This window comes from Amia ocellicauda, chromosome 12 (assembly GCF_036373705.1).
Source record: "Amia ocellicauda isolate fAmiCal2 chromosome 12, fAmiCal2.hap1, whole genome shotgun sequence".
In the NCBI taxonomy this organism is placed as follows: Eukaryota; Metazoa; Chordata; class Actinopteri; order Amiiformes; family Amiidae; genus Amia; species Amia ocellicauda.
Genome location: NC_089861.1, coordinates 20369396 through 20512789, shown reverse-complemented (window position 1 = coordinate 20512789; position 143394 = coordinate 20369396). Strand labels below are relative to the sequence as shown.

At 39.6% G+C, this 143394-nt stretch overlaps 9 protein-coding genes, 1 long non-coding RNA gene and 6 other non-coding genes across 17 annotated transcripts; 8 read left to right on the top strand and 8 right to left on the bottom strand.

Moving 5' to 3' along the window:
• Positions 1-14234: 14234 nt before the first annotated feature.
• tmem17 (transmembrane protein 17) lies at positions 14235-18326 on the bottom strand. Its single transcript, XM_066718715.1, has 5 exons — positions 18096-18326; positions 17399-17502; positions 15547-15660; positions 15082-15225; positions 14235-14899 (listed from the first exon to the last, which is right to left on the bottom strand). Exons 1-5 carry the CDS (start codon positions 18205-18207, stop codon positions 14801-14803), a joined length of 573 nt encoding a protein of 190 aa, XP_066574812.1. The 5' UTR covers positions 18208-18326; the 3' UTR covers positions 14235-14800.
• An 8524-nt stretch (positions 18327-26850) lies between these two features.
• On the bottom strand, positions 26851-30410 carry LOC136764554 (ubiquitin-like). Its single transcript, XM_066718719.1, has 5 exons — positions 30021-30410; positions 29282-29337; positions 28954-29017; positions 28681-28858; positions 26851-27137 (listed from the first exon to the last, which is right to left on the bottom strand). Exons 1-5 carry the CDS (start codon positions 30051-30053, stop codon positions 27055-27057), a joined length of 414 nt encoding a protein of 137 aa, XP_066574816.1. The 5' UTR covers positions 30054-30410; the 3' UTR covers positions 26851-27054.
• A 2056-nt stretch (positions 30411-32466) lies between these two features.
• Positions 32467-32540, top strand: trnai-aau (transfer RNA isoleucine (anticodon AAU)). Its single transcript has one exon. It is a non-coding gene; the product is annotated as a tRNA-Ile (tRNA).
• A 234-nt stretch (positions 32541-32774) lies between these two features.
• trnaa-ugc (transfer RNA alanine (anticodon UGC)) lies at positions 32775-32846 on the top strand. Its single transcript has one exon. It is a non-coding gene; the product is annotated as a tRNA-Ala (tRNA).
• Positions 32847-35822: 2976 nt separating this feature from the next.
• On the bottom strand, positions 35823-39380 carry LOC136764552 (ubiquitin-like). The gene is made up of 5 exons (XM_066718717.1): positions 38991-39380; positions 38252-38307; positions 37924-37987; positions 37651-37828; positions 35823-36107 (listed from the first exon to the last, which is right to left on the bottom strand). Exons 1-5 carry the CDS (start codon positions 39021-39023, stop codon positions 36025-36027), a joined length of 414 nt encoding a protein of 137 aa, XP_066574814.1. The 5' UTR covers positions 39024-39380; the 3' UTR covers positions 35823-36024.
• A 2047-nt stretch (positions 39381-41427) lies between these two features.
• On the top strand, positions 41428-41501 carry trnai-aau (transfer RNA isoleucine (anticodon AAU)). Its single transcript has one exon. It is a non-coding gene; the product is annotated as a tRNA-Ile (tRNA).
• A 234-nt stretch (positions 41502-41735) lies between these two features.
• trnaa-ugc (transfer RNA alanine (anticodon UGC)) lies at positions 41736-41807 on the top strand. The gene has a single exon. It is a non-coding gene; the product is annotated as a tRNA-Ala (tRNA).
• Positions 41808-44775: 2968 nt separating this feature from the next.
• On the bottom strand, positions 44776-48231 carry LOC136764553 (ubiquitin-like). Its single transcript, XM_066718718.1, has 5 exons — positions 47842-48231; positions 47103-47158; positions 46773-46836; positions 46500-46677; positions 44776-45067 (listed from the first exon to the last, which is right to left on the bottom strand). Exons 1-5 carry the CDS (start codon positions 47872-47874, stop codon positions 44985-44987), a joined length of 414 nt encoding a protein of 137 aa, XP_066574815.1. The 5' UTR covers positions 47875-48231; the 3' UTR covers positions 44776-44984.
• A 3524-nt stretch (positions 48232-51755) lies between these two features.
• LOC136764542 (zinc finger protein 391) lies at positions 51756-66653 on the bottom strand. 2 transcript variants are annotated; one of them, XM_066718701.1, is made up of 7 exons: positions 66533-66645; positions 64524-64843; positions 63674-63819; positions 60944-61040; positions 57158-57209; positions 55464-55925; positions 52897-53003 (listed from the first exon to the last, which is right to left on the bottom strand). In XM_066718701.1, the coding sequence occupies exons 2-7, from the start codon at positions 64819-64821 to the stop codon at positions 52979-52981; spliced, it is 1080 nt and encodes a 359-aa protein (XP_066574798.1). In that variant the 5' UTR covers positions 64822-64843; positions 66533-66645; the 3' UTR covers positions 52897-52978. The 2 variants fall into 2 exon arrangements, with proteins under 2 accessions (XP_066574797.1, XP_066574798.1); XM_066718700.1 differs by lacking the exons at positions 55464-55925; positions 57158-57209 and having other exon boundaries at positions 51756-53003; positions 66533-66653.
• Positions 66654-70851: 4198 nt separating this feature from the next.
• Positions 70852-81849, top strand: LOC136764559 (uncharacterized). The gene is made up of 8 exons (XR_010821210.1): positions 70852-71387; positions 73993-74025; positions 74120-74152; positions 74559-74591; positions 75366-75398; positions 76374-76406; positions 79469-79627; positions 81479-81849. It is a non-coding gene; the product is annotated as an uncharacterized LOC136764559 (long non-coding RNA).
• Positions 81850-82934: 1085 nt separating this feature from the next.
• Positions 82935-89355, bottom strand: LOC136764531 (uncharacterized). The gene is made up of 5 exons (XM_066718683.1): positions 89075-89355; positions 87654-88041; positions 87142-87320; positions 86734-86842; positions 82935-84813 (listed from the first exon to the last, which is right to left on the bottom strand). Exons 2-5 carry the CDS (start codon positions 87964-87966, stop codon positions 83534-83536), a joined length of 1881 nt encoding a protein of 626 aa, XP_066574780.1. The 5' UTR covers positions 87967-88041; positions 89075-89355; the 3' UTR covers positions 82935-83533.
• A 4171-nt stretch (positions 89356-93526) lies between these two features.
• Positions 93527-96774, top strand: LOC136764545 (stonustoxin subunit beta). The gene is made up of 4 exons (XM_066718708.1): positions 93527-93617; positions 94212-94510; positions 95040-95114; positions 95694-96774. The coding sequence occupies exons 2-4, from the start codon at positions 94231-94233 to the stop codon at positions 96254-96256; spliced, it is 918 nt and encodes a 305-aa protein (XP_066574805.1). The 5' UTR covers positions 93527-93617; positions 94212-94230; the 3' UTR covers positions 96257-96774.
• An 11300-nt stretch (positions 96775-108074) lies between these two features.
• Positions 108075-120623, bottom strand: LOC136764527 (uncharacterized). The gene is made up of 5 exons (XM_066718678.1): positions 120550-120623; positions 115166-116098; positions 113965-114149; positions 113539-113650; positions 108075-111203 (listed from the first exon to the last, which is right to left on the bottom strand). Exons 2-5 carry the CDS (start codon positions 115509-115511, stop codon positions 109330-109332), a joined length of 2517 nt encoding a protein of 838 aa, XP_066574775.1. The 5' UTR covers positions 115512-116098; positions 120550-120623; the 3' UTR covers positions 108075-109329.
• A 525-nt stretch (positions 120624-121148) lies between these two features.
• On the top strand, positions 121149-131864 carry LOC136764533 (zinc finger protein 436). Its single transcript, XM_066718686.1, has 5 exons — positions 121149-121282; positions 123312-123822; positions 124741-124901; positions 125312-125411; positions 129915-131864. Exons 2-5 carry the CDS (start codon positions 123462-123464, stop codon positions 131147-131149), a joined length of 1857 nt encoding a protein of 618 aa, XP_066574783.1. The 5' UTR covers positions 121149-121282; positions 123312-123461; the 3' UTR covers positions 131150-131864.
• Positions 131865-138314: 6450 nt separating this feature from the next.
• On the bottom strand, positions 138315-138386 carry trnaa-ugc (transfer RNA alanine (anticodon UGC)). Its single transcript has one exon. It is a non-coding gene; the product is annotated as a tRNA-Ala (tRNA).
• Positions 138387-138521: 135 nt separating this feature from the next.
• trnam-cau (transfer RNA methionine (anticodon CAU)) lies at positions 138522-138594 on the top strand. The gene has a single exon. It is a non-coding gene; the product is annotated as a tRNA-Met (tRNA).
• The last annotated feature ends 4800 nt before the right edge of the window (positions 138595-143394 follow it).

Genomic DNA, 143394 nt, shown 5'->3' with positions numbered 1-143394 from the left:
GAAGCACTGATCTAAAGAACTTTGGGGGGGAGAGGTCTTATCAGATTTCCTTAGCTCATCAGCTTGGAACTGGTTTGCATCAAAGTGACAGTTTTGGGGAGGATGGCACCGAGAAGAGGCCAAATAGTTTGGAATTCTGCTATGAGATGTCTGGAGAAAGGGACCTGTAGGTGATAAAAACTCTTTGAAGTGGATGAGAGCCGAAATCCCGACATAGAGCTACGAACCCAGGCCAACCGGCATTTCCAAAAGATGGCATGGATTGACATCAGTCATAAATCAAGCCCCCCTCCAATAGGACACTGGGGGCTGAAACCGAAATCCAATCTCAAGAACTCAGGAACCAATCACCTATTGATCTGACAGACTATAAGGAACAGCGGACGGCCTTTCTCTCTCTCTCTCTCACCTGAACCAGTAACTCGCTGTCACAGCTCAACCTGTAGCTCTGTTGCCCGAACCGGAACCAGAAACCAACCAAGTCTTTGCCGGCAACAGAGAGTTAAACTGGGAGAAGGAGATTGAGCCATACGAAGAATTCTTTTAAAGGACTTTATTAAATAAAGAACTTTACAGACTGCGCTGCCCGCCTGTGCCCACCTGATCAGTGGAGTTTTACAGCTGGACAATTGACTAAGTCGACTGTATACGCAAGTGTTCAGTCATTTAAATAGCTATTTGAGTCTTAAGAAACTTGACCCTTGGAACAAACAGGGCCCTGCTTTCCTCAAAGACTTTGTCTTCAAGTAACTACAGTGGAACCCCTGCTTACAAAGAAGATTTTGTGCACAACCTTGGAGCCTTCAAACCAGTGGAAAATCTGTTTGGAAACGACTCTACTTTCGCGAAACCCCAACTTCCAGGTGCATCGACTGAGTGGAAGTTCTTGGACAAAGCCGAACCGGACTGCCTTTGTTCCAACCACACGGACCTCGTGCCGTGTGCTGTTATCTGAGCCCGAAGACAGAGAGGCCTCTCTGCGACGAAGTTCAGATACGTTTAACAGTTTGGAGTTCATGATTCATGACATTTGAGAAATCAATTAGAAATGTTAATCTGTGATTCATAACTCTAGAATGTGTAATGTGTAATAAATGTGTGTTGCATTAAACTGTTTTGTTGATAATTTTAGAAATAAAATCTGTCAACGCCGAGAAATATCTTCTCATTCCTGTTTAACTGTTTAGTCTGAAATTGACACAAGTTAATAGACATTAGATTATTGGTGGCCCTGCCTATCCTTAATCATTGAATAATAGTCAGTTAAGGGAAATTGTGGTAACAAGTAATGATAGGATCTTTCTCGGCACCTAAACGTAAATGAGACTGATATATATAACGAGAAGTTACCTGACATAAATACTAACCTGTGTAGTTATTTAATGTCTGACTAATAATACTAACGAGAGACTCACCTTCGTCTTACTAACCAGTATTGTAGTCAATGTGTTTATAACCTTTTTTGTTTAACGATTTGTGTTATCATATGCGATCCCATGGTCTTTGATTTGGTCACGGAAGTGATTTGTCTTTGATTTGTTGATCTAGAGTTGAATTTTAATTAGTTTTTCCCTTTTGTATAATTAGTGTAGTGCTACATTTAGTCTTTGTTTTGAATAAATTTGACAATTTATATCTTTGGAATTGGTGTCTGCGTCCAATTATTACAGAAATTGAGTTCTACAAGATTCCAGGATTCGTGATAAGGTGATACTATAAATTCACTTCTTTAATTGAAATTTATAAGTGTACACAAGCATCAATATGAAAACACAGCAGTAATTAAATTATCAGCTTTACTCACAATTAAGAGTTGAGGGTGATGAGTGTCAGAATGGATAAACTGCCTTACCACAATATATTCTCAGCTATTGGAGACTTAAAGTGCATTATTACTTTAATTTCAAGAAATGTCTTGCTCTCAGGGTCAAGAGCAGCAAGTGTGTGAGGAAAGCTGTGAAGCTATGATCCACCTCTCCAAGGACAGCATCGACTGCACTGAAGAAAATCCTCTGTTGTTCCGATTGCTGTCCTTATGTCTGATTGACTATTCAATGACATACTGGTCCATGTTCTTAGTAATAGTACATCTGTTTTGAGGATGCAAGCGTAGGGTTGGCATTAGTGACAGCATCCCATACCTCATTAAATTCGGCCTTGCAGCGGAGTTTATGCACACATTCCATGGTACTCGCCACTAGTCCCAACCCTGTCAACAGGTATATTTCCTCTCCCTATAGGAGTTTAACCAGAGGGCCCAAAACCATTAGCACATTTTGCACAAGATGAGCTATGAACATAAAGTTCGGCTCTGAAACTAGTTACTTAGTGATGTTAATTAATTGATTGCATAACTGAAATGCCCACACACAGCTTGTGTGCTACATGCTTATGTTCTAGCCGGAAAGTAAAGGCGATAGTTTGACATTTTTTGATTAGGTAAGACTGTGTTACAATTAAAAAGCTGCCTATGGAATTAATTGGATCAACACACAAATATGTCTTAATTTCCAAATAAAAGTTTACTGTACTAAAGACCCACTAGGGGGGTCACAGTAGATCACTTAGTTGGGCATTATCCCCCAATGCCTCCCCCCCTTGGTGACAACCCTGCTGACAATGTATGTATTTTGTAGTACAGGCCATGTGTTAGATGTGAAAATGAAGAAGACGATTATTCTGCAAGATGAGATCTCACATCAATTTTAGCAGCTAAGAAGGTCTCTGCCACATGGTTTGGGTTTTTTCATTTAACCTAATCTAGTTAATCTAACTTTTCTCAACACCATTTCTGCTACAACAGCAGACTTTGACTTTCTCCAGATCCAAAGAGAGTAAAATACACCCTTGTTGAGCAACAACATTTCCAATGTAATGGTTTAGATTTTTGTGTACATGTTCTACAGTTGACGAATTGTTGTTCACTAACTGTCATTCAGCTTTTAGGACATCCCCTATTTAGGACTCGCTGGGAGAGGATTGGTTAAGCAGTGGGCCTTTTTTCTGTTTTGTGTATTGTGTTTTATACATAGTAGTCTATTATAAAATGCTTAGGTAAACATAAACATAAAAGTACAATATTATAGAATGTGCATGTGCATTCAAGCGTATGCAGTTATAATTATGCAGGATACTTTTCAGTTTAATGTTATGTAGATTTAATAAGATTTTTTGTGTGAACTGTAACTTGCCTTCCAACCTTATTTCTAATTAATTTTAATTATTTGTTTAGTGACCGATGATGTCCTGAAAATGTGGTTAGAGGAATAAAGAACGTTTGCAAAAGTGTGGCTTGAACCAGGTATGTACAGTTTTAAAGTGTATAAGTACTGCAGTTCTGTTACACACCAGAGGAATGTGTGACTACAAATGGCAGATTTTATTTTATATACTATACAGTTTTAACATGTTTAGTGTGTAAATAGATATAGTCTCTGATGTTTGCAGATATCTGTATGTGACAATATTTGTTGCAGATGCCCCCTAAAACACTTTATTTCTCTCAGGTCTCACATCTCTGGAGAAATATGCGGTTCCACTCAAGGAATACAGTGCATTACAGTAATTATATATATATATATATATATATATATATATATATAATTGTCCAATTACTTTTGAGCCCCTAAAATTGGGGGGACCACATATAAAAATGAGTGCAATCCAAGTTTGGCATAAAGCATCGTGACTTGACAACCACCTTTCATAGTATGGGGCGCCAAATGTAAAACACTAATCTCGTTATCATGGCACCTGTCAGTGGGTGGGATATATTAGGCAGCAAGTGAACATTATGTCCTCAAAGTTGATGTGTTAGAAGCAGGAAAAATGGGCAAGCGTAAGGATCTGAGCGACTTTGACAAGGGCCAGATTGTGATGGTGTTTCCAGTCAAAAGTGGTCCAATGAAGGAAAAGGCTTATTGATGCATGTGGGGAGCGAAGGCTGGCCCGTGTGGTCCGATCCAACAGACGAGCTACTGTAGCTCAAATTGCTGAAAAAGTTAATGCTGGTGATGATAGAAAGGTGTCAGAACACACAGTGCATCGCAGTTTGTTGCGTATGGGGCTGCGTAGCCACAGACCAGTCAGGGTGCCCATGCTGACCCCTGTCCACTGCCGAAAGCGCCTACAATGGGCACGTGAGCATCAGAACTGGACCACGGAGCAGTGGAAGAAGGTGGCCTGGTCTGATGAATCACGAGTTCAAGGTGATTTCAAGGTTGACTTGGCCTCCAATTTCCCCAGGTCTCAATCCAATCGAGCATCTGTGGGATGTGCTGGACAAACAAGTCCGATCCATGGAGGCCCCACCTCGCAACTTACAGGACTTATAGCGCTTTTCCACCGACACGGAGCCGGTGCTAGTTCGGAGCCGGTGCCTAATTTGGAACCATTTTTTGCTTTTCCACTGCAAAAGAACTGTCTCATTGCCGCACGGAGCCACTTTTTCTGGCACCAAAAACTTGCAGGTCTGGAACCTAAGAACCAGTGACGTCATAGCGGGGGCGGGGTAAAGTCATCTCCACAAAAAGTGATTTGCCGGAGCTCAGCCGCCATGTTTAAAATGCCAGCAGAGACGCGAGCAGTGAGGAGAGTTTTGATTAAAAATGAGCAAAATCAGCAGCGAACAGCGGTCTGTCAGAGAGACACTACAGTAACAATATGTCTCAACAGGTCAATAACTAGTTAGCAGTTGGCAAATGGCAGCAATGAGAGACGACTGAGCGCTGCTTCCGTGATAGGAAAGACGTGTTACAGCGATATTATGATGGAGAGTTAATGCGACGATATAGATTGAACAGAAATGTTGTTTGTTAATGAACTGGTCATTATCTGGTCCGGTGTGACGCCGAATCCAGCGCCTCTACGAGTCATGTGTCCCTGGTTGGTTTGTGCATGATTAATAATGTATGAATAAATTAATTTTCTTAGCACATAAGGCAAATTACACAAAACATACGTATTGTACAGTAAGAGAAGATCAAATACACGTTAAGATCTGTTACAGTGATGGGTTTTGTGCTCACAGGCCAGTAGTGCTGACAATGGATTATTATTATTATTATTATTATTATTATTATTATTATTATTATTATTATTATTATTATGTATTTGTTAGCAGACGCTCTTATCCAGGGCGACTTTAAAAACATATGTGCTGTGTGTAGACGCTGAATGAGTTTGATTGTGATGTTAAATAGGGTTTAAAGTCGCAGTCGCCTCGGTGCTGATTATTATTGCTGTGTTTCTCTTCTACTCCGCGCTTGGGAACGCCCACACCAGTGACGTCAGCGTTCGGTTCCAAAACCGGCGGAAAAGCGCGCCGGTGCGCAAAAATCAGATGTTAATACGGGCTCTTAGGAGTGTAAAATACCCTGCAAACTCACAATTTTAAGTTTTCTCAGTATTTTTTTATTTTAAATGTTTACAGATGTGTTATGTGTTCTTTTAAAAATATATATCCTGTCCTTTCCTGTCTTTTGAAGTGATTTATAATGAACACTTTGGGTTTAATGAACTCTAGAAAAGTACTGCATAGGTCTTATTTAAAGCATGTAGATATTTTTATTATTTTTGTTATTATCAGTAGTAATGTTATTAACACTAATATTGCTGTTGTTAAAGGAAATATTTATTTATTTATTTATGTATTACTTAATTTAAATATATTACAGATGATGACTTCTTTTGCACACTGGACACCAAATGAAGTTTGTCAGTGGCTGGAGAATAAGGGACTTGGAGAGATCAGAGATATATTTCTTTGTGAGGCACTATGAATTGCATCACATTTTTATCAATGTCCATATTGTCCAGTGAAACTATTTTCCTATGACAAATATCTCACTCATTTACAACTGTACCATGAAAATGAACCCAATTTCAATGCAGCTTGTGCACTCTCTCGCATATGGATATCCTTTAAATCAGGAGATGAAGCAGACTATCACTCACTGGACTGCTACCATGATGCAGACTAGAATCTAGAAAAGGTAAGTACACCCCTTTAGTGCTTTAATACAATTTTGAGTATGAATTTTGTTTGTATATTTTCATTATCACTAACCATCAGTCTGTAAAATTACTATTGCCTTGAATACAATTACCTGCACCGGTGACACTTGCCTTTAGCACAGTCAAAATAATCAATACATCCAAATTAATGTCTGTATGCAACCACTAGAAACAATGTATTGCAGTTTAAAACAGCACCAGCACAATGGAATGAGCATGTGGAAGCTAAACATTGAAATTATACATGTTTATTCATTTTAATCATCATCATTTATCTTAATCTGTACTTGCTGTTGGCAAACTGCAGGACTGAACAATTTAAAAAGTGTGTGAAGTTGTGAATTAAATTGTTTATTACAGTCTAGAGGAGAGGTCAGGGAGAGGATGAGAGGAGTGTTGCAGGCCATATCAGAGCAATGGCAACTGAGACTTAATCTAGAATTACTCCAGGAGATGAGGTGCAGCCAGGGACATCGCAGGGACTTCATAGCCAGGCATAGCACCAGTGAAGTCTGAGATATTCCCTCACCTAAGAATTCCAAAATTGATAATTTTGGCATTTTATTGCATGTATGGAATGCTTTACCACATGTACACTATTGTGTGCATTGTAAGAACACTGTATATCCTTATTAATATTGAGGTGGTAAAGATATATGGTGAATTCCAGATCGTTGTGTGTATTTTGTTCAATTTAAACACTAGCTATTGTGGGAGATGAAAACGGTCTTCCCAGTGGACACTGACAGGATGGTAGTAACACAGCAGGACAAGATGGCACCTCAAATTATGAACAGAGTGCTTAGATCTAAGTTGAAGGATCAGTGTCTTTACCTTCTTCAAGACTGTCTGCACGAACATGAGTAGAAAGGTTAATGTTTCTGATTAGTGAGTCTTCTGCCTCAAATACATTCTGAATGTGTAATAGAATATGCAACTAAAATGTCCAAGTGTTTTAAGAGCGGCGGAGGAGGTGGGGATTGTCCGAAGACAGAGCGCCTGTGTGTATTGCATGAGCGCCTGATGTTACTTCACTAGTATTCATTCATTCAGTTGTGACGGCATTTCAAAAACGTAGTTCTACGGTGTGTGTGTGTGTGTGTGTGTGTATATATAATATATATAATCTGATAAATATTTAAAATATTTAAATTTGAAAAAAAGTAATAGCACATGTAAGAGTTTTATATAGAACTTTTAAAAACTAACGTTTCTGTATAGAACGCGTTGTTTAAGAGTTCTTCATGCAACCCCTCTGAAGGGGTTCTATACAGAACCTTTTTAAAAAAAATAACAGTTCTTTAAGGGGTTCTACATAGAACCACAAAGGGTTCCACCACAGCGATAACTAAAAACCCTTTATGGTTTTGCGTAGAACCATGTGTAACTTACACCCCCAGACTAGGTGGCAGTAGTAGGTGAACTGAGGACAGTATCCGGCAGCCTACACCCCTTTTTGTCAACCAGCGCTGCTCTATTGTCGTGATCAAGGGTCTGCTCCAGTACCACTTGAGGACCTGGGCGAACTTGGACAGGTTTACCGCAAAGTCTGTGCAGAATGTGCGCACACTCGTTAAAGTGTGCATGTCGTCTGCAATTTAGAAATAATAAAAGTGTCGTGAACGAAGTCACAATGTTGGTATTTATGTCTTTACATGAGACTTCGTGTTTCTGTCAAAGATACGGGGAAAATGAAAATAAGTCGCATGTTGAGAAAATCTAAATAAATGACTTGGCTATTGTGGATTGTGATACACGCCCAATAACAACGCAGGTGTTAAGCTTAGAGAAAGCAGACGGCGTGCTTTTCTGAAAGGAAAATAGACTTTATTACCATACCGCTTCTCTTTCCAGAGGTAAGATTCTTTCCTGGTAGTAATAATTTAGTGTCGATACAATCAAAGTAGATGCTCGTCTAATTATTAACAAATTATTGTTATAGAATTGGCTCAACTCTTAACATGACTGGATTGGCTATTGTTTGTAATGATACATACACACCTATACAAACAGTGGCTATAGGAAGTGCTCACACCTTTGGACTTTATCACATTATGTTGTGTTACAACTTGAAATGTTGATGCATTTGAATTGGAGTTGTATCCCCTTGATTTGCACAACCTACTCAACAAGGGCAAGATTATTTTTATTGTGTAGCAACAGTTAATGAAACATTAGTTTGAGAAGTAACTGTAACTGTAAGTCTTTTGCAGTAAGTCTCAACCAGGTTTGAACATCTGGATTGTTCAAGCTCTGTCAAGATGGATGGGGACTGAAGGTGGACAGCAATCTGAGTCTGGGCTTTGAATGGGCCAATGTACAACATTCACTTTCTTGTTTTTAAGCCACTCCAGTGCCGTTATGACTGTGTGCTTCGGGTCATTGTCCTGCTGAATGGTGAATCTCCATCCCAGTCCTCAGTCTTATGCCTTTTACTCTGACAAGCTTCCCAGTCCATGCCGACAAAGAATCCCCTTAGCATGAAGCTGCTACCACTATGCTTCACAGTAGGGATGGTCTTACCTGGGTGACATACTACATTGAATGTGTGGTGTAGGTTTTGTAAAGCAAAGGGGAAAACAATGCATTTAAGTGCATCACAAGTTTAGGTTCTAACACAACAAAATTCTCAGACAGGAATTAATGGGTGTGTGGTCCTGACCTCAGGCAGAAGGTCGTTCCACCACTTGGAGGCAAGGGTTAAAAAGGAGCAGGGATTTGAGAGGTGGTAAAATTAGTCTCCTGGTATAGGAAGACTGGAGAGGTCTGGAGGGAGTGTAAGGATTGGTGAGAGTCTGTAGGTACCTAGCTGCAGTTTGGCTGAGACAATAGAATGTAAGTGTCAAAATCGTGAACTGTACGCCAGCCTCTGAAGGGAGTGGAGAGAACACCAGACGAGCAGCCACGTTCTGGATGAGCTGGAGTGCGTGGGTAGCAGATGCAGGCAGGTCATCCAGGAGGGCATTGCAGTGATCCAGGCAGGTCTGTTTGAGCAGCTGAGTTGGGTAGTAGGTAGGAGAATGGACAGAGTCTATGTATGTTGCTCAGGAAGAATCATCAGGTGTGTGTCACTGTGGAGATGTGCTGGTAGTAGGAGAAAGCAGGATCAAGGGTGACTCCAAGACTCTTAGCTGAAGAAGAGGGAGAGAGTGGTAGATCCCAGTGGAATTGAAATAGAGAGATCAGTAGAAGGTAATGAGGAGATGGGGAAAAAAAGAGGAGATTTGGAAAGGTTGAGCTTGAGATGATGTGAGTGCATCCAGGAGGAGATAGCAGAGAGACAGGAAGAGGAAGGGGATGAAGGGATTAGAAGAGGGAAAAGAAAAGATCTGGACATCATCTGCATTGCGTTGAGGAGAACCAAACAAGACTGAACAAGCATATACATATATACATATATATATATATATATATACACTCACCTAAATGATTATTAGGAACACCATACTAATACTGTGTTTGACCCCCTTTCGCCTTCAGAACTGTCTTAATTCTACGTGGCATTGATTCAACAAGGTGCTGAAAGCATTCTTTAGAAATGTTGGCCCATATTGATAGGATAGCATCTTGCAGTTGATGGAGATTTGTGGGATGCACATCCAGGGCACGAAGCTCCCATTCCACCACATCCCAAAGATGCTCTATTGTGTTGAGATCTGGTGACTGTGGGGGCCAGTTTAGTACAGTGAACTCATTGTCATGTTCAAGAAACCAATGTGAAATGATTCGACCTTTGTGACATGGTGCATTATCCTGCTGGAAGTAGCCATCAGAGGATGGGTACATGGTGGTCATAAAGGGATGGACATGGTCAGAAACAATGCTCAGGTAGGCCGTGGCATTTAAACGATGCCCAATTGGTACTAAGGGGCCTAAAGTGTGCCAAGAAAACATCCCCCACACCATTACACCACCACCACCAGCCTGCACAGTGGTAACAAGGCATGATGGATCCATGTTCTCATTCTGTTTACGCCAAATTCTGACTCTACCATCTGAATGTCTCAACAGAAATCGAGACTCATCAGACCAGGCAACATTTTTCCAGTCTTCAACTGTCCAATTTTGGTGAGCTTGTGCAAATTGTAGCCTCTTTTTCCTATTTGTAGTGGAGATGAGTGGTACCCGGTGGGGTCTTCTGCTGTTGTAGCCCATCCGCCTCAAGGTTGTACGTGTTGTGGCTTCACAAATGCTTTGCTGCATACCTCGGTTGTAACGAGTGGTTATTTCAGTCAAAGTTGCTCTTCTATCAGCTTGAATCAGTCGGCCCATTCTCCTCTGACCTCTAGCATCAACAAGGCATTTTCGCCCACAGGACTGCCGCATACTGGATGTTTTTCCCTTTTCACACCATTCTTTGTAAACCCTAGAAATGGTTGTGCGTGAAAATCCCAGTAACTGAGCAGATTGTGAAATACTCAGACCGGCCCGTCTGGCACCAACAAACATGCCACGCTCAAAATTGCTTAAATCACCTTTCTTTCCCATTCAGACATTCAGTTTGGAGTTCAGGAGATTGTGTTGACCAGGACCACACCCCTAAATGCATTGAAGCAACTGCCATGTGATTGGTTGGTTAGATAATTGCATTAATGAGAAATTGTGTGTACAATACTGACTTAATGCAATGTATAATTCAAACTCTACCAGATTTAGTAAAGACAAAATATTGTGAGCCTAAAAATGCCAAATTAATTGTATTTTATTTTTTAGGAGAATATTTAGAGTGTGGTGCACTCTGACCAAAGCTGAAAGGATGGTTTTTTAATGGAACCTGTTCCTTTGAAACAGGAAGTACTTGAACTGGTGTCTGAACACACTAAACTGGATATACCTAAATTACAACCTGTCTCCTTTAAACAGGAAGGGGAGTTACATCAACCACATTCTGTCCATGTTAAACAGGACATGGAATTTCCTGAACCAGAGTATGGTCACATGAAACAGGAAATGGAGCACGTTCCCATTGATAAGGAGTTGTGTGAACCACAGTCTACTCTGTTTTCCTTAGTAAAGCAGGACGAATATGAAGAAGTATGTGTTAAGGTTGAGAAGGGAGCAGATCTAGGATATATTAAGATAGAGGAATCTGCATTGCAGGTTGCAACAAAGACCAGAAGACTGTGTCAAAAAAGTGAGGATCGAAAGAGTTTTAAATGCAAACTGAAGACACCTTTAGTGCTCAGCAATGTCTGCAGCAAGTCTTCCTGCTTGTTAAGAAATATTCACTGATCTGCTTCCCAAAGAATAGCTAAAGTTTTGTTAAGATTTTCTTTGGTTTTATCCATTATCAGATTATTATTTCTGCACATACTACTACCTCAGAGTTTGTTTTTTCAGTTGTAAAAAATACAATTACACATTGCCTCTCTATTAATATTTCAATCTTAGAATATAGAAAACGTAAAAAAAATTAAAAATAAATGTAAGTCATATTTTTTTCTCCAGTTGATAACAGAAACTGACAATATTAAATTTAATACTAAACCACAGTCAGATGTCCCTCATAGCCTATCTACATTAAAACATTTGATGTGTATAATGCCCGTTACATAAATAAAAGTTGGATATAACAAAGTTCAAAACTGATATAAAAAGCCCGACAATTGTCCCTATTGTTTCAGCAGGCATTAGGACAGACCATTATGTTAAACCATAGGGGTAAATTTAAATGATGCAGTAAATGCTTGCTGTACAAGTGTGCAAGATGTTGTCAGAAACATGCTGTGGTATTATTAGCATGACAAAATATACACTGACACTGATCATTTAATTTCTTCTGAAGAGACCCAACCCCCACCTCCCAGCATACATTTGTACCACTCATACATGTTATTTTTCTTTATCCACCATCTTTTGTGCAATATAAATGGAAACATAAACAGATTCACAGAAAACTAAGATGTAATGCTGTGCAAGAGCTTATTATACACTTTATTATGAATATGCTTTGTATGAGTGGATAATTTTGTATTCATTTTGCAGCTTATTTGTATTTTTATTCAGTTTAGAAAAAGTGTGAAATCGCTAATTGGTGTAAAACTATTGATGAATAGAACACCATCTCTTTTATTTTAGTTGAATGTCCTATTTATTTTCTAATCTAAATGTTATGTTACTATGTTCTTGCTGTGTAAGCTTTTTTAATTTTCTACTACTTAATAATAAAAAAAGATTTAGCTTAAGTCTGCTGCAGTTGCTTTAGTGGACATGAGTAAGGTGCTCTTTTACTAGAAGGTTAATGTGTCATCTAAGTAAAATCTAATTTGTTCTAGAACTTATTTTAAACTACTAGGGGATGTTTTATATTTTTAATAACCATATACTAAATTTAAAAAATTGTAAAAAACTGATGATGAATATGGTTCTGTAGATATACAACAGCACTAGTGATACAAGAGGTATAAAGGGATCAACAGACAGATGAGGGGTAATTTGTGTAAAACCTTTACTACTTGTTAAGACTTTTTTCCCTCTTAAATGTAAGTTGACAAAAACAAATATGTGTATATATACAGTGAGGGAAAAAAGTATTTAATCCCCTGCTGATTTTATACGTTAGCCCACTGGCAAATAAATGATCAGTCTATAATTTTAATGGTAGATGTATTTTAACAGTGAGAGACAGAATAACAACAAAAAAATCCAGAAAAACGCATTTCAAAAAAGTTATAAATTGATTTGCATGTTAATGAGGGAAATAATTATTTGACCCCTTCGACTTAGTACTTGGTGGCAAAACCCTTGTTGGCAATCACAGAGGTCAGACGTTTCTTGTAGTTGGCCACCAGGTTTGCACACATCTCAGGAGGGATTTTGTCCCACTCCGCTTTGCAGATCCTCTCCAAGTCATTAAGGTTTCGAGGTCGACGTTTGGCAACTCGAACCTTCAGCTCCCTCCACAGATTTTCTATGGGATTAAGGTCTGGAGACTGGCTAGGCCACTCCAGGACCTTAATGTGCTTCTTCTTGAGCCACTCCTTTGTTGCCTTGGCTGTGTGTTTTGGGTCATTGTCATGCTGGAATACCCATCCACGACCCATTTTCAATGCCCCGGTTCTCACCCAAGATTTGACGGTACATGGCCCCGTCCATTGTCCCTTTGATGTAGTGCAGTTGTCCCGTCCCCTTAGCAGAAAAACACCGCCAAAGCATAATGTTTCCACCTCCATGTTTGACGATGGGGATGGTGTTCTTGGGGTCATTCCTCCTCCTCCAAACACGGCGAGTTGTGTTGATGCCAAAGAGCTTGATTTTGGTCTCATCTGACCACAACACTTTCACCCAGTTCTCCTCTGAATCATTCAGATGTTCATTGGCAAACTTCAGACAGGCCTGTACATGTGCTTTCTTGAGCAGGGGGACCTTGCGGGCGCTGCAGGATTTCAGTCCTTCACAGCGTAGTGTGTTACCAATTGTTTTCTTGGTGACTATGGTCCCAGCTGCCTTGAGATCATTAACAAGATCCTCCCGTGTAGTTCTGGGCTGATTCCTCACCGTTCATGATCATTGAAACTCCACGAGGTGAGATCTTGCATGGAGCCCCAGACCGAGGGAGACTGACAGTTATTTTGTGTTTCTTCCATTTGCGAATAATCACACCAACTGTTGTCACCTTCTCACCAAGCTGCTTGGCGATGGTCTTGTAGCCCATTCCAGCCTTGTGTAGGTCTACAATCTTGTCCCTGACATCCTTGGACAGCTCTTTGGTCTTGGCCATGGTGGAGAGTTTGGAATCTGATTGATTGATTGCTTCTGGCTCCCAGGTGTCTTTTATACAGGTAACGAGCTGAGATTAGGAGCACTCCCTTTAAGAGAGTGCTCCTAATCTCAGCTCGTTACCTGTATAAAAGACACCTGGGAGCCAGAAATCTTGCTGATTGATAGGGGATCAAATACTTATTTCCCTCATTAACATGCAAATCAATTTATAACTTTTTTGAAATGCGTTTTTCTGGATTTTTGTGTTGTTATTCTGTGTCTCACTGTTAAAATACATCTACCATTAAAATTATAGACTGATCATTTCTTTGTCAGTGGGCAAACGTACAAAATCAGCAGGGGATCAAATACTTTTTTCCCCTCACTGTAATTTGTCACATTGGGTGTTTTTCATCTTTCTAAAGATGTTATTATCCTGTGTTATCATTACTACTATGTCCTAAAATGTCAGAGAAACAGAGCAGCTTCAGAAGGAAGAGGACAATGGACTCGTTGGATGGTTTTAAAATATATACAGATTTAATTTATATACAAGGTGGTTACAAATGATTTTATAAACCTTCAGCAGAAAAAGTACAAAACATAAGAATCCTATATGGACAATATAGTACAAAAGTGCAGAGCCAAAATAGGGCACCTGCAAGTTTGGGTGCTTCCGTTTCATGCTGTGAATCTCAGTCTTGCCTCCCATCCACTGACTGATTCCTTCTGCCCTTTTACTCTGCATGTCAGTCTGTGTCATACGGGTCAATATGTAATTTTTAGTCTGCCAGTCAGGAAGTGTACCTCACTCATTTTGTGATCAGGTTTCTCTGTTTTCTCACTCAGTTTCTGTAAGTTTGTCAGTCTGATGGTTTTATAGGACAGAGTCTGTTAGTTTAGGTCTATCAGTCAGCTTGTGATTGTCAGTCATTCAGTGCGTCAGTGAGTTTGTCTATCAATATGTCAGCAATTCAGTCATTTTGTGTTTGTCAGATCCAGTCCATCTGTCAGTTTGTGATTCAGCTTATCTGTCAGCCACTGAGTCACTTCATGTTAGTGTACCAGTCAGTTGGTGTGTCAGTCAGGCTCGAAGCTCTTGTATGCCGTTGAACTGACGAAGGTGGAAGCGGTTCTCGCTGTGTCTGACCATCGAGCGTAGAGCGATGAACCCCGAGAGAACCTGAGGGAGGAAGAGTCACACACCATAGTTTGCCGGTACATTGACCGAGACAGAGCAGTCAACATAGTACAGCATGGACACCATGACCCATTACCTAAAATAAGATTGGTTTCCAGAGAAAGAGATGGGGTCCCCTGTGTCAATTCTATCTGATTCATTGGCCGTATGAGAGAGAGACTCACCTGCGTCAGTATAAAGAGTGACAGCACTATATGGGCTCCTCTTTCCAGCGGCTGAATCAGAATGGCCTCATTGAAGAGCTGGAACAAGATCAGAGGGAACTGCAGCAGCAGACTGAGCAGCCAGAACCCGGCCAGCTCCGGGACCTACCGGCAGGGGAGGAGACAGACACCCAACTGGAGCAATAAAATAAAACGCATGCATTCTTCATATTATAAATATTACGATTATGTGGTTTTGTGAGATTTGTATCCCGTTCTGGAGCCCTACTTTTTCTTATTTTAAATAAACACACAATTATAAACACTGATACCCTCCACATTAAGACAAAAGGAGCAGGCAGAATACAGAACACATTACCCTGCCCCCCTGAAACTCTTGAGTCACGACATGGAAAGTCAGAAAGTCAAAGAGAGAGACAGATGGTGGTAGACAGTCAGAGATAGACATATACACAAAGCTGGTACCTTTTCCTGCAGATTGCCAGTGTAGCCCAAATAGAGTCTAATTGCTTCAATCAGAGTCATTATTATGAGAATGGTGATGAGAATGAACTTGTAGTAATCAGGCAGCACTGGATACTGTGGGAGAGGGAGAGAGGAGGGTAATTAAGCACAGTGCACTGACAAGGATATGTGGACAAGAGTGGACATATACACATAGGGTATAATAGTTTAGAATATAATAATAGTTGTGTACTGTAAAAATTGCTTTTTGCTATAAAGAACCACATGACAATTTATTCTACCTATTAGAAGTTTAATTTCTCTTGAAATTCATAATGTGTACACCGATCAGCCATAACATTATGACCACCTGCCTAATATTGTGTAGGTCCCCCTTTTGCCGCCAAAACAGCCCTGACCCGTCGAGGCATGGACTCCACTAGACCTCTGAAGGTGTGCTGTGGTATTTGGCACCAAGACGTTAGCAGCAGATCCTTTAAGTTCTGTAAGTTGCGAGGTGGGGCCTCCATGGAACGGACTTGTTTGTCCAGCACATCCCACAGATGCTCGATTGGACTGAGATCTGGGGAATTTGGAGGCCAAGTCAACACCTTGAACTCGTGATTCATCAGACCAGGCCACCTTCTTCCACTGCTCCGTGGTCCAGTTCTGATGCTCACGTGCCCATTGTAGGCGCTTTCGGCAGTGGACAGGGGTCAGCATGGGCACCCTGACTGGTCTGCGGCTACGCAGCCCCATACGCAACAAACTGCGATGCACTGTGTGTTCTGACACCTTTCTATCAGAACCAGCATTAACTTTTTCAGCAATTTGAGCTACAGTAGCTCGTCTGTTGGCTCGGACCACATGGGCCAGCCTTCGCTCCCCACGTGCATCAATGAGCCTTGGCCGCCCATGACCCTGTTGCCGGTTCACCGCTTTTCCTTCCTTGGACCACTTTTGATAGGTACTGACCACTGCAGACCGGGAACACCCCACAAGAGCTGCAGTTTTGGAGATGCTCTGACCCAGTCGTCTACCCATCACAATTTGGCCCTTGTCAAAGTCGCTCAGATCCTTACGCTTGCCCATTTTTCCTGCTTCTAACACATCAACTTTGAGGAAAAAAATTTCCCTTGCTGCCTAATATATGCCACACACTGACAGGTGCCATGATAACGAGATTATCAGTCTTATTCACTTCACCTGTCAGTGGTCATAATGTTATGGCTGATCGGTGTATGTGAGATGTGTGATCATTGTGAAAGGTATGTTATATTACCTGGTGCTTCCCCAGGACCCCCTAAAAAAAAGATGTTACCAAGATTTTTGTATTACATTTTTCTCTTTAAGAATACTAAATACTAAGCTTTAGCATTGTCATTCAGGTTGTGTGTGTGTGTGTGTGTGTGTGTGTGTCACCAAATGTGGGCGTGCATCTGTGTTTATCAATAGTCCCTTTCCCCTCCACCTGGGTCAGCCCTACCTAGGTTACTATGCAGTGTACAGCGGGTCAGGTACTTTTACACTAGTTTCAATATGCAGGTCAGACCTACGATCACTGAAGGAAGTATATGGTGCACAATGGTTTTGTCTTGCTGCCCCTGGGACAGTGCTGGCTGTCTGACCTACCTCTTGGGGGTTGATCTTGACCTGGACCATCCAACTTTATACCTGTGTAAATCATAACCCAGATGGTGGAAAAACTGGGTCATAGTGGTGAGCTAGACTGTGCTGTCAATGTCTTCCCAAGTCAGCACAAGGCATCGTTAGCATATAGGTTGAGTAACAACTGCTGATTTCAGTTTGGGAGGTTATTAAACGACAAAAAAAAAATAGTGGAATTCCAAATAGAACAATCAGGAGATTTTACCTTGAGATGCAGCATGACAACCTCGCAGACCCACCAAAGAGGGAAGAACCACATATTGAAGAACAGAGACATCTGCAGAGGAAGGCTGGACACGACCTCAGTGTCTGAGAGAGAGAGAGAGAGAGAGAGAGAGAGAGAGAGAGAGATTACAGACACAATGACAACATGGACACTGTGGTATATATGCACTGCTGAACCTGGAGGAGACACATACAATAACATTAAATACATATATTAACACTGCAGTAAGTTTGAGAGAGAGATCAAGAGGATCCATGCAGTAACAGAGAGACACTGACTAACTGGACACAACTAACAATACTGCAACTCATACACAAATCAAAGCGGTGATACAAAAGTATAAATCTGCACTCTGTGAGGGTTTACTTCATTATGAGATGCCACTTTCTATAAATCAAATCGCAACTTCGTCATTTGTGATTCGCGGGCGGATCCAAGATTTGCAATAGTCATACAATGTGGCACATCTACTCAAAATGATAACAGACTGCAGTACTGGCACTAGGTCACCTTAAAGAGTGTAACTCCGTTTTAAAGCAACCCAGAATGATTGCTCATGGTTGATGCTGCCCGCACGTTCACCCAGACACGTATTTATGAAATCACAGCCACTGCTACACAACAGCCACTCAGCGTTTACACACAGCGTTAGTCCGCCGGATTACTACGAGCTCACCGTGTGGGGCAGCGGGCTGCTCGTCGCACAGCGGGCGGGTCCGGTTCTGCTCGGTGAAGACAGTCCGAGAGAAATCATCCAGGCGCCTCCGCACGGGCTCCGGCAGCGACATGCTGCAGCCAGGCCGCCCAACAGTCACACAGTAGAGGCCAGTGTGGCTCTCCAGTCGGGGCGGAGTGCTACTGTCTCGCTAAGGGGAATCGAGATCCAAAATGGCCGACTGAGGTAAACGCAGTTTCCATTCACGCGCACTACAGTGTTGTCAGGGCAACCGTCGCTTCCCCGGCCAACCAGAACTGTGCACGCACGCATGCGCAGTGACAGGCACAAGCTTCGCCACGCAGGGAGGTGAACATGTGTGCGTCTGCATGTCATATACAAAAACAAAAACATACCAAAAAGATCAGGAAGGTTAAACACATGGCTGTCGGGGATTCATACAGGGATCTATCAGAGGATGTTTTGTATAGTAATTTTTAGTGTTATGCCCCTTTTCCACTGGACATGGCCGTAAGTGTCCGTCACCGGGGTTGCCAGATTGGGGGGAAACCAAAGCCGGTATGTACACTCACCTAAAGGATTATTAGGAACACCATACTAATACTGTGTTTGACCCCCTTTCGCCTTCAGAACTGCCTTAATTCTACATGGCATTGATTCAACAAGGTGCTGAAAGCATTCTTTAGAAATGTTGGCCCATATTGATAGGATAGCATCTTGCAGTTGATGGAGATTTGTGGGATGCACATCCAGGGCACGAAGCTCCCATTCCACCACATCCCAAAGATGCTCTATTGTGTTGAGATCTGGTGACTGTGGGGGCCAGTTTAGTACAGTGAACTCATTGTCATGTTCAAGAAACCAATTTGAAATGATTCGACCTTTGTGACATGGTGCATTATCCTGCTGGAAGTAGCCATCAGAGGATGGGTACATGGTGGTCATAAAGGGATGGACATGGTCAGAAACAATGCTCAGGTAGGCCGTGGCATTTAAACGATGCTCAATTGGCACTAAGGGGCCTAAAGTGTGCCAAGAAAACATCCCCCACACCATTACACCACCACCACCAGCCTGCACAGTGGTAACAAGGCATGATGGATCCATGTTCTCATTCTGTTTACGCCAAATTCTGACTCTACCATCTGAATGTCTCAACAGAAATCGAGACTCATCAGACCAGGCAACATTTTTCCAGTCTTCAACTGTCCAATTTTGGTGAGCTTGTGCAAATTGTAGCCTCTTTTTCCTATTTGTAGTGGAGATGAGTGGTACCCGGTGGGGTCTCCTGCTGTTGTAGCCCATCCGCCTCAAGGTTGTACGTGTTGTGGCTTCACAAATGCTTTGCTGCATACCTCGGTTGTAACGAGTGGTTATTTCAGTCAAAGTTGCTCTTCTATCAGCTTGAATCAGTCGGCCCATTCTCCTCTGACCTCTAGCATCAACAAGGCATTTTCGCCCACAGGACTGCCGCATACTGGATGTTTTTCCCTTTTCACACCATTCTTTGTAAACCCTAGAAATGGTTGTGCGTGAAAATCCCAGTAACTGAGCAGATTGTGAAATACTCAGACCGGCCGGTCTGGCACCAACAACCATGCCACGCTCAAAATTGCTTAAATCACCTTTCTTTCCCATTCAGACATTCAGTTTGGAGTTCAGGAGATTGTCTTGACCAGGACCACACCCCTAAATGCATTGAAGCAACTGCCATGTGATTGGTTGGTTAGATAATTGCATTAATGAGAAATTGAACAGGTGTTCCTAATAATCCTTTAGGTGAGTGTATATTTAATAGTTAACACCATACATTTAAATACATTGAATTCATAAAACAGTATAATTACTAAAACATATTTGCATTCACTCTACTGGCAAAGGATCCATACGGAAAGGAAATATATTGCAATATATTATGAAAATATGTGGACATATCATGCAATATAATGTAAAATATATTTAGTTCAAAATACATTTTCCTAAATTATATCTAAAATGCATTTAAGAATATATTTACATTAATATATTTGACCAATTGTATTTGTAATTTTTACAAAATATATTTCAGAAAATATATTATTTCCAATTTCAATAAAACATATTTAACATTGCAGTGTAGTGAAATGCCCGAGTCTCAAACTCAGTTATTGGAGATCTGTATTGTCTACTAGCTCTCAGCGACCGCTATACTTTTCCATACAGCATATTTTGAATATAGCATATGATCCTATAGACCCAAATGTTTTTACAATGTATATTTACTTACAGGACTGTATAATTAGAATGCTTGTGTCTGTGCTAGAAGTCACAAGGTCACTTTTAATCCTTCAGCGCTGTCAGGAATATAAAGTTTCCATTGCCTCTGAAATCATGCATGTGTGCATGTTTTGTGTTTGTAAATCATTAAGAAAATGTCCTCCAAAGTGCACATTTTGGTGGGGGAGGGTGAGGGAATCGTATTATCATTTGGCTGAAAAGTAAACAGATCCTATCAAGTAAACACACATATTTAACATTGTATCAATAGGTTTACATAAACCCCTGTAAAATATTTAGGGGTAATAGTGAGACACCTGTGCTGGCCTTAAAGAAAAGGCTTCTCCAACCAACAGTCAAATCCATATCCCATTCACTGTAACTGAAACACACTAAAATTTTAAAATTGTGTTTTTTAGTTTCTTAAATTATGATGCTAAAAACTCATCCTATTGTCAATTTAGCAATTTTTTTTTTTTTTAATTTGGGGGCTAAAATAAAGTGATGATTGGGCAGGACCACCAGCATCAGAGGAACTGTACTGTGGACTATAGATAAGATAGGAATAACATGGAGCCCAGTCCACAGCCAGCAGAACAGCTGGAAAGTATTTTACAGTTGCATAATCTAGTCGATGTCTGGAGGAATGCCAATTTACAGGTCAAACATTTTGTTGACCAAGATGAACAGATTTTATACCTCCATGTCAATCAGAAAGGCCGGTGGGAGTGATATGGCAGCCGCCGGTCTGACCACTGCCTCGTCATTGTGAGAATGACCCTGCTGTCGTGCCGTGCAGTGTCTGTTGGCACTTCAATAAGAGTTTGCTACAGGACCAGAAATGTTGTGAATCTTTTATTTTCTTCTGGTAGAGGAGGAGGCAAGAGAGGTTTGTCTCCCTGAGGCAGTGGTGGGGCATTGACAATATTCAGACCATGGCTCTTCTGCCAGCAGTAAACTGAGCACAAATTATTGGTTCTAGAAAATGTAAGAAATCATGTGGAATTAAAACCAGAACAGTTTTCAATCCCTTTCTTGTACTGGGATATTTCCAACAGGGATAATGGCTGTTGATTTCCAAACACTGTCTAGTGCATCTCTGCTATGTGCTGTGTTATGTTAAAGTCTGAGGAACATGGCAAGTGAAAAGAGAAAGAAAGTGCTTCTTTCAGTTGAACACACAGTTGGAGCCTAAGAGACAAGACGAAGGCGAGTCCATGCAAATAATACAAATGCATGGATTCGCTGTGGACTAAACATATACATATAAACTGACATAGACATTGATGTATTTGTGTAGCCTATCGTTTTACACAACAACTGAAGTGTGAAAATCTATCAGCCAACAGAGGCAGCCAGATCATGCTGAATATAGTGACCGGGAGTAATGCTGTGAATATGTGTAAGGGTTGTTCTTTTCCTCTGTTCTGGGCTGATTCCTCAACGTTCTCATGATCATTGAAACTCCACGAGGTGAGATCTTGCATGGAGCCCCAGACCGAGGGAGCCTGACAGTTATTATGCGTTTCTTCCATTTGCGAATAATCGCACCAACTGTTGTCACCTTCTCACCAAGCTGCTTTGTGATGGTCTTGTAGCCCATTCCAGCCTTGTGTAGGTCTACAATCTTGTCCCTGACATCCTTGGACAGCTCTTTGGTCTTGGCCATGGTGGAGAGTTTGGAATCTGATTGATTGCTTCTGTGGACAGGTGTCTTTTATACAGGTAACGAGCTGAGATTAGGAGCACTCCCTTTAAGAGAGTGCTCCTAATCTCAGCTCGTTACCTGTATAAAAGACACCTGGGAGCCAGAAATCTTGCTGATTGATAGGGGATCAAATACTTATTTCCCTCATTAACATGCAAATCAAATTATAACTTTTTTGAAATGCGTTTTCCAGGATTTTTTTGCTGTTATCCTGTCTCTCACTGTTAAAATACACCTACCATTAAAATGATAGACTGATCATTTCTTTGTCAGTGGGCAAACGTACAACATCAGCAGGGGATCAAATACTTTTTTCCCTCACTGTACATCCATTCATTATAAATGACCACTTCATCCAGTAAACAGTCAGTTTAAGCACTGCTCCAGGAAATAATAGCATTTGAATAAGAGCGGGGATCAGTTCGAGAATGTTCCGGGTTCTTTGCCTTTGTGGGTGCCAGATACGTATATATCAATATATACAAACATATTGTCAACTGAAAGAAAAAAAGAATACACAGAGGGCCCAGCCATCTAAAGAGGAGATATCAAACCAATAGGCCAAGTTGTAATAGTTATAATTTGCCAGGATGCAGAGAACAAAGCCATCAATCAAATTACAAGAAATTGTTGGTGCAAACTTGGCCAGCATTGCTTTTGCAATTTGAATGTTGTTCAATGCTGGCCACACATCATAACATGTGTGTGTGTGTTGTGATTTTGTGCAGTTTGATCAAAAGCTTGATAATATTTCAATCTTTTGAGTATGGAGCTTTTAACTCTATAAAAAAAATATAATACTAAATACTATTAACTACTTAAGAGGTGTGTTACAGCAGATATTTCAAATGTTTTGGAATGAAGGTTTCAGAGACTGCCCAGCTCTGGTGCAGAAGATGTAAATGCAAAGATCTTAATTCAAATCCATTACATTTTAAATTAATGTTAACTTAAAAACAAATCCTAGGTCAGCCTGCACATGTAGCCAGAGAACACCTTCTCAGATTTCCAGTTTGAAATGTTAAGTCACATCAACAAGAGTTTACAAGGCTAGATTTTGAATCTCTGTCACTGTAAACTGAGAGACTATGAAATATATGGTTGTATTATAAGGATCATTGACATTTCTCCTATTGTATTTCTTGTCAAAATGTGTCTTCATGTATGGAATATTATATTTAAAAGTTCAGGGCCCCTGCAAATGCACGTCATTCTTTCAAGGATTCAATTACCTGTAACGTAACCACTGTTACTGTTTTCGGTTTGATTTGGTCTTGCATTTTGATGCATATGTATATATTCAACCATTTTCAAAAGTAGCTTTAGCTAGCTACTTTTAATCCAAAGCAGTAACAATATTAACTAAAATATTACTCATCATGCTATCCTTACCTGACAAGCCTAAAAATAATGACACAATATAATAACTAATATAAACTTCAGTACCCATCATTCTCTGCCAATAACAATAAAACAATATACAAAAGGAAACCCAACATGCTCTGCTCACACAACAAAAACAGGGAAAGAATTCTTCTGTCATCCACCTCAGTTGTTCTCCATGGTCTTCTGGGCCTTTTGGTGTTCCTGAGTTCAGCAGTGCGTTCTTTCTTTTTAAGAATGTTCCAAATAGTTGATTTGGCCACACCTAATGTTTTTGCTCTCTCTCTGATTGGTTTGTTTTGATTTCTAAGGCAAAACTTAAGGCAAAACACCCCAAGAACAAGCAGGAACTAAAGACATATGTAGTGCAGGCCTGGCAGAGCATCACTAGGGAAGAAACCCAGCATCTGCTGTTGTTTATGGGTCCCAGACTTCAGGCAGTCATTGACTGCAAAGGATTTGCCACCAAGTATTGAATCTCACAATTGAATTCATGATTATGTTAGCTTGTCCAATTACTTTTGATGCCTTAAAATTGGGGGGACCACATATAAAAATGTGTGTAATTCCTACACCGTTCACCCAAATTGGATGTAACTACCCTCAAATTAAAGAACATCTTGATTGTTTCCTTTCAAATCAATTGTGGTGGTGTACAGAGCCAAAATTATGAAAATGTTGTCCATGTCCAAATATCTATAGATATATAACATATAAAGAAATCAATGAACATACAGCTATCGATAAGATTAGTATTAATACTGAAAGTAATAATACTAGCATTTCCTTCTCATGTCTCTCTCTTTACAGAAGTGTTCACCTACCCATAGTTTGTATAAAGTTATCCAATAGTACTATCTCAACAAACTGTGCTGTCTACCAGGAAGCACAGTGTATGGAGGATATTCCCTGCAAAAATTTTAAATAAATGATTGTGGAAACAAACGAACAAATGTGGAAATTAAAAAACAAATAAATACACAATGACATGTTATGTCTTTTAACATAATATATACAGGACAGCAATACAGATAGATATTGATGAAAATACATACTGCTTACAAGGCAAGAAAAAGAAGCATGAGAAGAAAGAAAATTAATAAAAAAAAATTGAGAAGGAGTGGTAAATACAATACATGCATAAACAAAAGCTTTAGCAGTGGACAATGCTCAGCCCTCTCTCTCTCTCTAAGCACGGCGAATGAGATTCAGAGTATTCCCTCTCCGGAGTTTGCTCTCCCTCACTTTCTTATTTTCATCCAGCACTTCTCCTGAAAGAAGGGAGGGTACAGAAGGAGAAGAGGAACAGAGGAAAAGACTTAGTCAGACAATCATTCCTTCTATTTTTATGCATTTCTTTATCTATACATCCATTCATTATAAATGACCACTTCATCCAGTAAACAGTCAGTTTAAGCACTGCTCCAGGAAATAATAGCATTTGAATAAGAGCGGGGATCAGTTCGAGAATGTTCCGGGTTCTTTGCCTTTGTGGGTGCCAGATACGTATATATCAATATATACAAACATATTGTCAACTGAAAGAAAAAAAGAATACACAGAGGGCCCAGCCATCTAAAGAGGAGATATCAAACCAATAGGCCAAGTTGTAATAGTTATAATTTGCCAGGATGCAGAGAACAAAGCCATCAATCAAATTACAAGAAATTGTTGGTGCAAACTTGGCCAGCATTGCTTTTGCAATTTGAATGTTGTTCAATGCTGGCCACACATCATAACATGTGTGTGTGTGTTGTGATTTTGTGCAGTTTGATCAAAAGCTTGATAATATTTCAATCTTTTGAGTATGGAGCTTTTAACTCTATAAAAAAAATATAATACTAAATACTATTAACTACTTAAGAGGTGTGTTACAGCAGATATTTCAAATGTTTTGGAATGAAGGTTTCAGAGACTGCCCAGCTCTGGTGCAGAAGATGTAAATGCAAAGATCTTAATTCAAATCCATTACATTTTAAATTAATGTTAACTTAAAAACAAATCCTAGGTCAGCCTGCACATGTAGCCAGAGAACACCTTCTCAGATTTCCAGTTTGAAATGTTAAGTCACATCAACAAGAGTTTACAAGGCTAGATTTTGAATCTCTGTCACTGTAAACTGAGAGACTATGAAATATATGGTTGTATTATAAGGATCATTGACATTTCTCCTATTGTATTTCTTGTCAAAATGTGTCTTCATGTATGGAATATTATATTTAAAAGGTCAGGGCCCCTGCAAATGCACGTCATTCTTTCAAGGATTCAATTACCTGTAACGTAACCACTGTTACTGTTTTCGGTTTGATTTGGTCTTGCATTTTGATGCATATGTATATATTCAACCATTTTCAAAAGTAGCTTTAGCTAGCTACTTTTAATCCAAAGCAGTAACAATATTAACTAAAATATTACTCATCATGCTATCCTTACCTGACAAGCCTAAAAATAATGACACAATATAATAACTAATATAAACTTCAGTACCCATCATTCTCTGCCAATAACAATAAAACAATATACAAAAGGAAACCCAACATGCTCTGCTCACACAACAAAAACAGGGAAAGAATTCTTCTGTCATCCACCTCAGTTGTTCTCCATGGTCTTCTGGGCCTTTTGGTGTTCCTGAGTTCAGCAGTGCGTTCTTTCTTTTTAAGAATGTTCCAAATAGTTGATTTGGCCACACCTAATGTTTTTGCTCTCTCTCTGATTGGTTTGTTTTGATTTCTAAGGCAAAACTTAAGGCAAAACACCCCAAGAACAAGCAGGAACTAAAGACATATGTAGTGCAGGCCTGGCAGAGCATCACTAGGGAAGAAACCCAGCATCTGCTGTTGTTTATGGGTCCCAGACTTCAGGCAGTCATTGACTGCAAAGGATTTGCCACCAAGTATTGAATCTCACAATTGAATTCATGATTATGTTAGCTTGTCCAATTACTTTTGATGCCTTAAAATTGGGGGGACCACATATAAAAATGTGTGTAATTCCTACACCGTTCACCCAAATTGGATGTAACTACCCTCAAATTAAAGAACATCTTGATTGTTTCCTTTCAAATCAATTGTGGTGGTGTACAGAGCCAAAATTATGAAAATGTTGTCCATGTCCAAATATCTATAGATATATAACATATAAAGAAATCAATGAACATACAGCTATCGATAAGATTAGTATTAATACTGAAAGTAATAATACTAGCATTTCCTTCTCATGTCTCTCTCTTTACAGAAGTGTTCACCTACCCATAGTTTGTATAAAGTTATCCAATAGTACTATCTCAACAAACTGTGCTGTCTACCAGGAAGCACAGTGTATGGAGGATATTCCCTGCAAAAATTTTAAATAAATGATTGTGGAAACAAACGAACAAATGTGGAAATTAAAAAACAAATAAATACACAATGACATGTTATGTCTTTTAACATAATATATACAGGACAGTAATACAGATAGATATTGATGAAAATACATACTGCTTACAAGGCAAGAAAAAGAAGCATGAGAAGAAAGAAAATTAATAAAAAAAAATTGAGAAGGAGTGGTAAATACAATACATGCATAAACAAAAGCTTTAGCAGTGGACAATGCTCAGCCCTCTCTCTCTCTCTAAGCACGGCGAATGAGATTCAGAGTATTCCCTCTCCGGAGTTTGCTCTCCCTCACTTTCTTATTTTCATCCAGCACTTCTCCTGAAAGAAGGGAGGGTACAGAAGGAGAAGAGGAACAGAGGAAAAGACTTAGTCAGACAATCATTCCTTCTATTTTTATGCATTTCTTTATCTATACATCCATTCATTATAAATGACCACTTCATCCAGTAAACAGTCAGTTTAAGCACTGCTCCAGGAAATAATAGCATTTGAATAAGAGCGGGGATCAGTTCAAGAATGTTCCGGGTTCTGTGCCTTTGTGGGTGCCAGATACGTATATATATCAATATATACAAACATATTGTCAACTGAAAGAAAAAAAGAATACACAGAGGGCCCAGCCATCTAAAGAGGAGATATCAAACCAATAGGCCAAGTTGTAATAGTTATAATTTGCCAGGATGCAGAGAACAAATCCATCAATCAAATTACAAGAAATTGTTGGTGCAAACTTGGCCAGCATTGCTTTTGCAATTTGAATGTTGTTCAATGCTGGCCACACATCATAAAATGTGTGTGTGTGTTGTGATTTTGTGCCGTTTGATCAAAAGCTTGATAATATTTCAATCTTTTGAGTATGGAGCTTTTAACTCTATAAAAAAATATAATACTAAATACTATTAACTACTTAAGAGGTGTGTTACAGCAGATATTTCAAATGTTTTGGAATGAAGGTTTCAGAGGCTGCCCAGCTCTGGTGCAGAAGATGTAAATGCAAAGATCTTAATTCAAATCCATTACATTTTAAATTAATGTTAACTTAAAAACAAATCCTAGGTCAGCCTGCACATGTAGCCAGTGAACACCTTCTCAGATTTCCAGTTTGAAATGTTAAGTCGCATCAACAAGAGTTTACAAGGCTAGATTTTGAATCTCTGTCACTGTAAACTGAGAGACTATGAAATATATGGTTGTATTATAAGGATCATTGACATTTCTCCTATTGTATTTCTTGTCAAACAGTGTCTTCATGTATGGAATATTATATTTAAAAGGTCAGGGCCCCTGCAAATGCACGTCATTCTTTCAAGGATTCAATTACCTGTAATGTAACCACTGTTACTGTTTTCGGTTTGATTTGGTCTTGCATTTTGATGCATATGTATATATTCAACCATTTTCAAAAGTAGCTTTAGCTAGCTACTTTTAATCCAAAGCAGTTTATAGTGCCATTATCAACTTTTTTATTAAAAGTAGCTTCCCCAATTCTGGGACTCCACCTCTGTTATTGAGGCTCCCTGTTGCTTTTATTACTTTTCTGTAGCCTGCTAAATCTATCTTGCCACTGCAAATGCTACAATACCAAACAAAAAATAGAGTCTACATACTACTTCTGTTACAGATATAAATATTAGTATTATTTGTACTACCACTATTAATACCATTTATAATAATAATAAACACAACTAATAACAATCATAATAACAATATTAACTAAAATATTACTCATCATGCTATCCTTACCTGACAAGCCTAAAAATAATGACACAATATAATAACTAATATAAACTTCAGTACCCATCATTCTCTGCCAATAACAATAAAACAATATACAAAAGGAAACCCAACATGCTCTGCTCACCATCAAAAACCAGTTGCATGTGGTCTGGCTCCAGGTTCGCCTGTCGACATGCTTCTTCTTTCACACTGGCCAGCATCTCCCCTGGAAACACATCCAGTTCGATGGTCTTGCCCCCTTGGAGCCTCACATGCAAGTTCAGCCTGTCTTCACTTTCTGCATCACTGCACACTGAGAGCACCTGAGAGAGTGGGGCAGAGGGCAGAGATGCAGTAAAACTCTCACACGCACTATAATAATACCACTACAGAACAGTGATATTAGTTGGTCAGTTACCCTGAAGTGGTTGGGGACAGGGGAGCTGCGCTCTTCTAATTTCTCTCTGTCTGGGTCCTGCACTCTGGGGAGAGAAATAGAAAGAAAATCCATTGCAATTAGATTATCATAGATAAATGTAAAAATGTCTCAGACTGACATGCAGGTTAAACATTAATGTTTAATTAATATGGGTGTGGTAGTGCACGCGTGTGTGTGCAAGAGAGGAGAGATGGGGAAAGAAAAAGAGAGGGGGAAGATAGAGAATCAGAGAGGGAAAGAAGAGAGACAAGCAGAAAGGGGACAGAGAATGAAAGAAAGCAATACATGAATACAGTGCAGATATTACCTTGGCTGTACTGGACTGGACTCCTCCTCTCTCTTCTCCTCCTCCTCCTGCTCTGGCTGTATACATGAAATTGGAGAAGTCTTTCACCATCACTTTCTCTTTCTGTTCCTCTGACAATTTCATCCTCATACCTGTGAATGTGTCTCATGCAGAGTCATATTTCTGTTGATTTTTCTACATATTTTTCTTTCTATTTGTCTTCATGGTTTAATGCATACTGACAGCTACCCAATGTATCTGTTCTGTAGTGTTGTAATGCAACAATTTGTATTCAACACTAACAACTAACTAGTTTTGGTGTTACTGTCTCCTGCAAAACAAAAGTCAAACCACACAAAGCTGACAGCTAGCACAGCTCACATGCATATTAGTACTTTAACTCCTGTAACACATTACTGTAACTGTGGTCTCATATCACACAGACACACAAATGTATACAATGACAAGACACACACACAAAATTATTAACAAAACTGTAGACTAAAACTAAAACGGTTTTAAAATTTCGAACACAAGTAACATGCACACCAAATGTCTAAATACAATTGATTCAGATTTTTAGTTTAATTTACGGATACTTTTATAGATAGGGTATTATTCACATTGATGTTAATGCGTTTATTCTGATACTGTTTTGTCCAGTATGTATCTATTGCATATGTTCAGTAAAACAATAAACTAGTGTATTATATATCCATAGTTATTATAATATTCAATTTTCCAGTCAGTTTCTACTCACCGCTTCAGTGAACCAGCTCCATAATTGCCCCATCTCTCCTTCTGATCTCACAGAATTGAAACAGAGAACAGCAGAGTCCAAACACTGTACTCAACTGAACTACACTGTAGTGTCTGTACTGCTCAGCACTATGGCACACTGTAACTGCCTCTAAGTCTGTCTCTGTAACAGCACGAATCCGTCCCACTTAACGTGTATAATAAACAGTCCAGAAAGACTTTCACTTGAAATTGTTTTACTGCACTAGACTTTATATAGGCTGAAGAGGAGCAAGGATTTTGTGTAGTTTTCTTGTACACGTTTTGTTTTGAGCTCCTGCATCCTGTAAATATAATAGAAGCACGTCTGTTGCTCCGGCCCCCTGCCAACTGTTTCCTGAGCCCCGTCCAACCCCACACAGTGTCACTTTATGTAGGTATGTCAGTGTGTGATTTCCCTCCTCCCCTTCTGGATTTCCCCACAATGTATCGAGCTCACTGATCACTTTCATTTTCGCTGTCTAGAAAAGGGTTATTTGTGGGAAAGCAGCAGGTGTATGTATTCAGTGAGAGAGAGCTTGGGGGAGAGGGTCAGAGATACAGTACAGTGTACGAAAAAACTGCAACAGAAAGGAAAAGGGGGTGGGGGGAGACAGAGAGGGTCAAATGCCATCCTGTGTAGTACAGAAAAAAGAGAGGTAGAGGAGGGAGAAACTGTAAAGTACAATTAAAGTTGGAGGAAGAGGGGGGACAGAATCAAAGAAATGTACAATACAGTGCAAGAGAGGTAACGTGGGGAGAGGGTATTATTCCCCCAAGATTTTTTATATATTGGTCAGTGGCGCCGACAGGGGGTGGCCGGTGGGGGGCATGGCCACCCTGATACAATCACTGGCCCCTGGCCCGGCCCCACCTCACGACAACACACGGGCGAGAGAGAGCTTGTGGGAGAGGTCAGCGATACAATACAGAATAGGACAGTGCAGGAAAGAACAATGCAATAGAAATGAAAGGGGGGGAGAAAGATAGAGAGGGTCAAATGCAATACAGTGTAGGAGTACAGAGAAAAGAGAGGTAGAGGAGGGAGAAACAGTCAAGTACAGTAAAAGTCCTTGAGGAAGAGGGGGGACAGAATCAAAGAACAGTACAATAAAGCACAAGAGTGGGGAGAGTATTATTTTCCCCCCAGATAATGTAAAGAAGACCCAGTCCATTCCAACACAATAACTTGCTCTGCAGTGCATCAACAACACCTGCATGCCAAATAGTAGTTTGGTTACTATAAACATTTTTTTATTTATCTTCCACTCTTCTTATCTTATCTTCCATGGTGCTTCATAAATCACATTCAATTGGAGAGGAACTCCCTTGCTAACACACAATAAATAGGTAAGAACTACAGTGAAAACATTATTTTACAGTATAATACAAATCATTACAAAACTCCCCAACTCAATCATAATACAAAAAGGAAAAACTAATCCTAGATGAATCCCCTTCCCCATGAATGTATATTAAATCAGCACCAAGGCTTAATAGTTTCTCTCCTGGGATCTTTCAAACATAACTGACAAAGATTATAACAAAAGAGGGCTGTAAGGACTTTTCAGGACAGAGATAGTTATTTGGCAGGTGGAGAAAACGGTATCAAGCACACCAGGTTTTAGAAGGGAGACTACTCGGTCTGTTCCTCTTGGCTACCACATCTCTCCTGCCTCAGCAGGTTTATATGTCGCTCTGCTCCCCTCCCCCTTTCTCACCTGCAGCCCTTCAAAGAATAATCAGATTAACCGGTCATTTTTTCAGCAGTCACATCATCAATAAATACAAGAGAAACAGTTCCCTTGGCAGCCATACATGCCCATGCCATAACATGCTTCACAGATGAGGTGGAATGCTTCGGATCATGAGCAGGTCCTTCCCTTCTCCATACTCTTCTCTTCCCATCATTCTGGTACAAGTTGATCTTTGTCTCATCTGTCCATAGGATGTTGTTCCAGAACTGTACAGGGTTCTTTAGATGTTTTTTGGCAAACTCTAATCTGGTCTTCCTGTTTCCTGTTTACATCTTGTGGTAAACCCTCTGTATTTACTCTGGTGAAGTCTTCTCTTGATTGTCGACTTTGACACAGGTATGCCTATCTCCTGGAGGGTGTTCTTGATCTGGCCAACTGTTGTGAAAGGGTTTTTCTTCACCAGGGAAAGAATTCTTCTGTCATCCACCTCAGTTGTTCTCCATGGTCTTCTGGGCCTTTTGGTGTTCCTGAGTTCAGCAGTGCGTTCTTTCTTTTTAAGAATGTTCCAAATAGTTGATTTGGCCACACCTAATGTTTTTGCTCTCTCTCTGATTGGTTTGTTTTGATTTCTAAGGCAAAACTTAAGGCAAAACACCCCACAATGCAGTGAAATGGACCCATATGATGCTTTTGTCTGCTTTTTCCACATTTGCCAAAACGTTCCGCTACGGCGGCCGGTTAGCTCAGCTGGTTAGAGCGTGGTGCTAATAACGCCAAGGTCGCGGGTTCGACCCCCGTACTGGCCAGATTGCGTTTTACATCTAACCCATCCCAATATTACTGATATTCTCATTCTTATCATAACTTATAATGTACGCGGCAATACTGCCATGTCCTTCTGAACGCCTCTCATTACAGAAATGTGTGCGTGTTCACCCCCATCATTGCAAATGAACAATAGTCTTCACTTCAGAGCAGATCATGCGAGAGATGGTTACAGGACAGGAGGCTGCAGTGCGCAGGGAGAGCGCGCATGCGACGGGGATGTAGCTCAGTGGTAGAGCGCATGCTTTGCATGTATGAGGCCCCGGGTTCAATCCCCGGCATCTCCACACTGTGCGTTTTACTGAACATTAGACATCATCTTGCCTTTTAAAGCTATCCAATGCAAGCTCTAACAAATAGTGTGTTGCAGTGACGTGCCCTTGTAAACAATATAATGCTCTCCTTACAAGAGTACAACCGCATTTTATATTAATTTTGTAAATAAAAATACGTACCACGTTCATTTGAAAAATAAAGAAATACGTTTATATCTGTATTCTCTCCTTGCGTTTTCACTTTTATTTATTGCAGTAAATGCATCGTTGTCTCGCTGCGACACCTAGTGGTGAGACATATGTAAGGCGTATGGAGGACTGTCCATGCCAAAACTTCAAATAAATGCAGATAAAATAATATAGAAATAAACAAATATATGTTAAACTAAATACAGACAGGAATAAATTAATGAATATCGAAATAAATAAACAAATAGACATGTTTATTCTTTTTTGGTTGTAAACATGTATTCATTTAATTCAACATGTATTTTAATCTGTATGTATTTGTTATTTTAAAAAAATGTGGTCCTCTATAGTAATCCTCCGCAAGAAGCACAGTGCTGCTCATGCTTCCAAGTATAGTATATGAGGGAATCGCACTGACTAATGTGGATTAGAGACACAAAACACTTGTCAGAAGTGGGATTCGAACCCACTCCCTTTAAGAGAGTGCTCCTAATCTCAGCTCGTTACCTGTATAAAAGACACCTGGGAGCCAGAAATCTTGCTGATTGATAGGGGATCAAATACTTATTTCCCTCATTAACATGCAAATCAAATTATAACTTTTTTGAAATGCGTTTTCCAGGATTTTTTTGCTGTTATCCTGTCTCTCACTGTTAAAATACACCTACCATTAAAATGATAGACTGATCATTTCTTTGTCAGTGGGCAAACGTACAACATCAGCAGGGGATCAAATACTTTTTTCCCTCACTGTACATCCATTCATTATAAATGACCACTTCATCCAGTAAACAGTCAGTTTAAGCACTGCTCCAGGAAATAATAGCATTTGAATAAGAGCGGGGATCAGTTCGAGAATGTTCCGGGTTCTTTGCCTTTGTGGGTGCCAGATACGTATATATCAATATATACAAACATATTGTCAACTGAAAGAAAAAAAGAATACACAGAGGGCCCAGCCATCTAAAGAGGAGATATCAAACCAATAGGCCAAGTTGTAATAGTTATAATTTGCCAGGATGCAGAGAACAAAGCCATCAATCAAATTACAAGAAATTGTTGGTGCAAACTTGGCCAGCATTGCTTTTGCAATTTGAATGTTGTTCAATGCTGGCCACACATCATAAAGTGTGTGTGTGTGTTGTGATTTTGTGCCATTTGATCAAAAGCTTGATAATATTTCAATCTTTTGAGTATGGAGCTTTTAACTCTATAAAAAAATATAATACTAAATACTATTAACTACTTAAGAGGTGTGTTACAGCAGATATTTCAAATGTTTTGGAATGAAGGTTTCAGAGACTGCCCAGCTCTGGTGCAGAAGATGTAAATGCAAAGATCTTAATTCAAATCCATTACATTTTAAATTAATGTTAACTTAAAAACAAATCCTAGGTCAGCCTGCACATGTAGCCAGAGAACACCTTCTCAGATTTCCAGTTTGAAATGTTAAGTCGCATCAACAAGAGTTTACAAGGCTAGATTTTGAATCTCTGTCACTGTAAACTGAGAGACTATGAAATATATGGTTGTATTATAAGGATCATTGACATTTCTCCTATTGTATTTCTTGTCAAACAGTGTCTTCATGTATGGAATATTATATTTAAAAGGTCAGGGCCCCTGCAAATGCACGTCATTCTTTCAAGGATTCAATTACCTGTAACGTAACCACTGTTACTGTTTTCGGTTTGATTTGGTCTTGCATTTTGATGCATATGTATATATTCAACCATTTTCAAAAGTAGCTTTAGCTAGCTACTTTTAATCCAAAGCAGTAACAATATTAACTAAAATATTACTCATCATGCTATCCTTACCTGACAAGCCTAAAAATAATGACACAATATAATAACTAATATAAACTTCAGTACCCATCATTCTCTGCCAATAACAATAAAACAATATACAAAAGGAAACCCAACATGCTCTGCTCACACAACAAAAACAGGGAAAGAATTCTTCTGTCATCCACCTCAGTTGTTCTCCATGGTCTTCTGGGCCTTTTGGTGTTCCTGAGTTCAGCAGTGCGTTCTTTCTTTTTAAGAATGTTCCAAATAGTTGATTTGGCCACACCTAATGTTTTTGCTCTCTCTCTCTGATTGGTTTGTTTTGATTTCTAAGGCAAAACTTAAGGCAAAACACCCCAAGAACAAGCAGGAACTAAAGACATATGTAGTGCAGGCCTGGCAGAGCATCACTAGGGAAGAAACCCAGCATCTGCTGTTGTTTATGGGTCCCAGACTTCAGGCAGTCATTGACTGCAAAGGATTTGCCACCAAGTATTGAATCTCACAATTGAATTCATGATTATGTTAGCTTGTCCAATTACTTTTGATGCCTTAAAATTGGGGGGACCACATATAAAAATGTGTGTAATTCCTACACCGTTCACCCAAATTGGATGTAACTACCCTCAAATTAAAGAACATCTTGATTGTTTCCTTTCAAATCAATTGTGGTGGTGTACAGAGCCAAAATTATGAAAATGTTGTCCATGTCCAAATATCTATAGATATATAACATATAAAGAAATCAATGAACATACAGCTATCGATAAGATTAGTATTAATACTGAAAGTAATAATACTAGCATTTCCTTCTCATGTCTCTCTCTTTACAGAAGTGTTCACCTACCCATAGTTTGTATAAAGTTATCCAATAGTACTATCTCAACAAACTGTGCTGTCTACCAGGAAGCACAGTGTATGGAGGATATTCCCTGCAAAAATTTTAAATAAATGATTGTGGAAACAAACGAACAAATGTGGAAATTAAAAAACAAATAAATACACAATGACATGTTATGTCTTTTAACATAATATATACAGGACAGCAATACAGATAGATATTGATGAAAATACATACTGCTTACAAGGCAAGAAAAAGAAGCAGGAGAAGAAAGAAAATTAATAAAAAAAAATTGAGAAGGAGTGGTAAATACAATACATGCATAAACAAAAGCTTTAGCAGTGGACAATGCTCAGCCCTCTCTCTCTCTCTAAGCACGGCGAATGAGATTCAGAGTATTCCCTCTCCGGAGTTTGCTCTCCCTCACTTTCTTATTTTCATCCAGCACTTCTCCTGAAAGAAGGGAGGGTACAGAAGGAGAAGAGGAACAGAGGAAAAGACTTAGTCAGACAATCATTCCTTCTATTTTTATGCATTTCTTTATCTATACATCCATTCATTATAAATGACCACTTCATCCAGTAAACAGTCAGTTTAAGCACTGCTCCAGGAAATAATAGCATTTGAATAAGAGCGGGGATCAGTTCAAGAATGTTCCGGGTTCTGTGCCTTTGTGGGTGCCAGATACGTATATATATCAATATATACAAACATATTGTCAACTGAAAGAAAAAAAGAATACACAGAGGGCCCAGCCATCTAAAGAGGAGATATCAAACCAATAGGCCAAGTTGTAATAGTTATAATTTGCCAGGATGCAGAGAACAAATCCATCAATCAAATTACAAGAAATTGTTGGTGCAAACTTGGCCAGCATTGCTTTTGCAATTTGAATGTTGTTCAATGCTGGCCACACATCATAAAATGTGTGTGTGTGTTGTGATTTTGTGCCGTTTGATCAAAAGCTTGATAATATTTCAATCTTTTGAGTATGGAGCTTTTAACTCTATAAAAAAATATAATACTAAATACTATTAACTACTTAAGAGGTGTGTTACAGCAGATATTTCAAATGTTTTGGAATGAAGGTTTCAGAGGCTGCCCAGCTCTGGTGCAGAAGATGTAAATGCAAAGATCTTAATTCAAATCCATTACATTTTAAATTAATGTTAACTTAAAAACAAATCCTAGGTCAGCCTGCACATGTAGCCAGTGAACACCTTCTCAGATTTCCAGTTTGAAATGTTAAGTCGCATCAACAAGAGTTTACAAGGCTAGATTTTGAATCTCTGTCACTGTAAACTGAGAGACTATGAAATATATGGTTGTATTATAAGGATCATTGACATTTCTCCTATTGTATTTCTTGTCAAACAGTGTCTTCATGTATGGAATATTATATTTAAAAGGTCAGGGCCCCTGCAAATGCACGTCATTCTTTCAAGGATTCAATTACCTGTAATGTAACCACTGTTACTGTTTTCGGTTTGATTTGGTCTTGCATTTTGATGCATATGTATATATTCAACCATTTTCAAAAGTAGCTTTAGCTAGCTACTTTTAATCCAAAGCAGTTTATAGTGCCATTATCAACTTTTTTATTAAAAGTAGCTTCCCCAATTCTGGGACTCCACCTCTGTTATTGAGGCTCCCTGTTGCTTTTATTACTTTTCTGTAGCCTGCTAAATCTATCTTGCCACTGCAAATGCTACAATACCAAACAAAAAATAGAGTCTACATACTACTTCTGTTACAGATATAAATATTAGTATTATTTGTACTACCACTATTAATACCATTTATAATAATAATAAACACAACTAATAACAATCATAATAACAATATTAACTAAAATATTACTCATCATGCTATCCTTACCTGACAAGCCTAAAAATAATGACACAATATAATAACTAATATAAACTTCAGTACCCATCATTCTCTGCCAATAACAATAAAACAATATACAAAAGGAAACCCAACATGCTCTGCTCACCATCAAAAACCAGTTGCATGTGGTCTGGCTCCAGGTTCGCCTGTCGACATGCTTCTTCTTTCACACTGGCCAGCATCTCCCCTGGAAACACATCCAGTTCGATGGTCTTGCCCCCTTGGAGCCTCACATGCAAGTTCAGCCTGTCTTCACTTTCTGCATCACTGCACACTGAGAGCACCTGAGAGAGTGGGGCAGAGGGCAGAGATGCAGTAAAACTCTCACACGCACTATAATAATACCACTACAGAACAGTGATATTAGTTGGTCAGTTACCCTGAAGTGGTTGGGGACAGGGGAGCTGCGCTCTTCTAATTTCTCTCTGTCTGGGTCCTGCACTCTGGGGAGAGAAATAGAAAGAAAATCCATTGCAATTAGATTATCATAGATAAATGTAAAAATGTCTCAGACTGACATGCAGGTTAAACATTAATGTTTAATTAATATGGGTGTGGTAGTGCACGCGTGTGTGTGCAAGAGAGGAGAGATGGGGAAAGAAAAAGAGAGGGGGAAGATAGAGAATCAGAGAGGGAAAGAAGAGAGACAAGCAGAAAGGGGACAGAGAATGAAAGAAAGCAATACATGAATACAGTGCAGATATTACCTTGGCTGTACTGGACTGGACTCCTCCTCTCTCTTCTCCTCCTCCTCCTGCTCTGGCTGTATACATGAAATTGGAGAAGTCTTTCACCATCACTTTCTCTTTCTGTTCCTCTGACAATTTCATCCTCATACCTGTGAATGTGTCTCATGCAGAGTCATATTTCTGTTGATTTTTCTACATATTTTTCTTTCTATTTGTCTTCATGGTTTAATGCATACTGACAGCTACCCAATGTATCTGTTCTGTAGTGTTGTAATGCAACAATTTGTATTCAACACTAACAACTAACTAGTTTTGGTGTTACTGTCTCCTGCAAAACAAAAGTCAAACCACACAAAGCTGACAGCTAGCACAGCTCACATGCATATTAGTACTTTAACTCCTGTAACACATTACTGTAACTGTGGTCTCATATCACACAGACACACAAATGTATACAATGACAAGACACACACACAAAATTATTAACAAAACTGTAGACTAAAACTAAAACGGTTTTAAAATTTCGAACACAAGTAACATGCACACCAAATGTCTAAATACAATTGATTCAGATTTTTAGTTTAATTTACGGATACTTTTATAGATAGGGTATTATTCACATTGATGTTAATGCGTTTATTCTGATACTGTTTTGTCCAGTATGTATCTATTGCATATGTTCAGTAAAACAATAAACTAGTGTATTATATATCCATAGTTATTATAATATTCAATTTTCCAGTCAGTTTCTACTCACCGCTTCAGTGAACCAGCTCCATAATTGCCCCATCTCTCCTTCTGATCTCACAGAATTGAAACAGAGAACAGCAGAGTCCAAACACTGTACTCAACTGAACTACACTGTAGTGTCTGTACTGCTCAGCACTATGGCACACTGTAACTGCCTCTAAGTCTGTCTCTGTAACAGCACGAATCCGTCCCACTTAACGTGTATAATAAACAGTCCAGAAAGACTTTCACTTGAAATTGTTTTACTGCACTAGACTTTATATAGGCTGAAGAGGAGCAAGGATTTTGTGTAGTTTTCTTGTACACGTTTTGTTTTGAGCTCCTGCATCCTGTAAATATAATAGAAGCACGTCTGTTGCTCCGGCCCCCTGCCAACTGTTTCCTGAGCCCCGTCCAACCCCACACAGTGTCACTTTATGTAGGTATGTCAGTGTGTGATTTCCCTCCTCCCCTTCTGGATTTCCCCACAATGTATCGAGCTCACTGATCACTTTCATTTTCGCTGTCTAGAAAAGGGTTATTTGTGGGAAAGCAGCAGGTGTATGTATTCAGTGAGAGAGAGCTTGGGGGAGAGGGTCAGAGATACAGTACAGTGTACGAAAAAACTGCAACAGAAAGGAAAAGGGGGTGGGGGGAGACAGAGAGGGTCAAATGCCATCCTGTGTAGTACAGAAAAAAGAGAGGTAGAGGAGGGAGAAACTGTAAAGTACAATTAAAGTTGGAGGAAGAGGGGGGACAGAATCAAAGAAATGTACAATACAGTGCAAGAGAGGTAACGTGGGGAGAGGGTATTATTCCCCCAAGATTTTTTATATATTGGTCAGTGGCGCCGACAGGGGGTGGCCGGTGGGGGGCATGGCCACCCTGATACAATCACTGGCCCCTGGCCCGGCCCCACCTCACGACAACACACGGGCGAGAGAGAGCTTGTGGGAGAGGTCAGCGATACAATACAGAATAGGACAGTGCAGGAAAGAACAATGCAATAGAAATGAAAGGGGGGGAGAAAGATAGAGAGGGTCAAATGCAATACAGTGTAGGAGTACAGAGAAAAGAGAGGTAGAGGAGGGAGAAACAGTCAAGTACAGTAAAAGTCCTTGAGGAAGAGGGGGGACAGAATCAAAGAACAGTACAATAAAGCACAAGAGTGGGGAGAGTATTATTTTCCCCCCAGATAATGTAAAGAAGACCCAGTCCATTCCAACACAATAACTTGCTCTGCAGTGCATCAACAACACCTGCATGCCAAATAGTAGTTTGGTTACTATAAACATTTTTTTATTTATCTTCCACTCTTCTTATCTTATCTTCCATGGTGCTTCATAAATCACATTCAATTGGAGAGGAACTCCCTTGCTAACACACAATAAATAGGTAAGAACTACAGTGAAAACATTATTTTACAGTATAATACAAATCATTACAAAACTCCCCAACTCAATCATAATACAAAAAGGAAAAACTAATCCTAGATGAATCCCCTTCCCCATGAATGTATATTAAATCAGCACCAAGGCTTAATAGTTTCTCTCCTGGGATCTTTCAAACATAACTGACAAAGATTATAACAAAAGAGGGCTGTAAGGACTTTTCAGGACAGAGATAGTTATTTGGCAGGTGGAGAAAACGGTATCAAGCACACCAGGTTTTAGAAGGGAGACTACTCGGTCTGTTCCTCTTGGCTACCACATCTCTCCTGCCTCAGCAGGTTTATATGTCGCTCTGCTCCCCTCCCCCTTTCTCACCTGCAGCCCTTCAAAGAATAATCAGATTAACCGGTCATTTTTTCAGCAGTCACATCATCAATAAATACAAGAGAAACAGTTCCCTTGGCAGCCATACATGCCCATGCCATAACATGCTTCACAGATGAGGTGGAATGCTTCGGATCATGAGCAGGTCCTTCCCTTCTCCATACTCTTCTCTTCCCATCATTCTGGTACAAGTTGATCTTTGTCTCATCTGTCCATAGGATGTTGTTCCAGAACTGTACAGGGTTCTTTAGATGTTTTTTGGCAAACTCTAATCTGGTCTTCCTGTTTCCTGTTTACATCTTGTGGTAAACCCTCTGTATTTACTCTGGTGAAGTCTTCTCTTGATTGTCGACTTTGACACAGGTATGCCTATCTCCTGGAGGGTGTTCTTGATCTGGCCAACTGTTGTGAAGGGGTTTCTTCACCAGGGAAAGAATTCTTCTGTCATCCACCTCAGTTGTTCTCCATGGTCTTCTGGGCCTTTTGGTGTTCCTGAGTTCAGCAGTGCGTTCTTTCTTTTTAAGAATGTTCCAAATAGTTGATTTGGCCACACCTAATGTTTTTGCTCTCTCTCTGATTGGTTTGTTTTGATTTCTAAGGCAAAACTTAAGGCAAAACAATGCAGTGAAATGGACCCATATGATGCTTTTGTCTGCTTTTTCCACATTTGCCAAAACGTTCCGCTACGGCGGCCGGTTAGCTCAGCTGGTTAGAGCGTGGTGCTAATAACGCCAAGGTCGCGGGTTCGACCCCCGTACTGGCCAGATTGCGTTTTACATCTAACCCATCCCAATATTACTGATATTCTCATTCTTATCATAACTTATAATGTACGCGGCAATACTGCCATGTCCTTCTGAACGCCTCTCATTACAGAAATGTGTGCGTGTTCACCCCCATCATTGCAAATGAACAATAGTCTTCACTACAGAGCAGATCATGCGAGAGATGGTTACAGGACAGGAGGCTGCAGTGCGCAGGGAGAGCGCGCATGCGACGGGGATGTAGCTCAGTGGTAGAGCGCATGCTTTGCATGTATGAGGCCCCGGGTTCAATCCCCGGCATCTCCACACTGTGCGTTTTACTGAACATAAGACATCATCTTGCCTTTTAAAGCTATCCAATGCAAGCTCTAACAAATAGTGTGTTGCAGTGACGTGCCCTTGTAAACAATATAATGCTCTCCTTACAAGAGTACAACCGCATTTTATATTAATTTTGTAAATAAAAATACGTACCACGTTCATTTGAAAAATAAAGAAATACGTTTATATCTGTATTCTCTCCTTGCGTTTTCACTGTTATTTATTGCAGTAAATGCATCGTTGTCTCGCTGCGACACCTAGTGGTGAGACATATGTATGGCGTCTGGAGGACTGTCCATGCCAAAACTTCAAATAAATGCAGATAAAATAATATAGAAATAAACAAATATATGTTAAACTAAATACAGACAGGAATAAATTAATGAATATCGAAATAAATAAACAAATAGACATGTTTATTCTTTTTTGGTTGTAAACATGTATTCATTTAATTCAACATGTATTTTAATCTGTAAGTATTTGTTATTTTAAAAAAATGTGGTCCTCTATAGTAATCCTCCGCAAGAAGCACAGTGCTGCTCATGCTTCCAAGTATAGTATATGAGGGAATCGCACTGACTAATGTGGATTAGAGACACAAAACACTTGTCAGAAGTGGGATTCGAACCCACTCCCTTTAAGAGAGTGCTCCTAATCTCAGCTCGTTACCTGTATAAAAGACACCTGGGAGCCAGAAATCTTGCTGATTGATAGGGGATCAAATACTTATTTCCCTCATTAACATGCAAATCAAATTATAACTTTTTTGAAATGCGTTTTCCAGGATTTTTTTGCTGTTATCCTGTCTCTCACTGTTAAAATACACCTACCATTAAAATGATAGACTGATCATTTCTTTGTCAGTGGGCAAACGTACAACATCAGCAGGGGATCAAATACTTTTTTCCCTCACTGTACATCCATTCATTATAAATGACCACTTCATCCAGTAAACAGTCAGTTTAAGCACTGCTCCAGGAAATAATAGCATTTGAATAAGAGCGGGGATCAGTTCAAGAATGTTCCGGGTTCTTTGCCTTTGTGGGTGCCAGATACGTATATATCAATATATACAAACATATTGTCAACTGAAAGAAAAAAAGAATACACAGAGGGCCCAGCCATCTAAAGAGGAGATATCAAACCAATAGGCCAAGTTGTAATAGTTATAATTTGCCAGGATGCAGAGAACAAAGCCAACAATCAAATTACAAGAAATTGTTGGTGCAAACTTGGCCAGCATTGCTTTTGCAATTTGAATGTTGTTCAATGCTGGCCACACATCATAAAATGTGTGTGTGTGTTGTGATTTTGTGCCATTTGATCAAAAGCTTGATAATATTTCAATCTTTTGAGTATGGAGCTTTTAACTCTATAAAAAAAATATAATACTAAATACTATTAACTACTTAAGAGGTGTGTTACAGCAGATATTTCAAATGTTTTGGAATGAAGGTTTCAGAGGCTGCCCAGCTCTGGTGCAGAAGATGTAAATGCAAAGATCTTAATTCAAATCCATTACATTTTAAATTAATGTTAACTTAAAAACAAATCCTAGGTCAGCCTGCACATGTAGCCAGAGAACACCTTCTCAGATTTCCAGTTTGAAATGTTAAGTCGCATCAACAAGAGTTTACAAGGCTAGATTTTGAATCTCTGTCACTGTAAACTGAGAGACTATGAAATATATGGTTGTATTATAAGGATCATTGACATTTCTCCTATTGTATTTCTTGTCAAACAGTGTCTTCATGTATGGAATATTATATTTAAAAGGTCAGGGCCCCTGCAAATGCACGTCATTCTTTCAAGGATTCAATTACCTGTAACGTAACCACTGTTACTGTTTTCGGTTTGATTTGGTCTTGCATTTTGATGCATATGTATATATTCAACCATTTTCAAAAGTAGCTTTAGCTAGCTACTTTTAATCCAAAGCAGTAACAATATTAACTAAAATATTACTCATCATGCTATCCTTACCTGACAAGCCTAAAAATAATGACACAATATAATAACTAATATAAACTTCAGTACCCATCATTCTCTGCCAATAACAATAAAACAATATACAAAAGGAAACCCAACATGCTCTGCTCACACAACAAAAACAGGGAAAGAATTCTTCTGTCATCCACCTCAGTTGTTCTCCATGGTCTTCTGGGCCTTTTGGTGTTCCTGAGTTCAGCAGTGCGTTCTTTCTTTTTAAGAATGTTCCAAATAGTTGATTTGGCCACACCTAATGTTTTTGCTCTCTCTCTGATTGGTTTGTTTTGATTTCTAAGGCAAAACTTAAGGCAAAACACCCCAAGAACAAGCAGGAACTAAAGACATATGTAGTGCAGGCCTGGCAGAGCATCACTAGGGAAGAAACCCAGCATCTGCTGTTGTTTATGGGTCCCAGACTTCAGGCAGTCATTGACTGCAAAGGATTTGCCACCAAGTATTGAATCTCACAATTGAATTCATGATTATGTTAGCTTGTCCAATTACTTTTGATGCCTTAAAATTGGGGGGACCACATATAAAAATGTGTGTAATTCCTACACCGTTCACCCAAATTGGATGTAACTACCCTCAAATTAAAGAACATCTTGATTGTTTCCTTTCAAATCAATTGTGGTGGTGTACAGAGCCAAAATTATGAAAATGTTGTCCATGTCCAAATATCTATAGATATATAACATATAAAGAAATCAATGAACATACAGCTATCGATAAGATTAGTATTAATACTGAAAGTAATAATACTAGCATTTCCTTCTCATGTCTCTCTCTTTACAGAAGTGTTCACCTACCCATAGTTTGTATAAAGTTATCCAATAGTACTATCTCAACAAACTGTGCTGTCTACCAGGAAGCACAGTGTATGGAGGATATTCCCTGCAAAAATTTTAAATAAATGATTGTGGAAACAAACGAACAAATGTGGAAATTAAAAAACAAATAAATACACAATGACATGTTATGTCTTTTAACATAATATATACAGGACAGCAATACAGATAGATATTGATGAAAATACATACTGCTTACAAGGCAAGAAAAAGAAGCATGAGAAGAAAGAAAATTAATAAAAAAAAATTGAGAAGGAGTGGTAAATACAATACATGCATAAACAAAAGCTTTAGCAGTGGACAATGCTCAGCCCTCTCTCTCTCTCTAAGCACGGCGAATGAGATTCAGAGTATTCCCTCTCCGGAGTTTGCTCTCCCTCACTTTCTTATTTTCATCCAGCACTTCTCCTGAAAGAAGGGAGGGTACAGAAGGAGAAGAGGAACAGAGGAAAAGACTTAGTCAGACAATCATTCCTTCTATTTTTATGCATTTCTTTATCTATACATCCATTCATTATAAATGACCACTTCATCCAGTAAACAGTCAGTTTAAGCACTGCTCCAGGAAATAATAGCATTTGAATAAGAGCGGGGATCAGTTCGAGAATGTTCCGGGTTCTTTGCCTTTGTGGGTGCCAGATACGTATATATCAATATATACAAACATATTGTCAACTGAAAGAAAAAAAGAATACACAGAGGGCCCAGCCATCTAAAGAGGAGATATCAAACCAATAGGCCAAGTTAAATGTAAAATAAAACAATAAAATGTGTGTGTGTGTTGTGATTTTGTGCCGTTTGATCAAAAGCTTGATAATATTTCAATCTTTTGAGTATGGAGCTTTTAACTCTATAAAAAAATATAATACTAAATACTATTAACTACTTAAGAGGTGTGTTACAGCAGATATTTCAAATGTTTTGGAATGAAGGTTTCAGAGGCTGCCCAGCTCTGGTGCAGAAGATGTAAATGCAAAGATCTTAATTCAAATCCATTACATTTTAAATTAATGTTAACTTAAAAACAAATCCTAGGTCAGCCTGCACATGTAGCCAGTGAACACCTTCTCAGATTTCCAGTTTGAAATGTTAAGTCGCATCAACAAGAGTTTACAAGGCTAGATTTTGAATCTCTGTCACTGTAAACTGAGAGACTATGAAATATATGGTTGTATTATAAGGATCATTGACATTTCTCCTATTGTATTTCTTGTCAAACAGTGTCTTCATGTATGGAATATTATATTTAAAAGGTCAGGGCCCCTGCAAATGCACGTCATTCTTTCAAGGATTCAATTACCTGTAATGTAACCACTGTTACTGTTTTCGGTTTGATTTGGTCTTGCATTTTGATGCATATGTATATATTCAACCATTTTCAAAAGTAGCTTTAGCTAGCTACTTTTAATCCAAAGCAGTTTATAGTGCCATTATCAACTTTTTTATTAAAAGTAGCTTCCCCAATTCTGGGACTCCACCTCTGTTATTGAGGCTCCCTGTTGCTTTTATTACTTTTCTGTAGCCTGCTAAATCTATCTTGCCACTGCAAATGCTACAATACCAAACAAAAAATAGAGTCTACATACTACTTCTGTTACAGATATAAATATTAGTATTATTTGTACTACCACTATTAATACCATTTATAATAATAATAAACACAACTAATAACAATCATAATAACAATATTAACTAAAATATTACTCATCATGCTATCCTTACCTGACAAGCCTAAAAATAATGACACAATATAATAACTAATATAAACTTCAGTACCCATCATTCTCTGCCAATAACAATAAAACAATATACAAAAGGAAACCCAACATGCTCTGCTCACCATCAAAAACCAGTTGCATGTGGTCTGGCTCCAGGTTCGCCTGTCGACATGCTTCTTCTTTCACACTGGCCAGCATCTCCCCTGGAAACACATCCAGTTCGATGGTCTTGCCCCCTTGGAGCCTCACATGCAAGTTCAGCCTGTCTTCACTTTCTGCATCACTGCACACTGAGAGCACCTGAGAGAGTGGGGCAGAGGGCAGAGATGCAGTAAAACTCTCACACGCACTATAATAATACCACTACAGAACAGTGATATTAGTTGGTCAGTTACCCTGAAGTGGTTGGGGACAGGGGAGCTGCGCTCTTCTAATTTCTCTCTGTCTGGGTCCTGCACTCTGGGGAGAGAAATAGAAAGAAAATCCATTGCAATTAGATTATCATAGATAAATGTAAAAATGTCTTATAGACTGACATGCAGGTTAAACATTAATGTTTAATTAATATGGGTGTGGTAGTGCACGCGTGTGTGTGCAAGAGAGGAGAGATGGGGAAAGAAAAAGAGAGGGGGAAGATAGAGAATCAGAGAGGGAAAGAAGAGAGACAAGCAGAAAGGGGACAGAGAATGAAAGAAAGCAATACATGAATACAGTGCAGATATTACCTTGGCTGTACTGGACTGGACTCCTCCTCTCTCTTCTCCTCCTCCTCCTGCTCTGGCTGTATACATGAAATTGGAGAAGTCTTTCACCATCACTTTCTCTTTCTGTTCCTCTGACAATTTCATCCTCATACCTGTGAATGTGTCTCATGCAGAGTCATATTTCTGTAGATTTGTCTACTTATTTTTCTTTCTATTTGTCTTCATGGTTTAATGCATACTGACAGCTACCCAATGTATCTGTTCTGTAGTGTTGTAATGCAACAATTTGTATTCAACACTAACAACTAACTAGTTTTGGTGTTACTGTTTCCTGCAAAACAAAAGTCAAACCACACAAAGCTGACAGCTAGCACAGCTCACATGCATATTAGTACTTTAACTCCTGTAACACATTACTGTAACTGTGGTCTCATATCACACAGACACACAAATGTATACAATGACAAGACACACACACAAAATTATTAACAAAACTGTAGACTAAAACTAAAACGGTTTTAAAATTTCGAACACAAGTAACATGCACACCAAATGTCTAAATACAATTGATTCAGATTTTTAGTTTAATTTACTGATACTTTTATAGATAGGGTATTATTCAAATTGATGTTAATGCGTTTATTCTGATACTGTTTTGTCCAGTATGTATCTATTGCATATGTTCAGTAAAACAATAAACTAGTGTATTATATATCCATAGTTATTATAATATTCAATTTTCCAGTCAGTTTCTACTCACCGCTTCAGTGAACCAGCTCCATAATTGCCCCATCTCTCCTTCTGATCTCACAGAATTGAAACAGAGAACAGCAGAGTCCAAACACTGTACTCAACTGAACTACACTGTAGTGTCTGTACTGCTCAGCACTATGGCACACTGTAACTGCCTCTAAGTCTGTCTCTGTAACAGCACGAATCCGTCCCACTTAACGTGTATAATAAACAGTCCAGAAAGACTTTCACTTGAAATTGTTTTACTGCACTAGACTTTATATAGGCTGAAGAGGAGCAAGGATTTTGTGTAGTTTTCTTGTACACGTTTTGTTTTGAGCTCCTGCATCCTGTAAATATAATAGAAGCACGTCTGTTGCTCCGGCCCCCTGCCAACTGTTTCCTGAGCCCCGTCCAACCCCACACAGTGTCACTTTATGTAGGTATGTCAGTGTGTGATTTCCCTCCTCCCCTTCTGGATTTCCCCACAATGTATCGAGCTCACTGATCACTTTCATTTTCGCTGTCTAGAAAAGGGTTATTTGTGGGAAAGCAGCAGGTGTATGTATTCAGTGAGAGAGAGCTTGGGGGAGAGGGTCAGAGATACAGTACAGTGTACGAAAAAACTGCAACAGAAAGGAAAAGGGGGTGGGGGGAGACAGAGAGGGTCAAATGCCATCCTGTGTAGTACAGAAAAAAGAGAGGTAGAGGAGGGAGAAACTGTAAAGTACAATTAAAGTTGGAGGAAGAGGGGGGACAGAATCAAAGAAATGTACAATACAGTGCAAGAGAGGTAACGTGGGGAGAGGGTATTATTCCCCCAAGATTTTTTATATATTGGTCAGTGGCGCCGACAGGGGGTGGCCGGTGGGGGGCATGGCCACCCTGATACAATCACTGGCCCCTGGCCCGGCCCCACCTCACGACAACACACGGGCGAGAGAGAGCTTGTGGGAGAGGTCAGCGATACAATACAGAATAGGACAGTGCAGGAAAGAACAATGCAATAGAAATGAAAGGGGGGGAGAAAGATAGAGAGGGTCAAATGCAATACAGTGTAGGAGTACAGAGAAAAGAGAGGTAGAGGAGGGAGAAACAGTCAAGTACAGTAAAAGTCCTTGAGGAAGAGGGGGGACAGAATCAAAGAACAGTACAATAAAGCACAAGAGTGGGGAGAGTATTATTTTCCCCCCAGATAATGTAAAGATGACCCAGTCCATTCCAACACAATAACTTGCTCTGCAGTGCATCAACAACACCTGCATGCCAAATAGTAGTTTGGTTACTATAAACATTTTTTTATTTATCTTCCACTCTTCTTATCTTATCTTCCATGGTGCTTCATAAATCACATTCAATTGGAGAGGAACTCCCTTGCTAACACACAATAAATAGGTAAGAACTACAGTGAAAACATTATTTTACAGTATAATACAAATCATTACAAAACTCCCCAACTCAATCATAATACAAAAAGGAAAAACTAATCCTAGATGAATCCCCTTCCCCATGAATGTATATTAAATCAGCACCAAGGCTTAATAGTTTCTCTCCTGGGATCTTTCAACCATAACTGACAAAGATTATAACAAAAGAGGGCTGTAAGGACTTTTCAGGACAGAGATAGTTATTTGGCAGGTGGAGAAAATGGTATCAAGCACACCAGGTTTTAGAAGGGAGACTACTCGGTCTGTTCCTCTTGGCTACCACATCTCTCCTGCCTCAGCAGGTTTATATGTCGCTCTGCTCCCCTCCCCCTTTCTCACCTGCAGCCCTTCAAAGAATAATCAGATTAACCGGTCATTTTTTCAGCAGTCACATCATCAATAAATACAAGAGAAACAGTTCCCTTGGCAGCCATACATGCCCATGCCATAACATGCTTCACAGATGAGGTGGAATGCTTCGGATCATGAGCAGGTCCTTCCCTTCTCCATACTCTTCTCTTCCCATCATTCTGGTACAAGTTGATCTTTGTCTCATCTGTCCATAGGATGTTGTTCCAGAACTGTACAGGGTTCTTTAGATGTTTTTTGGCAAACTCTAATCTGGTCTTCCTGTTTCCTGTTTACATCTTGTGGTAAACCCTCTGTATTTACTCTGGTGAAGTCTTCTCTTGATTGTTGACTTTGACACAGGTATGCCTATCTCCTGGAGGGTGTTCTTGATCTGGCCAACTGTTGTGAAGGGGTTTCTTCACCAGGGAAAGAATTTTTCTGTCATCCACCACAGTTGTTTTCCGTGATCTTCCGGGCCTTTCGGTGTTCCTGAGCTCACCAGTGGATTTTTTCCTTTTAAGAATGTACCAAATAGTTTGGCCACACCTAATGTTTTTGCTCTCTGGTTTGGTTTGTTTTGATTTCTAAGGCAAAACTGAAGGCAAAACACCCCAAGAACAAGCAGGAACTAAAGACAGCTGCAGTAGAGGCCTGGCAGAGCATCACTAGGGAAGAAACCCAGCATCTGCTGATGTCTATGGGTTCCAGACTTCAGGCAGTCATTGACTGCAAAGGATTTGCAACCAAGTATTGAAACTCACAATTTAATTCATGATTATGTTAGGTTGTCCAATTACTTTTGAGCCCCTAAAATTGGGGGGACCACATACAAAAATGAGTGCAATCCACGTTTGGCTTTAAGCATCGTGACTTGACAACCACCTTTCATTGTATGGGGCGCCAAATGTAAAACACTAATCTCGTTATCATGGGACCTGTCAGTGGGTGGGATATATTAGGCAGCAAGTGAACATTTTGTCCTCAAAGTTGATGTGTTAGAAGCAGGAAAAATGGGCCAAATTGTGATGGTGTTCCCGGTCTGCAGTGGTCAGTACCTATCAAAAGTGGTCCAATGAAGGAAAAGCGGTGAACCGTCAACAGGGTCATGGGCGGCCAAGGCTCATTGATGCACGTGGGGAGCGAAGGCTGGCCCATGTGGTCCGAGCCAACAGACGAGCTACTGTAGCTCAAATTGCTGAAAAAGTGAATGCTGGTTCTGATAGAAAGGTGTCAGAACACACAGTGTAGCACAGTTTGTTGCATATGGGGCTGCGTAGCCGCAGACCAGTCAGGATGCCCATGCTGACCCCTATCCACTGCCAAAAGCGCCTACAATGGGCAGGTGAGCATCAGAACTGGACCATGGAGCAATGGAAGGTGGCCTGGTCTGATGAATCACGAGTTCAAGGTGTTGACTTGGCCTCCAAATTCCCCAGATCTCAATCCAATCGAGCATCTGTGGGATGTGCTGGACAAACAAGTCCGATCCATGGAGGCCCCACCTCGCAGCTTACAGGACTTAAAGGATCTGCTGCTAACGTCTTGGTGCCAGATACCACAGCACACCCTCGTCTAACTAGCTACATTTATTTGTCATGAAACTTTATAAAGTTAACTTTCTGTAGTTTAGGGAGGGAATGCTGTGGCGCTGCAATGTTTCCTGCTGGGCTGAAAGCCTGTTTGGAAGGTGGACTTGTGGCAGAGACACACAAGAACCTTCTGGCAAGTTTTGAGGTCATCACTGTTTGTTAATTATTTTTCACTGTGGCACCAGGTCCTGTTGCAGAGAGCAAAACTATATATATATTTTCAATCCATCTCTTTTCTGATAGACTACAGTAAATACAATCTGTGAATACTACTACACAATTGTCAGTAGCAGTGAGTAATAAGCAGCAAGTAAATCTGCTCATGAAATTTGCTGTCAGAACAGCTTGTCATTTCTATGTGCCTTGGCTGATTACATTGTGAGGTTGTAAAAAGGTCACATTTCACTTCATCCATATGTTATATTAAACCATTGGCATATAACTGATGTTCTTCACCAATGAAAACAATATAGTAAAATACAACAGAAGTCAAACATGCCTTTTCAGCCACTTTTCAGGATTCCCTAGACTATATGCAAATATCATCCTTTCCCCCCAAATACAACGATATTTGATATTATCAAATACCGGCATAATCCTTTATTGAATAACATCAACAAGTGCAATTTTGTGTGTGTTACCATACACTTTAAATTAATAGTCAATTACTTCCAATACATATAAAATAAGAGTAAGACCTTTCACAATACTAATATCTACCAGTAGCTATAATAAATACAAGATACCATGGACTTTTATGGGAAGAAATATACATGAACTTTCTTTTTCAATTATACCTTGTTATGTACCCTCAAATTGAAATAAAATTTGAAGTTCGCTTTTCACAGTATAGTTATGCATACACACTAAAGCAATAACTAGTCAAAACCACTGTTGTATCAATACCAAAATATACCACACAATACAGATAATTAAAGGAAACTTAGAATACTCTAAACTGTATTTAAGAAAAATACAGCTCTGGAAAAAAATAAGAAACCACTTAACATTGATTTCTGAACTTGGAGTGGTCTCTTAATTTTTTCCAGAGCTTTAAGTTTAAGGGGGTGGAGTTTCCCCATTGGCATTGTGCTCCACACCCTTATCTTTTGTTAAATAGGGCAATGTAAGATAAAGTATTTGAATCTGCTGAACTTTTTTTACATTTATATTTCCTTACATTCCTTAATTTTTAAATAGAACCTCCCCCCCCATCCCATTCTTCTCTCAGAACAGTTGCAGTTCCACAACTTCATTGTTGTGAATGCGATGATGCCGTCTCAGGTTGCTGAGGTGGCTGAAGCACTTCCCGCACTGTGAGCAGCAGTGTGGTCGCTCCCCTGTGTGAATCTTCCTGTGCTGCTTCAGGATGCCCAGTCGGCTGAAACTCTTTCCGCACTGTGGGCAACAGTAGGGCCTCTCTCCCGTGTGGATGCGTTGGTGGGTTTTGAGGTCACCCGAGTAGCTGAAGCTCTTCCCACATTGACTGCAGGAGTATGGTCTCTCTCCTGTGTGAATGCGCTGGTGTGATTTTAAGTGGCCAGGCCTGCTGAAATACTTCCCACACTGGGTGCAGGTATATGGCGTTGATTCATTGTGGTTAGGCTGCTTTCTATTGAGCCATGGTGCCTCATGTGTAAGTCCTGTCACTGATATGCACACAGGCTCCAGTCCACAGAGCTCCTCCATTCCCTCTCTGCTCCTGTGCATCTCGTCTGTGGGCTCTGTCTCCTGCCAGGAGGAGCCCTGCTCCTTTTCACAGGGCTGCTGCTGCTCAATGTGAGTCTTTTCCTCAGCATCAGGAAGAACACTGGCCTCCACGCCTGGGAAAATATAAAATAAATACAATATAAGAAAACAAGACTTTAAGAAAAACAGCATGGAGAGAGACATTAGTCATAAGGGGTTAATGAAGGTTCTTAATGTATATGTTGTGTTTTTAAAGAAACACAAGACAATATTAGCTGTAGATCTATTTTTCCTCATTGGAGTTTAAGAGATTATGGTAGAATGTGAAAGTAGATGGTACATACAAATATATCAGGGAAAACAAAGCATACATTCAAGTTACAAGTTTTGTAATACAACCAGAAGAAATTAAGGTCAAGTATAACATATATACCAAGACAAGTAGTGATGCCTTCTTGCAATGCATGATAAAAATAAAAGTATATTTTCAATTTATAAAATAAATACTTAGATTAAAATGTAATTAAAATACATCTTTGAAATAGATGGTAGAAATGTGTTATCCTTACATTTTTCATATGCCAAAATGTACCCCTATTTTGTATATAAAAAATGCTTGTACTGTATGAGAAAAAGTAAGAATGTGATATCTGTAACCCAAAACAACATTATTCCAATGCTTTGTTTCAAATGTCGAAATAGAGACCTTTTGTGTAACTGGAATACATCAGAGAACTGGTCAGCCTACAAGACTGGACTTTACTACTGCTACTGCTACTGCTACTACTACTACTACACCAGGATGCTAGGGAAGTTCACATTGTTCTAGGTTTAAACAAATATATACAGCATTTATTTATATCTCATGTTGATGACTGTGCTGTCTAATTCAACATATCTGGTTTCATAGCTTCCTTGTGCAGAATTTACTGTATAAATCCTTCATGAAGGACAGGTGACTCAGAAAAGAAAGGAAAGTTAATGAACAATCAATTTACTACTCAAGAATAGTAAATGACTCAATATGAAACATTAATGGAAGAAGTACACACAGCTCAGATGAATGAGGAATTCAAGTTGTATTCTGGGTACAGTGAATCAGCATATAATATAACTGCACTGCGGAAAAAGAAGTGCACTATTAGACAATCTGAAATCAAATTCCAATGTCAAAAGCCATGTAAACAATGTTTTTGGAAAATGTATAGGAACTTTCTGAAAGTAACTGTTCAACATGAAACATTCAATATCAAAACTAGCCACATTTATATCACGTAAATCGTTTATGATGATTCAGGTCCTCTACTGCTTTTCCATGTGGAACATCATCAGAAAATTATCTGGCTGAACAGAGGAGGTTCACAATATTTTAAATCAGTTTTCTTATACTCATGTCATGATAACATACTGGTTGACATTTGGTATTTGGCAAATGGAACCATTTTAATTGCTCTGTTTACAATACTGAACAGTTTCCCGCTACTTAGAAGGATGTATGTCTTGTATCTCATATTAACTGTATATTTTACCTATGCACTTCTGTAATTTTGTACTGTATTTGTGCATTTTTGTATTGCTCTTGCATACTGTATGTCACCCTGGATAATGGTGTCAATCAATAAATAAATAAAAGTATAATTCTTCCAGGCATGCAAGTCATCATGGTTATAAACAGTTTTCACATTTGAGCAATCCTGAGGTAGTCCTCCAAAGTGCAGTTGCATTATACAGTTGTTTGAATTGGCCACATCATTTCAAATCTTCCCTGCATACAGTGATGTTACAAAGTGTTATGTTACCTAGTATCAGCTCAAAGAGATCTGTACCAGGGTATTTGGAATTCAAATTAGTTTGGAAAACAAAATGTAACAGGTTGGCCATTTTTACCCTGAAGAATGGTTTCTTGCTTTTTTGGTTATTTTGACTGTTTTAGTTTGTTATTTCTGAACACTTGTGTGTTCAATTTTCTGTTTTGTTGTCTTTGGCCTGTGTACCTAAAAGCATTTTATCTGTGTTTTCCTTTTCATTCAACAGCTAGCCTGTCACACTGAAGTAATTGAAAAGTATTTTTCTCCACATCTTACAGATATGGTTGTAACATCCGTGGATATCCGTGGATATCCTTCATGAACCACTGGAGAAAATGAATGAATGGAAAAATACCAAATAACAATATTTTCACAAAATATTGGACACATGAGAATTTTTTGAATTTTTTTATTGCACAGTGGTAGCATGGTTAAGGATGCAGGAATGATTCCGGCCTTAAGCATCTACCTGTTCTTCCTGTGGCCATGTGGGTTTTTGCCAGATGCTCTTATTTCCTCCCACGTCCCAAAAACTTACTGCCCTTTAGCTGTGCAAGTTTAGTGTGTATCTGTAAGTGCTACCCTACAATGTATTGGACAATTCAGGGTATACCCTGCCTTGTACCAAGGGTTTGCCAGGTTTAGCTGTGAATTGGAGAAACCCTGAACAAAATGCAACAGTTATTTAAAATGGATGGATAGAAGGATCTCAAAGCACAAATGTTAAATTGGGGGAAAACCTCCTTAAATCCAGCTAAGGAGAAAGGGATCTTCAACTGCCCCTACCCGTGCACTTTGGTTGCATTCTTTTTGGACTCGGCATTGTGATGCACCCTTCTCAGCACCTTCTGAATGTTCTGCAGCTTCTCAACAAAAATCTTGTGTGTGACCGATGGACACTTCTCCCTCACAAGGGCTTCCAGCCAGTCTAGACGTTCAGGGTGCAGGGGTGGCCGGGGGTTCTCTCCCGATTTCACAGACCTCTTCCCAGTCACAGAACAACAATGCAACTCCTCGCGTTTGAACACCTTCAACACCAGTATCTTCATGACCTCCTGGACAGCATCATCTGATAGATGGGCTACAGCTGACCGAAGACTGGAGAGCTTCAGCCCATTGCAGGTGTCCTCTTGTCCAGGGGCCTGCACATGTTTCTGCTTCTGCTCCTGCTCCTCAGTCAGCTTGCGCACTTGGAGCTTCAGAGTCTTCAGCTCATCCCGCAGCTCCTTCATTACCTCCTCGGGAGCCCTGGAGAGGAGAAATGTGGAAACAAATTGTAATACAAAAGCCACAAACAATCAAGGACTAAAACAAACAATTATAGCTGGCAGATCATTGCACCAAAAAAAAAACTAAATCAAATGAAGTGTCCACAGGAAAAAAGCTCCAAGTCCTTTTTCTATTTAGTGCAGTTTTAAAGGATTAAATGCACACAAATGACACACCTAATGCTTCCATACATCCATTAATACCATGGGCTTCAGCATAGATGCTGCCATCCTATGGCAAATCTGCCCTACTATAGGAGTAATCGTAGTGCCTTATAGTTTCTTTTTTAGGTTTATTTTAGTTTATCTAATTTAATTGTTTATGTGTTTCTATTTGTTTACTTTCAATCTGTAAAGCACTTCATGGCTACCCTGCAAAGGGCACTATACTGAATCAAAATGTAGATCCTGGGGCACCAATGCATTTTTTTCTTTTTGTTCCAGCTGAGCTCTCAGTTATCTAATTCAGTCCTGATCTGTACTATTGGCAATTGTTCAACAGCTGACAGGTCAATTTATGCAATTTTAATTTAAATACATTTCAAAATAAGGAATTAAGAGCTAAGCTGGGAACAAAAACCTGCAGGTATAGGGTATATTCCAGGACCATAGGAAACCACTATAACTACTATGATAATATATAATCTTTGCATAATCTAAAATACTTTAGGAGACAACTAATTTTGAAACCTGGTTTTCTGAAAACAACTGAAAACAGTGTTCTAGTCCTGGACTCTTCCTATATATTACTTGACGGGTAATTCAAATATCCAACTAATTTTATCAAGACAGCTATGCAATGTTTAATGACGTTACATAAAATCACCTAGCTATGGTCTGAAGTATTCACAGCCTTCATCTTGAAGCAAGATTTCATCTTGTTTCAGTTTAATCCTTGTCTTATCTTATTCAGTTATCTTGTCAGCATGTGTACAAGGACATGGTGCAAAGCTGAGCGAAGCAGTTTAGGGTTCATCATGATGGTATAAGGACGTGATCCTGTGTGTTTGTGGGCCAAATTCAATTGCTATGAGTTCACAATACAGTGGTATAGATATACTAACTGTATCATCTATACTCATACTAAATACATCAACAGCATTTTAAGTTTCTCCATAATACTTCAAACACCACTGCTCTCAGATTGTCATTACATTGTTTTCAATCATTAATCATCTTTAAAAGCTTTGAAAAATACCAACTACCATGTACCTGGGGCCGACGGAACTTAAAAAATGGATGTTGTCTTCGTCTGATAAACCACCTGCAATCAAAAACAAAATGAAATAAAAACAAACAAAAAAGTTCTACATTCACAACAATATATACAAAAAATCATTCACCAATTACAATTTCTTTGGTAGTGCAATGATGTTAGCAAATAACTGCAAGGGACAAATGACCCCAGATTTTGCTTGCAGCACTGTGAAGCAAAATGCAGTACATGGCCACAAGAGGCCATGGTTTCCCAAAAGACAACTGAGCAGGCCATTCCATCCAAATGTACTCCATCCTATTTTTACTCTGTGTTTCTTCCGTAAGATCTCCATCTGCTGATTTGTTATCCAAAGTAAACATAAGTGTTGACATTGATGTACTCTTAGTTTTCACAAACTTTGACTTTGGTTTTTCACAAGTTCATTTTCAGTCTTACTTGCATCTGTGAATTATAGAATTTGAAGCTGCAGGTCTTCAGCTGTTTTTGTTCAGATGACGATGCTATTGGCAAATAATACATTTTTCAAATAAGCTCTGTTTACCTGGATTCCTTTTTCTTCCTGGTCCAAAGTCTTTGAGTGTTGTTGGTCTTTGAAGAGTTTGTATGTCCTTGAAAAATGGGCAAGCTTAAGGATCTGAGTGACTTTGACAAGGGCCAAATTGTGATGGCTAGACAACTGGGTCAGAGCATTTCCAAAACTGCAGCTCTTGTGGGGTGTTCCCGGTCTGCAGTGGTCAGTACCTATCAAAAGTGGTCCAAGGAAGGAAAAGCAGTGAACTGGTGACAGGGTCATGGGCGGCCAAGACTCATTGATGCACGTGGGGAGCGAAGGCTGGCCCGTGTGGTCCGATTCAACAGACGAGCTACTGTAGCTCAAATTGCTGAAAAAGTTAATGCTGGTTCTGATAGAAAGGTGTCAGAACACACAGTGCAGCGCAGTTTGTTGCGTATGGGGCTGCGTAGCCGCAGACCAGTCAGGGTACCCATGCTGACCCCTGTCCACTGCCGAAAGTGCCTACAATGGGCAGGTGAGCATCAGAACTGGACCACGGAGCAATGGAAGAAGGTGGCCTGGTCTGATGAATCACGAGTTCAAGGTGTTGACTTGGCCTCCAAATTCCCCAAGTTTTCTCAATCCAATCGAGCATCTGTGGGATATGCTGGACAAACAAGTCCGATCCATGGAGGCCCCACCTCGCAGCTTACAGGACTTAAAGGATCTGCTGCTAACGTCTTGGTGCCAGATACCACAGCACACCTTCAGAGGTCTAGTGGAGTCCATGCCTTGACAGGTCAGGGCTGTTTTGGCGGCAAAATGGGGACCTACACAATATTAGGCAGGTGGTCATAACGTTATGGCTGATTGGTGTTTAATGGATATATCTAGAATTCAGATTGGTTTGTAATTAGAAGCACTCCAATGAAACACAGTACAGACAGTACTTATAATATTAGTCCTTTTACCCCCATTAGATAGCACTTCACAGAGTTTTATTTGCTTCTTGCGTTTTTGATTGCTTTCCTCCTTGCTCCCTTTCCCGTAACCCTTGACTGTGACCCTACATCTTGACAGCACGTAGCTTTTACCGTCTAGGATGTAGGACCTCACTTACTGTACTTACCTGTGTAAATTGTAAATTGGAAGTTGTAAAATGTATTATATTTTAAATTGCTATGTTGTATGTAAATTGAACTGTATTTTTGCACTTTGTTTTGCACTCATGTTGTAAGTCGCCCTGGATAAGGGCGTCTGCCAAGAAATAAAAATAAAATAAAAAATAATAATAATAATACGAGAAGATTCAAATACAAACTGTAAGAATTTGGGTGCTGTATTGTCAATCTACACTGAACCCCAACCCTCATTGCCAAGGATGACACCCCTCTGTTCTGATGTGAGTGGGAGAACAGAAACATATCAGGAATGGAGAAATGGAATGTTGATTGAAATTTTGCAATTTGCACCTTTTTCTGTAACTACAACTACCAAAGTACTAGAATGAAACATCCCATCCACTTCATGAAACTAAAATTCCAAGAGCCAGTTAAAAATGTTTTATAAATTACAAAGTCCAAAAAGACAGTGGGCATGGAAAAGCACTTTAATAAAGGGTAGTGGGAGTATGGATAGTAATAGTAGTACATTAGTAGCAACAAGCAGAAAACCTTGATACATCAACAAAAACCTTGATACAAAGAAAGTGGTACGAAACACTTAAACTGTTAAACTACTGTTCTTTACAATAACTTAAAACTAATTAAATGCATTCATGTTTTCATTTACATGTGCATTTGACAGTTCATATTCATATTTTTTCATGTTAATACATAAAATACACTACCGGTCAAAACTTTTAGAACACCCCCATTTTTCCAGTTTTAAATTAAATGTAAGCAGTTCAAGTCCAGTGAATAACCTGAAATGGTACAAAGGTAAGCAGTAAACTGCCAGAGGTTAAAATATGGTGTCAATTAACAAGTCAATTAAAACAAAAACACAATATGGCTACCTAACCACGTGACCAAACTGTGAAACCTATAAATGTGGTTTCAGCCCTTAGCTGCAGTTCCTATCAATATAAGATTGTAAGTAAGATTCATGAGTGTAGCATATCATTCCACAGAGATACAGAGCAACGCATACATAAAACAAAGTTAAAACGTGATTGGTCCACAACAGCCATGTATTTTTATGATGCAAATTGCCTTGAACAGACCTGATAGAGACTCAACCTATATCACATATGCAAAATCTGAGCACAGTAGGCCTTAAAGTTCTGGCAAAGTCGTGGCTGGAAGTTAATCTACAATACAATATTGCTGCCATACCTTGTGACCGACCAACTTGTCATGAACCTACTTAATGTAGGTCATATCTGGATAGTATACACTACGTTGCAGATGTATATTGTAAGTAGATAGGGAGAAGAAGGTTTTGGAAAGTTGCCCATTTTACATAATATGGCCACCATGCAACATGACTCATCCCATACAAACATTCTATAGCCCTCTACCATTGTATCAATGTGTATTGTGTATTCAATAGTGGTCTCACAGTTCTGGAGAAGAATTCACTGGTAGATTTTCGAGTGATGCAACATTGGTCACCAAATCATGTGACTAAGTGCCTTCTCTTGAAAAAATCCACTTCATGTGAAGAAATGTAGTTCTAGACCATAAGGGAAGTTTTTGAACTAAGGGTTGTATGTATAAAACAAATGGTTTTGGAGAAGATTTTTATAAATGTTGGAAAATGCAAGTTAATCATGGTCAATATAGGTATCAGTTGTAGATGCTTTGGAAATTTTGGCAGAACAATACAAATAAATTAAATTCATAACAATCCTAAAAAAAACAATAGGTGTCCAGACCCTTTGGTGCTAGGCCACCTAATGAACAGGTTAGATCTACATCCACAGAAGGAAGTACAAACTATGCAGACACTTTCCCTGGGTCTATACTTGATGGCTGACCCACCTCCTGACTGGGGTTGACACATGTTCTGCCTGTGTACATGCTTTCACACTAACGAAATTAATAACCCAGGTGGCTAAAAAGTGAGTCATAATCTGGGTTAGTGTGCTACTGTGAAAGGGGCCATAGATTTTGAAAAATGGAAATCACTCTCATTACAGAATAATATCAGTTGTGCTCCCTTATGATTACATGCTGATTTAACAACATCAGGTTTGATAACAGAGCAAAGAATCCCCACAGGGGCAGCAAATACATTTCCACAATAATCTCATATATATTATTTTAGAATTCTCCAGACTTACTTCTCATCATCAGGACTTCCTGTGGGTCTCTCCTGGCCAAGTCTACTTCAGACCTCTCCTCTTTGATCTGGAGAGATTCGGGCTTATGCTCTGTAAACTGGATCAGAGCAGAGCAGAATTTGGATTACTATGTTGGGAGTGTGGTGGTGTAGTGATTTGCATTGCAGTCTCACAGCACCTAGGCACCAGGATAAATTCTCGCCTTGGGTATCTGCCTGTGTGGAGTTTGCATGTTCTCCTTGTCGGAAAATGTTTTCTGTTGGGTGTGTGTATGTTGACCAGTGATGGACTGGCATATAAATATATTATGTCCCGGCCCCCGCCATTTGACTGGGCTGCCCTGTTTAAAAAAAAAAAAAAGGGGTGTTTAAATGGGGGGCTAGAAAGTTGAGCGACGTGGACTGGCCCACTGGTCCATCTCTCCCTCTGTGCAGCAGCTGCAGCCCTTAGGCCCGCCCCTTCCCTCACACACACTGACAGTGATTTAGCCACTGGATATTGATGTAGTAACTATAGAGGGAAGTCTGCTTTATTTTAGAAAAATATTGTAGAAAAGCAACACAGTAAAAAAACTAAAAAGTGTTTGAGTAAGATGCCGCCAAATGTAGAAGGTTAACACTTAATCGGTAGTATGGGACACCATTCTATATGTTGCTAGAAAAAATTTGAAAGTGCATTTTTTTTCCTTTTAGAAATTACATGGATTCGACATTTTTGAGCACCTTAGTTGCTGCAAATTATCACGAGTTTTCATTTATTTGTATTAGAATTTATAACCAATCAAAGTTGTGAGAAAAGACTCCTCCTTCGCCACAGGAAAATAGGAATAAAAATTGATGAAACGATTGTGGGATACAGGAAGACAAGGTGAATATTTGTATTTGTATTATGTATTTGTACTTATAAGTAGAAGAGGCCAGTCAATAAGAATACTTTCACCATGTCACATTAAAATTATGAGACCTTATAAGAATACTTTCACCTTGTCATGTTAAAATCACGAGACCTTTTCATATATTTTTTAATATATGAAAAGGTCTCGTGATTTTAACATGACAAGGTGAATTGTTGCAGAATTAGTTTAATCTCAATATTGTCGCTAATCATGTATTTTGGGATATTTTAATTATTATGTTGAACTGAAAATGCCTGGACAATTAAATTTATGAATTAACTGTTTTACCACCAATAATTTTCAGCAAGGGCACAAGAAAGAGCACACATTTCTGTTGCATTTTTTAAAAAGTTGTTGTATATCCCAAAACAGGAGTTCCCAATCCTGTTTTTAGTTCCAACCAACCTCTCAATTTCTTAATTTAACCTAATCGAAGTAACTATCTGCTTAGATTTTACTTTTTAAAGTAATAAAATAGTTGGTTATTTAATAAGTTATTTATATAATTCTATACTTAACTTAAATCCCTACTGTTTAAAATAATTAAAATGCTCTGATTTAGGAAATTATTACTTAAATTAAGGATTCAATTAAGCAACTGAGAGCTCAGTTGGATCAGAACCTATCTCTGTCCTAGGAGAACACATGCTGCACAACAATAGCTTATTAATTGCTTTGTTTATTGATGGCAAGGTAGAAAACATGGAATAGACACATTTAAACTTTTCCTATTTACAGTTTGGTTAATTAACACATTTATTTGCTCAATAATATTAAGTATTATGATATAGCCTAAGAATAAATTATGAAAAATACTGATGATACATACATTATTAATTTAATTGGCTACTGTTAAACATTCTCTACACAGTATAAACTGGTGTCCTATATTCCATTTTCTAGCAAAATGTAGACTGGGGTCCCTTCAGCTTCAGTGTAAAAGAATAGCTGTGATGCAGCTGGGTGATGGTTTTAGGGGCTGGTGTGTGAATGTGCGTGGGTCAGCGCGGCGGGGTGTTGTAGTATCCGTGGGCTGGTTGTGGTGGGGCAGTCTGGGTTAAGAGTCCAGGGCCGTTTTTTTAAGTCCGTCCCTGGATTAAGTGGTTGTTGAAAATGGATGGATGGAAGTGGTGTTGGTGGACCAGTAGGAGGCACTCTTTCCTTTAGACCAGTGGTTCTCTAACCCTGGTGCTGGAGGACACCCTACACCTACTGCTTTTTTTGTTCCAACCACACTCAATTACTTAATTGAACCTTTGTGTGAAGCCTTCTAATTATGTTAAACAGTGGTGGTTAAATATAAAATTGTATAAGGAACTTTTTATCTTGTTAAGGAACCGAGTTTTCTCAAAAAGTCAATTGTAATCAAATTGCACACAATTACCCATTTATACAAATGGGTTTTTGGAGCAATCTAAGTAAAGCCAAGGGGACAACAGCAGTCTCCCCCACCTGGGATTGAACCCGAACTTTCCACTCGGGAGTCCAAAGCCTTAACCACTACTGCACAATGCTGACAAATGCATTCTGGAAGTAACCTATCCATTGTCTCAATGATTCAGGTGGTTTTGGTGCAAAATCCTCAGATACAGTGTTTTGAAAGGCAGACATATTCCTGCATGCATTGGCTTTACAATCCATAAGAATAGGAAATACATTATATTGAAGTTGTAAAGAAATCACCTCTATGGCACAGTGCACCAGGTTGTTTTCACTGTAATTTCTGGTCTAGGAAAGAGTGCCCCCTAGTTCTAATGAGAACATTAAAGAAAGAGCCAACATGCTCTGAGCCAAATCTGTTGCAAAGTGATCAATATCAAATAAAGATTACTAACCTCTTCTTTAATGACAACAGACTGAAGCTCAGGTACAGGACATGAGTCTGTAGCTTCCACCTTATACCCTGCTGGTCTGGGCTCCTTGGCTTCCCAAAGATTGCTAAACTCGTGCGTCACAACTGACATATGTTTCCTCTTCATTCCTATAGAGAAAACAGGACAGACTGAATGAGTGATGTCAATCAGAACAGGTTTTCTAAATATGTTTGTAATGAATCTGTTTACATGCAAGGAGAAAAATAAATCAGAGATTTCCACAAAAAGCCAAGCTAGTCAAAATGAGGTTTAACTTTTTGTCTGCAAAAATTGTCATTGAAGCAAAAACACCAAAATGTCTTTGCATCATCTTCTACAATTGTGAAAGGAATGACAATGTTGGATAATTAAGCACTTAACTGTGTTCAAGTTTGTAACAGAATTTGTTTTGAAATGGAAAACAGACACAGCTTTACTGTACTTCTCCAGGGCCAGGGATGGAGGTGCCTGTATTAGTTCCTTGATTAGGACTGGTAGAGTCAAATGCAGTGCTTAGTGGTGTTTGGAAGGCTGGTGGTGAAGGAGGAAGAGAACCATCATTATTGTACATCTTTCATTCTGATTTTTTGTGTGTCATGGATGGGCAACTCCACAGATCCATGGCCACACCATCTTCTGTTTATTTTATTTCTAAATACAATTAATTATTTTGATAATAATTCAAATCACCATCATTTCCACTGAAAGGTATATGAAAAACCTGAAGGAATCCTGCCTTTCAGGATTAGAGCAGCCCATTGCCGATTAAACAACATGAAACTCAATATGGTTAAAGGAGTACAAAAAATAAAAGGAGAACTGAATACAGTACCGGCACCCAACTCTTTCCTGGTGTGCTCCTCACACACCTGCACTCCGATGCTGGTTACAGAAGGTGCTGTTTTCCCCATGTGACTGATCCCATAGCTCTGCTCTGCTGTAGACATGGTCTCCCACATCTGCAACCTCAGCCTCAGGCTCTCGTTCTCTTTCTTGACCTTGGCGATCTCCACACGGAAGTGAGAAAAACTGCCCTCCACCACCTTGGTGATCTCATACACGGCTGCTTTGAAGAGAATCTCCATGACGGAGGAGAGCTGGGCTTGGAACATCACCGAAGAGTCCGACATCGTGATCCACCTGCGAGTGCACCTTGAAATGCATCCCACTGGGTTAATTGTTTGTGCAGTATCAAAATTTATTTTTTAATATAAACTTTTACTATTGATGACAGATCTTCTTTCAGAGCAAATTATAATACATACAGGATTCACAATAGAGACCTCTGGAGAACATGCCTATACATTTATTTTTGTATTTTGTATATATATATATATATATATATATATATATATATATATATATATATATATATATATATATATATATATATAGAGAGAGAGAGAGAGAGAGAGAGAGAGAGAGAGAGAGAGTATTCTTTCTATGATTTAAAGGTCCAGGGAGCAAAATGAAAAAAACTTTAATTCCCCTACTTGTATTCTATGTTGTCCTGTTCGAGACTATTTTATATTCAGGTTAGAACATATACAGGTCTACACTGCTATATTGTGTTTTTTTGTGTGCTTTTAACAATTAAGAATTCTAACATGTCCAGACTGTGTCAATAAATTGCTCCTAATAATTGTTTGAGTGGTGCTTGTTTGACATTACTCTGAAAAGAATCATGTCAACAACACTGACCCCATAGTGTTGAGAGAGAGTGTGTTTGCCCCGTCCACACTTCAGGTTTAGACCGGCCAAGGGCACAGAAGTAATTTGGAGGGGGAGATTATAGCAGGGCGCATTCTGTACATGGGCTCCTAACGGTGACGTAACCCCTCTGTGAAATTGGTAGTGTATAAATGCAGATTTGATTAGTTTGTTATGTAGTTGCTGTACTACACCTGTCTACGGTATGTCTGGACACATCTTGCACAGCCCTTATGACAATAGGATAAATGAACCTCGGTCTAGTTTCTTATCAATCTGAACAAAATGTATAATTCACAAGGAACACTAGAATCGACAGATAATGCTTCCCTTTAAATGTATGTATGTGATTCACTGTCCCGTGTTTGACAATTTTATTCACTGTGGTATATATATATATATTATATAAAGCTAAACATCAAGGTTATTCAAAACCTTTATCCCTAAATTCTAAGCACATCTTTAACAGTAATACCAATGGCAGGGGGAGAGGGATGTAGATAGATGAACATAGCGCTTGTGGTGATATTAAGAATCAGTGAAGGCAATGTTTATAAATCAGCCGACAGTGTATAAATAACTGCATTTAAATAGGTCAGACCTTCAGATCCATACATGATACGCCCTACAATAATATTAATGTATAGCAAAATACTGGTACTGCATACAAATATGAGCATCCGAGATGTGCAGGGTTAAAGTGAAGGGATTTACTATAAGGACAGCCATGCATATCGTTTAATCGAGTGCAGCATTAGGGAACAAGCATATAACATAACTACATAAATACCCTTTTCACGTTTTCTGCTTTGATACGATGTATGCTTAAAACAACGGTAACGTATCACGTCCCACATTTTTAGCTTTAAACAAGACACGGATGTACAAATACGTGTAGCTACATTAAAATCCTTGTCCCGTCGTTGCCTAGATCAGCAGGGTCAATAAAAATAAGAAAATGAACACGACCAGAAAAAAATCTAAGCAATGTGCTGTCAAAACCTCCAGGTCACGATTTGTCATGAACATTCAAGACAAAATAGTAATCATCCTATTTACAAGATGTTTTACTTTTCATCGCTGTTGCAATGGATACACAAATAAATAAAACTGTTGCGCTTCACTACTCACCCCCAGTAGGTAAAAGATCGCTATCCTCACTGAAATACTGAACCAAAACAAAGACAGCTATTCCTACCCACCAGCCCGAGTTCCGGGATCAGGACACCGTATCCCATGATTCCGTTCACCTACCCGTGATGCACTGCGTTAAACACTACACGCGCCATTTTTGTAGGCATCCGAACTGTAACAAGAGTAGCTGTTTTTACCAAAACATAATAAACTCGTTTTAAAAGTATCTCATGAATAAAGACTTGAGATTTAGATAGAGATTTTATAAGGTTATGTGTCTAAAACATATTAAAATAAAAGCCACCCCATGTAGGGTTTACATATTTTAAAGCCGCACTGTATCACTACAGATTGTTGTAGGCAGTATTCCCTGACTCAAAATTTCTGCCTTAGGAGTTGAAATAAAACCCAGAAGCCAACTTTTTAATTGGCTATGTGTCTTTTTTATGCTACAGAATAAGGTACTTTAAAGTCCATATTAAAATAGTCATAATTATATTAACATATCTGTTTTTAAGGATTCTTCACTAGTATTTGTTTAGAGTTGCTTTATGCAATAATCCGGTTCATTGTTTTCTCTTCTCAAAATGACACAGTAGACCTACCCAGACTAGTTTTACAGGATAGGGCACATACTAGTGTGTAACTATAACAACTCTGCCTGGAGAATTTCAAAGCACTCTACAAAGTTTGACTTTACTAAGAAAAAGATAAAGTTTGTAGATCCATCAGAATAACTTATATTCATATAACATGTTGAAATTCAGACATGTTAATGAGTCTCAACAATATTAAAGTTGTTAATGTTAACCTTAAGTGCTCAGCAACCATAGTATTAATGTCACATTTATAATAAAACTAATTAAACAATACATTAAACTGAAAGGTTGAATTAACTTAATTAACTCATCTTCCTGGCTTGATGAGGAATGATGCAACCAATTGTTTTATTGTTTTATGTTTTATTGTTTTAAGTTGATTAATTTTAGAAAAAAAAAGATTTATCAGGATTAAAAAAAAAAAAAGTTTGACAGCCCTAATATATTATTGTTTTATGCATGTGAATACATTATGTGCACAATCAGAAAATCCCCATCTTGAATCAAAATCCTGTCTCAGTCACTGGTCAGTAGCCTATAACTCCTACAGTGTTACCCAGATTTAAACAGCTTCACCGGGAAGCTTGTTGTCAGACTCCCACAACTCTTTGTGTATAGATACATCTCCATTCACAAAAATAAATTGCTATGTATTTTTCTTTTACTCATAACAATTATAACTTTTACTTGCATATTACTATGAATTACTATTATTTACTTTTCATTACTGCAGATTCATTTGGATCTACTTATTCTGTCAGGATTGCTAAAACCAAGTAACTGGAGTACTTGATTTTCTTATCAGCTAATAATTAAAAGTACTTTTTAAGTGCAATGTTGTTTGCAAATATCTGGTCCTGGAGTGCCACGGTCATGCAGGTTTTGTAGGTATCTCTGAGTAATCAATTACTAAATAAATGGAACACATGGTAATTGTGACCAATTAAGACAAGCACAGAATCAATTAATCAATTAGGTTAAGGGGAAGTCAAAAAACAGAAGTGGCACTCCAGGACCAGGCTTGTCTACCCCTGCAGACTTTACTTTTTTTTTCTCTCTTAGACAGGTAAAAATACAAACAGCATTGAATAACCAAAAGAATGGGGACAATGTAAGTATCAAAGACTTAAAAGAAGGGAGATCTGACTGGCAGAGATTTAAGCTGGGAAATGTAGCAATGTTGCTGCCTGGGTCAGTGGTTCACCACTCTGGTCTGCGAGGAGACCTGAGTCTGCTGGTTTTCATTCCAACTGAACTCTTAATTAAACCCTTAGATTATCTCATGATTATTGTGTTACTTCAACCTTGTCAGTTGGTTTCAGCTATGAAATAAGTGCAGATCTCTCAGATAAGTAGCCAACAACAACTGGGGATGACAAGAAAACTAGCCGACACAAGGAGTCCTCCAGGACCAGAGTTGTGTACATTTGCTTGGAAAGGCAGAGGGGGCTGTTCCAGGCTCCTTCTGATGGCCAGGGTGAGACAAAGAGTGCACACCAGAGGGGTAAGGGACTCAAAGGACATATGTAATAACATCCACACAACTATTTACAAGTAGACCAACCCATCCCAGTCATTCCATGTCCATGTAGAGGTCTGCTCCCAGCATGCCTCAGTCCACTTATGCTAATGCAAGAGCAGCTTCCCTCTAGCACTACAATGTATAAGATTAACTTAATGAATGGCAGAGAATCTTGATCTCATCAAGCAAAAATAGTAGACAAATGTCAAGACAAACAGCATATTTAAGCAGCTATACATATGAACTCTTGTCACTTTAAAACAACTTATGACCCTTTTAAATGTCTGCTAATTAATTAATTTATAATGGCTCTTTGAAAGCTCATTTCTTCATTCATGGAACACTTTTCTCATAAATGGTTCAAATTTTGGTAAGCAAGAACCAAAAGATGCTTAACTGATTTGTTTTTTAGTGTAGATAACTGATCATTATCATTAGGTAGCACTGTGGAGTAGTGATTAGGGCTCTGGACTCATTACTGGATTGTGGGTTGTGCGTTCAAATCCTGGGTGGGGCAGTGCTGTTGTACCCTTGAGCAAAGTACTTCACTGAGATTGCTCTAGTACAATGCCCAGCTGTATAAATGGGTACAAATGTAAGTTGCCCTGGCTAAGAGTGTCAGCTAAATAATAATAATAATAATAATTATATCTTCAGTCTCCAGATAGTATAGCACTACTGTATTTAGACCTTTGAATAATGGTTATAAAATATCAAGGTTAATGTAATAAGTGAGAGCCCCAACCCACAGATTCCCTGTCCTAATCTCACTGTCTAGAAAACTAGGTGGATGTAACTCTAAATCCCCAAGTGGCTACCCTCACCCATAGGTAATTCTTAAAGACATATTAATCTAATTCAGAATTCTACAAATTGAAAATTCAAAAAGGATTAACAAACAAACAAAAAATCATTAAAATAACCTTTATAAAAATGTATATATATTATATATATATATTATATAGTCTATTTTGCACATTAACGTATTGGTAACTAGTTGCACAAAGGCACACAGTTGAACCCTCCTGACAGTAACTGAAGATGTGTTTACATTTTAATGTTAACATATTTTACTGTTTTAATTTCAGAGTTTCAAGGATGTTACAACAATTATCTGACCTGTAAGTTAATCATGTTGAACTCTTTATGCTGTACAATCGGGGAGAAGGTGACTTTGAGCATTATACATTTCAAGTTGAATGTATGTTTACTGAGTTTCTTAGTTCAGCCTAAACAAAAGACATGGGGTTGTAACCTTGGGACTGCCATTCTATTGATTCCTGTGGACTGTCACCGACTGTCTTAACTAATTCAACAAAACCAAACAGAAAATATATTTATACATAATTAATAAGTGATAAATAGTATGATGATTAGTGTGATGATTCGTATATATTAAAGTGACAAAATCACTTAGTCAAATAGTTTCAAATGAGGGGTTGAAGTACTTTTGACTACAGCTGTATAAATGGATCAATCTGTATGTCTATGTAATCTATCGGTTTAATGGTTTAATTGATTATTCTTATGTGTGGTTTATACCTATTAAGTATAGGCTGTACTATTTTGTATCTGTATTATAGTTTTAGTTAATTGATTAATAAAGGATATGACCTACCCATCTACCTCTACTCTAAAATAGCTAATTAAGAAAAGAATCAGAATTTGGTTGGGAAGAACACTGGAAGACACAATTGTTTTGCAAGATCAGTGTGAGGAAATATTATGTTACAGATCAAGATGCGCTGAATGGAACTTCTCTATTTTGTAATTTTATTTTCAGACTCCAGAGGGCATTACAACCCTCCCAAAATCAGTAAGTTGATATGTATGCCTTCTTTACACTGATAAAGTCAGTCAAGACGGGAGTGCGAACAGTGCATGATTTATCCACTGAGTCAGCTCTCTGCAGCAGGGTTTCAGAGGGTTTTCTGGTTCTAGCCTAGTTACCAGTCACTTAATTGATCTGATTAGCTGATTACAGTCTTCCCAGCTGTCACGGTCTCCCCTGTTTCCACCTTAGTTCACCACCAGAAGTCTCCCTCTCCTGAATAATAGTCTAGTGCTTCTCCTTTCCTTTTTTCCAGTCAAACCAGTCTTTCCACATTCTTTCCTGCCAGGTGCACCTGTTCTGTCCTCCTCTCCTATCATTGGTCAATCTTTCATTCACCTTGTTCAAACCCTCTCTCCTTCACAGTACTTAAACCCCTCTGTTTCATTGATTCATTGTGAAGTCTTGCTTTCTTTCTAGAATCAATTCTTAGCCTTGTTCCGTATTTGTGTTGCCGTGTTCTCTCGTTTACCCCTTCTGGATCTCCCCACTAGCCTGTTCGCCTGATCGATCGACCTTGGACTGTCTCTGTTTACTCTCTCGTTTTGCCCTTATTGGATTATCTGCTTCTAGCCTGCACTTGGATCCCTTCCTTTGGTCCTTGTGGACGTCACACCAGCAGGCACTCGACGTAATTTCAACGTTGTTTCATGGTTGAAATGTAGTTGTGACGTGGATCAACAAGAATACAACTACTATTCAACGTGGTTTTTGCAACGATTCATCAACGTCAAAAAATATGTTGCTTTCAGGTTGAATAGACGTCGTGACAGTCAAAACAATCAAACAGACCCCCAGATAACAAACACAATATCAAGCGAATTTACTGAATAGATGTTAATATAACATTGTTTTTCATTTCAGATTGGAGTGGAGACAGTTGCAACTGCAATCTGAGGAGTAAGTTAACTATGTTTTGTCTTTTTATAAAAAAAAAAAATCAGTAGGCAACAGTAGGAATATGTTTGGTCATATACAGAGAATTATTTCAAGGGCAACACATTTGGTGTTCAGTTTAACATAACTGTGTGGGGATATCAATGGTCTGATAAATGAAGGCAATGTCTTGTAGTATTTATGAGATACAGTGGTATTATATTCAGGAAGGGTTTTTCACCATTTGTTTTTTTTTTTAATGTAATAAAATACAAAAAGTTATCATGGTTAAGTTACATTTGTGCGGCATTTACCTTTTTCTGGATGATTTTGCACTAGTTAAGTTGTCTATAGCCCGATTTTATAACTCCAGCCACCCTTATGGCCGGTGGCTGCCCAAGGCTTGTTGGTCCTAATGATGGAGGATATCAAATACTGAGTAAAATGTTCTTCAAGGATTAATTTCTGTGCTTTGGGACTCTGGTTAACGTGCAGCTTTACAGTTCTGTAACTGTAAAATGACTACATTGAATTTCATTTCAACTTTTCTCCAACATTCCCTTTCACTTGCAGTCTTCACACAAAACTACAACAGGAGCGAGAGGAGTGGGTATCTTTATTTATCTGTAATCTTTATACTTATATATGAGGGGACATACATGGAACTAATTACATGGTTAATTAAAGAAAAGTAAGGTTAATTCATGGTTAGTAAGACTTATTGGTGAATAGTGTGGTTATTAACAAACTATAATTAATTCATGAACATAAGTCAGTAGCATTAACACCAATTAGATCCAATCAAAACTTTGACCCACCCATAAATTACAAAGTAAAGACTGATGGTAAATTAAATTGCAACAGTTTTTAATGTGTGATTCAGGTTATGTTCTGGACTAGGCATTCATTTATCTTCATTTATAATTTATCCTGCCTCTTGAATATTCTATGACATAAATATATAGATGGATATATGCATGCATGCACACACACCTATATTAGACAGGGTGAGCTCCTACTGCCACATGGACTAACTGTGCCGGTCTGGAAAGCTTAATTGACTGATAGGCCAGCATGAGAATGCAGCTGCGTGTGCGTCTCTGTCTTTCTTTCTTTCAGTTTAATTACTTATTTATTACAGGCCCATATGCTGGTGGTTTGGTTTTGAGATTTTGTAAATAAAGTGCTTTATTTTTTAGCTTTAGCCTGTTTCTGCTAATGTGTGTGTGTGTGTGTGTGTATGTATATATATAAATATGCAGTGCCTATAGAAAGTCTATACCCCCTTTCAAATGTTTCACCTTGTTTCAGATGTTACCATATATATACCATATTAAAATGCATTGAAAATCCTTTTTTAAAATAAATAAATATATAGGCTATATTTCTAACCACATAACCTCTAAGTGAAAAACATATCTTAGACATTTGTATAAAACCTATTAAAAATAAAAACTGAAATAGATTTGTTTGGTAAATGTCTATTCCTGTTGTAATAACAATCCTAAATTATCTCCGGTGTAAGCAGTTTCTTATTGGCAGGGAGTGTGGCTCTTGTCAGGATAAAAGGGAAAATAAATGCCCTCCAAAAAAACCTGAAACTGGTACAAAAATGTAATGTTCTTGAGTGGCCCATCAGAGCACCATCCTAAATTCAAACAGATATTTGTGGCATGACTTGAAGATTACTGTCCATCAACGCTCCCCAAAGACTGTGACAGCTTGAACAATTTTGTAAAAGAAAATGGTCAAATATTGCCACTCTATCAGTAGACACTCCTAGCCACTGCTAAAGGTGCTTCCACAAAGTATTAAGAGAGGGGGTGGAGACTTATCCTATTATGATATTTCAGTTTTGTATTTTCAATATATAATTTTCTTCACATTCAAATTTTTTTTCCATTTTAACAGTGTGGAGTATGGTGTTAAGATAAGTGGAAACAAATCCTCATGTAAATCCATGAAACTCTGAGGCACTGACTCAACACAGTGGAAACATGTAAAAGGGTTTAGACTCTCTAGACACCACATTTATATAGATATACACAAACACACACACATATATAAGAATATATATTTATATTCCTTATCCTTATACACACACAAATATCAGAATAAGGACAACATGAACCAACATGAAAGAAAAAAAAGAACAAATACAATGTTACATGTTCCAAAGTTTATATATTTATATAAACATTCTGTCCATCCCATTATGGAATTGCTTATTAACTTAATCATCATCATGGTATACTGCTGTAAACTTTGGTAAAGGTCACAAAAAACTCATATAATTTACTGCAATACTTTGTATGTATTTATAATTGTACCTTTTCACTGGGATAAACACAAAAAGCGATTTCAATGCAAAACCTATAAAAGAGGATATTCCAAATTCTTATTCTGTAAATGCTGATATATTATAGCAAGTGATAAACATTACACAAACATCCTTCCCCATACTGCCCTCCACATTTAATTAATATTAATCCTCTTAATGCATATATAACTGATATTATATTACATATTATATATTACCCGTTGCCTTTGCATCAAAGTGCAATACACAACACTGGCAGAGAAATCAGTTTGCCTTTTCTTGGCTATAAATGCTTAACTTTGTTTGCAGGCTGAAAAAGCAATTGCAGGAGGAACGCGAAGAGTAAGTTTATACTTGTCTCTAATACAAATTTGAAATATAAATATAATTGAAACTAGAAATGATTTCTAAACTATTTCTATATGTCCACTTTCAGAATGAAAAGGCAATTACGACGGGAACGTGAAGAGTAAGAATGTTAATAATTGTAACCTTTCTGAGCCCAGTGACAAAGGATGCAATGTAGTTGTACACAGTGAAGACATATTAAAACCATAGGCAAACAATGTAAAACTATGGAATGACCATAAAACCATGTTAAAAATGTAGACATCCTATGTTAAATGTACTATGGTAAACATGCAAATGGGTGCTGTCTGTCTGTCTTTCTGACAGCTATCAGACAAACAGGCCTTCTCCAAAAACATGTTGCAAATGGGGGCACCTATGTTGGCTGTTTCCCCAATTCTTGTTCCAGTTACTCTCTCCAGAACTTATAGAAAGTTCAAATGTTCACTCGCATCACTCAAATTCACATGAATGTGTGTCCACTAGTGCTCTATTTATTTCCTTTATCTGCTTTTCTATTCTATCAGGTTTACACAGGAGTTACAAAAAGAAAGAGAGAAGTAAGTTTGTCTTTCTTTACCTCTTTATGCCCAGAAAATATGATTCAGGTTACACGACACCCCTTGTTGTCAGTGTGTGATTGTACATTTCATGACCAAAAGTATGTGGACACCGCTTCTAATTAGTGGATTCGGCTATTTCAGAGCATTAAAATAATCTGTCCTTGGTTGCAACAATCACTACCGAGTTCCAAACTGTTTCTGGAAGCAACGTCAATACAAGAACTGTTCATTGGGAGCTTCATTAAATGGGTGTCCATGGCTGAGCAGCCGCACACAAGCCTAAGATGCAAAGCTTGTTCTCTGAAGTGACAAATCACGTTTTACCATCTCACAGTCCGATGGATTAATCTGGGTTTGGCGGATGCCAGGAGAACGCTGTCTGCCTGAACGCATAGTGCCAACTGTGACAATATATTAATGCCCATGATTTTGGAATAAGATGAGCAGGTGTCCACATACTTTTGGCCATATAGTGTATCAATAAACAAACAGAAGTGACTGAGAATGGATTTGATTTATTTACAGTCCTTAAAATTGTTCCATCTGTCTGGTAGAAGCAGATAAATAAATTATATGTTTAGCTAGCATTATGAAGGAGGTGGTATTAGAGTGAATGAGACAAGTACACTGGTGCAGAACTTTTCAAGGAAGAAGACTGGTGATATGCATGTTGTGAGTTCAAACTAATTACTTACAATACGTCAAGTTAGTATGACCTCATTTTTTATTTGTTTCCTGTTGAAGTTTACATATCAACTGATTTGCTTTTAGATCCATGAAGCAATGTAACAAGCAGAGAGAGCAGTGAGTAGATATTTTTGAAATTTTCAGTGTAGATCACTGTTTGTTATTCTGTAGTCCTATTAATGGAATGATTTGGGAATTACTTTTAAAACATGCATCTTATGGTCATATTTGTATTTTAAAATAGTCTTAACCTTAGTATTTCCCCTTTACCTCGAAGAATATTGAATTCTAGTTATTAATACTAGTTATTTCTGTTAGAATTATACACTTTTTAAAATTATATATAGATACCTATAACCATGATTATAATTATTGTTGTTCTTATTATTATTATCTGTAGTACAAGAAAGTCAATACAAGAAAAAGTTGAACACATTACCAAAATATTACAAACAGTGCAGTAAGTGCAATTAAGCACAATACACAGCATTTGTCCTATTTAAATAAAATTAAAATCAGTCCAAAATTTGCAATAAAGTACAATATGCCATGTAAGTCCTACAAAAATCGGTTCAAAATACAGAACAAAAGTTACAACCATATTGTGTGCAGGGGGTTACAACAGGTATATAATTAATATTATAGACATGTATAGTAACATGATCAAAGTGTAGGAATAAGTACCTAAATAATAACAGGTAGCAATAGAGGGAAAGCATATTATACCCCATTTCTACTGTCCACATTTAGGTGCACCATGGATGGGGTGCAGTGGTTTTGCAGGTTATGGTTTTACAGCAAATGCCAGTGGTTAGAGACTCTTGGCACATAGGTTACTCCACGTAATTCCATGTTGCCATCCAGGTAAGTGCAAACTCTGAATGAAGGGGAGAGAAGAGGAAGGAACGGCAAGTCTTCTGGCACAGAACATTGTATGACATTACAGAATGCTTTACAAAATTGAAGATTACCATTTACCTCAGTTTTGGTGCTTCTGCATCAGTGCATTGAAATGAGTTTTCAAACAGTATACATTAGATGGATTGGATATTGTGAATCTTAATTGATTTCTTTGCTGTCCACACTTTTCAGATTCCTGAGGCAATTGATACAGGAGCGCAAGGAGTAAGTTACTTCTCATGTTAACACTTACATTGCGCATTATGGCACAATGAAGGAATTGTATTTTTTACGTTTTAAAATTAGAGAACCATTTGTAGTGACTTCTATGGTTCTCAAATACTGATTTCTATGGAGTGGTAGTCCAACATAAAGCATAAACCCCCTGTCTTAACTCTCTTCAATCCATTGGAATATTTACAACTTTCTCTAGACTGACCTCATACAAGTGTGCCTTCATTGTATTTATCTATACTGGACTATATCATAACATACCATGATACATTTTGTAAGGCATGTTTAATGTTACACAGGATAAGGAAATAATAATAATAATAATAATAATAATAATAATAATAAAACATTGTTCATTTATTTTTCGTAGTCCTTTTGCAAGGTATTTACACAAGATTATACTCATGATTAAGCAGCTCAGTAGAGCAGATGTAATTTACCCTAACAGGTAAAGTCAGACAGGTTTCTGACTTTGCCCATGATGATGAATGATACTGATTGCTTGTGTGTGGAACCCTGTGTAGAAAGGCAACATTTGGAAGCTTCTTTAAATGTTCCAGAAGCTTCTTATTAACTACACAACATAAAGTTAATGCAGCCAGGATTACTTTTGCTCCCTTTCCCGTAGCCCTTGACTGTGACCTGACATCTTGACAGCACTTAGCTTTTACCGTCCAGGATGTAGGACCTCACTTACTGTACTTGCCTGTGTAAATTGTAAATTGGAATTTGTAAAATGTATTTTATATTTTAGTTAAATTGAATTTGTAATGTTCGATGCCTTGTACTTAACTGTATTTTTGCACTTTGTATTGCACTTATGTTGTAAGTTACCGTGGATAAGGGCGGCTGCCAAGAAATATTATTATTATTATTATTATTATTATTATTATTATTATTATTATTATTATTATGTGTAGGTTCTTACAGGTGTGGTAAATGCATAATGTTGTCAGGATTAAAGTTTTACATATTTTTATTTGAGGAAAAAAAGTTATTTTATTTAATCAACTCTTTGGGCAAGATTAAATAAAAAATGTTGGCGCTGCGACTCGCTCGCAGAAGCATTAGCGCATGTCTGCGAATGGAAATCGCGCTGCTAAACTATCGCGATATTAAATCTGACCCCATTTGCGCAGCAAAACGACCTTCTCGCAGCTCATTTCCTGCACAACGCGAGAGAATAAAACAGCTTTCACAGCCGCTACTACAACACTACACACTGTACTCAGTCGCGCTTTCATGTTTACATGCTACTTTCAAATTTTGTAATGTAAATCCCATGTTGTACAGTTTTGTACTTCGCTATTAGCGGCTGGTTAAAGTTTCTAGCCGGTTTGCGCAGGCGCAGCTCCGGGTTTACTCACAGTCTCCGCGGCTGTGTGCGCAGTGGAAATGACTGCTCATTGCTACAGTAACTGCAGTACAGCTGTACAGTGCGGGTAACAAATGACATGTTGCGCCCAACATCCACACACACGAAATTGTGCCTATCGAGAGAAAATATGTTGTTATTGAATGTCATTTTATATTATATTTTGTTCAGCAATGTATCAGTGTTTCGATTGTTTTTTACGTATTTCTTCGATACCTTTTTGTTTAATTCACTCGTTCGTTTATTCTGCTGTTGCTTTGTTTGTTATTCTGAATACTATTGGATGTTCCTTCTTAACACATATTTCGTGGGAGTAGTGCCTAAGGAGTAAACATTAAACCTCACTCGTACTCACTACAAAGTCATGTATATTCAGCCTATATCATAAGGGGTTTGTTTCCATGCATGATACATTTGGCATTAAAGTTTTACACGTAACAGAAAGGTGGGCTGTGTTCCTTTCAATTTTAAAATGAGAAAATGCACTCACCCGTGAGAAACTGCTTATTCCAGACGGGTATATCCAACAGAAGGGCAAGTGTAATACAGGTGTTAAAGCTGATTTCCAATGAACAGTTGCGGCTTAGTTTTTAGTTGCTAGTTTCTTCCCATGATAAATGTAACCAATGAGTTTTATAGCCGGTGCGTCAGTTTGTTTTAATCTGCACCACTACACATAACCCAGCTGACACAATGTAATTCACGTTGTCAAAACGCCGTGGCAACGTTGTGCTGTTATTCTCCCAACACACCATTGATACACCCACTAATGGATAACACCAAGATAAGGGCGTCTGCCAATAATAATAATAATAATAATAACGACACATCTTTCATCAATGCCGGCTTCGGCTTTTATTGTATACTTTTTTTCTTCTATTCAAATTTGTAACCGCTACGAAGTTCAGGCTTGTAGTTTTGTAGGATTGACAGCTTTAGCGACCCGAAGCCCGCCCTGCTCTTCCGCCCCCGGCCACCCTTCAGTTTCAGACACTGTGATTGGCTCTTGGTGCCTCTCGCGTTGCCCGCCCATCTTAGAAGCCACGCCGGGTTTATACAAATATAATGTAATGCTAGCTAGACAGTTGTGTCATTTGTTAAATTATGTATCAAGGAAATTATAATACATAGATAATATATAATTATAGCCAGGATTTAAATATATGATTAGAAACTTTTCGGCACCTATCAATTAATTAATTACTGAAGCAGTAGGTAGTAAAACTTGAAAATACATAGTTCGTTTATATCACCTCCTGATTATTATTATTATTATTATTATTATTATTATTATTATTATTAAATACAGACACAGGAGACTTGAAAAGACTGCGTAGGTACTTTTTCGGTCAAAGGCAAAGGCGCTGAATGCTGACGCTAAAGTGTCCCATTGCGCGCTTTTAACTTCACCTGCACCCTCCTCACTCAAGCGCACTCTGTGACGTCAGCACAACGTCACGTTAAGTGTACACTTGTCGAAGGGTGTAGGAGCGAGGGTGCGATTTGGGACGCAGCCCATTCCCTCCTGCGACTCTTCCGCGACTTTTCGCGCTCGCACCTTGGGAATATTTTTGATTTAATCCTGCCCTTTATTACAATCGATCAAGGGTATAAAGAAACATTGAGGCCACTGTATATTAAATTATGCTTACCACAATATATCTGTGTAATACCACAGAGCCGGTGTCTCTCTGAAAGACCTTCAGGACCAGATAAACTTGCACTGCTTACCAGGATGCAGATAATCATGGTTCAGCAGCGGTTCGGTGGACTCCGGGAGAATGAGCTGCGCTTCCATGGATCTAACAACAAGCTTAGCTAAGACTCAATGTGAAAGGTATGATGTCCCTGTTGGTGGATTTATTTTACCTACCTCTCGGCTGATGAATGACAGCTTCACTGGCTGCAGTCTGGACTCTGTAATCCAACATCTCTGACTCCAGTGAAACAATGAAAAACGTTTAGACGGAAGAATAAGGCATATGAATATGAAGTTTGAAAAAAAAAATCCTAGACATTTGTAGAAAATGTATTAAAAACAAAAACTGAAATAGATCTGTTAGGTAAATGGCAATCCCCCTCATAATGGCAATTATAAATAAGATCAGGTGTTACCAATGCCTTCAGAATTCACGCAATCTTATCTGTGTGTAATAAATGTGGTTCACATGATTTCAGATTAAATGCATCTGTCTCTGTAAGGTGCATTCAAAGCAAAGATCCTGTGATTCCAGTGAGTCGTCTCCAGCACTAGGATTGATCTCAACTCTTGGAATTTATTTTAATCTTAAACAAATGTATAAGAATACATCACAATGTCACCCTCTCTCTGAAATTGAATTCAAAATAGAAGCAACATTTTTCTCAACTCCAGCACAGCTCCTCTCTGGGATTAGTGGGTAATTTATAGGCAGCTCCCAGAGGGATGCAAGGTTTACAATTCTTGCCTTACTGAGCAAGATTAGTTTGTATTTATCGAATTTAATACAGGGGTTCATAATTAAATATTCCTATCAGGTATTCACATTTATATAGACAAAGTTACACTTTTTTTAATCTGATAAATATTTGAGGATTGAGACAGTGCTAGCTAATTTAGTTAGCTGTATGAGATCCTAACTAATCTGCATATTATTATTTACTGCAGGCCTATATGTGTGTAATAAGCTTTATTTCGGTTCAATGAATAGTTCATTGGTTTGCTGTCAATAATTTAATCGGATAGCCCAAAAAAAATGAAATTGCTTTTTTCCTCGTTGCTGACCTTTGGATCTCCCCTGTGACCTGTTCACCTGATAGATTGACCTTCTGCCTGTTCCACTGATGACGACTTCTGTTTTTCCCCTCTCTACCTCGTTTACTGGCTCCTGACCCTTCTCCCTTTCCCTTAACCTGCTAAGCCCAGCACCTGGCTCTGCTGCACCCCTGTCTGTTCCAGCATGACAGATCTGACAGTATTGTCATTGTTACATTTTGGTTCTATTAACATTTATTTAAAAATATATACTTTTAACTATTACACAATTAAAAAATCTTTAATTTGTTGGTAAATAGTTCATATAAGGTTAAAAACAGCTACAAATATTCTAAATATACTGTTTTTTGTTATCTGAAATGCAATATATTATTATGATATATATATATATATTATATTAATATAATATATTAAAGTAATATATTATTTATAAGAGTTGGAATCAAAATTACAATCAATTCCATCAATTCCCAGATCAGGAATCAATTCTCAAATGTTTGGAATCACCTATCCCTACTCACAACACCCTAAGCAACTCTAATTGAAGCCCCCTTTTCTCTACTCATTAAATGATTGGCTCTGGGTACTAGCTAAACATTTCATTTCCAGGATTGTAAATAGGGCTAGGTTGTCTATGTGAGTGCACTGCAACTAAACTATAACAACATTAATAGTACATTTTACACACTGTAAAATTCCACTGAGCTACATTTCTCTCTGGGAACCAGGTACTATATATATGAAATAAAGACCATAACTGTGATTGAAGAATGTGAAGGTACAATGCTTTCTTTCTGTTTATAAATTAAAATCATATCTGGATCCCTGAAAGATTTGTGTTTGAGTGAGTTGGGGAAGGTGTAAATTATGGACGGTAAGAAAAAATTAATTGTATTCAGTTATTCTGAATTGTAGTTATCTTCTTAATTTTAGTCAAGCCTATGAAGAGACAGACTGCGAGGCCAAGGACTGTAAAGACTGCACTGCCAGCACACTTGAGTGTGCCACTGCATCTGGAAATGACATTGTGGACTGCGAGCAGGATGCTGCGTCTTGCATGTCCCACTCTTGCCATTGTGCTGAAGCACCAGAAGCAAAATGATACAAATCCACTGTTCAGCTACTACTAACGTCTGCTGCTGAGAGCTACTCAACCCCATGCTGTACTGTACTGATTTGTGTCATGATATATAGTGACTTTTCAATGATTATATGTATGTTTGTGTCAATGCCAAAAATGCTGATTAGCTTATGTACCAGCTAATGAAATTGCAGTGGCAAACAGAACAATATGACAACACAAATGTTGGGCCATGGATGCTCTTTGGGATTGTGCACCACTGTTTTAAATCACTCCACTTCTAATTTTCCTCTATTTATTCATCATTAGATGATGAGAATAGACTGCATTTGTTTAGTATGTTTTATATTATATTGTGAATGTATTGATATTATCAATTATCCTACAACTCTAATTGTCCTTAATTTTGAGGATATTTATTATCCATTATCTGAGGGATTGTCATTGAAATTTAGCTTTTTAATGTGATTAACACATTAGCACGTTATCTCAGAGGATGTATTAGTCAACGATGTCATGACGAAATTTATTTTATATAATTTACTGCATAAAGAAACAGAAAATAATTCAAATTATCTTATATCAGTGACAGATAACTTCACATACATCTGATCTGGTTCCCATACACAGACAAGAGACCTCACATTACCATAGGCAAATGATCTTCCATCATCTAAATTGTTAGGTCTTTTTTTTTATCTCTTCTGTGTATTAGGACCAAATAAAACATTTATGATACTTAGCTGATAACAGTGGCTAATGAATGGGAAAGTGCATTGTTAAACTTCACACTTGTACCTGACAAGGTTTATGTTTGAGTGACAAGGTTAGACAAAGTGCACCTTACGGATAGTTTCAGTTGATGCAACCATAAATAAAATAAATATTAAAATATTGTAAAAGACAAAAAAAAAAAAGATTATGTTTGTGTGTGTATATATATATATATATATATATATATATACATATACACACACACACACACACACACAAATGTTTAGTTGTGGTCAGGCTCGGGGGGGATGCAGAGGGAGTTTAAATGTATTTTTTATCCGTTAACAACTTTGCCTTGGAGTTCTTTTGACAGCTCCTTGGTTCTCATGGTTGAATCTTTGCTTTGTAATCCACTACCCAGCAAAGGGAACCTGTAGGCACTGCTGAATTTATCTTGAAATCATGTGTAACACTACAGTTTAACACAGGTGGAGGCCACTTAAATTGAGGTGTGAATTTGAAGGTGACTGGTTATACCTAAGCTAATTTAGGATTGCTACTACAAGGGCAGTGGACACTTATCCAACCAAGCTATTTCAGTTTTAGATTTTAATAAATGTTCTACAAATTTCTCAAATACTTTATTTACTTGAAAGTTATGTGGTAGGATGTGATCACTTTAAATGCATTTTAATGCATTTTCATTCCCAGCAACAGACTGTGATCATTTGGAAAGGGTGTAGATTTTCTATGGGCACTGTAGCTTCATGTTCACTGGGACACTGAGATAGGCTAGGAGTTTCAACTTGGCCTTTAATGGAAAGACATTTAAATTAATTTAAAGTAGACACTACCTTGTTGCTAAATTGAGTATTTTTGCATGTCAATAATATAAGGTGAATAAAGGCTGATAACATATTTGTATTGCTAGGTATTAACCCATCATATTATTTTGTGGTGTTTGTCAATTCTAAAACTGTTAATAAATAACATCCAATTAAATGCTACATACAAGTTTTCAGCCAATCAGATCAGAAATATTGATGAGCTGTTCACTCAGCGGAATAATTTAACAAGATTCTAATTTACAGGTACATTTTTTAATTTTAAAAGCTAAACTTTCAAATCCCTTACAGTCTTATCGTGTCCCTGTGACAATGGAGACATGTAGTCATGTAAACACACATGAATGCTCAAACTGTCTGTGGCTCTGCAGTCTCTGAGTTGTGGTAGCACTGGTGTTTCTTCAGGTGTCCCGACTGACTGAAGGTCTTCCCACACTGGGTACAGCGGTGCGGCCTTTCCCCTGTGTGGATGCGCTGGTGGATCTTGAGGTACTCTACGCGGCTGAAGCTCTTGCCGCAGTAGGGGCAGCAGTAGGGCCGCTCCCCCGTGTGGATGCGCTGATGCCGCTCCAGGTTCCCTAGCCGGCTGAAGTTCTTCCCACACTGGGGGCAGCGGTACGGCCTCTCCCCAGTGTGGATCAGCTGATGTCTCTCCAGAGTGCCTAGGTGGCCGAAGGTCTTCCCGCACAGGTCACAGGAGTAGGGCCTCTCGCCCGTGTGAATGCGCTGGTGGGCCTTGAGGTTGCTGGAGAGGCCAAAGCACATGCCACACTGGCCGCAGACGTAGGGCGTTTCCCCGGTGTGGATCCGCATATGGGCCTTGAGGTACCCCGGTTGACTGAAACCCTTCCCACACAGGGAGCAGCAGTGCGGCTTTTGCCCAGACAGGGGCCGCAGTGGTGCTTTCGTATGCCAATTTGTGTTGTGTTCGCCAGGCTGGGTCACCTCCTCGTTGGTGGGCTCGGGTTCCATGGCACTGGTGGGATCCTGAAATTCTAAGCTTTCTGCTCCACTGGGTCTTGGCTGTTGCCCATTGTCCGTTTCCATCCCATATTGTCCGGGAGCAACCTCAGCGAACTCAGCCCCGTCCTCCTTTAAGCACAAGGACTGTGCCACTGCTGCCACTTCCTCCTCTTTAACACGCACAGCATCTAGATAATTGCCCTCTGCATTAATGTAGGGAGACTCCAAACAGGGTCCGCGTGGTTTGCAGAGTACATCCTGTCCCAATGGCTGGAGCTCAGAGTCCTGCTCTGCAACATTAACAATGTCCAATCCATTCAGCTGCCGTCGGCTGTACAGCTGGGCGATGCCACACCTCAGCTCACTGAGACTGTCTGTAATATTGTTAGGGTGCACATTATTCAGCGCATCCACACTAAGGTCAGACCCTAGTGGACTGAGTCTTTGTGTACTGTGCTCAGGCCCAGGTTGGCCCATGGGGAATGACTCTAGTCCATTGAGTTCCTCCTCACTTGGTTTTCTTCTGTGCTGCTCAGTGAGCTCCCCTCTACCTCCTGTGGGCTCGGCCACCTGCCTCAGACTGGAGCCCCACTCCGCCCCACAGGGCTGCTGCTCAACAGGAGTACTTTCTAAACCACCAGAGCGAGCACCGGCCTCCACAGCTCCTGGGAAACAGAAGACACAGAGAACAAGACTAGATTATTTTTATTACTATTTATTTCTTAGCAGATACCAGGGCAACCTACAGAGTTAAAATAACAAGATTGTTACAAGGAGTATTAAGAATGAGGTGGTCCCAAATAAACAGGCACACAAAACAGCTAAATAAACCTTAATACTTCTTATATATATGTATACATAAGTAATATATATTTCTAAAGTAGAACACTCACATTTTAACACATCAGATTAGACATGGGCAAAATAGCAGTAGCCTTCAAATACCATAATCCCTAAATGTTAAGGTTATGGTGTGTTCACTGGTCCCAGTGTTACAATGGAAGTGGTACTACCTTCAGAAATGACTGGGTTTGTCTAATAATCTTAATAATGGTGATGATTAATCAGTCACATTAGCCGACATATTTTAAATGCTCACAACTATAATACAAAGAACTAGACATAAGTTCCTCTAACAGGTTTATCTTGCAAGTGAAGCATTTATTCAGCTACTAAAATGATACAATATTTGATTATGATTATGTGTATTAGTATCCGAATGTCTGTCTGTTTAGGTAAGGAAAGCATTTACAATGTATGCCTTCTCAGGCAGGATAGCAGGTAAAGTAATAATGGAATAATGACATAATTTAGAAAAACAATGGAATCTATTAATATTACACTCAAAGAATACATTTAGATTATTCACAAGTTCTTTAAATTAAATTTGAACCCCAAAGGACTGCCAGTGCTCAGACTATTCCTACTGTCAACACAATATTGTCTTGCAGACAGTGTACAGCATATAGGCCTACAATGCCTTGCAAAAGTATTCAGACCATCTCACAGTTTTCACTTTTTGTTGCTCTACATCTTGCAGTCATGACACTTTGAAGTAGGAATTATCAAACCCTTTGGTGTGGCAAACCTAAATTAATTCACAAAATGACCTTAACGAGTCCTATGTCTGTGTGCCATTACAGTGGTTGTCATGAGTAAAAACATCTCTCTCTGTGGGGATTCTTGGTCAGGCAAATACTCAACCATGAAGACAAAGGGCCTTTCAAAGCTAGTCAGAGATAAAATCATTGAAAAGCACAGATCAGTCTGAAAGCCAAAGTCTCCGAATATCCCTGTGAGCACATTGTAGTCAATCATCAAAAACTGAAGGTTCATTGTACCACCCCACCCAGATTAGATCAGGCTATCCCTCCAAACTAAGCAGCCACGCAAGGAGGAACCTGATGATGGATGTCACTGTGAGGCCAATAACAACTTTGAAAGAGCTGCAGAAGTGGCTGAGATGTGGGAAATGTGTATCAGTCAACAATATCCAGAACACTTCAAAAAACTGTCCTGTATGGCAGGGTGGCAAGAAGGAAGCCATTACTACAAATAAGCCATCTCAAAGCCCCCATAGAGTTTACAACATAGCAGTCAGGTGATACTGCAAAAGGTATTGTGACATAGAAGACCAAGTTGTAATTGTTTGGTCTAAATGCCAAGCATTACATTTGGTGCAGACCCAACACAGCAACCCGAGAGAGTTTGAGCAAATCTGCCAAAAAGAAATGGGCAAAAATTGCACCAAGCAAGTGTGGAAAGTTGGTAGAGACATACCTAAAACGACATGAACTGTAATTGCTGCCAAAGGTGCTTCCACCAAAAATTTAGTTCAGGGGTCTGAATACTGATGCTATCAACATTGTTTCTCTTTAGTTTTCGATGACATTTACTGTAACTTATTTTACCTTCAAGTTTGAGCATTCAAGTTTTAATCAAATATTAAAGTAAACAAAAATGACTCCCTGTGTCAGCTGGTCTGTTACTCCAACCCCAGTTGTTTGTCACCTACTGACCTGACTGCAGAATATTTCTATAGAGAAAACATAAGCTTAGCTAAATGAATACTACTCTGTACTTACTCCTCAGGCTAGCTAGTCTTCCCTGTAGTTCTCTGCTGGCCAACTTCTCTTCAGCTCTCTCCTTTACAGTAAGTAGTGATGCTGGGCTGTCCTCCTCTGTGTCTGTAGACTGTAACACAGGAACAGACAGTTTAAAATCTCAAGAAGTCCCATCTCGGAGTCTTCAGCACTGTTCAGAAACACAGTCCTACATGAACCCTACAGATCTGTAACAGGGAGAATCATATTATATTGTAGAACATGCAGAATCATATAATTTATTCTGCTTAGCATCTAGGGCAGTCATCTAATTATACAGAGCCCCAGTCTGTATAGGAAGGCAGTCCTCTGCAATGTAGAGAGATTTGTGTTCAGAGTCTTGTTGGATGGGGGACAGTATCTGGACCATGGTTTCTTCCTATGACTGACCTCTTCTTTAATGACGACTGTTTCCATCTCAGCATCATCCTCTGCGAAGCCAACGGCATAATGTTCGGTCTCTTCCTCTACTATGTCAATAGAAGTCGGGTCCTCTGCTCTCCATAGACTGCTGCACCAGTCCTTGTCAAAGACTTGCTCTATGATTGACACACTTTTGTCCTTGGCTCCTGTGGAAGGGAAATAAGTAACAAACAAACCAAACACAAAACAAAAAAATCGAAAACAATATTACTGAATTGGATGCTCAGACATTTCACCATGCCACTAAAGAAGTGGTACCAAATGGGGACACTTGTTTATCTAAAATTGTGTAGGGACTATGCTGAAGAACAACTGCAATTTAAGTTAGGACTTTAGGAGCCCAAACAGAAATAAATATGTTGTAAGTTGCCCTGGATAATAATAAATACCAAGGTAAATCTGAGTTAAGTTCATGCATTACCCACAAAAAATAGTTAATCATAAAACAACAATAACAACAAATAACATTATTAACTCACCATCTCCTGTTCCTCTTCGTTTTATCTGTACCATCTCAGCAGAAGCCTGCACTCCAACACAGCGGCTGTTTAAAGCAAGCGCCGTCTTCCCCACAATGCTTACCCCATAGTCCCGCTCTGTTCTCAGCTCGCTCTCTGACAGCTGCAACCTCAGCTTCAGGCTTTCGATTTCTTTCTTGCTCTGGGCGATTTCCACCTGCAAATTGGCACAACTGCCCTCGAACAGCTTGGTCGCCTCGCACACTGCCGCTCTGACGAGGATCTCCAGGATGGAGGAGAGCTGTGATTGGAAAGAGGCCACAGAATCCGACATACTGCCGTCAGCTTCAGAGATGTGGGTCCCACCAAGTGTGCTAGTTGTAGGTTTCACTGTTGCCTGGGTAGTCACCTATAAAAGAAATGCATTGTTTGTAATACTCAGCATCCAATATTTCAGACAAGAAGCAGATATCAAACTGTGAAAACTGTGTGACGTTCAGCATCAATGTGTAGAATTCGAAGTACAACAGATAAGTTGAAAGGCTTTCAGGGTTTTAAAGTGTAGACTCTTGTTTGGTAGTTGTAGTGGTGGTAGTGTATGGTACTTTGTATTAGTAGTAGTACTGCTCATAATAATAATAATTATTATTATATGTGCATAAAATTAGAAAAGCTATGTTTAATGCTGTTTAGACTTCACTCAAAATAAGTAACAAGCACAACTGGTCTTTGCATTGGCCATACAAAACCAAACCTCAGCTGGATCTTGTATCTGAAATGAAATGATACAGGTACATCTGGAAACATGGTATCTGATAAGTATGCATGGCTTGTCTAGCAAGGCAGCACATTTCTGTTTAAATTATAGCAAATTCCTAACCCATATTATGCTCACCTAAATACACTTACATCTGTAAACTGTCTAAAATGAACGTCTGTGCAAGTGTAACTGTATCAATGTTGTACTTAAACAGGAAGAATTGAGAGTAGTCCTTAGTACTGACATATAGATTTTCACATACTACAGTACATACAAATACTCACATTAATATTCTTATTGCTGATGCCACATGTATGGGTAACACAAGTAGTTTACAGTAGCATTGCTTTATAGTTGCTCTGTTAAAACTACCAATAAAGACTGTGTTTCTCTGCATGCATATTTATTGAGTTACCTAAGAAAACTAGTCTCTCAGAATAGTTGGTTTCTGTAACCTTATCTTTGGTCCAACCAAAAAAGTTCTGACAATTATAGGTTAATATTAAAAGTATTATAATTGTATTATAATTATAAATAGTATTATAGAGTCTTACCTAATGCACAATCTACTAGCACTACTTTACACATGATGTCAAAACACTGTATTGGTTTATTCATTGCATGTCCTATACTGACAATCGGAGAAAAACAGATCAATAAACCCTTAAAAACACAAGCTTACATCAGTTTATGTCAACGGCAGTGCAGAATAGACAGCAGTTACGCGGCTTGATTTCGATGTGAAACAAGGAAACTGAGATTTAAAGCGTCTTTGCATCCAGTTACGGATCCTCTCAGGACGGGCCCGGGCGCATGTCAACCATTACAAACGTAACAAAAACACAATGCATTAAATGACTGCATCAAATCACCTTAATTTTGGCATTGCTTTATTAAAAAACGAAAACGATTGGAGACGAGAGATATCACATAAAGAAAACAAAACAAGGAAGTCGGCTGTGTCTCCGGGTCCTGCTTCCGCTTGCATCCCTCCATTCCGCCAAACCTCAGTTCCGCTTCTGGACCCGGTGTGACTGGTTACCTAATATTAAAACATGTTGTGAGGTCCAGTATTTGACAAGGCTTTTTATACATGATTCTCTACATATATAAGTATAAAACGACTTATTTATGGTTTTTTGTTTTTTTTGGCAGACGTATAGGATACAAGCGCAATACAAAATTGCTAAGAGATAAAGGGGAAATCACACATAAACGACAGGTAGTAGCAATGTATGAATAAGCTGTACAATTGATACAGTTATATAAAGTGCAAAACTACAAGAGTGCTGAACAACTCTGCAGAATAAGCGGCTAAACGACAGAACAGAACAGATGGGTCTTAATCGCTGGGGACTCTGCTGTCCTGGCTGCAGGGTCTAAACCTTAGTATTGCTATTAACTGTTTCAAGCTGCTTCACTCTTTCCCCACCTTCATTAAACTCACCCAGATATTAAGTCCAGTTTTCTTAAATTAACAAAATATATAACTTCATAGGTATAGTTGTGTGTTGGGGGTTATAAAAAAGATCAGTTCTCACTTCAGCTATTAGTACATACTACATTATTTTTTATTCATTGTAATTATATGGCACCTTCACTTTCTCACTCCATTCAAGAAGTGATTCTATAATCATATAATCATTCTATAATGCATGTCTCTCATAAACCACTTGCAAAAGAAGAAAAGTCAATTTTAACTTTAAAGTTTTAAGTATTTCCAAATTATTTTATTCCAACCAAATTCTTCATCTGCTTAAATTAATATAATGTTATAGCCATCTGTTATCTGAAATGTCCTGAATAGTTTGTCCAAACGTTGGTTGCCAGGGAGTTAAGGTCACATGCAGCACCTTGTTTGCCACTTTTGAGATACGAAAATATCAGACCCCTGGTGGGGGGGGGGTTGCGAAATAACAACCTAGAGGAGGTGCTGGCAATTAGACAACGATGGGAGGGGAGGGGTTTGGTTGATGGCAAATTGTACAGTAATAACATTTTAACGACATATTCAAAAGATTACAGTACTTAAAACAACCAGACATCTTCCAAAGTACATATACTCCATGGCCAAAAGTAAGTGGACACCTGCTCGTCAAACATCTCATTCCTAAATCATGGGCATTAATATGGAGTTGGTCCCCCCTTTGAAGCAATAACAGCCTCCACTCTTCTGGGAAGGCTTTCCACTAGATGTTGGAACATTGTTGAAGGGATTTCAGAAACAAGAGCATTAGTGAGGTCGGGCACTAATGTTGGGCAATCAGCCCTGGCTTACAATCGGCTTTTCCATTCATCCCAAAGGTGGGATGGGGTTGAGGTCAGGGCTCTGTGCAGGCCAGTCAAGTTCTTCCACACCAATCTTGACTATTCTATTTCTGTATGGAGCTCACTTTGTGCACGGGTTGTCATGCTGAAACAGGAAAGGGCCTTCCCCAAAATGCAAACGGAAGCGCAAAATCACCTAGAATGTCATTGTAGGCTGTAGCATTAAGATTTCCAACTTTACAGTTGGTCTATGCATTCATGCAGGTAGCGTTCTCCTGGCATCCACCAAACCCAGATTCCTCCGTCGGACTGCCAGATGGTGAAGCGTGATTCATCACTCCAGAGATCGCATTTCCACTGCTCCCAGGTCAAATGGTAGCGAGCTAAACACCACTCCAGCTGACGCTTGGCATTGTGCATGAAGATCTTAGGCTTGTGCGGCTGCTCGGCCATGGAAACCAATTTCATGAAGCTCCTGACAAGCAGTTCTTCTGCTGAAGTTGCTTCCAGAGGCAGTTTGGCACTCGTAAGTTATTGTTGCAACCAACAAAAGACTATTTTTATGCGCAACGTACTTCAGTACTCAACAGTGCCGTTCTGTGAGTTTGTGTGGTCGACCACTTCGCGGCTGAGCTGTTGTTGCTCCTAGACCTTTCCTCTTAACAATAACAGCACTTACAGCTCACCAGGGCAGCTCTAGCAGGGCAGAAATTTGACAAACTGACTTGTTGGAAAGGTGGCATCCTATGACGGTGCCACGTTGAAAGTCATTGAGCTCTCAGTAAAGTTCATTCTACTGCAAATGCTTGTCTAAGGAGATTGCTGTGTGGCTTGATTTTATAGTGGCTCTCAAAAACATTCACCACTCTTGGACTTGTCCACATGTCATTGTGTTACAACATGAAATCAGAATGGATTTAATCAGGAGGTTTTACCACTGATCAAAACTGAAAATTTCCATTATGCCAAAGTGAAAAATATGATCTGCATTTTTTTCGAAATTAATTAGAAATACAAAACAGAAAATAATTGATTGCATATGAAATCACGCCTTCAGTCAATATTTGGTAGAAGCACCTTTGGCAGCAATTACAGCCATGAGTCTATGTGTATAAGTCTCTACCAGCTTTGCACATCTGGACAACAATTTTTGCCCATTCGTCTTTGCAACATTGCTCAAGCTTCATTAATTGGTGAACAGCAATGTTCAACTCTTTCCACATATTCTCAATTGGATTGAGGTCTGGGCTTTGAATGGGCCACTCCAAGACATTGACCTTTTTATTTTTAAGCCACTTCAGTGTGGCTTTGACTGTATGTTTGGGGTCATTGCCCTGCTTGAAGTTAAATCTTCTCCCAAGTCCCAGGTCTCTTGCAGACTTCAGCAGGTTTTCTTACAGGATTTCTCTCTACTTTGCTGCATCCATTTTACATAATGCTGCCACCACCATGCTTCACGGTAGGGATGGTGTTCTCAGGATGATGTGCGGTGTTAGGCATGCACCAAATGTAGTGCTTAGCGTTGAGGCCAAAAAGCTCTATTTTGATCTCATCAGACCATAGAATCTTCTTCTACTTGGTCTCAGAGTCTCTCACATGCCAAATACACTAATTAGAAGGGGTGCCCACATACTGTTGGCCATGTAGTGTACAAATACTGGACAGTCTGCTAAAACCCTAATTGCCACAGACATCTTTACAATTTTCTACTTCTTCATGTTTGAATGGTTAAACAGATGTTTGTTATTAAAATGTTGTTTTTGTTAAACAGTTATTTACATAAAAGAAGTAAAAAAGAAAACATTACAAATAATGATCGCATCCTAGTTTGCACTGTTTTTTGTGGCTCTGGAGCTGGAGCTGGTTAAAAGCAGCCGGAGCTGGAGCCGCAGTGTGGAGCTGCACCAGAGCCGCTCCGGAGCTGGAGCTGGAGCTGGAGCTGCTGGAGCCGAGCATAGAGCTGGAGGAGGGGGCCCCCATCAGCTCCGGAGCCAGCCTGGAGCTGGAGCTGAACCTCTGGAGCCACTCCGGAGCCGGAGCCAGCAAACCCGGAGTACTGCCAACCCTAGTTTGGGGATGTTTATTGTACTGCATTATGTTCCCCCATGTCCTCCCACTTTGTGTCTCCCTCTGTCTAGTATTCTGCCCCCAGGTGATCTCATCTGGGCTGGAAACACCTTTCATGTCTTTCCCCAGTTCTTTCAACTGCCAATTCCTGCCTTTGTAAAGGCAGGTTGTAAGTGCACGTAAGAAATAAAGATCATTGTTCAACGCAGTCTCTTGTTTCTGAACCCCTGCTTGACAGTGAAGTTTGAAAACTGTTACACTGTGCAATATTTTAAAAACATATGTTTAGCCACTATTAATACATTATTTACAGTCATTTGGACAAATAAATGTGTCTTTTAAAAATCAGCTTGCGAGCTCGTATATCTGTCCCTATTGAAAATCATACTGACTGTGCTGAAAGTGGAGAAAATATGAATGCTGTAATGTTTGTTGTGCTCAGGTTGTTGAAAGAGTTTCCATCACTTTTCCTTTGTTTCTTTAATTTAAAGGACAGACTGCAGTTTTAGTGTCATTAAAAACAAAACAAAACTATACAATAGTTGAATGTGTTTCCCTTATGAAAAAATACACTTAAGTGCACTATAAATCCATATATATATATATATATATATATATATATATATATATATATATATATATATATGTAAGCTGTACTATATATATAATACAATTGTAAATGAGAAGGCGATATTCTCAACCTTCTCATTTCTGACCAAAATGTAAACCAGCTATGGACAATTACAGGAAATCACATGCAAGGAATGTGTACATGCAACTTTCGGTTTTGATTGTACTACTGTGCTGAAAAACAGGCTAGTGTAGCTTCTCTTTCGAGTTACATTCACATTCAAGAACCAGAAGTGCAGAGCAATTTGGTCTACATACAGGTGAGCTATTCTCATATTAACACCATCTCAATTATGTCTTATAAGTGGTATGTTGTGGAGGGGGGGTTGGGAAAACCAGGCAAAATGAACATACTAATAATCAGTGCTCGAACAGAGGGGACGGTTTTCCCCCTTTTAACAGAAATGAGGTAATCCTAGGCCTTGTTACACACGTCTAAAATAGTTTATTTTCGTCTGTTACTCGATTGTAGCAATTAATTAGAATTACAATTGCACGTGTTTTATTTATACCATAATACTCACCAGATGTGTTTGCCTCGTTTGAAATACCCAACTGTAAGTACAATATGTCTTCACATACACCATTCCAGATCACACACACACTAATATATATATATAGGCTACATATATACACACACAGAGTATAGGTTGAAAATAAATGCTGAGGTTAATACTATTTTTTTTCATCGTGTGCAATTAATACGTGGATATATCATTTACAGATGTAATGATAATTACAATAAATCCTACACATTTTCAATAAACAAAAATAAGCCAATTTTGGTATGTGAAAAATATAAGGATCACATTTTTCCGCCATATATTAAAAATGTGTTTGTTCCATATGGGTAGGTTTGCCTATAGCAGAGGGATGCATGAATCCAGGCAGGAGGTTTTCGAGGAGGTTCTGAGTGACCTTCTGGAGAGAGAAATTAAAGCATTCAAGAGTAAACTGAATGCCCTGGATCCACCCCAAGGTTTCCGTCGAATTCCCAAAGGGGAGCTGGAAAGGGTGGCCAGCAGCGTGGAACTGAATGAGAAGATGCTGCAGTACTATGATCTGCCCACCATGGAAGTCATGACCAAAAAGATCCTCCAGAAGATCCCACGCATGGATTTGGTCCTGAGACTGGAGGAAAAGCTGAGGAATTGTGAGGCCATCTAGAGTTTGTTTGTTTGGGTGTGTTGACGCCTCCAGTTGAATTAGGGGTTGTCCCTGTAGAAATAATTCATTTGAAATAATTACTGAGATTATTAGATTAATTACAAAGGTCACCTGAGGGATGAGAAACTTCCTTGTAAAATATCTTGATCCCCCATGACTGCCTATCAGCAAACCTCTATCTATACTAAAACTATTGCCTAGCAGCAATAAAGCTCCTTATACGGTATATGCAAGGAATGCCAGAGGTACAGAATCTGGAGATATAATCAAGTTTGTAAAGTAGTAGTGTTTGAATCATAATTATAATAATCGGAAAACTCATAATAATGTTTTATTTTGTTTAAAACAAGCTATTTGATACTACAAGAGCACAAAGCTATGAATAAATTGTTCAATTAAGATCTATTTTCTTCCTCAGAATCAGGCTGATGGTCTCTCTAATTGGGTAGTAGGGGGTTTCTGTCATGTATTGCGCCCTAAGGTTAAGTTTAATCTTCTACCTCTGTGTCTCCTAGTCTCCCCAGGAAAGGAAATTAACAGTGGTTCAGTCTTGAGTGAAGAGCCCAGGACCAGAGCAGAGTTTCTACAATGTGAGTCTCTGTTCTCCACTCAGTGAGGAGTTTTGCATGCAAACATTGAAAACAAACACAATGATACACGCATACAGGCAGTTTCAACCATAATAATTTGTTAGTCACACCATCTTTACTTGCTCCTTTTGAAAGTCCTGCAGTGAAAGAATAGGAGGTGAACTGATACTCTGAGGTGTGTTTACTATTAGTCTGTCTTGTTACTGACAGTTGTCCAATCCTAGTCCTGGAGAACCATGGTGTCTTGTTTGTTATTTGGGTTTTTAATTAATTAAAATTACCATGTGTTCATGATATACAGTGATTAATGGTTTAGAAAGACATGTGACACCTGTAGGATTGTAGCTCTTCAGGAACATGCATGGTCATCACTCATCTCATGGGTATCCAACATTGGTCCTTGAGATCCCTTTTTCTTTCTATCTATACTCCCAGGGCCATGCAGACATATTAGTTAACTGTAGAGCAGTGGTCTCCAATGGTTCTGGAGAGTCCCAATCCAGTTAAGTTTTATGGATCACTCTAAATCACTAAATGACAGAAAACTCTTGCTCTATCTTCTCTCCTCTCTTCCATCAGATTACGTTATGCTTACACTAAACCCCAACACAGCCAGCAGGCAGCTCTGTCTGTCTGAGGGGAACAGAAAGGTGACCCGGAGTGAAAAGCCCCAGTCTTATCCAGATCATCCTGAGAGATACGACACTTCCATCCCACAAGTGCTATGCAGGGAGAGCTTGTCTGGTCGCAGTTACTGGGAGGTGGAGTGGAAAGGGGAACTGGGGCCTGACGTGGCAGTCACATATAAAACTAATGTGAAGCTTTTTGGTATCGACTACCGCTTTGGAAACAACAACAAGTCCTGGAGTCTGAAGTGCTCCAGTTCTGGATACTCGGTTTGGCACAACAACAAGGGGACCAAGCTAACTGACTTCCTGTCTTCCTCTCATAAAATAGGAATCTATCTAGACAATGGGGCTGGGAGTCTGGCATTTTACAGCATCTCTGACACTATGACCCTCCTCCACAGAGTCCAGACCACTTTTGATGAGCCACTTTATGCTGGGTTTGGGGTTTATGGCTTGTATGATGCCACTGGGGTTTTGATGAGTTCCACTGTCACACTTTGCCAGCCAAAATAGTCTTTTTGCAAGCTTATCTTGGTAAATACACTATAGGATATTTCCACTTAAACATGGTTTCACTATGGTTTTACCAGTTTTACAATAGTTTCCCATGGGTTCAACATTGTGTGATACATTTAGTCAAATAGATATTGCTCATTAAACTTTCTTTCTTAGTAATATCTTTATTTTCAGGCAGTTGCATTAATCCAACTGCAATCTTTGCATCTTTTCTCTCTAGACCTGAATCTGAAAAAAACCATGTTATGCTTGCAGTTGGTTGAGTGGAGTTATGAAATAAATGTTATAGTTCATAAGGATAGTTCAATCAAATTTAATTCTAGCACCAGCAGTCAGCAACAGCATTACCCTGCCTTTAAATAAACTGCTGTTTTCACATTCTTGGGATATTCCTTTTCCATTTAATTATGTATAACATAGTATTTGTAAGTGTTTGTAACAGAAATGTTCTAATAAAAATGATTAAATGCAATCGCCATATATTACCAAATAAATTGACAATTTATTTTATATAACTTAAAATATCAGTTTTTATGGTAACAGTTTCCCCGTTGCCTGCTGTCCTCCAGGTTCGTCTCTGGACCAGTAAGTAATCCTTACTTTTTGCCTTGTTATCAGACATCCTAGCATATAATCAGAGGTTAAATTATATGGTACTACTTTTATACATTAAGGATCAATACATGGTTATCATGTCAGGTGTAGATTTTCTCACAATAACACTTCTGAATATCTCAGGCTAATTTAATTCAAACAGTTGCTTGAAAATACCTGTATTATAATTAATCCTCTTAATTACTATGAAATGTTAAAAATGTATGTGCACACAATACCAAGTGTTAGGATTCAGAACACCTTCCATTTAGGGAGGGAGTGAGATTACACACTCCCTCCTGCACTTGCAACAACACTACGCCCAGCCTATCTAAGCTGGCATCTGTATGAAGATGGAAAGGCACTCACCAACTTGGCCCACAGCACTTAGAAGGCTTTTTGGCTTCAGTTCTTGAGAGGGGATGACTGTCCTTGTGTGGGACAGAACTCAGTTTGTGATAATCCATGGAAAATCATCAGAATCCATCTTGTTTCTTCACCAGAATGACTGGTGTGGTCCATGGGCTACTGCTTTTATTTATAACCCATTCTTAATTTGTTCTATTAGTGTAAAAAAACTCCTGATACACAGCCAGGGGCACTGGATGATATCACTTGCAGTGGGGCGGAGCAGTCCCAGTCAGAATGTGATGGTACACAAGCTCTGTTCTCCCAAAATCTTCCTCATGAACGGTGAACCTGCAAATCCACCATTTTTTTTGGTGTTCCTCCAGCTAATGTTGTTGCATCAGGGGTCAGGCCTTCCACTTTCTGTGCTCCCTCAATGGGTCCTGCCAGAGGGACTGAGCGCATGCTCACTTCCACGACATCGGGGCACAGGAGTTGTAACACTGAGTCATGCTCCAAATACACATCCACAGAATCAATATGCTTATCAGTTGGGCCACCACTTCACATTTCCTTGTAACATGGTCAAAGACACACGTTCAGTTGTTTTATTTGACAGATTGTATAATTAGCAGCTTGAACAACAGGCTAAATAAATCATTAAATCAATTAAGAACTAGAACTTTTTCACAGAAATATATTTCAAAATAAAGAAATCAACTGTAGGCCAAGCCCACCTAGAATACGGTATAGATTGTCTTTCACTTTTACTATTAGCCTGTAGGCTACAGGATTTTTGCCATGAAAACCAGCATGTGAACCATTTCTGGTTTCAAGCCTTAACAGTGCCATGTCACCACATTTCCTTCAGTGCTGAATACCCTTTCTGATAGGGAGCTTTTTGCAGGAATGCAGAGATACTTTCGTGCAAGCTGCTCATCCTTGAGAAGTTTATCTGGTGGAGTTCCACCAAGCCAGAAGATCTTTCTTACTGTCAATAGAGGGTGGGTGGGGGGAGCATGGAGCTGTTCAGCTCAGCTGCTATGGCTTCCTCAACTTCCAGAGAGGAATGGGAAGGCTGAGGTGGCCGAGTTCATCTTGAAGAAGCTGCCCAATTACTTCCTTGCCTTTCTTTCTGGTGGTGGATGTGTGTTTTCCATCTCTATGCAGGGCCAAATGAAATCTGTTTTATTATTTTACATTTTATGATTTCTTTTTTCCTGATTTCATATTTTTCAAATGTTTAATACATTTTTGTGTCATTTTTGTTTAACTTTCAAGCATCCATTTTATTAATAAGCTATAGCTGTGGGACACCCTGAAACTTTAAAGTATGATGGACCTCATTTCCCAACAGAACATGATTCCAAATGCCCAGTTTAAATGGATAACATATCACAGGTTAACAATCTGTCCAGTCAAACTAAAGGGACTAGCAGCATTAAAAACAAACAAATCACCTGGGCCAGATGTTATATTTCCAACAGTAATTAAGAAAATGAGGGAAATTATTTATCAACCATTAACTAAAATATTCCAAATGACACAACAGGGGATGTGCCAACTGATTGGAAAAGTGCAAATGTCATACCATTCCACATGAAATGGGGCAAAACTGAGCCAGGAAATTACAGACCAATCAGTCTCACCTGCATCACTTGTAAAATGTTGGAAAACCATATGCTTTCACATAGTCAACATGGGTTTAGATGAGGCAGATCAAGTCTTACTAATTTATTAGAGTGTGTTGAACAGGCAACTGCATCTGTAGATCAGGTGAAAGCATATGATATGATATACTTAGATTTTCAGAAAGCTTTTGACAAGGTTCCACACCAAAGACTGATCCTCAGATTGGAAGCTGTAGGCATTCAGGGTAATATAAGTAGATGGATTATGAACTGGTTGATATATAGGAAACAGAGGAGTTGCTTCTAAATGGAGTGAGGTTGTAATTTGAGTTTCACAGGGATCAGTATTAAGGTCTGTGCTTTTTTCTAATAAGAACATAAGAACATAAGAAAGTTTACAGACAAGAGGAGGCCATTCGACTCAACATGCTTGTTTGGTGTCCATTAATAACTGAGTGATCCAAGGATCCTATCCAGTCTGATTTTAAATGTTCCCAAATGTTTTGCATCTACCACATTGCTGAGGAGTTTGTTAAAGATTGTGACAACTCTCTGTGTGAAGAAGTGTCTCCTGTTTTCTGTTTTGAATGCCTTGAAGCCCAATTTCCATTTGTGTCCCTGGGTGCATGTGTCCCTGCTGATCTGGAAAAGCTCCTCTGGTTTGATGTGGTCGATGCCTTTCATGATTTTCAAGACCTGGATCAAGTCCCCACGTAGTGTCCTCTGTTCCAGGGTGAAAAGGTTCAGTTCCTCAGTCTCAGTAGGACATTCCCTTCAGACCTGGAATAAGTCTGGTTGCTCTCCTCTGAACTGCCTCTAGAGCAGCGATATCTTTCTTGAAGTGTGGAGCCCAGAACTGTCCACAGTATCCAGATGAGCTCTAACTAGCGCATTGTACAGTCTGAACATCACTGCCCTTGTTTAAAATTCTACACTTTTGACAATATACCCTAGCATCCTGTTTGCCTTTTTTATTGCTTGCCCACATTGCTTGGATGGAGAAAGTGAGGAGTCCACATAGACTCCTAGGTCTTTCTCATGCATTACTTCATCTAGATCTGTACCTCCCATAGTGTAATTATAGTGGACATTTTTGTTACCTGCATGTATTACCTTGCACTTGTACACATTGAATTTCATCTGCCAGGTGTCGACTGAATGTTATCTAAGTCCATTTGAATAGCCTGTGCTGCTGACATTGTATCTGCTGAGCCACCTATTTTAGTATCATTTAGTATTTTAACTATCCCAGAGTCCAGATCATTAATATAGATTAGAAACAGCAAAGGCCCTAGTACTGATCCCTGCGGAACTCCACTAACAACCTCACTCCTCTAATCGACACCCTCTGTTTCCTATACATCAAACAGTTCATAATCCATCTACTTACGTTACCCTGAATACCTACAGCTTCCAATCTGAGGATCAGTCTTTGGTGTGGAACCTTATCAAAAACTTTCTGAAAATCTAAGTATATCATATCATATGCTTTCACCTGATCTACAGCTGCAGTTGCATGTTCAAAAAACTCCAATAAATTAGTAAGACATGATCTGCCTCGTCTAAACCCATGTTGACTATCTCCAAGAATAAGGTTTTCATTAAGATGCACCTCTATTTTCTGTCTAACAATTTTTTACAACATTTTACAAGTGATGCAGGTGAGACTGACTGGTCTGTAATTTCCTGGCTCAGTTTTGTCCCCTTTCTTGTGGATTGGTATGACATTTGCTGTCTTCCAGTCAGTTGGCACATCCCCTGTTCTAAGTGTCATTTGGAATATTTGAGTTAGCGGCCTATAAATATTTCCCCTAATTTCTTTAAGTACTGTTGGAAATATACCATCTAGCCCAGGTGATTGTTTGTTTTTAATTCTGCTAGTCCCTTTAGTACCTCCTCCTCATTTATCCAGATTTCTGTTAGGATTGGACTGATTGTTAACCTGTGGCATGTTTTCCTTTTTTCTTTTGTAAAAACCTCTGTGAAATACTCATTTAGAACATTTGCCACAACTTGTGTGTTTTCCAAGATACTTCCATTTTTGCCCTTTATCTGTTTCACTTCCTCCTATATTGACCTCTTGCTGTTGTAGTATTGAAAAAATCTCTTTGCATTAGTTTAGCTCCTAGAGCTATGTTTCTTTCTATTTCCCTCTTTACTTTCCTGATCCCTTTCTTAAGATCTCTTTGCAGATCAACATATTTCTTGTATTTTGTTTCGTCTCCATCCCTTTTGTATGCGTTATACAACATTTTCTTTCTCTTGATATTTTTTTGCATACCTCTATTAAACCATTTTGGCCAATGTTTTTTGGTCCTCAATTTGCTAAGTTTTGGTACAAATTGCTCCAGAGCCTCAAGTAGTATATTCTTAAAATATAACCATGCATTTTCAACTGACTCTGTATCCAGCGTGCTCCAGTCTACCTCTTCTAAGTGCCGTCTCATACCTTCAAGGTTTGCATTTCTAAAATTGTAGACCATTGTTTTAGACTTGGACCTTGTTTTTTGAAAGAATGCCTCAAAGCTAAGCATGTTGTGATCACATTTTGTCATTGGTTCTCTAAATAGTGTCCCTCTGACTCTGCCTTGGTCATTTGAAAAGATCAAGTCAATGCATGCTCTCTCCCTGGTTAGTTCCCTGACAAATTGAGTTAGAAAGCAGTCATTTACCATCTCAACCATTTCTATTTCTGCTTCTATAGTCCCAACTGGGCTTTCCCAGTCTCTCTTTGGGAAATTGAAATCCCCCATTATAATATATATATATATATCTCTCCTAAACTATGTGTATCCTTCCAACTTGTATTCATCCCCATCATTTTCTGTAAGCCATGTTTCTGTAACTCCTACAACATCATAGTCACATGCCAGCACTGTGGCTTCTAAGTCCAACATCTTGTTCTTTACACTCCTGGCATTGAGGTACAAACATTTCAGGACTTTCCTACCATCAGTTTCCCCTTTGTTTTCTTTCCTTAGAGGAACATCTCCCATTATCATAGCTCCCTGACCCCCTGGTCCCTAGTTTAAAAGATTCTCAATTACTCTGCACATACGCTCTCCCAATGCATTAGCCCCACTACTGTTCAGATGTAGACTGTCCGGTTTGTACAGATCCCATCTATCCCAGAAGAAAGACCAATGCTCCATAAACCTAAACCCCTCTTCCCTACACCAAGATTTCAACCATGTGTTAAACTTTCTAATCTCTGCCTGTCTCCCTGGCCATGCACGTGGTACCGGAAGTATTTCAGAAATATACCCTTCAGAAAACTACCGTGGAGGTTCTGCTCTTTAGTTTTGTTCCTAACTCTTTAAATTTGTCTTGCCTCTGCCCTACCTTTTCCTATGTCATTGGTTCCAATGTGGACCATGACGAGTGGATTCCCCCCGGCTTTGGCCAGCAGCCCGTCTACTAGTTTAGGGAGATCTGCAACCTGAGCACCAGGCAGGCAAGAAACCATGCCGGTCTCCTTATCACTAGAACACACTGTGTGATCTACACCTCTAAGTATTTAATCTCCTACTATAACTACCTCCTTCTTCTGGGGGGGAGTGGGCACCATGGTGCTCTGGTGCTCAACTGCCCCCCATCACCCTCTGAGCTGTCACTGTCCAACACGGTGTCCAGCAGTTGGAACCTGTTGGACAATTCAAGCTCTTGGGGTGTCTCTAGGGGTTGTACACGCCCTTTTCTGTGGTTACAACCTAATGTAACCCAGCAGTTCTGTCCACTTTCCTGCTCTACAGTCTCAACTCTCTTAGGTTTTGGCATGCACACCATCTCTCTCACGGGCTGATTGACCAATTCTTCTATATCCCTAATACAGCACAGATCGACAAGCTGAGCCTCAAGATCACGAACCTTGATCTTTAGGATTTCAATCTGCCGACAATGTTCACAAATTAAATCCTCTTGGATGAGTTCATCCAGGAAGGCAATCATTCTGCAAACCTGACACTGTAGTGGTGTAGCGTAAGGTACACTTATAAATTTCAATTAAAGAAGTGAATTTATAGTATCACCTTATCACGAATCCTGGAATCTTGTAGAACTCAATTTCTGTAATAATTGGACGCAGACACCAATTCCAAAGATATAAATTGTCAAATTTATTCAAAAACAAAGACTAAATGTAGCACTACACTAATTATACAAAAGGGAAAAACTAATTAAAATTCAACTCTAGATCAACAAATCAAAGACAAATCACTTCCGTGACCAAATCAAAGACCATGGGATCGCATATGATAACACATAAATTGTTAAACAAAAAAAAGGTTATAAACACATTGACAACAATACCGGTTAGTAAGACGAAGGTGAGTCTCTCATTAGTATTGTTAGTCAGACATCAAATAACTACGCAGGTTAGTATTTATGTCAGGTAACTTCTCGTTATATATATCAGTCTCATTTACGTTTAGGTGCCGAGAAAGATCCTATCATTACTTGTTGCCACAATTTCCCTTAACTGACTATTATTCAATGATTAAGGATAGGCAGGGCCACCTATAATCTGGTGTCTATTAACTTGTGTCAATTTCAGACTAAACAGTTAAACAGGAATGAGAAGATATTTCTCGGCATTGACAGATTTTATTTCTAAATTTATCAACAAAACAGTTTAATGTAACACACATTTATATTTAAGAAAACTAAATGATATTACACATTCTAGAGTTATGAGTCATAGAATAACATTTCTAATTGATTTCTCAAATGTCATGAATCACAAACTCCAAACTGTTAAACTTATCTGAACTTCGTCGCAGAGAGGCCTCTCTGTCTTTGGGCTCAGATAACAGCACACGGCACGAGGTCCGTGTGGTTAGGAACAAAGGCAGTCCAGTTCGGCTTTGTCCAAGAACTTCCACTCAGTCGATGCACCTGGAAGTTGGGGTTTCGCGAAACAGAGTCTTTTCCAAACAGATTTTCCACTGGTTTGAAGGCTCCAAGGTTGTGCACAAAATCTTCTTGGCAAGCAGGGTCTCTCACCGTACTTATTTGAAGACAAAGTCTTTGAGGAAAGCAGGGCCCTGTTCGTTCCAAGGGTCAAGTTTCTTAAGACTCAAATAGCTATTTAAATGACTGACACATTCGTATTCAGTCGACTTAGTCAATTGTCCAGCTGTAAAACTCCACTGATCAGGTGGGCACAGGCGGGCAGCGCAGTCTGTAAAGTTCTTTATTTAATAAAGTCCTTTAAAAGAATTCTTCGTACGGCTCAATCTCCTTTTCCCAGTTTAACTCTTCTGTTGCCGGCAAAGACTTGGTTGGTTTCTGGTTCCGGTTCGGGCAACAGAGCTACAGGTTGAGCTGTGGCAGTGAGTTTCTGGTTCAGGTGAGAGAGAGAGAGAGAGAGGGAGAGAGAGAGAGACCGTGCGCTGTTCTTTATACACCTGTCAGATCAATAGGTGATTGGTTCTTGAGTTTGTGAGATTGGATTTCGGTTTCAGAAATGCCGGTTGGCCCGGGTTCGTAGCTCTGTGTCTGGATTTGGGCTCTTGTCCATTTCAAAGAGTTATTACCTACAGGCCCCCTTCTTCAGACATCTCAAAGCAGGATTCCAAACTATTTGGGCTATTCTCTGTGCCATCCACCCAAGACTGTCACTTTGATGTAAACCAGTTCCACACTTTAAGGAAATCTGATAACTTTGGGGAGAGAGGTCTTCCTTAGATCAATGCTTCAGCTCAGAGCTAAAATGCTCTTATCAAAATACACCCAACATAATGCTACAGTGGCCACATGCTTCTAATTGTTATTTTTTTAGTTTTTCTTATCTTGGATCCTGTTGCCTAGTCAACTGCTTAACTTGTGACCAAGAAACAGCGCAGCTCTTTCTCAACAGCTGTTTTAAGTAGCTTTTGTCTACCTGCCCCCAATTCACACCTGCAACAGAATTCCTGCTAGTCCTAGACAAAATCTCCCTTCTACAACCTGTTTACTTTCACCAACTCAGCAACTGAACTGAATTGACTTCAATTTAGGCAAACTACAGACAATGCTATCTTCAATTAAGGCCAACTTAAAACAAAATGAGCAATGCTAAGACTGGTCTGAAACTAGTCAAACAACAAGATGGTTGCCTCTCACCTGTACTCTCCTGTGTCTCTCTATGGCAACTTGTAAATACTTCAGAAACACAAACATATAACAGTATCCCTGTCAGGAAGAAATAGGTTGCACTACAATATCCCTGTCAGAACAAGATCCACTACAATATCCCTGTCAGAACAATGCATAATACAATAACGATAAATATGTACAGATAGACGTGTGTGTATGTACATACACACTACATGATACACACACATACACATATGGTGTTAATATTTGATTTAGTATTGCACACCATTTACATTGTCTATAGTGACTGGACAGTGGGAGGAAAATGGAGGAACGGGAGAAAACACAACATGCAGACTCCTCACAGATATTTACAAGTAATGATAAACACACACGGAATAAACAGTTCACAACATTAGGTATCAGTTACTTTCCAAGAGACATGCAGAAAATATTGCAAACTGCAAGTTTTTGTTTCTTGTTAAAAGCTCTCGTTGAAAGCTTCCATCCGAAGCAAGTCAAAAATATAACCCATCAGAGAAACTTCGGATGTCACTCTTTATTTTTTGTAGGTTATTTTAAAGCAGTAATATTCGATGTAGTTTAGTGAAGGATACTATACATAGTGTATGTTGGTGTGTGTAATCATGCTAGTGATTTTATCATGATTACAAATGTATATAATTAACTACTTTTGTCTAAAACGGCAGTTTATATTCTTAGTCTACCCGCTAGCAGTCTAATGATGTAGCAAACAGTACACCAAAAACATTTTAAACAGAAGGTGATTCCAGCAGCCAGTAGCAGGGTGGGAATGAGAGCCAATCGTAATTCAATTCCTCCTGGCCAAACTCTAGTGATGTTTGAGTCCTGGCAGGGATAGTCCTAACGGGGACATTTCATGGTACCTTTCTCATGCGAGCCGTCCTGCTCACATCCAGACTGACGTCAGAGAAGTGGAAGTGGAGAAGTGTGAAGTGGAGTGAGCAAAAGAGTGACTGCAGGCATTATTTAATTTTTTTAATGTTTTTAATGTTCCTAGATCTCACAGTGATAAAATAGGGAAGATATGGTTCAGGCGACTGTAACAAAAAAAAAAATTGTTAAACATTTCTTTGCAGAGCACAAATAGACGACATGCAAATAGGCTGACATTAACTGTCTAAGCATTATTTTCTCTTCAATGATAATGAGGAGAAATTAATAACTTGAATCATTTCATTCTGAATTATGAAGTTTGCTCCATGTAACCACTTTTTTCAGAGTAATGTTAACATATCTACCTACAATTGTCTGATAGATAAGATTAAAAAGAAAAATCAGCTAGCGGGCTACATTACAAGCTAGTTGCTGTTCAGCACGAAGGTGAACAATTCAAAAGTTATAGTAACTAAATTGTAAACAATCCTAAATCAGACAAGAATTTTATGTTTCCACTTACTCAGCTGCTGAAAACTCAGTCGCTGCTGTAATTGAGTCACAACACTGCGAGTTCGAGCGAACACTGATGAGAATTGGAAGTAGCCGGAGGAGTCGTCTCATGTCAGAACATTAATTTAGACAAAAAATAATATTTTTATTCAATGAAATATCGAGACCCCCAAGTTGAAAGTTTTCTCTCCTACCTCTTATGGGGGGTCCTGGACCCCCCCAGCACCTCCTCAATTCAAACACTGGTCACAAGAGGTTTTTTTTTTTTCTTAGCATGCAAAACAGACATTTTCTAGCATGGATCCCTCAAATCTCTTCCTGTCAGGATGTTTACATTTTACATAATAAAAACTTAACATTAATTTTCATCATAAATAACAACCACGAATTTAACATTGTAAAAATAAACTAAATAAATTAGAATAAGGGAGAATAAAGGAAAAATATAAAAATATGCATGTTCTATACATTAGAACAAATAATATAATAGTGTTGGCCTAAGTTATATTAGCATTTTACACGTCAGGTTCTCTCGGGTTCAGTCCTCCTTAGTGCTCAATACTGCCGATACTGCAGGCAGCACAGCACAGTTGCATTTGTTTAAAAAAAAAGTGTAACTTATTTAATACGCATGTTAAACATATTGCAATATGAATCATAGCCAAAACACGATGTAGGATTTGAAATATTTTTATAAATATAAATATTTTATCCAACGTTGTCTGAGGGATGTGTTCTTCATTTATTTTCTTTAGATATTTTACTGTGATCTGAGCTTGCTTGTCATTTGGAGACATTCTTTGTTTGCTGATATCCAGTCAACATCTTGAACTAACATTTACAGTTTTTCTTTATTTTAATTGCTATTGTGAATTTTGAAGTGATTAAAAATAACTTTTCAGTAAAAATCTGCCTCTATGCCATAGTATACAGTAATCTTATGATGAAAATAAACAATAACCAAAACCATGGATACTCAAATGCAGCACAGCTTTCAAAAATACTTTCTGTTGGTTATGAGGGTTTTAGTAAAACATGTTTATTGGTTAATAATCCCCGTTTCCCAGTGGGTGTTTGTTTCTCCACGGTGCCCATTAGTGTGTGCGCAGCACCGCTGCGCATGAGAATCATGAGAGTCAGAAGCTTCCAGTGAAAACTAAAGCACCATAACCATGTTAAAAAAGAATGGTAAATAATGATAATAATGACTGTAAAACCAAATAAAAATGTATTTATTTATTGTCTGAAGTCTGACTAAGGATTTTATGGTAATTTGAAAGAAATATATCTAGCCAATAGTTTGAGAAGATATATATGTGCATTATCGGTGGAATACGTGCCATGTGACAATACAGATATTGCTGTAAAAGGCCAAGATCAGTCGATAATATCAGTGCTCCGATATATCTGTCGGGCCCTAGTCACAACCCACATTACATTTTCTTTTGCCTCGATGATCACTGCTTTAGAAGTGGACACATATTCAGGGGCAGTGCTGAAGAGATCTGTATGTAAGCAGAATAGGTTTAATATCTGAAGGGTAACCATTGAAGTTACTGTTACAGTGGCTTAAATCCATCTTGGCAGCCTATCCAGAGTGCTATGATGCTACAGCAGAGACAAAATAGCCCTTGAAGAGATTAGGTAAAGATGTGAAATCATTCCATACTGGCACTACACTATAAAAAAAATCATACATACATAATTATAAATCAAGACACTATTTTGTATCATAATTCATATTATTTTCACATTATTATTTATTGAGAACATTTTACCATATGCAACAATTATATGAGAAATAAGACCCAACAAGCCTAGGAAATACAGCTACACAATACAGCTGACCAGCTGAAAATCCCATTTAGATGCATCACATTTTCAGGTTATAACACATACAAATGTGAAAAAGTGAATACTTCCTATAGCCCAGTGGTTCCCAAACCAGTCCTGGGGGACCCCCTACCCTGCTGGTTTGTGTTCCAACCGAGCTCTCAATTACTTAATTGAACCTTAAGTGAAGTAACAATCTGCTTAGATTTTACTTTTTAAATTGTGTAAGAAAATAGTTGTTTCTTCAATACGTTTTTTAAACTTAAAACCCCTACTGTTTAAAATAATTAAAAAGTCTCTGATTTAGGAAATTATTAGTTCAATTAAGTAATTGAGAGCTCGGTTGGAACAAAAACCAGCAGGGTAGGGGGTCCCCCAAGACTGGTTTGGGAACCACTGCTATAGCCATTGTGTGTATATACTTTACATCGCTTCAGTTTGTTCCAATTAAAATACCAATCTTTTTTCTTCCTCTCTCTATTTTTGATCTGTGTGTGACTCAATAATGGTGCATTAACAATACTGGTATATTACTTTCCCCTTGATATTTTTTGGGTTATTTTAATATTTGTTTTAGCGATGTGGCAGATCTGGGAAGCTGATCACCACAGCTATGGCAACCAAGAAATTCATATTGGACATGACCAGGAGTCCTCAAGGGATCATGTGTTCTCCTAGTGGAGGGTTTGTTCAACAAGTGAAGCCAATGGAGCCAGTTGAGGTGCCTAGCTAGTAGAAGGACCAGCCGCAGGGCTGCCGCAGGCATCGGTAGGGCTTCTTCCCCATGTAGATGTCCTTATGTGGAAAGACACAATATACTAACAGCTGCAAATCAGTACAACAAGTTCATGGTGGATTGTGGACTTATCATATCTGCTCATGCCATAGTGCAATGTGCTACACAAAACAAAACAATTGTAAAATACTTTCTTAAACATTTAATTGATGTCACTGTGGTCTAATTTTTATGTTTTGTTCAACACTACAAAAACCAAGGAAGGCCGCAGGGAAACACAATCCTGATCCTTGAGGGTTCACGTCTAGCAGGATTTCAGATGAGGATTGCAAAACCCGTTTAAAGGCTCCAAGGCCTAGACTAGGAGTTGTCCAGAAATTGTGTGTGTGGTCACAATATAGCAAAACATTCTCTTAACAGCTCTATGGTTTGTTCGCTGTGTGACACCGCCGGTGTCGTTTCAGGTTGCCGAGCTCGTTGAAGCGCCGCCCACAGCGCTTGCACTGGTAGGGTTTCTCCCCCGTGTGGATACGCTGGTGTATCTTCAGGGTGTCTGAGCGGAAGAAGTTCATGCCGCACTGTGGGCAGCCGTGTGGTCTCTCTCCCGTATGCACCTGCTTGTGAAAACGGAGGCTGCGGCTGTTCTTGTACTTCTTGCCACATTCGTCACAGCTAAACGGCCGCTCCTCAGTGTGGCTCTTCTGGTGTGACTTGAGGTGGCCCGACTGGAGGAAGCACTTCTTGCACACGGGGCACTTGTAGAGCTTCTCCCCTGTGTGGATGCGCTGGTGCTTGAGCAGCTGGCTGGACTGGATGAAGCTCTTGCCACACTGTTTGCAGGAGTAGGGCTTCTCCCCTGTGTGGATGCGCTGGTGGGTCTTGAGATCACCCGCTTGGCTGAAGCTCTTGCCGCACTGATCGCAGGCATGGGGCTTCTCCCCTGTGTGGGTTAACTGGTGTCTCTTCAGGTTAATCTCTTTGCCAAAGCTCTTGCCACAGTCCTTGCAAGTGTATGGCCGATCCCCTGAATGGGTCTGCAGGTGCGAGTGCAGAGCCCCAGACTGGTTGAATGTCTTCCCGCACTGGGGGCACTTATAAGGCCTGGCACCAGTGTGGATGTGCTGGTGGGTCTTGAGAGTGCTGGCTCGGGTGAAGTTCTTACCACAATGGGTACAGCAGTGCCTCCTCTGGCCCGCATGAACGTGCTTGTGTGCCTTGAGCTTGCTTGGATGAAGGAAAGACTTTCCACACTGCCAGCAATGATATGGCTTCTTTCCTGTACAGCTGGGCCGGTGTTCGTCCAGTCTTTCAGGTTCTCGGAAGCCCTTCCCGCATTGGTCACAGGAATGCAGCCGCTTCCTCACGGGAGTCCGCTGAGGTGTGTGGTGCTTCCCAGCTGCCACCTCTGCAGTTGCTGTTGCAGTGGAATCCTCCTCTTGCTGGGGGCAGAGCATATGTCCCTGATTCTTACCATCACTGTCTATGGCATGCTCATTCGCAGGGGCTGGGGGTATTGTGCTGGAGGGCAGGGATTGCTGCTGCTGTTGCTGCTTCTTTGTTTTCTGCTGCTTCTGCTGAAGTTGTTGTTGCTTCGTCTGTCTTGCCTGCAATGAGGAGCTCTCCACTGTAACAGTGTAGGATCTCAGCGTTTTCACCATCTCCCGCTGCGAAGTCTTCTCAAGCCTCTGTCCATGCCGTTGCTCTCCACTCTCCAGACGCCATCCCTGCTGGATGCAATCAGGAACTACATCTTCACCTTGGTTACATTTAGATTGTAGGTTTGGCTTCTGGTTCTTATTCACTTCTGGGTTAGTGTCTACCGATCCTGAGCAGGGCTCTATCTGACTATCATCAGTACTCTCCTTCTCAGTCTGATCAGCCTGGTGCTCAGCGTGACTATCTACAATGTGACTCCACAGGTGCCCCAGGTCCTGTTTTAGTAGGTTAGCAGTGGATAGTCTATTCTGCTTGTTTTTAATATGCTTCTTGTTGCTACCACGCCTTGGGCTGTTGAACCTTTTTGAACTGTTTTCAGGCACCAGATTTAGCTGTTCTGTGCCCTGGTCAGAAACTGGTAATCTGCAAATTTGTGTACAATACGCAGGCCCTGATTGCGCCAAATCAATAGAGTTCAGTCTACTGAGATCCTCCTCCACCCTCTGGCTTCTCCTGTGCTGCTCTGTGAGCTCCTTTCTGGCTTCCGTAGCTGTTGGCTCTGCATCCTGCCTTAGACTGGAGGCCAACTCCTCCACAATGGGAGCCCTAGAATCAGGGAGAGTACTGGGCTCTATAGGTCCTGGAAAAAGGATGAAAGAAACAGGGGTTGATGAGACACCTTGATCCACCCCAGAGGACAGATGAGGCACCCCACCACAGAGGATTAACATGTGCACATGGGTATTGACTAATCATCGTCACCCATGGTCTGTTGATTTTACGGCACCCCCAAGGGCCGTCGAGAGGCAGCCTCAACCAGAGGAAGTCCACAGCTTAAAGAACTTTGTGATCATCTTGCTGCTGTAGTATATAATTATACTTTATTTAATTTTAGTTTATTTTATAAATGGTTTATGATTTTATTAATTTTGTTGTCCGTTTATCAATCTGTAAAGCACTCTTTGGCTACCCTGCAAAGAGATCTACACAAATTGATTGAAAGTCCGCAGTCAAGTTATTCTATATACATGTTACCTATAGCAAGTTTTGCTAATATGCTGAATATTGTAGATTTTTATGTTTAAAAATAAAAAACAAGGTTCAACATATAATAAAATAATAAAACAGAAAGTGCACCAAATACTGGGTATCTTTCACTTTCTGCTGTCCTGTCAGCTGTCCCATGTAACTGAAACAGTGTTTTAGTATATGACCCTGTTGCAATGACATCATTCTTATGAACTTAGAAGAGCGTTTTGGTGTAGTGGGTCTGTACTGGTGGAACTATGTGGGTGAGAGAAGCACTCAGAGCTGTACATACAGTGAGGGGAAAAAAGTATTTGATCCCCTGCTGATTTTGTACGTTTGCCCACTGACAAATAAATGATCAGTCTATAATTTTAATGGTAGGTGTATTTTAACAGTGAGAGACAGAATAACAACAACAAAATCCAGAAAAACGCATTTCAAAAAAGTTATCAATGGATTTGCATGTTAATGAGGGAAATAAGTATTTGACCCCTTCGACTTAGTACTTGGTGGCAAAACCCTTATTGGCAATCACATAGGTCAGACGTTTCTTGTAGTTGGCCACCAGGTTTGCACACATCTCAGGAGGGATTTTGTCCCACTGCTCTTTGCAGATCCTCTCCAAGTCATTAAGGTTTCGAGGCTGACGTTTGCCTACTCGAACCTTCAGCTCCCTCCACAGATTTTCTATGGGATTAAGGTCTGGAGACTGGCTAGGCCACTCCAGGACCTTAATGTGCTTCTTCTTGAGCCACTCCTTTGTTGCTTTGGCTGTGTGTTTTGGGTCATTGTCATGCTGGAATACCCATCCACGACCCATTTTCAATGCCCTGGCTGAGGGAAGGAGGTTCTCACCCAAGATTTGATGGTACATGGCCCCATCCATCGTCCCTTTGATGCAGTGCAGTTGTCCTGTCCCCTTAGCAGAAAAACACCCCCAAAGCATAATGTTTCCCCTTCCATGTTTGATGGTGGGGATGGTGTTCTTGGGGTCATTCCTCCTCCTCCAAACACGGCGAGTTGAGTTGATGCCAAAGAGCTTGATTTTGGTCTCATCTGACCACAACACTTTCACCCAGTTCTCCTCTGAATCATTCAGATGTTCATTGGCAAACTTCAGACGGGCCTGTACATGTGCTTTCTTGAGCAGGGGGACCTTGCGGGCGCTGCAGGATTTCAGTTCTTCACAGCGTAGTGTGTTACCAATTGTTTTCTTGGTGACTATGGTCCCAGCTGCCTTGAGATCATTAACAAGATCCTCCCGTGTAGTTCTGGGCTGATTCCTCACCGTTCTCATGATCATTGAAACACCACGAGGTGAAATCTTACATGGAGCCCCAGACCGAGGGAGACTGACAGTTATTTTGTGTTTCTTCCATTTGCGAATAATCGCACCAACTGTTGTCACCTTCTCACCAAGCTGCTTGGTGATGGTCTTGTAGCCCATTCCAGCCTTGTGTAGGTCTACAATCTTGTCCCTGACATCCTTGGACAGCTCTTTGGTCTTGGCCATGGTGGAGAGTTTGGAATCTGATTGATTAATTGCTTCTGTGGACAGGTGTATTTTATACAGGTAACGAGCTGAGATTAGGAGCACTCCCTTTAAGAGATTGCTCTTAATCTCAGCTCATTACCTGTATAAAAGACACCTGGGAGCCAGAAATCTTCCTGATTGATAGGGGCTCAAATACTTATTTCCCTCATTAACATGCAAATCAATGTATAACTTTTTTGAAATGTGTTTTTCTGGATTTTTTTGTTGTTATTCTGTCTCTCACTGTTAAAATACACCTACCATTAAAATGATAGAATGATAATTTCTTTGTCAGTGGGCAAACCTACAAAATCAGCAGGGGATCAAATAGTTTTTTCCCCTCACTGTATGATGTCGGATTGAATCCAAACAGCGGGACTTCATTTTGCACAGTCCTTATTTCTACACTTACTTTGTACACCCATAATTAGTTCCCCATGCAGGTCACTCTTGTCCATGTCCTCATCAGTTCTCTCCAGTTTGATACGAAGCGACTCAGACCTGAGCTCTTCCAATTCTACAGACTGTAACAGAGAAGAGTTCAAGTTCTGCAGAATATGTACATCAGTGGAGAGAACATTTGACTAGCCAATCAACCTAGTATCATGTATTTTGGATGTGTGAGGAAAAATAAGCACAAACCGAAAACTCACATGGCCACAGGAAGTACATGTAAACTACCAACACCAATAACAACAAAAATGTAAATTATTAGTCATTACTCTCTACCTTGCAATGTATTCACAACTTGTCACAAATTGCGTTTAAATCAGTAAATAATGTCTTAAATGGCCGTAAGTGGACGTTACAAAAGAAGTGCTTCACCCAAGTAACTAACCTCCTGCTTAATGGTGACAGACACTGGTTCTGTGGCCTCCTCTGCAAAGTGGACAGGGTATAGCTCGGTGACCTCTACTTCGATGTTCACAGAAGTTGGCTCCTTAGCTTTCCATAGGCTGCTGCACCATCCTTCTTCCAGTGGGTTCTCAGTCTCAGTGACAGGAGTCTCTCTCTCCCTTGTCCCTGAAGATTTTTTTTTTTAATACAAGAAGCCAAGTCTGCTTAAACAAATATTGCATGTGCGCTCAAAAATGTTTGATAGTAATGCCTGCTGTTCGAAACTGTATTTGAAACATCAACACGTACATTTGTATTGTTAATTCATTTTCTCAGTTAAATCGCTGGCAACAATCACTATGTTTATATGTTCACTAATATTTCCACTAATTGGTGCAATTGCCTGAATTCACATAATAAGTTGAATGGAATCCATCTGTGTGTAATAAAAGGGGTAAACATGATTGCAGATTAAATATACCAGTCTGTAAGGTCCTACATTTGGGTAGTGCATTCAAAGCAAAGATAGTACCACGCAGACCAAGCAGCTTTCAAATCAACTCCTGGATAATTTTGTGGAATGTTGTTAGAGCAGGCCATCCTCCTAAACTGAGCAGCTGGATAAGAAGGATATGGGTCAGAGAAGCCACGAGAGGCCAATGACAACTCTGAAAGAGTTCCAAGGCTGAGATCGGAGAAGCTGTCCATGCGTCAAAAACAGCTCATGTAATCCACAAATCTGGCCTGTATGGTAGAGTGGCATGAAGGAAACTATTTCTGAAAAAAGCCCATGCAAAATCCCTCTTTGAATTTGCAAAGTTAATTGTAGACTCTGGAGAGGCTTTAAAACAAGAAAGTGAAAGAAGAGAGTGGCCAAGTCAAAGCACAGACTTGAATCTCATTGAGAATCTGTGGCAAGACTTGAAGATAGCTGTCCACCAACAATCCCCATCCAACTTGACATAGCTTGAACAATTATGCCAAGAATGGGCTGTAATGGCACAATCCAGATGGGCAAACCTGGTAGAGACTTACCCCAAATCTCACAGCTGGAATTGCTGCAAAAGGCATTTCAAACAAGTATTGACTTTTGATTTACTTATCAAAACAAGAAATGTACTTTTTTGTTTTATCTTTAATTGATCTTGCCACTTTACAGACAGTTTATTATTTTTGGTTTCTTTATTATAAGTCTAACTTACCACCTGCCGCTCCTCTGGGCTCCACCACAGTGTTCTCTTTGTCCACCTGCACACCGATGCTGCGGCTGTTCTGAGGGGGTACCACCCTGCCCGTGCCAGTCGCCCCGGCCCCTTGCTGCTCCTTTGTCTGGCTCTCATACAACCACAGTCTCCAGCTCAAGCTTTCATTCTCCCTCTTGCTCTGGGCCACTTCAGCCTGGAGACCTGTCACGTTGCCTTCCACAAGCTTACTGATGTCAGACACCGCTGATCTCACTAGAATCTCCATGATGGAGGTGAGCTGGGATTGGAATGTCACTGTGGAATAATCCAATGTAGCACTGCCGGATTCAGACATACTCTCCATGTCTTGCTTCAGCTTAAATCCTTTCACTGACTTTTAAAGTGTCAAACAGTATTGGTCTGAGTATCCCGTCACACTTCAAAATGTTATGTTTTTTCCTCTACATGACTATGTGTGATAGGGCTGAAGAGTCAAAGAAATCCAGGAGATACATTTTTAAGAAAAAGGATCTAAATTGTGAGCAGCTGCACAGACCTTGTTTACACAGACAAGACAAGGGAAAGACATGCAGTTCTTCAGGGCGATTTCTTCTTATGGCCCTAAAACAGGGGAACTCCCATCCAAAAGAACTATGGTTCTGTGAGGCATTTTCAACTCCTGCCTTATAATGTACATATGTGTTAAAAGATTTTTTATAACTCTTTAATATATGCTATACCATGTATTCTGGTACTTGTTTTTTAATTTGTATTTGCTCTATGCACATTGTTACGAGTTGAACTTTGATGACTATTAATGGGAAAAATTATTTTTTCCACCCAGCATTGTCTAGCGTACAGTCTTTCTGCTATGCAATTCCAAACCTTGGCACCTTACTGAACGTCCATGACTCAAAATGGAGTGTCTTTGCCAAAATCTAGCCTCATAACCTAGAAATTAAGAAGAAGAAAAGTTACTTCTCTGTGGATTAGAAGAAAATGGTTACAGTTAGTGCCATGAGGCTTTTTCCTTCTGTTAAGTCCTAATTATTTAAAGCAAGAGTCTCCAAAACCTCGTATCATGAAGGAGGCTGCAGTTTCTTCTGCTTTTCATATATTACCACCATTATGTCTTAATTCCATGTTTTCAATTATGACAGTTTTGAAAATATGCAGTTAAAAACATGTCAGACTTGTTTGCCCTCTGAGCCTCAGCCCTCCCTTTGCAGTAAGGTAAAAACATTTCACAACAACACAGCTGTAATACGCATTTTCTTTTGTCACTGAAAGTTGAAAATGCCATGACTGAAAATCGCATGGAAACCAATTGGAGTGAAATGGAGTTAAATAGTGAAACTGACAGAGAAAGAGCTAGTGTGAAATACAAACAAACTTTATGGAAGACAAACTCAGCAATGTTGTTATTGTAGAATTTGCATTTCAGTGTTCAGACATGCAAATGATGAAACAACAAATAGGCAAATTATGTATACAAAGCCAGTATAAAGAGGTAAACCTTGATGCTGCTTCCTGAGGTACACAGAGCAGCATTCATCATTAAACAATTGCTTGTTATTAGGGTCCTGCATTGCAAATCAACTGCTAAATTGTCTGTTCTGGGCTTTGGATGGGGGGTGGGAAGAAGGGCTATAATCGACTACTGTTTTTCAGATTTGTGTGATGGTCTCTTTTTTTATTTTGTGTGAAGGCTGTACTCTGCTAGCTATCTATTACATTATCTGATTCCAACCAGGGACACTTGGCTATCTTGGATGGTTTAAACTCCTCGCAAAAGTGATCTGCCCATCTCTATTTTCTATGTAAGAAACATGTTGTTGTTGGGAGAGACTGGCAGCAGGCTAAGTGCATCTCAGAACATGGTATGGCCTATTTCTTGGACACCCCATATTACTGTGGGTTGATCTTAAAATCACTATGCTTGGAAACACTTCCACCAGATGGTGCACCTATAACCCACCCCCCTCTACACTACCTGCTATGGGGTAGAGTGGCATCCAGCGGCACAGGAAATATTTTGCGGGTACAGGGACGAATAGATTCTACTAAAGTAGCAACAAATCCTGGAAGTGAATGTCCCACAGTCAGGGAAGAAACTGAAGCTGAAAAGAGGTTGGATATTACAAGACAATAATCCAAAACATACCTCAAAATCAACCATGAACTACTTCAAGAAATGAAAGAGTAAGGTTTTGGAATAGCCTTCACAGTCCCCAGACTTTATTATTATTGGATATCTGTGGGTAGATTTTAAACATGTAGTGCATGTAAGACGACTGAAGAATATTACAGAACTAGAAGCATTCTGCAAAGTGGGGGAACAAATCCTAAAGCAAGAATAGAAAGACTGTTAGCTGGCTACAAGAAACATTTGCAAGCTATGATTTCTACCAAAGGGGGCGTTACTAAGTTCTGACTAATAGGGTGCAACATTTACAGAAATGTTTAAGTTTAAGTTTGTTCCCTGCAGAGGTTGTTTTAAATTATTTTCAATTAAAAAATCAACAAAACATGTAATTTGACCAGGGGTGCCCAAACTTTTGCAGACAACTGTACAGTCCTGCTGAGCTCCCTGATGGTCTCAGAGTCCATGGTTTTTGGCCCTTGTCCTGCTGCTCTGTGGGGACCCATAGCAGCTTCTCCTGAGAGCAGACCTATCCCAAGCATGCGGCACACTTTAGCATCTGCTCCAGCTGTCTTTCAGCCTTAGGCCTCTCTGACATAATATTGGCTACTATTCAGAGTGCAAGGGCTACCTGCACGAGTACTGGTAATTTTGGCAGAGTTTCCAGATATGGTGTCAGCACAGAGGAAAATGGCAATTTTAGAAATTCTGCTTGAGCTGTTGGTTGCTGGCAGGTCTCCCTCCACACTCAAGGTCTATCTGCATTGATGGAGAGTCACCTGGGGTGCACTCTCTCTTGGCATTGTGCCAAATTAGGTGGCATTGTTCTTACATGCTCCTAGTTATTATTGTCATGACATTTCCTTCAGTAGTTGCAAGGCCCCTTTGAACTCCTTGCTCTTGATTATGTTTATCCCCAGCTGAGCTCCCAGGTCTCCTTGGGGTTAATCCTCACCGAACCACCCAACACGGTGTCACAATATATATTCTCTGCCCAGTTGGGACCTCACATCCATAAGGACTGTGGACTTCAGACACATCAGTAGTCTTCCATCATAATGGCTTGGGTACTTGGTATCCCATAGTCCCCATTGGAAATTATTCTCAACTTCAATGAGAATGTTAGGTAGGGTATGCAACCCTGGTTATCTGAAATGGAAAATAACACCCAAAACTGCAAGGTCACTCTTGAGCCTGCAGGCTCTGGCAAAAGACAAAGTGTGTCTGTATGCTACAGAGATAAAACAGACAAGGCAGGGGGCTTTTCTGAGTGACAGTGCACATAGGCCTATCGACAGCTTTGATATGAGATTTTTCACTGCTTTCACTGCAATGTCCCATAGACCACCTTGGAGTAATTTTCTTATTCAGATAACCAGGGTTGCATATGGAACTTAATGTTATGCTTGGCTAAGGTGGCAACTTTATGGGTATAGCACACCCTTGTTGGATTGCTTCCATCAGGTGGTCTATAAAATTAAGTTATTTTCTTGTGCCATGTTTCACAAATATATATATGGTTGCACCCAGCTTGTCTGCTTTAGTTTGCCAAGATATTCCTGGCGAGGGTTATCATATACTAATTATCTATATTCTCATTTTCATAGCACCCTGCTTAATTCTGAGATTATTTGATAGTTGATATCCAAAAGAATGTGCAAGAGCAACTCATTGATTAAAACATCAGTGAAAACTGATAATCATAAACATGATAATGAATAAACTCTTTAACTAAAAAGAGTTTAAAGGAGGCAGAAATTGACTGAGAAAACATGGACCTTTAGTGCTTAACATCATTGAGGCCATATTGTATGATGATATTATTCTCTCTCATTCAGTGATTCGACTTGACTTTACTCAAGCTGGGTATGTCAAAAGACTACTCCCCTGACATGACTTGATTCCCAATTATCACAACAATTTTGGTTCACCTCAGCAGGGCATATTTCTCCTATGCCAGCATCTGAAGTTCTCTCTGCACACACAACACCTATTTAGTGTCTATAGCCCTTTTGAGCTGTGCATGGTTCTCCACATTCATGGCCATTTTGCATAGATATTCAAAGCAGTTGTGCCACCAGTGCAGTGCTGACAGAACAGAAGTATTTAAGCTAGGGATAGCAAAATTAACCAGGTATGAAATCTGATTCCTGCAAAACCTGCAGGGTGGATGTTATAATAGGGAAGTTATTTCAAAAGGTTCAGCGGGATCAAAGAACACACTTCACATTCCGTTGCTTCTACACAATAAGATTTACATAAAGGTGTGCAGTTCAATCCTCTCGATTCAATTCTCATGGTGATAGACCTAACTGATTCAGCATGACTTAAAACTCATGTACTATCAATGAATGTAGAAAAATAACTAACAAAATTATGATAATTTATTACATTTTAAAATAATCACAGATTAACATAACTTTCCTAACATTTACTGATTCGAGGATAGATAAACGCTTGTTTACCTAAACCTATTGGCAGAACATGTGAGCATAGCCTCTCTAGGTTGGAGCTTCAGAGGGACACACATAGCTGCATGCTTCATGTTACTTGGACTCACCACCAAAACACACTAAAACCATTTGTATACTATAGTTATAGTATACTGTATGAACATGATATACTATAGTACACTTGTATACTATAGAATACTGTATGAACATGTGATATATTACAGTACACTCTTGTATGCTGTAGTACTTTGTTATGTACTTGAGATCTTACCAAAGTACTATAACAAATACTATTCTATTATACTATATTATCATGTAGTACATTTGTGATGTACTAGTACTTACTGCAGTACAACAATACTATAATACTATTTTATACCATAAGACTTTTGTAATGTAGTATACTGTAACTAATATAGCCTACTGTATTACCTATTGTAATTTACTACAGTACTTACTACAATTTTACAATAGTGTTCTGCAGACAGAGCTAACAAATAGGTTAAAACATATAAATTGCCTGGGAAACCGGGATAAATAAATAATGTATGTTAAAGAATGCGGCAACGTTAGGTAACACAAATCGGAGAATAATATACAACTATATATAACTAAAACTTAAGTTTACGTCTCACCACGTTGCTACCTCTGAAGTTCTGTGCAAGCCGTCGTGAAGAAGCATCACTAATATATTAACCCAGATCATGCTCCCCATCAGTTGAACGACGACGTGGCGAAGTGATGTTCAAAACAAGCACTACAATATTACAATTAAAACCCTTTTCAACAAATGAATAACAACTCACCTCAGCAATAAACGAGGAAGTCTGCTCACTGTGGAAATGCAAAGCTGCGACCCACGCTGCGCCGTACACCGACCACATCCGGTTCAGATCCTAATTTAGTTATGTCGTCATAACAACAACACTACCGTAAAATCGACTAATAATTGTTACTGTAATGCAATTTTACAAACACACTTTTAATTAATTATTATGATAGCAGGGGAAATACATAAAGCTCGTGGTGAACTGGGTACATATTATGTCATAACAATATGTGTAATATTCTATTGTATAGTCCTCCCACCCATTGGTACTAAGAGTTCGCTTCAAGACATACACTGCTTATTTATAGGGTTGAAGTAAATGTTAGTCAGGTTTACTATTATGTCGTGCAATATTTGTCATTTTGATATGTTTGTAAAGTGTGTGGTTTATTATAGTAGAGAAAACAAGCCTTGCAAACTGTATAGGTAGCTGTACTCAACGCTTCCTTCAGGTTCATAGAGATCGCTATACCCTACTACCCGCGTTTTTGTTGTGCGTTTATATTCGAGGTCATACCACATTTGGCTGTACGCTTAATCATTTTTGATACAACGAGGCTTCCGTACGTACAGTGGGCAATGCATTTCCTTATTGATAGTTAGTAATGGTTCACTCCCCGAAGTGCTACTGTTCAGTAAATAGGATTTGATTGCGATATGTTGATTTTTCACGTCATGTAAGTTTTTACAATGTAACTGCACAGCATGAAGTAAGTCCTTTTTTACGTTGACTGTTTAATATAGCCTAGATAGCGGATACAAACATGTTGCAACGTTTTTGACATCTGTTGTGTAGATGACACGTTTTGTATTTTTTCTGCTATTTTAATTTTCATCATTATGTTTACACGCACTTTTGAATATATGATTAATTAACCGCGTACAATGTTATTATTGTACACTTTCAGTTTTTGTTATTGTAGGCTAGTTGAGGCTTCCGTAAAATCTCGGTCTACTTTATTATTGAAGACTGTTAGACCCCCTAGTATTGACCTAATTTCCATTTATTAATTGCAAACTTTTTTTTTTTTTTTTTTAATAATGTTAATGTTAAATCTTCGTTAAATTATAACATAATTATTGTTTCAGACATTAAAGTAATCTTATCAATGTTGCAATAATTAAATGTGTTTAATTGCATTATTGTAACATTAGTGGAGGCATATCCTACATTTTTAGATTTTTGAATGGATCAAAGGTAGTTAGCCTAACTGGCGACATTTCAACAGTATTGAATCGAGACATGTTTAGGAAAATATTTAACTAAGTCGTTTTCTTTATGAAAGTATTGTTTCTGTATGTTATATAATATAATTCGCCCAGTTCTTACCTAAATCTAAGTTATTTGGTTGGGCATGCAGGATCCAATGTAATCCCAGTTCTTATTGTTTGTTTGTTTGTTAACAGTATGGATCCATAGTGCACTGTACTGACCAAGGAAACCAAGCTGTACTGTTTATTTTACAACAGAATAAACAAATATGTCAATATTGCTTATAAACAGATTAAATGAATCAGGATGATGTGTCAGTGTTAAGGTTTTTGAAACATGCAGCTCGGTACAGTCTGATGCCAGGTTATATGGATTCATTTTTCTCTTACACAGTTACAGCTTGTACTAGACAATTTGTAGTAAGGTCTTCTAGGCAAAATTACTTATTCATTTGGATAATTACAAATCACAGAGAAAAATAAATAAATAATCAATACATTAATACATACATTTTCGGAATGTTTACATACATACTGAGTGTTTTTGTCCCAAAACCATTCTGTACTTCCCCTCCTCCTGCCAAGCCCACAGTCATATATTTTGTCTTCAGCCCTTGAAGGCATGTGACCCAAGAAAATATCATATAAGTTCACATGAGCCAGTGCACCCCCCCTTTAATGTACACCACCTACTAAAAACTTGAAAAAATTGTAAAAATGAAACAACTGATTAGAGAAGTATTAACACCCCTGAGTCAATTAGAACCAGCTTTGGCAGCAACTACAACTATGAGTCTTTTGGGGGAAAATCTCTTAGGTTTGCACATCTGGATTTTACAATATTCACCCATTCTTCTTGGCCAAATCATCTCTGTCAAGTTGGATGGGTATCGTTGGTGGACAGCAATATTGCTCACAGTTTCTCACATCTCAGCCATGGAATGGTGTAGGTCTTGGTGGCTTGTCTGATGAATGCCTTCTTACCTGGCCACTCACTTTGGGAGGACAGCCTGCTATAAGCAAATTCTAGGAGGTGTATATATTTTACTTCTTAATTATCAACTTGCCCATGCCCCAAGGGATAGTCAATGCCTTTGAAAATGTTTAATACCCTTCCCCTGATCTGTACCTTTCCACAACATTGTCAAGAGTTCATTTGAAAGCTCTTGTTTGATCTGCATAGTACTATTTTTACTTGGAATGCACTACTCAACTGTGGGACCTTACAGGGGCAGGTGTGTGGAATCCACAATGTGGAAAAATGTTTATGGCACACAGATGTATTGACATTCAGTTTATTGTGTGAATTAAATTGGTTGCACCTGAGCTTATTTAAGAGTGTCATTATAAAGGGGGTGAATACTTGTCTAATGTAGACTTTTCATTATAAAAGTATTTGCCCCATTACAATTTCAGGTTGGATGTCGAAGGGGGATGAATATTCTATAGCCACTGTGTGTGTGTGTGTGTGTGTGTTTTATATTACATATATTGAGTGTTTTCTTTGTTTTGTTTTTTCATCTGTAGATTGCATGATAAGTTCCTGATGAAATAGCCCTTTTTGTGGAAGTCAGAAGTCCAAACCCAGTGGTGCGTGGAATATTGTTTACACCTACGAAAGACTCACTGAAAAGTTTTTTTATTTGTGACTAGTTTAAAATAATGCCACTGAAGTGAATGCTCTCAGACACTTTTAAGAGGATGGCATCAGAAACGGACAGCACCATGTCAGATTCTGTGGCAACTTTCCAATCCCAGCTCTCCTCTGTCCTGGAGATCCTGATCAAAGCAGCGGTTTGTGAGGCAACCAAGCTGTTTGAGGGTTGTTGTGCGGATTTGCAGGTGGAAGTCACCCAGAACAAGAAGGAAATTGAAAGTCTGAAGCTGAGGCTGCAGTGGTCTGAGAGTAAGCTGCGTGCAGAGCGGAAATATACAGCAATCGGGGAGGGGAAGACGGTGCCTTCTGCAAAGAGTCGATGCGTCAGAGTCCAGGACTCACAGGCGATCACAGGGGTTGAACAGAGAGGGACAGTATCTGGTGAGACTCAATTTCCATCTGGAATAAGTAACTCTAGTCCTACAAGGCTGGATTCCTGCAGGATTATGATGTACCCTTCCAAATAATTAGTTCAAAGAAATAAAACAGAAGACACTGCATCCCCTTAAGGCCTGGAGTTCCCCACCCTTAGTTTACTTTAATTAACTGTAGCTGGCAGTCCCCCATCCCACTGATCTGTCCCCAAGACCAGACCACATAGTACAGGTTTGTAATTTACAATAAGTAGTTCCCTCAGACTTTTGAGTTCTAGACCAAATACAATAAGTTTTAATAATAATAATAATAATAATGTATCACTGACATGCAATAAGTAGCTGTTTGTGATTGCAGAACAGGTTTGAAATTTGCAATCAGAGTCTGGCTTTTGGCTTTTGACTTTTGATTTAATTCCAGCCTACAGTAATAATAATTATGAGTGAGACATAATATTACATGACTTCATGAATAATTGATGTTGAGGGGAAATAATAGAAACAATTGTGGAGTATGTCACAAATCGATCGCAGATTGTTTTTCCTACTACAGTTCTAGATCTATTTCCACATCAGATTCAATCTGTCATAAATACTCCAGTTCCATTTGTTCAGTTTTAATTCTAATGATGGAATTTAATTGTAATTGTAATTTCCTGTTGTCTCTGATGAATATGTCCTTACATTACATGCATCCAATATGATCTCCATAGGAAACTATGCATTACTGTGTGTATTATGACTTTGGAAAAACGGACACTTCTTGTAAGATGTGACCCCTTCAGTCTTGAAATTTGCAGCTTAAGTTAAAAATACACTTTTACAATCAAACTAGGATTGATAATTGCTAATTTACCATTGTTGGCTCCCACGCCCAGTAAAGAAATGCCTTGCAAATTTGCTGACCACTGCATTTCAATTTCAGAGAAAGCAGGGGAAGTCTCAGATCAGGCCAGCAGCTGTCACAATCAGTGGAAAAGGACATGTCTGACAAACATGGAGGATGTAGAGCCAGGTTTTGAATTGGGCCTTGCTCCCTTTGCAGAAGAATATGCTGAGATGGAAATGGTCATCATTAAAGAGGAGGTCAGTGTCAGGGAAGGAACCCTGGTCCAGATTCTGCACCCCATCCCAGCAGAACTGTAACTGGAATCTCTTACCATTACACAAGGACTGGATTGTGCTGCAGTCAAATTCCCTCTTTATCAAGAGTTCCAAGGGGACAGGTTTGGTGTTTTGGATTCTGACCACTCTCCCCTGTTTTTTCAACAGATATTTATTATTAAGTGTGAAACATAAAATCCAATTCCATACTGATCCATGAAATTTGTGTTTGGAAATGTGTTTATAACTGTAATTGTTATAAAAGTGCACTGCCTTAAAGATTAAATTTAACTGTGACAGCCCCCAAGCACAAATTTCATGGCTTGAATGATGTTGATGAATCAGCACCATGATCCACTGAAAGTAAACTTCCCCATCCTCCCCTGTTGCAGCCCACCAATACGGAAGAGGCAAAGCCTGAATCCCTTCCTGTCAAAGAGGGGAGATGTGAAGAGGACTCATCCAGCAGTGACCCTGGGATCAGTGTGAGCAGTAAGTGAAGAGCATGCAAAGGTTATCCATTAAAACCATATATATATACACTCACCTAAAGGATTATTAGGAACGCCTGTTCAATTTCTCATTAATGCAATTATCTAACCAACCAATCACATGGCAGTTGCTTCAATGCATTTAGGGGTGTGGTCCTGGTCAAGACAATCTCCTGAACTCCAAACTGAATGTCTGAATGGGAAAGAAAGGTGATTTAAGCAATTTTGAGCGTGGCATGGTTGTTGGTGCCAGACGGGCCGGTCTGAGTATTTCACAATATCTGCTCAGTTACTGGGATTTTCTCACACAACCATTTCTAGGGTTTACAAAGAATGGTGTGAAAAGGGAAAAACATCCAGTATGCGGCAGTCCTGTGGGCGAAATGCCTTGTTGATGCTAGAGGTCAGAGGAGAATGGGCCGACTGATGCAAGTTGATAGAAGAGCAACTTTGACTGAAATAACCACTTGTTACAACCGAGGTATGCAGCAAAGCATTTGTGAAGCCACAACACGTACAACCTTGAGGCGGATGGGCTACAACAGCAGAAGACCCCACCGGGTACCACTCATCTCCACTACAAATAGGAAAAAGAGGCTACAATTTGCACAAGCTCACCAAAATTGGACAGTTGAAGACTGGAAAAATGTTGCCTGGTCTGATGAGTCTCGATTTCTGTTGACACATTCAGATGGTAGAGTCAGAATTTGGCGTAAACAGAATGAGAACATGGATCCATCATGCCTTGTTACCACTGTGCAGGCTGGTGGTGGTGGTGTAATGGTGTGGGGGATGTTTTCTTGGCACACTTTAGGCCCCTTAGTGCCAATTGGGCATCGTTTAAATGCCACGGCCTACCTGAGCATTGTTTCTGACCATGTCCATCCCTTTATGACCACCATGTACCCATCCTCTGATGGCTACTTCCAGCAGGATAATGCACCATGTCACAAAGGTCGAATCATTTCAAATTGGTTTCTTGAACATGACAATGAGTTCACTGTACTAAACTGGCCCCCACAGTCACCAGATCTCAACCCAATAGAGCATCTTTGGGATGTGGTGGAACGGGAGCTTCGTGCCCTGGATGTGCATCCCACAAATCTCCATCAACTGCAAGATGCTATCCTATCAATATGGGCCAACATTTCTAAAGAATGCTTTCAGCACGTTGTTGAATCAATGCCACGTAGAATTAAGGCAGTTCTGAAGGCGAAAGGGGGTCAAACACAGTATTAGAATGGTGTTCCTAATAATCCTTTAGGTGAGTGTATATATATATATATATATATATATATCATGAAAATATTGTAGGGCATCGTGGAGAAAGCCCTATGTCCAGTGCCATGTACAGTCTTTCAGGGCAAGCTGTTGTTAGTTTTGTCGGGGACTCTTCCTTGCATATTGGCACAGGAAAACAGTATATGCGATAGGGGTGTTGGAGCACATATTACATTTTTGTTAAAATTTGATTCAGTTCAATTCATGTTACTGAATGCTGCAGGGATAGATGGCTCCTGGCCAGACCTGTGCGATGGTCACATACTAGATAAGGGATCTGTATTTATGGAGGGGTGGAGAAGGAGAGCAGCAGCTCTGTATACTGTATATTTGAAATGAAGTTCAGTGCCAACACATCGAACATTTTGCCCTGTTCAACAACATGCTTTAATTTAAAGTTATTATGTAATAATTTAGGAGAATACAGTCAAATCAATCAAATAATGCAATCACATTTCCAAGTATTAATTCCATTGACTGTTTTTCCCATCTATCTGTCAACTGTGCTACCTCCTCTTTGTTCTCCTCCCTCACCTCTCACTGCTGATGATTTCGCCTCCTTCTTCTCCTCCAAATTTGCTGACATCCGTAGGCTCTTCAATACTCCACCCTCCACTCCAATCACACCCAAACCTCCCACTGATCAAGCTTCCTTCTCTGTCCTCTCACGTCTCGTCCTGCCCGTCCCTTCCCTCCTCAGCCTTGGCTCTCTGCTGTTCTCCGCACAACCCGAACTAGTCTGCGTGCCACCAAACAGAAGTGGAAAAGGACCAAACTCCCAGCTGCCCTTGAAGTCTACCTCTCTCTACTGTCCACATTCTCCTCCTCACTCACCTCAGCCAAGAAGTCTTACTTCCAATCACTCTTCGAATCCACTGTCAACAACCCACGCAAACTCTTCTCCACCTTCTCCTCCCTCCTTGCCCCCCCTCCCCCTCCTCCTCCCTCATCTCTCACTGCTGATGATTTCGCCTCCTTCTTCTCCTCCAAATTTGCTGACATCCGTAGGCTCTTCAATACTCCACCCTCCACTCCAATCACACCCAAACCTCCCACTGATCAAGCTTCCTTTTCTTCATTCTCACGTCTCTCAGATGCTGAAGTTTCTTACCTTCTCGCCTCCTCCAAGTGACCGCTCCTGATCTTCTCCCCTTCATCTCCTCCCTCCTCGACTCCTCACTCCTCTCTGGCTGTTTCCCCTCTGCATTTAAACAAGCTGCTGTCATCCCACTGCTCAAGAAACCAAACCTTGACACCACCTCTCCTCAGAACTACCGCCCTGTCTCCCTACTCCCCTTCCTCCCAAAGACTCTCGAGCGGGCAGTTCACCCTCAGCTCTCTGCCTTTCTGTCCCAACACTCACTCCTTGATCCTCTGCAATCCGGCTTCCGCCCAGCTCACTCCACTGAGACGGCTCTCCTGGCAGTCACTGACTCCCTCAGCTGTGCTCGGACAGCCTCCCTCTCCTCAGTCCTCATCCTCCTTGACCTCTCCGCAGCATTTGACACCATTGATCACTCCATCCTCCTCTCCTGCCTCGCTGACCTTGGAATCTCTGGGACTGCTCTCACCTGGTTCTCCTCCTACCTCAGCGACCGGTCCTACCAAGTGACATTGCGAGGCTCCTCATCCACCCCCCAACCTCTCCTCACAGGCGTTCCCCAAAGCTCCGTCCTGGGCCCGCTCCTGTTCTCTCTCTACACTCGCTCCCTGGGCCCCCTCATCGCATCCCATGGTTTCTCCTACCACTTCTATGCTGATGATGCCCAGATCTTCTTGTCTTTTCCATCTTCCGACCCTCTCATCCCCTCTCGCATCTCTTCTTGTTTGTCTGCTATTTACACCTGGATGCACTTGCACCACCTCAAGCTCAACCTCTCCAAATCGGATCTCCTGTTTCTCCCCCACTCTTCCTCACCTTCTGCTGACCTCCCCATCTCGATCCCCTTGGAATCCACCACACTCTCTACTTCTTCTTCCGCTAAAAATCTAGGAGTCACCCTCGATCCTACGCTCTCCTACACTCAGCACATCACCTGAGAAACATACGCCGGATCCGTCCCTTTCTCACCGAGTACTCGACTCACCTGCTCGTCCAGTCACTGGTCCGCTCCCCCCTGGACTACTGCAACTCCCTCCTGGCCGGCCTGCCTGCATCTACTACCCGCCGCTCCAGCTCATCCAGAACTCTGCGGCTCGTCTGGTATTCTCTCTGCCACGATTCGCACACGCTACTCCACTGCTCCGCTCCCTCCACTGGCTCCCGATACTGGCACGCATTCAGTTCAAGACATTGACCCTTACCTACCGCTGTCTCAACCACACTGCACCAAGCTACCTTCAGTCACTCGTCTCTCCATACACCCCCTCAAGACCACTGCGCTCCTCCAGTGCCAGAAGACTGACTCTACCTCCTCTCCGCTCCCCTTCCTCCAGAGCCGCTCCTTCTCATCCCTGGCCCCTAAATGGTGGAATGACCTGCCCACCGAAGTCAAAACGGCAGAGTCCTTGACCTCATTCCGGCGCTTACTCAAGACACATCTTTTCCGACAGTACTTGTAATATTAGTCCTTTTATCCTTGCTAGATAGCACTTCACAGTTTTATTATGCTTCTTGTGTTTTCGATTTGTTTTCCTCTTTGCTCCCTTTCCCGTAGGCCTTGACTGTGACCCTACATCTTGACAGCACTTAGCTTTTACCGTCCAGGCTGTAGGACCTCACTTACTGTACTTGTAAATTGTAAATTTGTATTATATTTTGAATTGCTATGCTTTAGTTAAATTGAATTTGTAATGATTGATGCCTTTTACTTAACTGTATTTTTGCACTTTGTTTTGCACTTATGTTGTAAGTTGCCCTGGATAAGAGCGTCTGCCAAGAAATAATAATAATAATAATAATAATAATAATAATAATAATAATAATAATAATAATTAATTGGTTAATAATTGACAGGTCCATTTAAAACCTGCAGGACACTTGCCCTTGAGGATCAATTATTGATTAACCTTGACAGATACTTGCAATGTACTCATGCTTATACATTTTCCTACACATATTACAGAAGTAATCGTTAAAAAAAGTAAACAAATAGATATACATCAGTAATCAGAGTACCATAATCACTTCTAAACTGTTCAAATTTAAATATTTAGTCAAAACAGATGCTTTCCTAACTAGGCCTTAAAGCCTAAATTCTTATTTTGCATTTTGTATTCCCAGGAGCTTTAGAGGCCAGTGCTCTTCTTGACACAGGGGACAGGGCTCCCATTGAGCAGCAATTCTGTGAGGAAGAGTGGGTTTCCGGTCTGAAGAAGGATATAGAGCCCACAGTGATGAAGGACAAGGAAACAAAGACTGAGTTGCAAAGGCACAGTGCAGTGGATTTTAGTAGGCAGCAGCCAGGGGTTGAGGATGTTTCAAACCCACTAGCCTCTGATCACAGCATTGAAGGTAGTTTAGACCCTTATAACATCCCTGAAGGCCCTGATGGACTGAAGACGGAACTAACACTAGGTTACATTAAAGTGGAGTTTGACGAACTGAGCAGACTTAACATCACACCTCAGGACCCTGAGCTATGGTCAGTCCAAAACACACAGCGGCATACTAAGTTGCAGCTTCATTGCACTAGAGAGGAGGGCATTCTCGACAAGCAGGCGGAGCCAAGTCATGTAGAGGCACCATATTTGAAAGAGGAATCAGGGCAGCAGTCCGGGGAGACGGTGGTGGATGAGACAATGGAGGAATACCCTGGAGACGGCCAGGACTACTACCACTGCGGCGAGTGCGGAAAGCTGTTCTGTTCTCCATGGAACCTCAAAATCCACCAGCTTATCCACACAGGACAGAGACCGCATGGCTGCCCACATTGTGGGAAGCGCTTCAGCCGCTCTGACAACTTAAAGACACACCTACGCATACACACGGGGGAGCGGCCCCACTCATGCACCCAGTGCGGCAAAAGCTTCACCTACTTGGGCAGCCTGAAAGCCCATCAGCGTGTGCACACGGGGGAGACGCCCCACTGGTGTGCCCAGTGTGGCAAGAGCTTTAGCAATTCAGGGAATCTAGAGCGGCACCAGCGTATCCACAAAGGGGAGCGCCCCTATGCCTGTGTCCAGTGTGGGAAGAGTTTCTGCAACTCCGGGGACCTGAGGTCGCACCAGCGCATCCACACGGGCGAGCGGGCTCACCGCTGCGGCCAGTGCGGAAAGAGTTTCAACCGCTCAGACAATCTGAAGACTCATCTGCGCATCCACACCGGGGAGAAACCGCACCACTGTCCCCAGTGTGGCAAGACTTTCAGCCACTCAGGGGACCTCAAGAGACACCAGCGAATCCACACAGGCGAGCGACCCTATGCCTGTGCCCAGTGCGGGAAGAGCTTCCGCCTCTCGGGCAGCCTAAAGACACACCAGCGTATCCATGGGCTGCACTCACGGGCCAACAGCTGAGCCAATGCAAACTACAGTAGCTCCCAGTGTACAAAAATTCTCAGGTTGACATCCAATTGCATTTTTTTTTTTAAAACATGCCTTGCATATTTGAGTGAGGTATGGTATGGTAACTAAACACATGCACAATAAATATGGATATTAATGTAACTTGAACACCAGCACAATGCTGACCCGGAAAGTTTTGTACCTTGTGAACAAGACTGAGAGATGAGAGAACACGTTTAGTATTCATTCACTTTCACCACCTTCATTTAACTAATACAAATAAATAAACTATTTATGCACTTATCAAGTAACAATCCTGTTTTATATAAAAAAAAACTAATAGGACAATAAGTCAACTTTGTATCCTGGGAACTATAGTATCTGACACCAGAAATGGGCCTCGTCTCTGGACAGAGATACCCCAAATCAGGCTGAGTTTGATTAACAGAATGAACAAAGCATGAATAGCTCTCTGGGGTGACAGGAACTGAAATATAAGAATTGAGAATTAAGTTTCTCTTATAAATCATTTGCCCTGGTAAATCCACAATTTTTACCCTTTTACAAGTTTCATAGCTACCATAGGCTTCCTGTAATTGTATGCCTTCACTGTAAAGCATAGTCAACATGCCTTAATTTACCATGGTGTATTATGGTAATCCCGTGGTCCGCTGCAGTAAACCCAATGAAAGCATGTTACGTTATGATTAAAACTATTATAAAGCCACTCCTTGAATTTGTATTACATTATTATTTTTTCATTAAACCACAATTTTATACAACCTACTCCACACTTTCAATGTGGGGGAAACAATGGGGGGGGATACAAGAATAAAAATAAAAATAAACTAAAAGTCTTCATTAGACAACAACCCTTTGCTATGACACTCCTAAACAAGATCAGATACAACCAGTTGTTTCAGAATTCACAAAATGAGTTGAATGGATTCTATCTGTGTGCAATAAAAGTGTTTCACATGATTTCAGATTACATATGCAAGAGCCCATAGTTGGGTATATTTGAGTATTCAAAGGAAAATTAGTACCATGCAGATCAAGGAGCTTTCAAATCAACTCCGAAATAATATTATGGAAAGGCAGGGGAGGGGTATGAGAAGATTTCAGGCATTGAATATCCCATGGAGTCAAGTTGATCATACTGGATGTTTTTCCCTTTTCACACCATTCTTTGTAAACCCTAGAAATGGTTGTGCGTGAAAATCCCAGTAACTGAGCAGATTGTGAAATACTCAGACCGGCCCGTCTGGCACCAACAACCATGCCACGCTCAAAATTGCTTAAATCACCTTTCTTTCCCATTCAGACATTCAGTTTGGAGTTCAGGAGATTGTCTTGACCAGGACCACACCCCTAAATGCATTGAAGCAACTGCCATGTGATTGGTTGGTTAGATAATTGCATTAATGAGAAATTGAACAGGTGTTCCTAATAATCCTTTAGGTGAGTGTATATATGTGTGTGTGTGCGTTTCTTACCTAAACATAAACTGGGACATCACATGCTCTTAATGAATACGATGCCACTCCATTTGCCTCTTGCTAAATGACGTGAGCTCCCATCAGTCTGGCGCTGTTTTATCTGAGGAGCTGAATTAAAGTGCTCCTTCTGGGGGTAGAGATGGCTTGGTCTTAAGGAGCAGCAGGTGATTAGGCGTCAACGCCTCCAGGTCATTTGGGTTGCTGGATGCCTTTGTAATTGGACAACTGTGTGAAGACCCTCATTGAGAATCTTCCTTATTGACCTGATCAACCTCTCCCAGACTCCACCATGATGGGAGCCTGTAGGGGGGTTAAACTTCCACTGGATTCCATACTGATGGAGAGTGTTCTCGATCTTGGAGCAATTCCATCCTTTGATTGCTTTTCTCAGTTCACGTTCAGCTCCAATGAAGTTGGTCCCATTGTCTGAGCGAAGCACTGAAACTTGACCTCTTCTGGCTATAACGTGACGAAGAGCATTGATGAATGAGTCTGATGAGACGATGCTACTTCAATATGGACAGCTCGGATGGCCATGCAAGTAAAGATGACCCCATACCTCTTCACGACACCTCTTTCACACCGAACCTCAAATGGACCAAAGTTGTCTACACCAGTATTTGTGAATGGAGGTTCATCTGGCAAGACTCTGTCCTGGGGTAGATCAGCCATCGCCCTGCAGCACTATGTAACCGCCGACAGACAACACACTTGACTAGGACTCTTCCTATAGCTGAATTGGCACCAGGAATCCAATAATTTTGGCGCAGCTTGAATAGCATATGGTTGTGACCATTGTGACCCACATCCTGATGGATCTCACGAAGGAAAAGCTCTGTCACATGGAAATCTTTTGACAGGATGGCAGGGTGTTTAGATTCTTCTGGCATAGCTGCCCTACTGAGTCTTCCACCAACTCTAAGGACTCCATCTTGTAATATAGAACATAAGAACATAAGAAAGATTACAAACGAGAGGGGGCCATTCAACCCATCGTGCTTGTTTGGTGTTCATTAATATCTAAGTGATCCAAGGATCCTATCCAGACTATTTTTAAATGTTCCCAAACTTTCAGCTTCAACCACATCGCTGGGTAGTTTATTCCAGATTGTGACTACTCTCTGTGTAAAGAAGTGTCTCCTGTTTTCCGCTTTGAATGCCTTGAAGCCCAATTTCCATTTGTGTCCCCGGGTGCGTGTGTACCTGCTGATCTGGAAAAGCTCCTCTGGTTTGATGTGGTCGATGCCTTTCATGATTTTGAAGACTTGGATCAAGTCCCCACGTAGTCTCCTCTGTTCCAGGGTGAAAAGGTTCAGTTCCCTCAGTCTCCCTGAGTAGGACTTTCCCTTCAGACCTGGAATAAGTCTGGTTGCTCTCCTCTGAACTGCCTCTAAAGCAGCAATATCCTTCTTGAAGTGTGGTGCCCAGAACTGTACACAGTATTCCAGATGAGCTCTAACTAGCGCATTGTACAGTCTTAACATTACTTCCCTTGTTTTAAATTCTACACTTTTGACAATATACCCTAGCATTCTGTTTGCCTTTTTTATTGCTTCCCCACATTGCTTGGATGGAGAAAGTGAGGAGTCCACATGGACTCCTAGGTCTTTCTCATGCGTTACTTCATCTAGATCTGTACCTCCCATAGTGTAATTATAGTGGACACTTTTGTTACCTGCATGTATTACCTTGCACTTGTCCACATTGAATTTCATCTGCCAAGTGTCGGCCCACAACTGAATATTATCTAATATTCTGAGCCACCTATTTTAGTATCATCTGCAAATTTTACAAGTTTGCTAACTATCCCAGTGTCCAGATCATTAATATAGATTAGAAAAAGCAAAGGTCCTAGTACTGATCCCTGTGGATCTCCACTAACAACCTCACTCCAGTCAGAAGTGACTCCTCTAATCGACACCCTCTGTTTCCTAGACATCAACCAGTTCATAATCCATCGACTTACATTACCCTGAATGCCTACAGCTTCCAATTTGAGGATCAGTCTTTGGTGTGGAACCTTATCAAAAGCTTTTTGGAAATCTAAGTATATCATATCATATGCTTTCACGTGATCTACAGCTGCAGTTGCATGTTCAAAAAAATTTAGTAAGTTAGTAAGACATGATCTGCCTCGTCTAAACCCATGTTGACTATCTCCAAGAATATGGTTTTCATTGAGATGCTCCTCTATTTTCTGTCTAATCATTTTTTCCAACATTTTACAGGTGATGCAGGTGAGACTGATTGGTCTGTAATTTCCTGGCTCAGTTTTGTCCCCTTTCTTGTGGATTGGTATGACATTTGCTGTCTTCCAGTCAGTTGGCACATCCCCTGTTCTAAGTGTCATTTGGAATAATCGAGTTAGCGGTATAAATAATTTCCCTCATTTCTTTAAGTACTGTTGGAAATATCCCATCTGGCCCATGTGATTTGTTTGTTTTTAATTCTGCTAGTCCCTTTAGTACCTCATCCTCATTTATCCTGATCTCTCTTCGGGTTTGACCGGACTGATTGTCAACCTTTGGCATGTCATCTGTTTTTTCTTTTGTAAAAAAAAAACCTCATTTAGAATATTTGCCACATCTTGTTCGTTTTCCAAGATACCTCCATTTTTGCCCTTCATCTGTTTCACCTCCTCCTTTATTGAACTCTTGCTGTTGAAAAAAGCTCTTTGCATTGGTTTTAGCTCCAATAGCTATGTTTCTTTCTATTTCCCTCTTTGCTTTCCTGATCCTTTTCTTAAGATCTCTTTGCAGCTCAGCATATTCTATGTATTTTGTTTCATCAACATCCCTTTTGTATGCGCTATACAACATTTTCTTCCTCTTTATATTTTTTTGCATACCTCTATTAAACCATTTTGACCAGTGTTTTTATGTCACCATGTGGCCATCAGAGAAATTTGAGAATGTCAGAATCTTCACTTGATGGAACATGGCCTCCATGTCAGCCATAATCGCTACTCTTGTCTGAATCTGGTGATTCCATGGCTCCATAGCCTTTGGCGTGCTTGTCCTGATCAGCAGTCCTATTTCTGGGAGTTGCACTTCCTCCAAATAAGGCCACCTGTCCACATCCTTTTGCAGTGGGATGTTCTCCTTGCTCACTGGAATGGTCTTTTGAATGAAGACATCTGGAAGCTCTATGAAGTTGCTGTCCTCCAGTCTGACTACTGATTATCTTTTCTCCACCAATAGTTTTCAGCAGTATGTCTATCTTTCTACCATTGACATTGAGCTCTCTCATGAGCTCCTCAGTGCAAAAAGTGGCAGTACTGCCTGGGTCAATGAAAGCATAGGTAGCCACCACTTTATTACCCTTCTTCGACTTGATTTGAACAGGTACAATAGCCAAAAAGCTGTTGCCGTCACCAGCCCTGGTGTGTCCACAGATCTCCTTTTGTGTTCCAACAAAACCACTGATAATAGACTGTTTTTCAATGTCTTCCAATTGCACTTCTTTGGGAGTAACTGTTTTCTTGCTCTTAATTTGTAACACAGTGGGGTGTGTCAATGAGCAGGTTTTGCAACTCATCTTCTCCTTGCATGTTCTACTCATATGTCCTTTGTTTAGACAGCTAAAGCACAGCCCTTTGCTCCGTAGAAAGTCAATCTTCTCCTTGTGAAGAGACTTCTTCATCTGTTTACACAGCTCCATGCTATGTTCACCTCGGCAGAAGAGACAGGGCTTGGTAAATGCACAGACAGGACTGCCAGAGTTCTTTACCATAGGCTTAGACTCTCTGCCTTCTGTCTGATTGTCCACCATAGTGACAGCTGTGGTGAAACTCCTTTTATAACCACTTTAACTGTGTGACTTTTGCTCTTTGTTTACTCCGCTCCTGGATATCAAAGGTGACACCTCTCCACCTTTCCTTCAGCTTGTATGGAAGCTTGGCAACAATAACACGCATATTAGCTGCGTTGTTGAACTCTTCCATGTAATCCATATCCGTCATGGCATTACAACATCCAGTGAGAGAGAGCGTATGAATGGAGTGCCTCTCCATCATCAGACTTAATAGTAGACCAACTCAGAGCCTTGTCTATGTATGCTACCGAGATCTTGAATCCATCTCCAAAGTGACTTTGGTCACTCCATTCAAAAAAGGTTTGCCATCCCTGACCTATAGCGTTCAATGGCTGAGATGGAAGAAACTTTTCACGTGTTAAAAATAGATCAGGTACTCTACAAATCTTGCCTATATGGAAAGGTTGGCAAAAAGGGAGCAGTTTCTGAAAACCTTGTAAAATGCCCACTAGGAATTTGCTACAAGATGTGCCAAAAAATAAAGGTTGTCCAATGAAACAAAAGTTAACCTATTTGGCCTAAACCCAACACAGCACATCACCCAAGTCAAACCATCCCTACTGTGAACCATGGTGGTGAAGCATCCTGCTATGGAGCTTTGAAACGACAAGGATTGGGAAGCTTGTAAGAAAAAATGTATGGTGCTAAATACAGACATATCTTTGAGGAAAACATTTACTTCAGTCTACAAAATACTTCTCTAGCCAAGACATTAAAAAAATAAACACTAACTTGTTTCACAATAAAAATGATCTTGCCTCTTCATTGTTGAGTAGGCTGTGTAAATAAAAGGGTAGAATCCCATTTAATCCATCACAATTTCAGATTGTAACATCAAATTAAAGTACAAGTGACATGAAAACCTCAATCACAATCCACAATCATATGTATAATACACCTGCCACCAGGATACATCTCTATACCCCCTTGGCTTATATAGACCACAGCAAGGCAGGTGTACCTGCACCCTATGCCAAAATAGCCAAATAACTCATTAATTAATATAACACATGTTTTATGTACATTTCATAAACAGAAGCAATATCCAGAGCAAAATCATTGTCAAGAGTCTGCCATTAAAAGTCCATTGGAAACCCATACAGAAAATGGCTTACAGTCTGTTTTTCTACTTAACTCCACAAAGTAACAACATTTACACACAACATTATCAGCTATCAGCCAATCACAGACTGTACAGATAACAAGAATTGACCGAGAGTCAGCCAGTCGTAGCTACAAAGAATTATATCCACCTTTCCAAATATGTTTATTTAGTATATGGGGAAAAAGGTCAAAGAAGGACCACCACCCATTGATAACTTACATAATATTATTGCTATTATGCATCAATGCCAGAAACAGCTGCAGATCATGCTGGACATCTGGCATTTAATTTGTGTTTCTGTTGATAGTTCTTTCCTGTAGAATATAGTTGTGTAAATGTATACTTCTAATGTTTCATGATGTGCTGTGATGTTTATGTTTATGATGTTTATGATGTTTTACATGTTCTTACAGTTTTGAAATGTGTGTTTGCTACAACATTGTATTGTTAAATTTTCACTTTATTGCAATGGTGACACGACATTTTTGTTTGTAGTTATAAAATAAAACAATGCTGCCCAATAGTACATTTTAAAGTTGTATTCCTCAAACTCTAACATACTGCTACAGACGTCTCACGACACATAAGAAAGGGTAGATACACACATGCCCTGTATGATAAGTTCAATATAGTTGACAGTGCTACTAGACCACAATGGACCTTTTGGTTTTAAGATCCAAGAAGGCTTATACATCTAAATTAATTATTTCAGATGAACGAAGCATCACTAACATAAATGGAGGCTTAAAAGATTTCTCCCTGGAGATGCCGGGGATTGAACCCGGGGCCTCATACATGCAAAGCATGTACTCTACCACTGAGCTACATCCCCGCCTGCTTTCATTAATGTTTAAGATCATATGAACTGATAATAGTAATTAAAAATATAATAGTATTAATACTGACGTATAATAAGAGCTGGTCTTAATTACAGATCTGTACTTTGACTTACTACGCTCTCATCGTCGCCTCGTTAGCGCAGTAGGTAGCGCGTCAGTCTCATAATCTGAAGGTCGTGAGTTCGATCCTCACACGGGGCAGTGACACTGCTTTTGTGTTTGTTCACTTGTTTCTGTTCACGTTTTCTGATGTTGTGTAAAAGTAGCAGGGAGTCTTGGCAAGTGAGCCCTACGTATCTCTCATTACACTAATCGTTTTGGTGATCTTGAACTCGTTATCTCAAGGGTCCTGAACTGCAACTTCGTCAGAGGTATCGGGTTGAGGTTTGACAACATTGCTGCAAATATTATTAGTTTGACATTACTGGAGAAATTATATTATATTATAGACGCGCAGAACAGGTCCTAATACACTTCTTCCACCCCACTGACGTTTAAACAGGATATGCATAATTTAAAATCTCATTGATTCGTTTTAAAATGATTAACGTGCCATCATACAAATAATAATAATAATAATAATAATAATAATAATAATAATAATAATAATAATAATAATAATAATAATAATTTATTCAAATGCAAATGAAGTTTAACACTGCAAAACCAACAAAAGCATGGGTTTTCCCTCTGCCACAAACGTTTTCCTCCAAATCACTGTTTGATGCTGATGCCACCATTATTTGTATATTTCGAATATATTGACTTATAAAATAATACATTTTTTTAATTAAGATGGTGACCCATGACGATGTTAAAGCCTTTCTTTGTCTTAGCTCTGGCTGCTGTCTGAATCGTTGTCTGTAAAGACCCTGAAACAGAAATGGAAGAAGTTAAGGCTTGTTGTGAATGACATGGGCAATAAGAACTAAATACAGTTTTATTCGTTTTAGTATTTAACATCACCAGAAAAAAATTAAATCAACATTTTGATGCTTATGATTAAAATATTTTAAAATTCAATTCTAAAATAATTTTAAACTTTTAAAATCCTGAAGTGATTTAAAAAAAAAAATGAACTGAATAAACAAGTGCATTAAAGTAATCAAAACATTTCGTGAATCCAGGGTCCAGGGTCCAACTGTCCCCGAGATCTTTGTATTCTTTTTGGAATGGGATGCTGCACTCCTGGAGGCAGATGAAATTGGCCTTCATACTTGCCAGAGAGTTTAAAATATTGTCTGTATTTTTCCTCTCAGCAATGCTTCTCACTGTAACAGTTATAATTGTTAGTTTGTTAGTGCCATGAGGGCAGTGAGAGCAAATACCCGCTCCTCCCCACTTCTCTCTTCTCCATCACCTAGCTAGTGCTCGCACCCGTAACTTCAACCATTTGCCTCTCCGCATGATCCTCTAGGAAGCCCATGTGGGGGGCATCTAGGGTCCCACCACTCGGAAAGGCTGGTGGAACAGCACTGGACCCAGAGCTCATGCTGCTGGGAGTTCTCCCTGATTATTTCGCATTGACTGACGAGCAGGTGGCAGAGCAGAGGCCCTGTGTATGAACGAGGAGATAATTGCTGCAATTGATGCTGAAGGCCTTCATGATCGTAGCCACCAGCGCTAAATCTCCTCTCCTGAGGACCTGTGGCTATCACTCTACCAACGGAAAGGCAGACTTCTTTTGGTCCCCTCCACTGAGAGAGACATCAGGGGAGTGGGTCAGGAGTGATATTACTATGAGAGGGCCAGTCATAAACCAACAGCTTTTCCACTGGGGGGGGTGAAGAAGGCACACAACTCTCTGCTCAGGTCTCAGAGAGAGGCGTGTAAAACTGAGGAGGAGAGGTCGCAGCTGCAGGGGAGGAGCTGACGGGGGGGGCTAGCAGAATTCGCTCTCTTATTCTCCACCCCCCCCTCATTGACTCGCCTCCTCCCTGCTCTTCTCCTTCTCTTCCAACTTTAACGGTCCACTTCCCCTCCCCCTCCGAGTCAGAGTCAGAGAGGGAGATTATGAGACTCCTGACGACTCCTATGAGACTCCCTCATCCTGGGACGTCTCAGTTTGTTTCCCTTCCACTCCACTCCCCCCAAGGGCCCGCACCCTATTTGCATAGGAGGAAGGACAATTCCTAAAAAGATGCCCTCCTCCAGGCCCTATCCTGCTTGCAGGCCCTGGTCAAATGGTTTTGGCCGCAAATTGGCTGCTTGGGCATGCCATGGTAGAATACGAGCCCTCTGTTTGCTCCTAAAACTACGGTTCTCAGCAGGTGGCGCACCCCATCGATGGAGGCCACTTCTACCTGCAGGTGTACCTGCCACTGGTGAGCACTGGTCCAAACCCCATCCTCATCCATAACTCTCTTACTATCTGACAGGATCTCACAATGTCTCCTCAACCATTCCTTTATATCGTACTTTGCCACCGCTTCATTAAAGAACTGTACAGTTATGATATTTATTTCTTTATCAGTCAAAGCATGCAGGGGCATGCAGTTTTTCTTTTTTCTAACAATGCTCCAGACACACTCCAGCACTTGAGAGTTTGTAAAACTCACCTCAAACACATCTCTAGGTCCAGGCAGCTTCACCAAGCAGTTCAGAAGTCAGAAGGGGTGAAGCTCAGTCCCCTCTGCAGCACTGACCTGCTAAATTCCAGCCGGGTGAGGGCTGTGGTCTCGTCTCCCGAGTCCAATATAAGAACTAAATAAAGCACTTCCTGTAGATTCCTGTTGGTGGCCCTGGTGCAGAGGCAAGTGCCATGGTTGCAAAGCTCCTAGAGGGTCCTGGTGTGGCTCCCTGTGGGGAGAAATGCTTGGCAGGGTGGGAAATTAGTGCAGTCCTCACAATATTATACAATTAGTTTTGTCTATACAATGTAAACATAAGCCTATAGGTTATGGCTGCAGCTATATGTCTTAAAATAGTAAAATAAAACCCATATAGCTGTGTAATTAACCTTGGTTCCCTCAGCCTGGGCATTTTCAGCATCAGCATGGGCACCAGTCTATCTGGACTGTCTGGAAGAAATTGAGAAGTCTGGTTGCTCACCACACACTTTTCCAGATGAGGTCTAACTAGCGCATTGTACAGTCTTAACATTACTTCCCTTGTTTAAAATTCTACACTTTTGACAATATACCCTAACATACTGTTTGTCTTTTTAATTGCTTTCCCACATTGTTTGGATGGAGAAAGTGAGGAGTCCACATAAACTCCTAGATCTTTCTCATGCATTACTTCTTCCAGGTTTATTCCTCCCACAGTGTAATTATAGTGGACATTCTTGTTACCTGCATGTATTACCTTGCACTTGTCCACATTGAACTTCATCTGCCCGCCCACACCTACATATTATCTAAGTCTCTGCCAAGATTGTATCTGCTGAGCCACCTATTTTTGTATCATCTGCAAATTTGACAAGTTTGCTAACTATCCCAGAGTCCAGATCATTAATATAGATTAGAAAAAGCAAAGGCCCTAGTACTGATCCCTGTGGAACTCCACTAACAACCTCACTCCAGTTAGAAGTGACTCCTCTAATCGACACCCTCTGTTTCCTAGACATCAACCAGTTCATAATCCATCTACTTACATTACCCTGAATGCCTACAGCTTCCAATTTGAGGATCAGTCTTTGGTGTGGAACCTTATCAAAAGCTTTTTGGAAATCTAAGTATATCATATCATATGCTTTCACGTGATCTACAGCTGCAGTTGCATGTTCAAAAAAATTTAGTAAGTTAGTAAGACATGATCTGCCTCGTCTAAACCCATGTTGACTATCTCCAAGAATATGGTTTTCATTGAGATGCTCCTCTATTTTCTGTCTAATCATTTTTTCCAACATTTTACAGGTGATGCAGGTGAGACTGATTGGTCTGTAATTTCCTGGCTCAGTTTTGTCCCCTTTCTTGTGGATTGGTATGACATTTGCTGTCTTCCAGTCAGTTGGCACATCCCCTGTTCTGTCATTTGGAATAATCGAGTTAGCGGCCTATAAATAATGTCCCTCATTTCTTTAAGTAATGTTGTAAATATCCCATCTGGCCCTGGTGATTTGTTTGTTTTTAATTCTGCTAGTCCCTTTAGTACCTCCTCCTCATTTATCCTGATCTCTCTTAGGGTTTGACTGGACTGCATTAGTTTTAGCTCCAAGAGCTATGTTTCTTTCTATTTAACTCTTTGCTTTCCTGTCCCTCTATTAACATCTCTTTGCAGTTCAATATATTATTTGTATTTTGTTGCATCTCTATCCCTTTTGTATGTGCTATACAACATTTTCTTTCTCTTGATATTTTTTTGCATACTACTATTAAACCATTTTGGAAAAATGTTTTTTGGTCTTCAATTTTCTAGAATGTTCATATATTACCAAATATAGGTGTGCAAAGCTGATAGAGACCTATCCTAATTGACTCACAGATGTAATTGCTGCCAAAGGTGATTCCACCAAGTACTCAGGGGAGTAGAGACTTATCCAATCATGATATTTCAGTTTTGTATTTATAACACTTACTTTTTTCACAATAAAACTTTTTTCCCCTTAACAGTTTGTAGATAAGTGTGTGTGAGGGGGGGATTCCAATGTAAACTCATGAAACATGAGGCACTGACAAATATGAAAACAATGGAATGTAGACTTCCTATAGGCACAATAATATATACATATATACTAATTGACAATACCAATCAGTGACCAATATAACTACTGATGAACTCTTTCTCTCACACTGAGTTGTGTGTTGATCCCAACCCATCCGATCCCACACCTCCTCCTGCTCTCTGTTTTTCACCTTTCTCTCTCTCAGTTGTGCAATATCATCAAACTGTCCTGCTTTGTTTTTCTTTGTTGAGGTCAGGTTTGTGCACTTTTAATTGATCTCTGTCAGGTATTTTGCCTTCTTTAAAAGTTGGAGCTTAATTACAAATTACCTTATGTTCTTACAGTACGGTATGCATCAACAAAGCTTGTTTATCATCTTAAATAATAATAATAAT

Coding starts and splice junctions, on each gene's coding strand:
- tmem17 (XM_066718715.1), bottom strand. CDS start 18,207: ATGTCGCTGCCGGAGCCCGTGCGGAGGCGCCTGGATGATTTCTCTCGG. Junction 17,503..18,095: donor GCAGCCCGCTGCCCCACACG/GTGAGCTCGTAG, acceptor TCTCTCTCTCAG/ACACTGAGGTCGTGTCCAGC. Junction 15,661..17,398: donor TTGTCATGCTGCATCTCAAG/GTAAAATCTCCT, acceptor CCTCTCCCACAG/TATCCAGTGCTGCCTGATTA.
- LOC136764554 (XM_066718719.1), bottom strand. CDS start 30,053: ATGGGGCAATTATGGAGCTGGTTCACTGAAGCG. Junction 29,018..29,281: donor TCCAGTCCAGTACAGCCAAG/GTAATATCTGCA, acceptor TTCTCTCCCCAG/AGTGCAGGACCCAGACAGAG. Junction 27,138..28,680: donor CATGCAACTGGTTTTTGATG/GTGAGCAGAGCA, acceptor CCCTTCTTTCAG/GAGAAGTGCTGGATGAAAAT.
- LOC136764552 (XM_066718717.1), bottom strand. CDS start 39,023: ATGGGGCAATTATGGAGCTGGTTCACTGAAGCG. Junction 37,988..38,251: donor TCCAGTCCAGTACAGCCAAG/GTAATATCTGCA, acceptor TTCTCTCCCCAG/AGTGCAGGACCCAGACAGAG. Junction 37,829..37,923: donor CTGTCCCCAACCACTTCAGG/GTAACTGACCAA, acceptor CCACTCTCTCAG/GTGCTCTCAGTGTGCAGTGA.
- LOC136764553 (XM_066718718.1), bottom strand. CDS start 47,874: ATGGGGCAATTATGGAGCTGGTTCACTGAAGCG. Junction 46,678..46,772: donor CTGTCCCCAACCACTTCAGG/GTAACTGACCAA, acceptor CCACTCTCTCAG/GTGCTCTCAGTGTGCAGTGA. Junction 45,068..46,499: donor CATGCAACTGGTTTTTGATG/GTGAGCAGAGCA, acceptor CCCTTCTTTCAG/GAGAAGTGCTGGATGAAAAT.
- LOC136764542 (XM_066718700.1), bottom strand. CDS start 64,821: ATGTCGGACTCTTCGGTGATGTTCCAAGCCCAGCTCTCCTCCGTCATG. Junction 63,820..64,523: donor CAGGAAAGAGTTGGGTGCCG/GTACTGTATTCA, acceptor TTTTCTCTATAG/GAATGAAGAGGAAACATATG. Junction 53,004..60,943: donor GGAAGTCCTGATGATGAGAA/GTAAGTCTGGAG, acceptor ATATTTTCCCAG/GCGTGGAGGCCAGTGTTCTT.
- LOC136764531 (XM_066718683.1), bottom strand. CDS start 87,966: ATGTCGGATTCTGTGGCCTCTTTCCAATCACAGCTCTCCTCCATCCTG. Junction 87,321..87,653: donor ACGAAGAGGAACAGGAGATG/GTGAGTTAATAA, acceptor TCCCTTCCACAG/GAGCCAAGGACAAAAGTGTG. Junction 84,814..86,733: donor AAGACTAGCTAGCCTGAGGA/GTAAGTACAGAG, acceptor TCTGTTTCCCAG/GAGCTGTGGAGGCCGGTGCT.
- LOC136764545 (XM_066718708.1), top strand. CDS start 94,231: ATGCATGAATCCAGGCAGGAGGTTTTCGAGGAGGTTCTGAGTGACCTT. Junction 94,511..95,039: donor GGAGGAAAAGCTGAGGAATT/GTGAGGCCATCT, acceptor TGTGTCTCCTAG/TCTCCCCAGGAAAGGAAATT. Junction 95,115..95,693: donor CAGAGCAGAGTTTCTACAAT/GTGAGTCTCTGT, acceptor CTCTTCCATCAG/ATTACGTTATGCTTACACTA.
- LOC136764527 (XM_066718678.1), bottom strand. CDS start 115,511: ATGGAGAGTATGTCTGAATCCGGCAGTGCTACATTGGATTATTCCACA. Junction 113,651..113,964: donor CTGTCACCATTAAGCAGGAG/GTTAGTTACTTG, acceptor TCTCTGTTACAG/TCTGTAGAATTGGAAGAGCT. Junction 111,204..113,538: donor ACTAATTATGGGTGTACAAA/GTAAGTGTAGAA, acceptor TCCTTTTTCCAG/GACCTATAGAGCCCAGTACT.
- LOC136764533 (XM_066718686.1), top strand. CDS start 123,462: ATGCTCTCAGACACTTTTAAGAGGATGGCATCAGAAACGGACAGCACC. Junction 123,823..124,740: donor ACAGAGAGGGACAGTATCTG/GTGAGACTCAAT, acceptor TTTCAATTTCAG/AGAAAGCAGGGGAAGTCTCA. Junction 124,902..125,311: donor TGGTCATCATTAAAGAGGAG/GTCAGTGTCAGG, acceptor CCCCTGTTGCAG/CCCACCAATACGGAAGAGGC.